General features: G+C 43.6%; 3 protein-coding genes across 4 annotated transcripts in view; 2 read left to right on the forward strand and 1 right to left on the reverse strand.

Moving 5' to 3' along the window:
• Positions 1–15,831: 15,831 nt before the first annotated feature.
• On the forward strand, positions 15,832–54,899 carry ILDR2 (immunoglobulin like domain containing receptor 2). The gene is given in 9 exon segments (XM_044916199.1): positions 15,832–16,162; positions 17,077–17,196; positions 35,279–35,335; positions 38,090–38,236; positions 39,353–39,529; positions 47,525–47,638; positions 51,409–51,625; positions 52,906–53,583; positions 54,830–54,899. Coding segments are annotated over 9 exon segments (1,911 nt in total).
• A 47,998-nt stretch (positions 54,900–102,897) lies between these two features.
• On the forward strand, positions 102,898–119,902 carry TADA1 (transcriptional adaptor 1). Of its 2 annotated transcripts, none has more exons than XM_021682831.1 (8): positions 102,898–103,190; positions 107,910–108,001; positions 108,269–108,334; positions 112,696–112,793; positions 114,462–114,671; positions 115,938–116,089; positions 118,070–118,232; positions 118,678–119,902. In XM_021682831.1, exons 1-8 carry the CDS (start codon positions 103,117–103,119, stop codon positions 118,828–118,830), a joined length of 1,008 nt encoding a protein of 335 aa, XP_021538506.1. In that variant the 5' UTR covers positions 102,898–103,116; the 3' UTR covers positions 118,831–119,902. The 2 variants fall into 2 exon arrangements, with proteins under 2 accessions (XP_021538506.1, XP_021538507.1); XM_021682832.2 differs by having other exon boundaries at positions 103,021–103,190; positions 118,051–118,232; positions 118,678–118,823.
• A 2,184-nt stretch (positions 119,903–122,086) lies between these two features.
• The window catches only part of POGK (pogo transposable element derived with KRAB domain), a 13,640-nt gene continuing 6,613 nt past the window's right edge, over positions 122,087–129,113 (reverse strand). The window contains exons 3-5 of the mRNA XM_044916415.1: positions 128,472–128,570; positions 125,658–127,148; positions 122,087–123,888 (exon numbers count right to left, since the gene is read on the reverse strand). Coding sequence (XP_044772350.1) covers positions 125,677–127,148; positions 128,472–128,570 — 1,571 coding nt within the window. The 3' untranslated portion in view covers positions 122,087–123,888; positions 125,658–125,676. The remainder of the gene's footprint in view (positions 123,889–125,657; positions 127,149–128,471; positions 128,571–129,113) is intronic.

Here is a 129,113-nt window from a genome sequence, read left to right on the forward strand (position 1 = left end):
GGTTACCCCGAGCCGGACGCTGCCGCCGGTCCCCACTCGGCCCACTCCTTCATCTGAATGGGAAGTTGGGGAACATGGACGGGGTCGTGCTGGCGCGGATCGCTCTCTTCTGGCTAACAGGTAGGAGTCATTTTCTACCCACGCGAATAACTTTATGTATATCCCCTCGGTGTATATGTATATCCCACCCCACCCCCACCCCCATTTCCCCCCTGGCTGGGCTTAAAGCTGCTTAGCAGGTCAGCCTTACGTGGGGGAAGGGGCTCTGTGTGTGCGTGTGTGTGTGTGTGTGTGTGTGTGTGTGTGTGTGTGTGTGATGGAGGAGACGGGGGGAGAATCCCATTACAAGTGAGACGGATCGAGATGCAGGTGTTTGACTCCTTGGGCTATTGTTTGGGCATTTCCTCACCCACACAACGGTTCTTCTGGGTCTTACCCTGAGTTTGTGATGCTGTGGGCCCTGGGAAGAGCCTGGTTAGGAAAAAAAAAAAAAAAAAAGGAAGAAAGAAAGCTCGGAGGAGACATCAATTAAGAGAACTGGTTTCTGGAGGTGAGGGGTGGAGGAGTGTCTCCCTAATTCCTTCCCTAGAGAAGCCAGGAGACCCAGCCGCATTCTCTCTGTGGCTCCGGGGTGCAGTGGGGCGCGGGATGAGGAAGGAGATGGGGACGGAGGCTTGATTGGTTGTGGAGTTTAGGGCCCTGCTCTCTCTCGCTTGGTACCATTTGAGGAGTGGTCCCATAGCGGAGAAGAACTTCCTCCCGAAATAAACAGCCTCCCCTCCCCCAATAAAGATAAATTGCAGAGATATTCAGAAGGTAGAGCTTCTCCTCAGCATTAAAGTCACTTCCGCTAGCTGGATACTCCGTGTTTCCCCCTCCCTTTAGTGGTGAACTTTCTCCCCACCCGCCTGTGGTCTGGAAAGTCTCTCGTTGCCTCAACCGAGGGTCCTGCGAGGTTGAGGGGCCAGTGGCCAGGCAGGGTGGCTAGCCCTGGGGGACTCACAAAGTAGCCCAGCTTGGGTGCTGGTGAGGATGGGTAGGAAGGTTCGGTAGCTTGGAAGGGGCTGAGACAAAGATTCCCAGCAAGGTGCAGATGGAGTGATGGAGGAAAGGAACAAGGGATCAGAAAGGTTTTGAGGACAGGGTGAGGGCAGTGCAGGGCAGGAGAGGAAATAGAAAACAGCACCTCCAAAAATGAAGTTCTGTCCCCTCTGGGGGCACCAATCAGAAGATTTGGAAAAAATCAAGTCAGTAGGAAGTTTAAAATATTTAAGGCAGTCATTGAAATAGGGTAAATGTATATAAGAAGAAAAGGAAAAACTCTATTTCCCTTAGCTTCGGAATAAGATTATTGATTGCCTCAGTTTTGTTTTGTTTTTTCCTCTTTCAAATGAAGGACCCCTAACCCTGGTTCTGCTCCATGCTGGCTTTAGGTTTGGGGGATGGGGGTGGGCAGGGCTTGTCTGCAGAGTTAGCCTCTTCTCTTGGCTGCTCTGAGTTCATCCCTCCCACATTATTCAAATATGAATCATCTCTAATTTCAGGGTTTGGCTGATCCATGTCTCCCCACTCCCCTGGCCTCCCAGTGCCTTCCACTTTCACCCTCACTGATTCTGAATGTCCTTGATTTGCCTCTACTTCTATGTTACCATACTAGAAGGGCACTTAGGCCTGAAGCCTGGATCACCACCTCCCTGAGGTCAACTAGGCATCCTGGGGCAGGAGGGCTCTGAGTCCGAGATGCTCTTCCAGACACCCCAGGGTGTGCCCAAGAAAAGCACTTGAGGGATTTGCAGGGAGTGGGAGCAGAAGGGGTTCATATGGCCCTGCTAGATGGCTAACAGCTTTTTATGAGCTGCAATCACATCATTGGAAGGGGCCACAGGCCATCTAGGCCAGCCCTCTCAGTTTATAGAAATGGAGGCCCAGAGAAGTGATAGGCACACAGCAAATGTGAGATGGAGCAGGGACTCGAACCCAGTTCTCTGAACCCCAGGCCAGTCCCATTTGCACTCTTCTGAGCTGCCTCTCTGGGGTTTTTTCATTGCAGGGGGTTCTGTTTTGTGTTTATTTTGAGGGGAGTTGCTGCTTTGTCCGTGTCTTCTTTGCTCCGTACCTGGAGAGGTGGCCCCCAGCCTGGTGGCAGGCAACAGGTCAGTTACGAGGGCCAGCTCAGCTGTCTGATGGCTGGGCTTCTGTGCTCTGCACGTGGGGCTGGCTCTCAAGATCCCATTGAGCATGGCAGGCATCCCCTGCTCCCAGCTTCGGCTTCCCCCCTCATCCCCTCAGGCTGTCAGGTGTGCAGCTGGACAAGCCGCCTCTCAGCCTCAGCAGAGTAGAGTAGCTAACAATGGCGGCTGGGGGGTGGGGGTGGGTGAGGAGCAGTCAAGGATGAGATGGATTCAGACTCATCGTTCACAGAAAAGCCATGAGAGGAAAGGTAAGAAATTTCCGTCCGGCCCAATCAATGAATTCTCTCTTGAGGGGGTTGTACAAAGGGAGGGAGAAAGGGAAGGACAGATTAAAAATGAGTCAGAGAGCTGGGAGGAGGGGGGTAGGGACGGGACACATTCATTCTCCTTCTCCCTCCCTTTCTCCTGCCCCCCCTTTCTCTTCCTGTCCTCCCTTCGCCCTCCCCTGTTTGTCTCTTTTAATGCAGGCTGAGCAATTTCTAATCAACCCTTTAGTTTTTTTTTCCCCTCGGTCTCAGGCAGCTCCTTCCTTGTCTTTCATTGCTAAAGTCTGCCTCATGATTTCTTACTGTCATTGTGATGCTGCTTCCTGTAATAAATTGTTGTTGTTCTGAACCAACACAATGCTTCTCAGCTGCTGTTTGAGCAACAGGTGCCATCCGGCAGTAGGACCTGAAGGAGGGTTCACTCGGTCTTTGTTCCTGAATTCGGATGGCGTCTCCTCCTTTCCTGGCGGGAGAGGCTGTGAGAAACCCTGGCGCTGGGTCCCCTCGGCGAACACACTCACAGGCGGGAGCAGGCGATGCGTTTTCCTGGAGACTCCTGGGTCTCGCTGTGATGAAGATTGCTTGCTCTATTAGCATTTCTTTTGGTAGCCTTTGGGTTTTATTCATTCATCTATTCATCCACTCTGCAGGCACATATTAAATTCCTGGGCTTGCTAAGCGTTAGGATAGGTGCCGAGGATAAAGAGAGAGAAAAGACACAGTCCTTCTCCTCCAAGGGTTGTCAGTCGAGTCAGTGACTCAAGTGAGTTTTCTGGTGATTTTGATTTGGGAGCAGAAGGTCTTCCGATGAGAGCTGTGAGCCTCACAGGGGCCAGGAGAGCATGGAGGGGGCACCCCCAAGCCAAGCCTGAAGTGGAGATTGGAGCCATCTTGAAGGGAACTCCTAGGAGAGGTGGTGGCTGAGGGAAGACAGGTGTTCACGCCTCGTCAGTGGCTGAGTTACCACCACGTCCAGGCATGGTGCTGGGGTTAATAAGATGAGTAAGACACAGCCCTGCCTTCCAGCACTCGCAGGCTGGTGGCAGGACACAGTGATGGAGTAGCCTGTGCCCAGGCAATAAGGGAGATCTGCACCAAGTGCTGTGGGGTGCTTCACGGTGGCTCCTAACCCAGCCTGCGGCGGGGGGAGGGAGGTGTCCAGGGGTGTTTGTTACCTGTTCTGGTTTGCATTCCAGTGGATACATGGTGACTGTGTGCCGAGAGGCTCGGATGCAGAGAGTTAAAGCGTTAATATTAGCCCTGGAGAAGGAAGAGTCGCTTTCAGAGACTGCTGACACCTCAACTTCTACTGTCCCCTTCCCTGTCCTGCATACCTTTCAATTTCTCTCCCTCTTCTGTTCTTCTTTCCCCTGCAGAAGAGACCTTGCTCTTACCAGAGCATCTTCTTTCAGCACTCTATCACAGCCCTCCCCACTCCCCTCCTTCTCTCAGCCAGATGCTTCTCTCTGGACCAGAGGAGGGGGCTTGTCTCAGTTATCCCTCTTTAGATTTTAGACTCACATGATTCTGCTGGTTGGCTAGTTTCTACAGACTTGGAATTATTACTAGTAGCAGTCTTAGTGCAATACTATGCTTGTAGTCTTAGTGCAAGTACTTAGTGCTCAGTACAGTGTTCATAGTGTCAGTACCAGGACTTGGTTGGTGGAAGGAACCCTGACCTGGGAGTTAAGGATTGGTTTCTAGTCCTACTTGCTCCATAGACTGACTATGTAACCATGGGATCTGGGTCTCATAATCTGTTGAATGAGATGACTTCTGAAGTCACTTTCAGCTCTAAGATGCTATGGTTTAGAATCTTTTCTCCATTTAATTTTGATGAGTTGGAAGTCACAACTAAAGAGTGACAGGTCCAGTCTTCCTTTTGTAATTCACCCAGTGAAAAGCCCTTTTTTTCAGCCTTTCCCTGATCATTAATGATTGGAATGAAAGACACCAGCTGGGGAGGGAGAGCTGTTGTTAGGATTTTCAGAGGAACAGATGGAATAGCACTCAGGGCTTGGGGGATAGGAGAGGATCCACTCCGAACGATGAAATGTGGTCATACTGGGACTGGTAAAGGATGGCAAGCACTTTGGACCAGGTGGGATGCATCCCACTATAGCCAACATGGCCCCAGGATGTCCCTTCTAGTCTCAATTCACCTTTTCACGCCTTCCAACATTTTAGCTTTTATGCCTTCTTTTTCCCCAATCAAGAATATAAAAAAAGGTATGATGTGGTTGTTGTTCTTGCTTATTTATATGCTATAATGCTTTTCTGTATGTTAAAGGACTTTCATCTACATTATGCCTTTTGATCATTCTAAGCAAGAATGGCTGATACTACCTCCTTCTACGTAAGAAGACAAAGGCTCAGAGAATACATAACTTGTCCAAGTCCATGGTATCTTATTGATTAAAAGGATAAGAAACAGTATCGCTGACTTAACATGACTTGGTTGTGTCAAGGGCCAGAATCCAAGGGAAATATTCTTTTCTGCTTACGGTGGGTCAAAGTAGAACTCTTGATTTAAGTGAACATACCTGGTGTCTGTTACGGGGCACTGGGTAGTGAGGCTCAGAATTCATAGAACTCAGGGAAATATTGCAGGGAAAAGTGAGAAAAAAATAGCATTTAGATTTTCCAATTAAATTCTAAGATCTAAAGGAAAGGCGTAAATGAGAAGCGAGGCACAGGAGAGCAGAGGATGTGACCCAGTGACAGCAGACACTGCTGGCATCTCAGAGCCCATCTGGGACTAGGGGCTGGTGCTGTGCACCCAGGAACCACACAGGATGTTAGCTGTGGCATATGTATGCTTAACATTTTGGTCTTCGAGATAGCTTTTGGCTCTCTGAAAGTGAAAGAAGGCATTTTGGATGACTCGTGTTCTTTATGGGCCCAGAAACAAAGAAGAACCCAGAAGAACGTGCTGCTTCCCCTGTTCTCCTGCAGTGTCCACCGTCCAGGAAGTGGTGCTCTGCATTAGGAGTAGAACCCTCCATTCGGCTGGGATCCTGCATCATCACTCCTCCCGTGCCCTTGGCTCATCGGGAGGCAGACTCAGAGGCAGTGCAGGGAGAGGGATGAGATTCAAACTGACCTGGATTTGAATACTAGCTTAATATTTTACCTTATTTTCTTTGGCGTTAAAAATGGGAAATTAGTGTACCTTACAGGGTTGTTGTGATAATTAAAGTGGAATTATGTAAAACTCCTAGCACAATGTTTGGTACACAGTAGGCCCTCAATACTAACTGTGAGCCCCAAATAGGTATATTAGTCAGCATTTTGATACAGCAATGAGCAGCCTCCAAATCTCAACATTTAGTTCTTGCTCATATTACAGGGGAGCTGAAGTCAGCTGCGAGTCAGTTGTGAATTGGCTAGAATTGGTAGACTTGACTCAGTTCCAAATGTTTATTCTTATTCTGAGACCCAGGACGAAGGATCAGCCACTGTCTGGGCGTGCTTTTGTTGTGGCAGAGGGCTCAAGAGGGCAGCGGGAGGGCCTAGAGTGACCGGAGCCAAAGCATGCACATGCCTTTTAAGCTTCTGCTTGGACATGTCTTATGGCATGCATGTCATGCAGAAAAGCCCAGGGTTTTTGGAGTGTTAAGTGCACTCTGCCTATAGGGAACAAGGACATATTGGGAAAAACCAATATGATCTATTAACTAGGTTAAATCGTTCGACAAATGTGTCGAGTACTTACTATGTAGCAGAGTCTTTAAAAGGCTGCAGGGGGAGAGTTTGTTGTTGATGACAGAGACAGACAGCTAAATAGGAAATTCTCAGACAAATGCGATGTCCTTCTCTGGGGTGCCGTGACTGCAGTAAGAGCAAGAAGAAACTTCCAGAGGGAGTGATAGCTGAGCAAGTTTGGAGGGATACGTAGGAATTGCTAGGGGGAAAGTGGGATGGAAGAAGGGGAATTTACAGAGGGAACAGCATGTGCAAAAGCCAAGAATCAGGGAGGATGTGATTTCTGAAAATTACAAATATTTTAGTATGGTTGGGGAATGAAAGAGAGTGGCCCTCTGTGAAAGGAGGCCAGTTGTCCCTTGTGCTCCTAAAGTGGCTGGAAGGAGTCTTTAAAAGGATCAGAGCAAAGGTGTGCCATGATCAGATGTGCATTTTGGAAATCTCATTTGGACCACAGTGTGGAGAGTGGGTTAGAGGTGGGCAAACTTGCAGCAGAGACTATCCGGGAGACTCCTGTGGAAAGAGAGACAAGGCATAGTGAGAGCCCAAAGTCACAGGGGGCAGTGGGGATGGGAGAGGTGGGCCGAGTGGCTGGAGATGGAGGAGTAGTGGTAGCATGGTTGGATGTGCAGGTTGAAGGGGCAGGAGTGTCAAACATACCTCAGGTTTGTGGCTTGGGATTGCTGGGGGTGGCATTTATGGGCATGAACTAATACAGGAGGAGAAACATGTAAGGGAGGGAGATAAAGGTTTAATATTTTGCATTTTACTAAAGTACAGTCTAAGGTGCTGTAACAAAGAGAATCTAAAATACAGTAAGTCACACAAAATAATTTCTTTCTCTCTCCTCTAACAGTCCAGACCTCCTGGTGGTGAGTCTACCATTCCCAACATGCGGCTGCCAAGACTGCTCCCATGAGAGCCATTCTCAGCCCGTTGGAGCAAGGAAAGCAGAGGACCAGGGCATGCAGCTTGTGATGCACCTTTAGGAAGGTGGCCTAGAAGTTGTACATGTCACTTCTCCTCATGTACCTTCATCCTGAATATATGGTCACAACTGGCTACAGAGAAGCTAGGAAACGTAGTACTTAGTTGGGTTGGCTGGCTGTATTAAGACCTGGGAAGTTCCTTTCCTAATGGAAGGGGACAGTTAGTGTCTCCTTCTATAGAGTGACACATTGGAGGTGCCTGTGTAACATCCACACGGAGAATGAGGTTATGTATTTGGGTCTGGAGCTCAGGTGAGAGATCTAAACTGGAAACACAGATAACAAGGTGGTAGAGGTTGATCAGAACTTTCTTATGGGAGTTTCCTCTGTCCAAAGAGCTGGTCCATCCCAGAAAGCTGACCCACCCAATGAACCAGGACAGTTTCCAAAGTACATCTGCCTTGCGGGATAGGGACTAACCTCTTTTAGTGCAGCTTTGGTCCCATTGGAACAGTAGGTAGGCCAGCTAGACATTACTCATGAGCTCATTTCAGATCTCTGGAAGACACGGCAAATGAGACAGAAAAGAGATATGCTTCTGGCTTTTATCTGCACAGTGGCAGCTGAGAATGGGAAAGCATGGCTCAGTTGGACACACAGGACATATACTTAATGAATGGCAAGCTCAGTGTGCAAGAGTACCAGAGTTATGGGTAGCAAATAATAACTAGGCCATGAGCAAAGCCTACCTGGGCAAGGGCAGCACTGGTGTTTACCATAGCTATTGGTGCCTTTGGGGACTATTGGGGAGAAAATATACAAGAATGCTGTCATATTTTTAAAAAATCTCCAAATGGTACATCTTGTCACCCTAACCGTAAAATGGATCGAGCAATCAGGTGTCATGATAGCAAACAAGAGAAGCTTATCCTGGCCAATTTAGGTAGGAAAGGAACTTGCTGGAAGGCAGCTGATTAACTTAGAGAGCCAGTGGGAAAGCTGGATAATCAGGCTTAGGTATTAGGCAAATACCAAGGGAATGTCTACGATTCTTTGTAAAGTCTTTTTATTTTATTTTTTAACCCAGGTGTATCAGGAAGACGAATGGTTCCTATTTTTTTGGGGGGGGGAATCCAATCTGCATTCTCTTTACCTTTAAACCTTGAGCCTGCAGGGCAACATTTCTCCAAATACTTTGCTCCCATCCTGACAATGCTACTGGGGGATGGACAGGCTTTATTTCCTCATCTAGACTATGGACCAAACCCAGAGGAGATGTGTGGATACTTCATATTCATCTCTTACATTTAGAAAACCTGCCCATCAGTTGTCCCTAAGCAGTGTCTTAAGAAACTGAGACAATATGTTAAAAGTGTGAAGACAAAAGATAAATTTCTTAAAGATCATCTAACCTGAAGGCAGGAAAAGGAAGATTTGTATTGTCATCCTGAATGAAGAGAAACCTTAGGAATCTGAAGGCCAAGATATGCTGGGAAACATGTATTCTGAGGTCAAAATTCCACTTCTGGGACTTTAAGACTTGAAAGATGGATGAGCTGTATACAAAATTTTAAAGATGCCCATCTTTACAACGATGATTTTCCATGACCTTCAACAGTAATCTTTGTTTCTATAAAATGGAGCTGTGCAGGGTGCCTGGGTGACTTAGTCAGTTAAACATCTGCCTTTCGGCTCAGGTCATGATCTCAGGGTCCTGGGATCGAGTCCCACGTCCGTCTCCCTGCTCAGCGGGGAGCCTGCTTCTCCCTCTGTCCTTGCCCCTCCTCCTTGCTTGTGTGTGCTCTCTCTCAAATAAATAAATAAAATATTTAAAATAAAATAAAATAAAATGGGGCTGTGCTTATAGGTCTCCCTCTCAAAGATGCTGGCAGGCAGGAATAGCTTACCAGTTGAGGAGTAGGGAAAAGGAACTTGCTTTGGGAAAAAAAATGAAAATGCTAAAATAAGAACAGCTTTGCTTTAGATACTGCTTTTGTTATTCTTGCAAGAACACAGTTCCTTGTGTATAGAATCCTTTTCTTTTACATGAGAATTGGGGCAGGACCTTATTTTGCCGCATGAAGGGAGGCATTGTCTGCACTTGGAGCTGATCTTCCTTGGCCTAGTGACTAGCTGAGTTTGGGGCTACTCTCTGAGCTGTCACTCACACTTACTTTTAGGCAGCTTTTCTAGTTATTCGTCAGAATCCATTCTCTGCACTGGGAATAACCTGCTAAGAAAGGTCATTCAGACTCACTCCTTCATTTATTCTTTCATTCTTTGATTCATTCCACATTGTGTGAGCTTCACCCATATTCTGTGGCTTTGCTCTGCACTGGGGATCAGAGTCAACCAAATCCTGGTCCCTGCCCTCAGGGACCTTAGAGTTAGAAATTAAGTTTATATTGAATTTCTCAAGATCCGGGACTGGTCTTTCAATTGATTTTTCCCAAAACTTAACATAGTGTTTTAAAATATGTTTTTGATTGAATTTGAATTAGATAGTCAAGGGCAGTTTCTCTGTTCATCAAGGGCACAGTAAAAACTATAGGAATTGTCTGGGAGTCTGAGAATGAGGATTCCCTCCTCTGCAAATGCACAAGAGAACATAATCTCCAGTCTTCACACATGACCTTCAATATGCTGTCTGGTGCAGCTTTTAGTCAGGAATCCTAATTTTTATGGATGCCATCTATACAGGATGATCCCTTACCTTGCTGCACTTCTTTTTCTGTCTTTTGCTCTCTTCCCTAACCGTTTCTCTCCAGTGTTCTACAATACTCGCTTTCGTTTGTAGGATGAAACGCAGATTCTTTCCTCACCTCTGTAAATCTCTTTATAAGAGCACTGACACAGAAGTCCCTTACAGTGTCACAGGTGCCTGGACTCAGAGTCCCAGCCTTGCAGGACCCACACTCAGTGCTTCTCTCTCTCTGGCTGCCAGGGCCTCCTTCAGTTACATGCTCTTGTGTTTCTCCAGGTGAAAGGAATAACAGATTGATAGTTAAAGAATGAAAACGATTTTCATATGTCTGGGGTGTGCTTGGGGGCCAAATCACAGGGAAGACCTTACATGCCATGTCTAGGCATTCGGATCTTATCTTGGAAATCAGTGGAGGCCTTAAAGCACGGGATGGACTTGATTAGATATGTTAAAAAAAATTCTAGATAAAAAGTGTGGAGAATGTACTGGGCTGGAAGTACAGAGGCCACTTAGGAGGCTATTGTAAGACTGAGGAGGTAATGAAGGCCTATGTAAAGTTATGGTTAAGAGCTTTGCAGCCAGTCAGCCTGGGTTCATACCTGAACATACATTCTCTGAGATTCAGGTTCTTCATCTATAAAATGAGTATGATAATAGTACCTACTTTATAGAATTTTTGAAAAAATTTATTAAGATTCATTAAGATTCATGAATAATGCTTAACGCAATTTCTGACACATAGCAAGCATTTCATAATTAATATCTAGTAGAAGGAATAGAAACCTAATTTAAGGAGGTGGCAATGGAAATAAGGAAGGGTCAAATTTGGGAGATGTTGAGATTTAGTGACCAACCAAATGTATTCGGGGACAGAGAGGAAATCATCAAAGCTATGATTTCGATCTGGTGATAGGATGGAGATATACTGGCAAAGGAGCTAGAGGGGGGCGGGAAGGATTGCTTTATAAGCAAGGAGCAGGGGAAAAGAGATTATGACTGGGGTTAGACATGTTGAATTTGAAGTATCTGTTGAAACATGCAGATGAGGCTTCAGAGAGTTGAAGGTCTGAGACATAATGATAGTTGGAATTACGGGAAGGAATAAGATTTCTTAGATCAAATGCACAGATGAACACCACAAAGAGGCTGAATATTTTTGTTTACCGGGCATACAAAAATATTCTTTTTTTTTTTTTTAAGATTTTATTTATTTATTTGAGAGAGAGAGAATGAGAGACAGAGAGCCTGAGAGGGAAGAGGGTCAGAGGGAGAAGCAGACCCCCTGCCGAGCAGGGAGCCCGATGCGGGACTCGATCCAGGGACTCCAGGATCATGACCTGAGCCGAAGGCAGTCGCTTAACCAACTGAGCCACCCAGGCGCCCCATACAAAAATATTCTTATTAGCCTATATACACCCCAGCATAAGAAGTACTAGGTTTTGGCGTCTGACAAGTGGTGAAATAGAAAAAACTCTGTAGGAAGTAGAATCAATGCTCAGGACCCTAACCTCGCCCCAGGGCAGATCTCTTGGAAATGGGAACCAGAGGGAGGGTGTTCCCAGGCCAGATCTCAGTGTGCATGTGGGCTTGTCCATCTTAGTTTTCACCCAAATTATGCACGATCTCTGAGGGGCCTGATCTGGAGGTAGGAATGGAGGTTCCATGAGAGGTGTTTTTTGAAGTGGGGTGGTTAGCCACATCAGTTTTAGATTTGGTTCAGTCATGTGTAAGGGATATAGAAAACAATACCAAATCCTCTGGAGAAGGGGCTGGTATCATGGCCCAGGCAAGCAGGCTGGAGCTCAGTCCCAATTGGGCAAATGGTTTGCGAATCAGGAAGAAACAGTCCAAGATAAACACAGGTTAAGGGAAAGAGATGCTGCTTAGTGGGTTTAAGGAATCCAAGCCCTGACCTGGAATTCAGGGTTAGGGCCAGAAGAGCAATTCTAGATCCCACCCTTCAATGGGAATGGGTTCCTAATAGGCATGGTCAGGGCAGGCTCAAGAATTGGGTGGCATTCATCCTACAGTGTGAAGTTTATAGAGCTAAAGCAGAGACTGGAATTTTCAACTTTCTCTCTAACTCTTCATTCTTATTTTCCTTAAAGGTCCAATAAACTGGCCTTTCCCTGAAATTTCCAGTCCTGTCCTCTCCAGTTGTCTAACTCCATCCTTAGCTTAGAGTCCCAGGGTTCCCATTATACCTGCACATATGTACACATGGTTACCCTCCATTTTCTGATTTCCAGGAGGTGCATAAGGGTTTGTGCCGTGATGGGCACACCCAGGCACTGCCACTATTGAACTTAGAGTTACCTATCCTAGCATTCCTGTGCAATTTTGCCCATTCTGCACTATACACATTCAGCATCTCCCATCTTGATATCTGTGCTCACCTAGCTCTAGGTTCATAGCTTCACAGAAGTCAACAGACTGTTCTTGACAGTAGCAGCAACAGCTATATTTATTGAGTGTTTACCATGTACCATATTATGCTAAGTGCTTAGGTTAAAATTTCATTTAACCCTCAGTCAACTCTGTAAGGTAGTTACAATTATTATGTACCAGTGAGGAAATATTTACCAGTGAGGAAACTGAAATTCATGAGTTGAGAAATTTGCCTTAGGTCATGCAGCTAGGAAGTGGTAAAGCTTGGATTCTAATTTAGGACTAACTCCAAAACCCATGCCATTAACTATCACGTTATAAAAAGGCAGATGTTTCTGACACTGTATTCCTTATTCTTTGGAGCATGAATTTATATTGTATGTCATGGAATAAGCTGAGAACCAACTAATCTCTATTAATAATTAGGAGAGTCCAAGGGCACCTGGGTGGCTCAGTCAATTAAGCGTCCAACTCTTGATTTCGGCTCAGGTCATTATCTCAGGGTTGTGAGATCCAGCCCCACGTCGGGTTCCATGCTGGATGTGGAGCCTGCTTGAGATTCTCTCCTTCCCTCTCCCTCTGCCCCTCCCCCCCTTAAAAAAAATTAGGGGAATCCAATGGCTTGGTCAAGTTAGGCTAATCTCATTAACAGAGAACACAGCTGGGAAAGGAGGTTATTCTTAGTAATCACCTAATGAACAAAACCCCACACTTAACTCTCTGTCAAAAAACAAACAAACAAACAAACAAAAACCCTGACGAAATAAAACAAACAGAAAACAACACTTTTATTTAGCAGCTGCCTCCTTCGCTGGTTTTATTTATCCTACAAAGGCTAGGAAATGTGATTTCCCAGGTATAGCCTGAATAGGTAGCAGAGAAGAAAGGTGGCGTGGTCAAGTACAAAGCGTTGTACTGGGAACAATGCCTGTGGTTGGTTATCCAGCCTCAACCACTGCTAATTGAAGTCCTTTGACTTCTGCCCTTTTTGTTACCTAGAAAATTGGAGTGTGAATAAGGATTTGGGGAAGAATTACAAAGTTAAGAATTAATGCAATAGAGTTTAAGGAGTAACTGTAAAGAAATTTCTTTTCCCAGTCCAGCTCTGTGAGTTAGGGAGCAGTGGAATTAGCACATCAATATTTGGGGGGTGGTGGAAGGAAACAATGGAGCCTAGAAACTGACAGTGAACTTCCAGAGAGGACTTATTTGGCCCTTGATGGGGCTGATCTACATATTCTGGCTGTAATCAAACCTATTGGTGGTGAATGTTCATGGAGATTCAGGAGCCTCAGTGTGGGAGGTGAGGGAAAAGGCAGGACATGGGAGGGAGGATTAGTCAAGAGTACTAGGCATGGTCACAGTGCTCTGCTCTAGAATCTCCTCCCGGCAAGTTGTTTGTTAACAACCCTGTGAATAAGGATTATGAGGCTCATTTTGTAAGTGAGGACTGCTTAAGAGACTTCAGTAAGGCCTCATTGCTAGTCTGTGGCCAGATGGGATTCAAAGCCCCATCTATGTGATTTCAATGCTATTTTACTATACTGTGCTATTTATGACACATTTAACTGGTTTTCTCTACAAAATCCTAGAAATTCCCATAGTAATAGTCATTCATTTGTGCATGCATTCCGTCCTTTATTCTATAGTGCTTGGTAGGTTCAAAACACTAAGATTTGGTAAATCTCAAATACTCGCACTTCCTCATTCCACAGAATGCAGAAACTGTTTTCTCCCCAGAAGAATTAGAACCTGGTTTCTCATAATGGAGAGACACTGGTCTGGAAATCAGAAGACATGAGCACAAATGCGGTATTTTGCCCTTGTCGAGGGTGCTTCATACGAGACATTCATAAATAAATGTATGTTTGAACCGTAAGAGTGAGTGTGATGCCTAGTGTCATTTTGAACACTGGCCGTAATAAAGGATGGAAGGTGCCCCGTGGAAACTAGTCCTTCCTTGTGTGTCTCAAGTCCACTGTAATTCTAGGGTGAAACTTTCTGTCTCAAGCTTCCTGAAGCTGACTTGGCAGGCTCCTGGATTTAATTCAGAACCTCTTTATCGTGTCTTTTAATTCATATTCCTTTTTTCTGCCTCTCATCATCATTCTGTTTCTGCTTCTAATGTCAGATCAAGCTAGACACTCTTGCCTCTCCCATTCAATTGAGAAAGTTAAGTTCTCTTTGCTTGGAATTTCTAGATCTCACCATTGAGTTAATAGAGACCTTTTGCCTCTCAAACACTCCCCTGGTCTACCATTCACTGCAATTTCCCTTTCTTGGACACCAGGCCTCAGGTTGGATCTTTTCACCACTTACACTTCTCATCTGCTTTCTAGCCGTTTTTTTCCTCGCTTTTTTCTGATTACCCTTCAAAGCTTTTGAACTTAGTCTACTGCTTTTGATCTGAAAATCTTCATTTCTCTTAAAGCTTTCGTTTTTCCCTTCATCTCTGTCCCCTTTGCTTGGTTATCAGCTGGAAGGGAGGTCATTTCCTCCTGAAGTCATACTTCCCAGCTTCATGGTCTTTATTTATCAAATATTTGTTGAGTACTTCTGGGCTTCACAAGCTGGGACAGCAAGATAAGACATGTTTCTTACCTGACAAGTCTGTTAGGGGTGACAGGCATGAAAAGAAATACTTGCAAAGTAATTATAAGAAATGTCTAGAAGAGGATGCTGAGGTTCTGATGGCACAAAGGAGGAGGTGACTAATGAATTGAGGGTCAGAGAAGGCCTACAGAAAGCCTTTAACCTGGGCTTTGAAAGGTGGAAAAGAGTTTCCAAGGAAAGAAGTGAGGAAAAAGCATTCCAGAAACCAGGAGTGTCATGTGCAAAGGCCTAGAGGTGTGAGATAGCAAGTCCCACTTGGGGAAATTGTTACTTGTTTGGTTATTCTTGGTGCTCACATAGAGGTGCCACCAGAAGTGAGGCTGAGGAGGTAAGAGGGACTAGATGACGGGGCATCTTCAATGCCTTTCCAGGAACTTTGGGTTCTATCCTGAAGGCCATGGAGGTTGAGGGAAGGGTTTTAAGAAGGAGAGCCATAGCAATCGGATTTAGAAAGATCATCTGAATTATATAGCAAGGAGAATGGATAGCATATGGGCAACTGTAGGTGGGGAGACCAGACAAGAGATTATTGTAATATAAGCAAGAAATGAAGAGGGCACCAACAAAAGCAATGGTAGTGAGGTCAAAGAGGAGGGAAGATATTAAAGATGTTAAGGGGTCAAGTGGAGGGGCGCCTGGGTGGCTCAGTCAGTTAAGCGTCTGATTTCGGCTCGGGTCATGATCTCAGGGGATTGAGCCCCAGATCAGGCTCCCTGTTCAGCGGGGAGTCTGCTTCTCCCTCTCCCTCTCCCCTTCCCCTGCTTGTGCTCATGCTCTCTCTTTCTCTCTCTCAAATAAATAAAAACTTAGAGAGAGAGAGATCAAGTGGATATGGCTTAGTGACTGACTGGATATTGGGAGTGAAGGCAGGTTTCTGGACAACACGACCAGATGGATGTGGATGCCATTAACAGTGATGGAGAAAGCGGGAAGGGACAGGTGAGGGAGGTGAGGTGGAGAGGTATGACTGTGTGGTGTGAGGTGAGGTCCGGAATGTGCATACCATTTGGATATATTCATTCTGTTTTGCAGCCATGGCTGATGGCCTTCAAGTCACGGTGCTTGACAAGAAGAAGGTGGCCATGCTTTTTCAGCCCACTGTGCTTCGCTGCCACTTCTCCACGTCCTCCCATCAGCCTGCAGTCGTGCAGTGGAAGTTCAAATCCTACTGCCAGGATCGCATGGGGGAGTCCTTGGGCATGTCCTCTCCCCGGGCCCAGTCTCTCAGCAAAAGAAACCTGGAATGGGACCCCTACTTGGATTGTTTAGACAGCAGGAGGACTGTTCGAGTGGTAGCTTCAAAACAGGGCTCAACCGTCACCCTGGGAGATTTCTACAGGGGCAGAGAGATCACAATTGTGCATGGTAACGGTACCTTTGCTTTGAATCCAGGAATAGAAGGGAGATTCGTTCCACTGTCCCACACACAAGGGGATGTCAGCCTCTCTGCCTTGCAACCCCTCAAGATTTTGACTTTATGGAAATAGAAGCTTCAAGAAGCCTAGCAAATTACTTAAGGGGACAGTGAGGGGAGAAAGGGTGAAGGGTGTAATATCTAGAACAGACACTGAGATGAGCTTTGGAAATGGTCTTTCTCAAACCTGACCTCTCGTCTGAGGAGCTTGTTGTCAGAACTGAAGTGAAATAGATTCTAGCCAAAGAATGTCCTCAAATACACCTTGACATCAGCCTCTATGGCCCTTTCCCAAACTCAGAAGCAGACTTCCTAAGAAGTTCCTCTGCTGGGAGAAGGGATGTAAGCATACACATTACAGAACCAGGTAGATGCCTTGGCCCAAGCCCCAGGTGGTTCTGTATCAGTTCTACCCTTTCTTCTGCTCCCTAAAGTATTAGACAAGAAAAGGGCCTACGAGTCTAACCTGATCTATTTGACCATTTGAATTTTGAAGAACTCCTGTGAAGCCAGCTCATTTCTAGGAGTCCAGAGTAATTCTGGAATGTATCTGGCTTTTGGGGGCTTCTGCAGACCTGGTTAGTTGAAAGCAGTCTTCTATTCCCAAAACTGGACCAGGACTAGACCACTTTCTGGGGACACCCTAAGTCTTTCACCTTGGGGATGCTAGTGTTTGTTACTGGGTTTTTGTTTGTGTATTTGTTCATTTGAAATAGAGCAAACATCTTGTCAACCACCATCTAGGTGGAGAAGTAGAACACGGCAGCCATTCCTTCTGGAAGGGCCCCTCTCTCACCTTCCATTGTCCAGTATTTTCCTTTCAGGGGGAAGTTTTAGGAATGGGCACTTCTTTTTATGATAACAGATGCAGATCTTCAAATTGGAAAACTCATGTGGGGAGACAGCGGACTCTATTACTGTATCATCACTACCCCTGATGACCTGGAGGGCAAAAATGAGGACTTGGCAGAGCTGCTGGTGTTGGGTAAGTGAAAACCATCAGCAGCATTTATATCTTAGACTGCTTGCACTGTTCCCTCCCCTCACTTTTCCCTGAGCATTCCAGCAGCTTGCATACGCAGGCTTTATTTCTTGTGCACAAACTGGTTTTAGAATATGCTCTTTATGAGCCGTAGCCCTATTTATTGTATCTTGTTTCTTGGAGGCCCTTTTTGGTACTGTCCTGATGTCTCTTCTGCTTTCTCAGGGTTGTTTTTTTCCCTCCTTTCCACTTGTGTACCTTTAACCCCAGTTTCTCTTTGTTCTTACACTTTACTTACCTTTTTTTGTGTGCTAAGCGTTGAAGAAAATGCCAGAGGCTTTGAAGCAGAGTAGAGACACTGAGAGATAAGAATTCATTGGTGAGTGGGGATCTCCCAAGATGTCAGGAATCTTTTTCCATTCAGTTACCTACACTTAAGATGATCATGAGGAAGGGTGGCTGTAAATTGGAGAGTTTAACAATAAAATGTGCCTGATGGAAAGAGCTATTGGAAAATCTGCTAGGGTTTAATTGGAAGGCAATGCCTTGAAACCTAAAAGCGTCTGAATCACTCTCAAAGCAAATATAACTAATCCTTATTAATATTAATTTCTTCATAAAAGAAAATTCATTATCTTCGGCTATTTGTCCTCTTTTGTGGATTGGAGGAATGTCAGTGGGAAGTGACCTTGTATGAAACTGCAAATTGAGCACATATTTCATGTTCTATAAATGTTGGTTGTACAAGAAAATTAGAATAAAAATACAGAAATTTAGAAAAGAAACTGCATTAATTGTAGGAGGAAAGGTAAACACTTGAGGCCATTTTTTAGATGAAATGACATTTTTTTGTAGTTTCCAAGAAGCCAGGTGATAACACTTTGGAGGAATGTTTAACGGTGCTTTCTTTTAAAGGCAAATGAGGTTGAAGGTTAATTTTACCCTATGTGGGAAACTCAGGGCCCAGGGAGAAAGTGGAATCAGCTATTTGGGATTTTTAGTTTTACTCTATTATGACTGTGTGCTTTTGGCAAGTCAACTGTTCTGCTGCCTTACTTTTATGGTTTATAGAATGGATAAAGGTGATTATTTATTAATAATTAACCCTTTAATTGGTAATAATTAACCCTTATTAGAGGGTTGACTTAATTCAAATACATATTCTTTGGGTCTAACATTTAAAGTATAGCTGCTGTGATCTGTAGAAGAATGGGAAGTATGACAGATATACAAAAGGAGGTTAAAAAAAAAAACAAAAAAGGCTTATATTGACATTGTGAAAGAATGCAGGGAAATCAGATTTGGGATCTGCGGTGAGTCTGTAAACCAGAAGGGAATAAAAAGATAAATTTCTGCCCAATCACACAACTCTAATGGCCAAGCTTGAAGGAACAAGTGGCTCATTGAGCCTGCAATTAGCTAATTGCGGACACAATTATTTGGCCAGTGTAGCCATTTGCAGAGAGGTAATTGCCTGTGCAGGAAAAGGAGGCCAGGTAAAAACCACTTGAAATAATTTGTTCCCAATTCTGCAAAGTATAAGAAGAGCATTCTCCTGGATCAAAACATATAGTCATTTGGGGGAAGATACTATCCTTAGGACAAAGAGAGGTGGGTGAAAGAAAGGCTCAGATGAACATGGTCATCAATGATGGGAGAAAAGATGAAAAGAAATCAGTGTCACTCCAAAAAGAATGGTAAAGGAAAACTGGGGAGGCTGCAAATCAACTCATCATAGTAGAAGCAGCATCTCTGTGAGATAAGCAGGTACATGCTAGAGGTCTGCGGAGGAGAAACACATCATTCCACTGTGTTCCATATTAATTAGAAATGTTCAGAGTAGAATATATTTGCCATGTGAACTTTTTAGGGCAACACTAGTTGTGTTACTTATTTAAAGAAGTTAGTTTGAAATCTCTGAGAATTTTCTGGACACGGGAAGCACTGTATTTACTTCCCAGATGCAAAATTCTGAGTCTTCTTTGTCTTGACACCCTTTATAGAATGTTTCAAAATATTGTCACAGTTTTTAAAATTCTAATTATTTGGTTGTTATATCCTACAGGCCTAATTGTTAGGTATTCCTTTTATGTGAGACCAAAAGAACAACCTGATATCTGAGGTCAGTCTCAAGGAGATGAAGACCTCAGGGGACATATAACTGGGTCCAACAGTTTTCTAATTGCAACCTCCATGAGCCACCGATTCAGTCATTGAATTTTACATTAGGAATGGTTGGAGGAGCTCGGAAGGTTTGATCTGGTGAAGGAGGGCTTGGGAAAGGGAGCATGGGAAGTATCTCCAGTTGAAATTGTACAGAAGAGGGACTGTGGCTGGGTAGAACTAGAACCAGGAGTAGAGGTTACAAGGGGCAGGAGTCTATCTCTGTATGAAGAAATAACTGTTAACAATTGGAGACATCTGAAGATGGAATAAGCGTTCTCAGGAGTAGTGATTTCTTTGTCCCAGGAGGGTGGAAAAATCTTAGGAGTTGTTATAAATGAGACATGTATGTATAGGAAAAGATGTTTAGGTACTTTTGAGCTTCATTTCAATTTTAAAATTTTTGGATTGAAAAATTTTGATGAACATGAGGGATGTGACTACCTTGACAAGAGAATGACCTCCCAGGACTTTAGTCCTCGTGAGAGAAATAGAATGGGTTCCAGGTTGGTTACAAGAATGTACAGGGTGATGCTCATTCACAAGGAAGCCAGAGAGAATAGACTGTGGTCTTTTGCTGTAGGTCAGGGTTAAAAGGACTAATCCCACAAGAATGAAAAGAAACTATTGATGGTGGCTGGAAGGAGTTGAGCGTAGCTCTTCTTGGAGATGATCACGAAGTGGGGAACAGAAAACTGGTTGGAATTTCAGCTGGCCAGTTAGTAAGGAAAGGCGAATTAAAGGGATAACTTAGAGGCAAAGTTAAGAATTTATTTTTTTCCATCATACTCACAAAGGTGAAGATGGAAAAAGTTGACAGAACAAGACTGTGAAGTCTCTTACATGTCGGACTAAGAAATTTGGACTTCATCCTGAAGACTTTGGGGAGCCAGTAAAGAAATACTAACAGAGGAATGAAGTGAGATCTCAGGGTCAAAACAATAATTAGCAGCAGGGTAGACAATGCCAAAGGAATGCTAGAACAGAGGGATGGGCTATGGGGCTGCTGTAGCAGCATCGGTGAAAGCCTATGAGATTCTGAACCAGAGCAGTGGATAGCGACAACACAGAAACATTTCTGAGATGGAAGTGATGGATCTTGGTGACTAATGTAAAAAAAGAAATGAGAGAGAGGGATGAGTCAAAAGGACACCATGATTTCTAGCTAGCTGGGTAGCCAGCTGTTCCATCAACTAAGAGAGCATACAGGTTGGAAAGCAGGTTGGGGAGGCAGGAGAATGACTTTGGTTCTTGGCATGTTGAGTATGGGAGGCCTGTGGGACCCCAAGGTAGGGATGTCCTGCTGACAACTAGAAATGTAGGTCTGGAACCCAGGGGAGAAGCAAGGATCAGAGATAATAGATTTGAGAATCCTGAGTGATAGAGCCATGAAAGGATAGCTGAGTCACCCAGGGAGATTATATAAAATGGAAAGGGCCAAGGACAGAACCTGTCAGTCTTCTATTCTAGTTTACTTCATGTGAGTAGTAACACTGGTACTGCATATGTCCTTGTCTTGATTTCTCCCACAACATTGGAGGCTTCTCTGTAGCACTGGACCATGTGCTCTTCAGAGTAAAGGACTAATGCTCATTTGTCTTTAGATCTGTAATGCCTAGCAGAGTGGCTCATGTAAAGGGGCTGGTGTGAATGTTTTTTTAAATGATAAATGGGTAGAATCTGTAACCAATATTTTATGCCTCTTAAATGTTAGTGCTAAGGATGTATTTGTTGACTCATAAAGGGTCAGTACAATAAATGTCTACAGTCTCAAGTGAGATGACATGGTTTAATCTCACTGGTCATAATTCTTTATCTGGCTATTTAAATTATTACTGATGATAGGTCCATCAAGAACTGTGGTTGGAAGCAACAGAATTGGACTCTGGCTAACTTGCGCAGGAAAATGATTTGTTGGAAGGGTATCATAATTGAAAGGAAGGCTGGAAAATCAGTCTCTAAAAAGGATAGTATGCTAGGGTAACACTTGTGAGCTTCTGTAAACCACCCCCCCCCAATTTCAGTGACTTACTACAGGAGAAATCTGTTATTTCCTCTTGTCCTGGTCGGATATGGGTTAGGAGGCTCACCTGGGTAGCTCCCTTCCATGTGGCGGAGTAGGGCTCTAAGCTTCTCCATTGTTCAGCTCAGCTGTACTGGAGACATTTGCTCACAGCCGCTCAGAAAGGGAGAGTGAGAAAGGTCATGTGGGACCTTTTTAGGGGCCAGGTCTGGCAATGACGTGGGTCACTTCTGCTGTTATTTTGTATTTCCCCAGGAAAAAAGTAGAAATGTTTTGATGAGCACAGCACAGTCCTTGCTGCGCCAGAGATGCTCTCGGGTCTATGTAGCAAGAATTAATATCTTTAGGACTCCATAGCCAGAGAAAAAAATCATTTTAACTGTTTTTTGTTTTGTTTTGTTTTCTTCATTTTTCCACTCAAGAATTAGTCTCAGGAGAGTCCCAGTTGTCCCAGTTTGGACAGGTGTCCACTGCTTAGCCTTGGGAGGTCAAGAGCTCTTGGTGGCTAGTCCACCAAGATGTGGAGAAGAATCATTTTCCCAAAGTAAATTGGGGCACTCTTACAAAAAAAGGAAGAATGGATGTGAGATGTAAAAAAACAAAAAAACAAAAAAAACAATAGATGTCCACCAGAGTGATACCATTACTATGTCTGCTATTCATGTTAATGTACTCTGATAATAATTTGTAGTTCACAGATTTTTTTCTATAAGTACCATGTGAGGTAGGAGAGCAGGCATTATTTTCCTCATCTTCCAAATGAAGAAATTAATGTTCAGGTTTTATAACAATTACCCCTGTAAAAAAAACAGTGATGATGATCAAACCCAAATGTCTTCATTCCTAACGATACCACATGACCTGTCTATATTAAGAAGCTATAGAATGCTCTTCTGCATAAGCCTTATTTATTTATTTATTTAGAGTGCGAGCACAAGAGGAGAGGGGTAGGGGAGGAGGGGCAGAGGGAAAGGGAGAGAGAGAATCTTAAGCAGGCTCCTTGCTCAGCCAAGAACCTGATGTGGGGCTTGATCTCACGACCCTGAGATCATGACCTGAGTTGAAATCAAGAGTTGGAAGCTTAACCTACTGAGCCACCCAGGTGCCCCATAAGCCATGTTTTAAAAATTGTGGTTGCTGCTTGAGGTCATGGGTAATAATTTTTACTTGTCCCAGTTTTGCTTTAGTATTTCACTTTATTTCTTAGGGAAACTGCCTATAACCATTGACCTAGGCCCTTACTTCAAAGACATGGTTGTTTTTGCCTGGATTGCATACCTCCCCCACTGAGCATGACCCCACCCTCCTTTTCCCAGACATGTGAACCATCTACAAATCACTGTGGATGCTTCTATCAGAGGTTTCAGAAATATCTGAAGACAAGTGATTCAGAGAAATGGGAAGACAGCCACTGATTCAACATTAAACACAAAAACTATACTGAACATTCTTTAATCTCTTTTTGATGATTCAGAAGGTAAAATCATACTGAAGTTGGAAATACACTTGGTGTTTTGGGTGCTTTGAGATGACTGTGACAGGTACCTTAGAAACATTTAGACATTTGGGATCATAGAGCCATAAGAAGGGAGTGTCCAGAAATCTGCCACCCTGAGATTAGATGTTGGTCGAAGATCTGCGGCAAGGACAGGATGTTTATAACCTGGAACCATGCCACTGTTTGGATAGGAGGAAAGTTCCCTTGGGCAGCTCCAGCTGGCAGGAAAAGGACTTCACCGTTCAGGAAGGCTCAAGCAGAGAAGTTATTATTTTAAAATCTAAAAGCAGCTCGCCTTGTTCTTACTTCTTTCCATGTGCAATATGAGGGCCTGACCCCTTCTTTCTGATGTCCCATATGGTAGCTTGTTTTTTAAGGGCCTTCAAATAGAAAAATGAGGGAAAGGGCCCAAGTGGAAACATGGCTGGGTGAACACTCCTGATTCTGGACTGAGAATAGAGTAAGAGGACATGACCCAAGGGGTGTTTAGATTAAAGCTAAGGAAGGCTTTCCTAATGGTAAATAACAATTTTTAGAAATTATGGTTGGTGGGGGAAATTACAGAAATTTCCTCTCTGATGAGCTTTCAATATGGAACAGGTTCTCTTGTCTAAGATACTAGGATACCCAAGATAGCTTTCAGAGTCCTTTCTATGATTTTGAGTTTATTTAGAAGACCCACAGATTGCAGAATTAATTCTCTATCTAGGGTGATGCCTAAAATACTGCTGTTTGTTTTACTTTAATATTTTTTGTTTTAGAAAAAAAAATGATGCATGTGTATTGCGAACATTTCAAGCAGAACAGAAATGTACAAAAGAAGAAAATATCTCCTAAAATCTCTCCAGCCAGAGCCAATGACTGTATTCTTCATAACTCTTCCGATTGCAAGGGCTAGACACTTAACCTGGCTTAGAGAAATTTTTTGGCTTAGGTAACTGATAAGTCTAGGTTCAAGCATGTCTGAGTCCCAGTGTTCAGATCATATTTTAAAGAATCTCTGTCTCCTCTGTGTTAGCTTAGTTCTCAGGCAGGCTCCCCATTTGAGGCAAAGATAGCCCCCAGCAGTTCTAGACTTCCATAGTCTTTAACGCCTTCCATCACCTAGGACAAAGTGCCTTTCTCCATAGTTTCAGCAAAAGTCCTGTTGTTGGGGGCTGGCTGTGCTTTGGGAAAGGAGCATTAAGTATGCCAACAGCCCCAGTTGAACCATACGAATTGAAGGGAAAAAGGAAAAGGAGTAGCTTCCTAAAGGGAAATTGGGCAGGTTGTTTCCAAATGAAGATGGCAGGCAAGAACAAACACTGTTAATATTTTGTGGAATTCATCCATTTGTGTTTCTTTATAGGCCAAATGCAATGCTATTCCAGGAAGCCAGAAATAGGTTTGCTCCCAGCAGGTCCTTGTGAGTAGGCGCTAAGTTGGGATTGATTCTTCCCTTTGATGGCGATGCCACAGAGATACCTTTGTTTTCCTGTGTGCTTCTGTTTTCCCTTCGATCGCCTCCTGTGATTTATCCAGAGGTACTGAGGCAAGGGGTGGAGGAACAGACATACATGGATTTTTATAAAATCAAGTTATTCACAACACTGTGCCTGACATTGTTATTGTGGTCTAAAATACACCTTTCAGCCTGTTAGTATTAAGGAGCCATGAAGAATACAATCAGAAATCAGGGAATTCTTGGGAGGGCATATCTCAGAACTTGCCATTGACTTTAGGGATTTTTGACAGGTGCCTGTTTCTGAGGCTGAGCAGAAATGCTCTAGCACTCACCCCTTGTCAATGCTGCCTCAATCTGAATCCCATTGCACTCCCACCCCCGTGACATTAGTTCTGGCTGTTAAGAGAGGCTACTCATGGCCAAGCCTCCTTCCCCTCCTTCTCTTCGTCTTTGCCAGCCCCAGCCCGGTGCTGCTAACCAAGGAGATTTGCCGATTAAAAGGGCTTCAGCTCTGAGAGTTCCCATGGCAACAGCCTCCTTGGAGGTCTTTGTTGCTTGCTAAAACTTTGATCTCTCAGAGTGGCTACTGCTGTTTCTCTCCAAGATTTACAAACAGAAGAAGAGGGAAAAAGAATGGGGGAGAAGAAAGAAAAAGTTTACTCCTGGCAAGAAAGGAGAGAAGGAATTAATTACGGAGCCACACTCGCCATAAATCTGGGGTTTACTCCTTTGGAACATCTTTGGATTTGGGCTGTGCCCATATTTTCATTTGTAGACTCAATAATACCTCAGATATCTTGGCCCCATGTGAAAGACCTTAACTAGACTTGATTCCACTAGGAGGGCGGAGCCATCCTTTCTGTCTTCAGTAGACACCTGTGCCTTCACATTTCCAGAAAAGCCGAGATCACCATGCTGGCTCCCATGCAAGGAGAGAGAGAGAACTAATTAGGAGTGAGCTCTTTAGGCTTCAGCCCCATCGCCTTTTCTCCCAGTCCTCTCTCCTCATCCTGGCCTGCTCTGCCCTGAGCTTACCTAGATGCCTCTGTTTGGAAGAACTAGAAAGTTAGCCAGGCATCAACCAGAATGTGATTCTGGTTAATGAGTGTCAGTGACAACCATTCTACTGTGTAAGCAGTGGAGTGCGGGTTGTGGTTGCTCTAAAGACTTGGGATCATGCCTTTTAGTCTGTGCAAGAAGTCTCATGTCGCCTTCAGACCTCTCTACTGCATAATTGCAACCTCATGCTTTGATGGGCACCATGATAGAGTCAGTTTTGGTTCAAGTATGATTTGCATTTAAATTTTGATTTATATTTAACTCATCTTTTTTGCATACTATGTCCCTAGCACAGTGAAGATACAAAATAAATAAATGACACTATCTTGTCTTTTGGTAAAGATAAATATTATATTTCTGAAGCAATTAGAGAATACAATAAAAGATTAAGACTGTATTTGATATTAAATATCTAGGCTATTGGTTCTCAAGAAGGGGCTATTTTGCCCACCCCCCAGGAGACATTTGGCAATGTCTAGAAACATTTTTGGTTGTCACAACTTGTGGGGTGCTGTAGGGGCCAAGGAGGCTGCTAAACATTCTACGATGTACAGGACAGCCCTCCTACACCCAACAAAGAATTATTTGGCCCCAAATGTCAATAGTGCCAGTGTTGCAAAACCCAGATCTTGACCAAAGGTCCATCTGGATACTGGACAAGGTCTTCTGTGAAGAGCATGGGCTTTGGGGTCAGATATCCCTGGACTCAGTGCAGCAATATAACCTAGGGTAAGTCGATGTTGACGAGCCTCGGTTTCATTATCTGTAAAAGTGGGGAAGGGGTAATAAAGGTTACATGGAAGACCTATTGTGAGGATTAAGTGGCACATAATAAGAACTCCCACCAGTTCCCATGCCCCACATTTCATTGCTAGTGTGTCATCCTTAATCTAAGGGAACCCTCTCTAGGGAATTCTGGGTTGTGGGACTCCTGCTAGAGAGCCGATTTCCCTTTCGCCTGTTCCATAGGCAGAGGCTTTAATGAGCCATCTGTGAATTGGCAATCCTATTACTACTAGATTCACGTTTTCTCAGTGACATCTGTGTGGTGCCTTGCCAGTGGTCACCCTAATCAGCCCTGTGGGACTCTTCCTGCTAGTGGCTTTCAGGACATCCTGTCCCAGCATGCTATGTTTTGGTTACTATATTTTGGCTGCTGTTGGAAGTCCCCATTTCTCAGTGATGGCCTTCGTTAATTACAGGGTGTTTAGTGCCTAAACACAAGGATTACATCACAGGCTATTTGATGAAGTCTGGAGGGGCTTGGGGAACACCTGACTTGGATTGGGATCTGGATGGCCCGGGGAAGACTTTAGATAGGGTGACTTTGTAATTTACTGTCTGAACCAGGATACTTGGGAGTGAAAAGGGAAAACTTTTAATAATTTCTGTCAAGACAACAGGCCTAAACTTGTCCTGTCCAGTCAAACTGGTGTGGTGGTCACCCTATAAACATGACCACCTTGAAAGTTCTCCTTTGGTTTGAAGAGAACAGAACATCCGGAGAAGCGGGGTAGGGGGGCAAATTAGTGTCAGTTCATTCCTTCACCTGCTGAACTCTTGCTGCTAGCTGCTATTTTATTCGTGGAGACCCAGGGATGTGCACATCTCCATTCACTTACTAGAAACAAGCAGAGGCGCCCAGCAAAGAGATGGCGGGGGGGGGGGGGTGGGGGGTTGCCTTAATGATCGTTCCCTGAAATTTTTGCACCAAGATGTCAGGAGGGTGAAGGCTGTCCATTTAGCTCTTCACGACCCTGGGTTAAGAGAACAAACGAGGTCTTGAAGGCGCTCTTTGCCTTCCCTAATCCCCAGCCACCCAGTCCCGCGCCGCGCTGCACCAGCTCTCCCCTCCACCCCCCTGCTCCCTCTCAGCCTTCATCCCGCCTCACTATTTTTGCTTCACTTGTTGCTCATCACTGTGGGAGGAAACTCGGCCTTCAATTAGAGCGCATTCCTGAAGCCTGCGGTTGCCGTGGTTACCCGGGCGCGAGCTGGAGCAGCTGGGTCAGCCCGCCAGCTTCATTGTAGTCTCTGGCCTGGGCGCGGGAGGGACAGGCCCGCAGAGGGGAGGCACCGGGGGCCGCGGGAGAGTGGGTGTCACCGAGAAATCGGCTCAGCCCTGGAAAGAAAGAATTGCGGCCCTTGAAAGCCGGCCAGGAAACAGTCATTCCATTTTTCTCCACAGCCAGCTGCCGCCATTCAAGTGTGCACGTTCGCGTTCCCACGCGGGCGGTGCCCGGACTTTGGTCTGGGAAATGCCCCCTGGTGGAAGCCCCTCACACGGAGAGAGGCTGGGAGGCTGGCCGGGGAGGAGAGGGCAGGGACTCTGCAGTCAAATGCTCTACCCCTGAGCTATACCCCCGAGGGCAGGGACTCTGACGGTCCGAGACCTACCAGCAGTGTCCCCCTCCATGGCTGCCTCCGACCACCAGGGCTTTTTGGGTTAAGTAGCCATTCTTGGTATCTTTGTGTTTCAGTTGCCCGTGCCAGTCGGTTGGATGGAGCGCGGTGAGCTCAGGAAATCACACTGGGCACCAAGAAAGTCCCATTTCTTCCTTCCATTAAATCCCACCTTCCTCCATGCCATTTTGGAGTCAAATCTAGCTGTCTTCTGCATTTCATCTCAGGCCAAGTTGTACATGTTCTATGACTAATAATACTTGGCATCTATTCTCTCTCTGGGGGCAAGGAGTCGGTTCACTACAGCACTTTGCAAAGGCAGAGTACTTTGCAATCATTTCTGTTATTATTAGTTTGTAGCAGCATGGTGAATGTCTTTGAATTAGCTCATACTGTGTTAGGATGTATTCAGTAATCATTTTCTGGTCACAACTTTAAAAGCTACTGAAAATTTCAACCATCTCTAACATTTCGTACGTCCAAAAATTATACTTTAATTATATAAGTAGAGCAATAAAGCCGCAAATATAAATTTCAGAGTTGCTCTCTGCAAATATTAGGAAACTAGAAAGCTGTTGCTGCACATTTCTAAATTAAGGAGAAGCAAAGCTTGATGGGGAATGAGATATTGGGAAAAAATACTGGAATGGGGGTGAGTAGACCCAGGTTCTACTCCTGGTTCGATTATTAGCTATGTGACTTAGAGTAAAGTCCTTAATCTCTCTGAGCCTCAGATTCCGGAAAACATGGAGTGGGTTATGGATCAGATGACCTCAGATTCTTTCTAGCTATAAAATCTAATTCTGATATTCTATGTGAATAGAAGTCGTCAGTGCCAGGGTGCCTGGGTGGCTCAGTTGGTTAAGTGTCCAACTCTTGATCTCAGCTCAGGTCTTGATCTCAGGGTCATGAGTTCAAGCCCTGCATTGGGCTCCATGCTAGGTGTGGATCCTACTTAAAAAAAAAAAAAAAAAAAATTAAATTAAAAAAAAAAAGTCAGTGCCTTAGGCCAAGCTTATAATCACTGCCAAAAAGCCTGAAGCATTTATTAATAGTTAATTGCAGATGGTCCAATACTAGTCATTTTGTCACTGTCAGAATTATTCACTACAATTTAAAGTGACCTAAAATGTAAAAGATATAAAAAGAAAAAAGTACATGCATGAAATGCTTAAGTCTTTATAAATATATGCAAAAGAAAGGGAAGCTATATCCACATTTGTGATGGATAATCATAAATTATATTTATTGAATGCATGGTTGCTATGGGAATATAGAATAAAAACAGGGATGTGTGTGCACTTGGGAAATTTCCAGTCTATTTGGGATTCCAAATAGCCATAGAAACAACTTTACACTTAAGGGGGCCAGAGAAAACCATCTGCTCTCCTCAAAGACTTAAGAGAGAAACATTTTGGACGGTTAGGAGCTGAGAGACCAGGGGGTGGGTACAGTACATCCCTGAAAATGGATCTAGGGCATGTTAGGAAAGCTTGGAAGTGGGATGAAGCCCAGATGTGCATTAAACAGAAGGGAGAAGAGGGGAATTGCAAGGAACTGGGGAAGAGAAGCATTCTGAACATCTGATCATCCTGAACAGAAAGGTCATTAGTATGAATATTGGCAAACCTGAGGAGGACTCCAAGGTAATACATTCAAAGAAATGAATGAAGATAACAATTCTGTCAGCAGTGGTGACATCATAAGTATGAAGGAAGTATTGTTTTTTCTCCTTTTGTGAGTTCCAGTGCCTTAAATAATTTAGTGTCTGTTGTCAGCAAGTAAGTGAATAACAGATCTAAGATCTGAAAACAAGTTTGTCCTAAATCTAGGATTTCTGTACCTTCTGTTGCACTTTGAAGGTCTGGACTAGTAATCAGAGCTTAGACTTAAGTTTTAAGAGTAGAGACAAAAACAACTTTTTTGGCTAAATTTTGTATGCGTATTGTATTTCTCTGTAATGACTGCCTTAGAAACACCATAGCCTGGTAGTGTGCAACTTGTGGGGTGGGGTGGGGTGGTGCTTCAGTCCCCCTAGATAGCAAGATGGCATTTGGTGGGTGTTGCAAGGACTAGAGGATGCTCCTGGCATTGAGCCCTGAGTCCAGGGGTGCTAAACATTCTCCAGTACGTAGAATAGTGCTTAATAAATGAATGAATGTTTCCTTCATGTTCTTTTTCCATCTGGGATAAAAAGTACTCTCATGAACGATGAACCAGAAGTCCAGCCAGAAGCTCAGCATAGCGGGCAGTGGGGATTTGCTACTGGAAACACTTCAAGGTCCCCGTTGGGTGAGATGGCCTGCTGGGGGGGCCGAGCACAGTGCACAGCCCCTCAGGGCAGCCTCCTTCCAGGGTTCTGCCAGAATGGATTTCAGAGTGTGTGTGGTAAGGACTTGAACAAAGCAGGAGACTGAGAAGTGTATTAGCTGGTTTTGTTAGTAAAGAAGGTAAGTAAATCCTGCCTTGAGGAGCCTGGCCTACCAAGAAAAGAGCATCTGAACCTTGGGGAAATGTCACTAGGACGTGGTTCATTGTAGAATGTGCAAAGATAAGGCCACAGGGAGAAGAGAAGTGGGAAAACAGGCAAGGACTGTGTTTCTGGGGAAAGGCCTCATGACCAGGTGGAAGCTGATGTCAAAAATGGAAAACAAAACAAAACTGATGATAATTGGATTTGGCAGGAGGAAAGTCCTTTGACCTTAATAAGTTTGTGAAACAGAAGCAGGTAACTACAATTGGTTCTTAGATCGACATTGTTGGACAAGCTGCACGGGCTAGACGGTGAGCCTCTCAAGCATAGCGTTCACGCCTTATTCCTCTGTGTCTCCACCTGGCACAGTCCACATTTCTTGGTTGACTGAATGATGAGTGAATGAATTGGAGACATTCCAGAAATGAGCTGGTTTTCAGGAATATGTACAAAAGAGTTCAGTTGGGGATAACTTCAATGTGTCAGTGGTAGGAAACAGCTGAAATAGGGAATTATATAGGTAAGATACAGGGTCGTTTTATTCACAATGCATGTTTCTGCCCTGATCATTCAACCCAAAGTATTGTGAATGTTTTTGGCTGCGAAGTTTGTGATGGTAATTGTACGAAGCGGGCACGTGTGTGTGTGTGTGCATGTACAAACTATTAGTATGCCTAATTTGTTTGGTCTATTCATGTGGAAATTTCTTAAAAGTAATGGATTCTGCAAGGTTTGGGGAAAACCGTTTGAGGGCTTACATAAAAACAGTATTTTCTACTGATAGTTTGAGCTGTGGTTTGAAAAGCATAGATGTGGTCTTCTATTTGCAGGGTTTGTTTTCTATCCTTTCCTCAGACATTAAAGTGACTTGTAATTGCCCCTCTTAAACTGAATCCTGGAAGAATAGCAATGATTCACAAGTGTTGGCAAAGTGCTACTGAAATCTGCAAAGTATTTACTGGAATTGTTTGGACTTTCTAAGATCAGACCTTCAGTGGATATGATAGAATAGGAAGAAAAGATAGAGCATTTCTAGCTGGCAACAGCATTTCGTAGGAATTGTTAGTCAAGAAGCTGGAAGCAAAGTGATTTTCAGAAATACACGATTCCAGCATAAATCTACTTTTAAAAATGCCTTTAGTCCCAGAAAAATATAAATTGTGGTATAAAAGCCAGAGAGATTTGTGCACTCTCTGCTGTTGACATGATAGGGTCGTATTGTCTGCTATCCCCAAACTCCTACTATGTCTTGAATTCTGAAGACATTAAATTTCACCCACTGTATGGCAAGATTCTGTCACCCATCCTGGGGCGAGCACTACACAGGTGCATTATGGGAAGAGTTCATCTTTCCGACTGATGCTTCAGGAAGAATGAGAAGCTTGAGGTATGTCTTTCTGTTGGAGTGACAAGCTTTGTGAATCTCCTGTCTGTATTTTTGATACCACCATATCCTTAAGCTTTTAAATTACAAATGTAAAAATATAACCTAGAAATGAATCCCTTCATTGTTCTTCCATGATGCCCATTCCAGCTCCCCAGAAATAAGAAGGGCGAACAGTTTGGTGTGTAATACTCTTGCTTTCAGATTTTAATTTGAACGTAGGTTCCCAGAGCTCCTATTCACCGACGTTCTGTGTGTAGAAACAATGTCAGAAGACCAACAAGGTAATCTAAACAGCCTGTGGGGAAACCCAGCTTTTGTGTTTTACGTGCTCATAAATATATTGGTTTGTATATACCCATCGGTGGTTGCAAGTATGTGATCTCTGGGCTCTATACAGCCCCAAAATATATTTTGTATGGCTTGTCCAGTGTGTTAAAAAAGTCTATGAATCTGTTGCCAACATTTGAAAATCAGGATATTTCACACAAAAGTCTGTGTCTGGCTAATCTTGAAAAATAGGAAGACCTGCAGCTATGGAGACACATTCCTGTGGGGCAGCAGTTGGCTAGAGGTGAGTAGTAGCAACCCTTCTAGACACATAATCTGCCATTCGCTTCACCCCCAAATGCTCCCTGTTGGATTACATTTGGCTAGCTGCATTTACTTGCATTACCTGTTGTCCCTATAAACATCAGAGCTGGGTTTGCAACTCTAATCGTTAAGTATCAGATTTGAGAGCCAAAAATATTATAGATAGGGGGACCATATACTTAATTGTCCAAAAGAGGACACCTTGAGGGTAAAAAGTAGTGCTATTAAGATTTACACCAGGACAGTGGGCACACACTAGGACATGTGATCTCCGTCTTTACAGATCACTTTTTTCAATCACTTCTTCATTTGACTAATGAGAAAATTGAGACCTAGAAAGAGGATTGCCTATGGTAGTCACCAAGTAAACTAATGACAAAGCTGACTCCCAGTACCCTGACTCCCAGTCCACTGCTTTCTCCAGTATAATGTCATCTATAGAACATATATGAGCTCCATATTTTCCTTGAGCATATGGATTTCTTTCTTTTTTCTTTTTTTAAAGGTTTTATTTATTTATTTGACAAAGAGAGCAAGAGAGCACAGGCAGGGGGAGCAGCAGAGGGAGAGCGAGAAGCAGGTTCCCCACTGAGCAGGGAGCCCAATGTGGGGCTCGATCCCAGGACTCTGGGATCATGACCTGAGCCGAAGGCAGACACTCAACCATCTGAGCCACCCAGGTGCCCAAATATATGGATTTTTTAATAGTTAATAATTATCACACGGCTAATTCCCTGTGAGGGTGTACAAATCTGTAGTTTATATCATCCATAATATTTCTATTATGAATGTAGTTAATTACAGGCTATCGCACATCTAGAGATGTTTAAAACATTGGTAGGCTTGAGAGCTCAAGAGTAGACACAAGAAAAGCCTTTTCATTTCACTAGATACAATAAGAGATACATTCAGAAGTGCTAATTGTCTGAATTTTTAAAAAATCACCATTAAGTAAGTATCCGATAACTAGCTTGCTAAAATGCTGTATATTGACTTCTTGATCACTGGCTATTGGCTGGTAGTTAATATTAATTATTATGTCTTTAAGAGATGGCCAACATCCCAAATTCCCCAATCCTTGACCAGTTGTTTCCTTGTTGAGTTTCCAGGAGATACTTGTACACAGAACACTCCAGATGAGACCAATGCATGCGCTTAATCACTTGCTCAGACTCTGGTCCCAAATCCCTGTCTGCTATTCTATCCTAGGAACTGGATTAGACCATATGTGAGTCTCAGAGGCACGTCTTAGCATTTCATGAAGGCTTAGGCTAAAGGCTAGCCTGAGAATTCTCATTCAGGATGCCTTTTTCTAATGTTCCACTTGGCTCCTGTATGTTCGTCCAAGAGACCTTGCAAACAGCAGACCATCCTTAGCATGTTAGCTGCACAAGATAGAAGACAGAGAGAAAGAAGCCCTTCTTGCCAAAACCTAAAACAGAGCTAGCCTAAGTCACTCATTCTATAACTTCCTTGACCTTGGAATGTATTGTGGTCCCAATTAATTTTTCAAATGAGGGACCATTACCCACGCAGGACATGGGACCAGGGCACATTTTACCATATTGGCTTTGCATGGTTAGGGAGAGCCAAGAAAAAGTAAATGTCCTGGAGCAGCTGCTTTTTCTTTGACTTTTATCAGAGCTTCTTTTCTATGGAGTGGTTTGATAGAGGAGGGGACCAGTGACCAATCATGACCAACCTTTAGATTCAAAATACAAACCACACAAGTGGGTAACTTTTTTCCTAATGCACCTCAACGAACTAAATGAGCCAAATCCATATGCATGAAACAGACCCGTCAAACTGTGTATTCAGTACTGACACGTGGCTACTGAGCCTTTGAAGTGTTAATATTTTGGCTACATTAGTATGAGTAAAACATAGTATTAAATTTCTTTCTTTTTTTTTTATACTCTTTAATGTGATTGCTAGAAAAGCTAAAATAACGTGTAGCTCACATTATCTTTCTATTGGACAGAGCTGTTCTAGGGGTGTGTGTTATGCACATAAGTGAAGTACGATTCAGTTGCATGCTTAGGTGGTACCACAGTGGCTTTTTGCCATCAGAAGTCTGAAATGAGGGCAGTTTGCTAGTTGCTTCATCAGGCAGCTTGTTTATTAGCAAGGCTTCAGTGTAGCAGAAACATCTGGGACAGGTGCAAAAGTCATATCAAGGCCTTTACATTTATCTTGATATGAGAACATGGTGAAAACATTCAGTGCTTCTTTCTATAAATCAGGCTAGCTGTTAAAAGGACTAACCTCCTCCCCCACATCTCCCACAGTCTTGGTTCCTGCGCAGCTCTTTGCCTTCCAGAGCCCCGAGGGGCACCTGTTCTGACACCAGCCCTTAAGCTCATCTGCTGTATCATGCAGAAGGCACTTGGGGTCATTCAGTGCCAGCTGTGGGTCCCATATGGAAAAGCCATGCCACATACATATGTATGGAGTATTTCAGAAACCAGAAGGAGTGTAGAAGAGCGTGTAAGTCATCTAGCTTTATCTTTTCCTTGCCTTTGAAAATTTTAATCATTGAAACATCTTTAGGCTATAAATAGAATCATGTAGTGAGACAGTTTTGGGTTAAAACCAAATATGTACTTGTGTTTTGATATGGACATAGGACTGTGTATGGATGTATGAAAATGTAGGTTGCACGGTTAGATACAGATGGGTTTGACTTTCCGATAAAATGTGTGGAGAAGAATGTATAAATGAATGGAGATGCTGTATGTCAGTCTGCTCAAGCAGGGCTTTTCATATTTGAAGCAGAGATTTCCTCCTTCTATAAATAGTTGGAGAGAAAGTTCTGTTCTGCTTCCATCTGGTTTAGGTGCAAAGTTCACTTACATGGCTGCCAAAGATTGATGGAGAAAGTTTTTCTCTTGACTGAGCTCAGCCTCTGTGACTTGTCTCTCCTACCACAAAGAGCCTGGGTCCATGGCCGTGGGTAGGGTTGGTGCCAACCGGAGCCAGCCTTGAAGTAGTATTTTCCTTTGGAGTAACCTCTTTCCTTCTTCTTTTCCTTCCACCTCTTCTAGGCAGGACAGGGCTGCTTGCTGATCTCTTGCCCAGTTTTGCTGTGGAGATTATGCCAGGTATTCAGTCATTTAACTCTTTATTTGCTTAATTTGCTGTCACTCCATCTGTCTTGCTTCTGCCTTAGTCACTAATTGCTCCTCTAATTTATTTGCACATTTGTCTGTATGTTTCTGTGGTCCTTTCCAGGATGAACTAAGCCCAGTGGAAAAGACTTTAGATTGTATTTCTTCTGTTACTAGGCCCTAAAAGAATAATGATAATTAAAATAGGGCTGCAGTGGGGACCCGGTACTTCAGTGTCAGGCCTGGCAGGCTCTTTGGCAATCTCCATAACCATTCAGTATCTCAATTGTATCTAGACAGCTATAAGTATCCCTAACAGAGTTATTATTTATCTGCATTTCCTTATTCCCTAAATTATATGTTTACCCATTCATTAGTGTACAATCATGTTACTCTGAATTGCCTTTTATAACTTTATCAAAACATTTTTTCAAGCCTTATGAAAGTAATGCACCCCTCCTCCCTTGAAAAGTACACATTTACAGACCTACATTGCTTTGTATGCAATTTCAGGAGCTTCTTGGGCCCCCTAAGTCCCTGGGATCCATAGACCATATGTCAAGGAAACCCCAAATGCACACCTCTGTCATTTTATGTAGCTTAAGTTGAGTGCACCAGCCTAGACAAGCCAACCTCAGTTCGGGGCAGCCCCAGAGTCCGTAATGGAAGGAGGTTCAGAGAGAAACAAGAGTGAACTATGGGAAAGGACATATGCAAACTCAGGGAATAGGAAAGACTATGATTCAGTCTTGCTTTAGAGGGCTTCTGCCAAAGGGTTAAGAGCTGTATAATAGTTGGGAGCAACAGAGAGATACAAAATATTCCTGGCCATTGGTGTTGACTTCATTCAGGTTTTAAAACATCCGAAGTCTTTACAGTTGAGATTAATTATTCTTCCATGAATTCTCCTGTTTTGCCAGTAGCTGGCCAACCCAAATATGGACAGTCTTCACACTGATGTTGATCCCAAGGACACAAACAGATACCTCTTTGTGATTCCCCCTTATCCAGAGTTCTGTCAGTTTGTACCCATTTGTTCATCTCACACACAAACACACACACAATGTTACAAAGCATTGCTTCAAACTAGATATGTCCCAGTCCCAAGAAAGAGTTACTGTATTTTTCATATCTGGTCCTTGCCCCTTGACTGTCCCTCCCTTTTGACTCCCAAGAATCCTTTCATGGATAGCATTCTTTTGTTTCTCCGAGGTAGCCTGCCAGTCTGTATCCTTGACTGCCCGACCCTCTTGTAGCCACCGAGGCATGCCATGGTTCTGTTCCTCGGGGCTCATATCTGTCTCAGGCTACGTAATGTTATTGTGTTGTAGCTGAGGACCAGGACAAAGCCCTCAGCTATCTACTGTCCTCAGCAGGAATGCTCTCCAGACCATTCTCACCAGGTGCAAGACCTTCTCATTTCCTTACTGAAGAGATGGTGACCTGGTTAATTTGAATGTATTTCAGATGGATGAGTGAGGAGGGACATTCAGGAAACATAAATTGTTTGTTTTCTTCCTGAGGAAATTATGTTCTAAACAAAGGTCAGATAATTTTAACATTAACATAAAGCCCTTTATATTACAAAAATACCATATTTTCAAGCTCCAACTGAATGTCCATTTAATTGAAGGAAGATTTAATAACCAAAATTCAAGCAAAACATTATGTACTTGAAGTTCACTGTGAAGGGACTTCTGGTAGGTGGCTTTCAATCAGAACGAATCACTTTAATCTTTGGGCTTTGAAATCCTGGCTCACTCCAGTCTGTCCCAGGCCTCTAGGGGGAAGCTGGGTCCTATAGCCAAGTCCCGAAAACATGACGTAAAGTCACTCGAGGGTCACAGTCATTTTTATGTAAGCCAAATGGAATTTGTTTCCTTTCTCGAATCTTGTGGATGAGCACATGAGGTAGAATTTGTGTTCGGCCTCTGGAAGAGGTGTGAAAAGAGCAGAAGGTAACAAACAGCCGGTGAGGTTGTCAGAGCCCTGAGCCGTCTGAGCCGGCTATGCTGGCTGTTTAGCATGGTCACCCCGAGTGCCATCAAACCAAGCCACTCCTGGGGTCTGCAGACAGCATATTCTCTCCCTGAGTCTGTGTCCAGTTTTCTCTAGCCCAGGTTTGTTCCACAGATAAAAGCAAAAGGTTTGGATCTCAGCCTTGATGCTGAGTACAGGAAAGGTGTTATGGAGGCGGGGGGGGGTGTTTGGTCAGCAGGGAAGGTCGATAAATACGTAGGGGACCCGGACCACCTGAATATGTTCTGATTTAGACCATGTGACATGGCGAACTTTTTCTCAGGACCCCCATTGTTATGGGTAAGAATAACCTGACCACAAACATATTCGCAGAACCCAGCACTTCATAGCTCAGCCAGCAAGATTCCTCCTCTCCCCAGCCAGGAGTGTTTCTGCTCTGGCCCCATACTCGTTCTGACACTACAGTTGATGTGGTAAACCCTTTCCCCAGGAGGGGGCCCTGAAACTCCCCCACCACCTTGTGCTGGTCATTCCATGTGCTCAGTATGACCCTAGGCAACCTTCTTTCCTCTTCTCCATACCCCCGCCGTGTTGAGTCACTTCTCACTCTCGAGCTCCTCCTGAGCTGGGGGGGCTCTGTGCCCTGTCATGAGATGCTTACTGCCCCAGGTCCCCCGCCCCACTGCTCTGACAGGAGACAGCGATGAGTGTGGGCCTGTCCTGGCGGTGGGCCACCTCAAGCGTGGGTTTCTCTGTGCGTCCTTCCAGAGTGGGTGTTTGTTGGCCTGGTGATCCTGGGAGTCTTCCTCTTCTTCGTCCTGGTGGGGATCTGCTGGTGCCAGTGCTGTCCGCACAGCTGCTGTTGCTACGTCCGCTGCCCGTGTTGTCCACATTCCTGCTGCTGCCCTCAGGCCTGTGAGTAAAGTGGCCCGTGCGGGAGACACAGTGATCACAGGGGAGGTCACCTCTCCATCAGACAGCTGTGTGCCCTGAGCCCCTTCTCCACCTCCTGTCCTTCCACCGTAAAAGTTGGTTGTTCCAGGCTCACCGCTCTGCTGGGGGCCCCTGGCTCCCCGAGATGGCCATTCTTGTTTGCCTTCTCGCCTGCATGCACTTCTCCCTACTTTTTACCCACACCACTCACCCCTGCATTTGCATTTCTCATCGGCACTGCTGATGAAAGGAAGGGCAGGTTCCAGATGGTCAGGTTGTGGGTAATGCTTTTGCCCCCTCTGCAGGCCTGCAGGCTGGAGGAAACCTTCCCCGCTCGGGCCTCTCAAACGCAGAGAACTCCTCTTTTTACAAGCAGAGTGTGCAGACGGCAGCCTTGGCATCCCATCCGGCCACGGATGAGTTTTGTTTATTCCCGTGACAAAATGGTCCACCGGGGGACTGGTCCTCATCTGGGGATTCACAGTGGCGCCTTACCGGCCGAGCCTGTGCAGCCACTAAGTTGGGCCCCCCTGCCAGAAACCAAATACATCCTGAAGGAGGAAGACATACATGTCTCTTCAGTGTCCTTGGGAATAAAGCAGTTTCCAGGAGGAGTCAGGTTATTTGCTCTGCCTTTGAGATCACAGAGCAGAGCCACGTGCAAGCTCATTGCCTGCCTTGCCTCTCTAGAAGAGGTGTAGGATCCTCCTGGAAGCAGCCCCGGGTGGCCTGCGGCTAGGCTTCCTCCAGAGGGACTGAGGCAGCCTACAGACAGTGTGGTTAAGAGTGGGCTGCTGGGGTCACTGCGGAGGCCGCCATGACAGCTCCTAGTGCTGCGTCATCACTCCGTTGCCGGCTGCTAAACACTGTAATTCCTTACATCGTCGCCTTTCGGTGGAGCTGGAGGAGCCCAAGGGAGCGGGGGAGAGCAGTTCTGCTGAATCAGTTCAGGCCTAGGCGAACACGCACGCACACATGCATGCGTGCATGCACACATCCAGGCGCCCCCTTAAGCGCATCCTCAGGCAGTTTTGGTGTGAGGGTTGTGGAGGGTGGGACGATAATATAATCTCTTTTGCTCTTCATCTCCCTCCACAGTGTACGAAGCAGGGAAAGCAGCAAAGGCTGGGTACCCTCCCTCTGTCTCCGGTGTCCCCGGCCCTTACTCCATCCCCTCTGTCCCCTTGGGAGGAGCCCCCTCATCTGGCATGCTGATGGACAAGCCGCATCCACCTCCCCTGGCACCAAGTGACTCCACTGGAGGAAGCCGCAGTGGTAAATGTAGTTCCAGACCGCCCGGCCCCATGCTCCTCTCTGGCTTCCACTCTGGCTCCTTACTGATAGGAACCATCAGCTCCATGATTCTTCCTTGGAAAATGATGATCTCCATTCCAGAAATGGGATCCCTCCAGCTGTATCAGATATCATCTGGAGTGCATGTCGGGCTTTCCAAGGACTGCAGGATGTAGCTGTCCCTGCTCTCTTCCCAGGCTCCTCAATAACTAAAGTGATAAGGAAAAGAGGCAAGGTACCCTTTGAATGTTGATCATCCAGTTAATAAATAGTTATCTCATCCCTATCTAGTGTTCAGGACTGTAACAGGCACTGTGAGGAACATTAAGAAGTATAGGACATGGTTTGCATAGGAAGCAGTGTGGCCCAGCCAGGGAGAGAGAATGGATTTTTATTAGGACAGTTAGATACTACAAAGAGTGTGGTACTGGGAGTTCAAAGAAGAAAGAGCTGGAGCAGTTACAGAGGGTTCAGGGAAGAGGTAGATTTGAGCTGGGCCTAGAGGAACGCAAAGGACCAGGAGAACAGAGAAGGGGGTGCTCAGGAGGGATTCATGGTGAGAGCCTGGAGCTGGAAGAACAGGGTGGGTGTTTGACAGTCTCCAGCTTGGCGGACCAGAAGAAAGTGGAGGGCTTTGGTGGAGCCTCATCCAGATTAGGGAAGGCCTTGAAACCCGCCCAGAAGAGCCTGGGGCTTGGTGCCGTAAGTGAGCGGGAGCCACTGCAGGAAGGTTCCTGAGTTCTTGGAGAGGTGACACGCTGACAAAGCGAGTGGTAGTGGAAGAGAGTTGGATCAGAGATCCTGAGCTGAGATGTGACTGAAGCCATTCAGAGGCTATGAGAGCATCTGGGCCTTGATAGAGGCCATGGGAATTGAAATGAGTAGGCAAATCTGAGAGCTACTTCAAAATATGACTTTAGGGAATGAAGGAAAGGGAGGCTTCAGGATGAGCCCAAGTTGTCTAGTGCTGCACATTATAGACAGAATTAAGTAATTGATAAGGAGAGCTTATTTGGATGGAGATTAGCCATGTTATTTTAAGGCATGATGAATTCGTGGTTATTGGCAAGGGCAGAGGTGTAGAGTGGTGGAGGGGCATTCAGAAATAGCTTTCCTAGAGGCATTTGAACAGGATTACAGAATAGTAAAGGTTAGATGTGTGTGAAGTATCTTTAGGAGGTGATTTTTAAATTCCTAGGTGTGGATGAGGCAGTAGTGTTGGTAAAACAGACATCTGTCCCCTGGAGGTATCTGGACTTCTTTCGGTGGAGCAGGGAAGAGTATCTTGCCCACTGAATGAACTGTCAGTGCTTGACCGTGGAGGAGTGGATATCCTCAGTGACTAATTAGTATTTGTGTTTTTTTCTCTCCCTGGAACTATTAGTAGAATTCTGACGTCTGAGCCTGGGAATGAGTCACAGACTGAGAAGTAAAAGTTAATGATCAAGGACACACAGAGAATGAGAGAGATAAAGACAATACAGTTCATTTCCCCAAGGACGGTGCAGGCCAGGGGACATTAATGGAATTTGTCTCATATTTTATTTGCAGCTTTCCCTTTCTCCAGTCTTTTTATCCTTCCCACCAGAACTATTCCCTCTTACTTTTTTTTTTTAAACGGATTCTCATAATGAAAAGATTCTTATTCACAGGATGACAAATACTTCCTCTCTCCTGATTTCAACCTTTTTCTAGTTCCTGCTTGTTGTAGTTCCATCATTTTGGCCCTATCCTGCCATACTAACCAACTGCAATTAGAAGTGGCTTGGGGGCGCCTGGGTGGCTCAGTCGGTTGAGCATCCAACTCTTGATTTTGGCTCAGGTCATGATCTTAGGGTGGTGAGATCAAGCCCCATGTCGGGCTCCACACTCAGCGGGGGTTGGGGGGTGTAGTCTGCTTGAGATTCTCTCTTTCCCTCTACTTCTGCCCCTCCTCCCTACACACACACTCTCTCTCTCAAAATAAATAAATCTTAAAAAAAAAAAATAAATAAGTGGCTTGAAAAATAGGAACATTTCTTATTTCACATAGCAAGAAATCCCAAGGAAAGATGGCTCTGGAGTTGGTTAATTGATCAGTTCAGGTGGCACCACTGAAGGACCTAGTCCTTTCCATCTTTTGTTCTGTCCTTCTGGGCTGGCTCCCCTCAGGATCCTATGATGACCGCCATAGTTCCAGGTACTAAATGCGTTCAGAGGTAGAAAAGCATATGCTTCTTTCTTGTGCTGCTTTTCTCAAGAGTGAGGAAACCTCTTCTAGAAGCCCCTCCCCTTCTAACAGACTTCTCCTTGCAGTTTTATTGGCAAGAATTGTGTCTTGTGCCCATTTCTATACCAGATTGGCTTGAATTAATACAAGACTCATCTCTTAGGCCAGAACACTATCCATCTTGGAAATGAACAAAATCAGGTTTCTCTTAACAAGGAAAAAGGAAAGGATGCACAGCTGGTGTCGGACACAGCTAGTCTGGCCCAGGGTGTCATTATCTGGTTCATTGAGTCAGGACGGAATTCTTCATAATCCCCTCAATGGACACATTTCTGTACTCATGGTCTCATGGCTAGACTTACTGATGGCATTTGGCTATTTGTCTTTTAAGAAAAAGGTGGCTTAAGCCAATGTTTCATGTAGCTTATTTTTGAAAACATGTTAGAGATGTAAAGAAACGCTGATTTAAAAGATATAAATTTAGCCTATTTTATATTTATATGCTACTTTAATTTTAGGGATTTTAGGGTAATCATCTAGCAACAGTGATTTTTTTCAGATTACATTTGTACACAATACCCTTTTGAGCCCTCTGGGTAGTTGAAAAGGCAAGGTTACCAGATGGGAGCGATAAGAGGCACCCTGATTCCTTCCCCTGTTCTTCATTTGAGATCTCTGTTCCAACAGAAGAAGACTGTCGCCTCCCGTCCTGCTCTGGTTACAGCCTCTTCATCTTTGTCAAGGTTCTCTCTTTACTGAGTATCCACCCTCCATCCAATCGGAAGATTGGCTCTCGTCACCAGCCTTTCCTTCTCTAGTGACTCCTTCCTCGCTGCATTCAAACCATGCTTAATATAACAATTTGCAAAACCCTCATAGTCCTCTGATGTTACTTCCCTGTCCCTTTTCTCCTCTCACAGCCAAACGAGTTTCTTCAGTGTTTTGAATATTTTCATGTCTCCATTTCCTCTGCTCTTCACCAACTTCTCGACTAACTTCCATCTTGCTATCACTTCCAAAAAGCAGTGCTTGTGAAGATTGTCCTATTGCTAAATATAATGGATACTTCTCAATTCTTACATCCCTTGACTTCTCGAAAGCATTTACCACCTATGTCCCCACTCATCTTTCTTTGCCTTCCTCAGCACTTTACGTAGTCATTTTCCCTACCTATTTTGCTATTTGCTGGCTATCCTTCCTCTGCACACACCCTGGATGTTGGTGTTTCTGTTTTGTCCAAGGTCCTCTCCCTGGGGAATCTTACCTACTCCCATGGCTCAGTCATCTTCTTCATGCTCATGACTCCCAGTCATGTTCTCCAACCCCTCCTCTGCTCCTCAGTCCCATATATCAAACTGCCTTCTGGACATCTCACAGCCATTTCAAACTTAAACTCTAGGAAATTGAATTAATCTGCTGTTTTTGGACTTCAAACGAACTCCTACATCCCTTATTGCTGTGGATGGCACTGTTGTCCACCTAGCAGCCCAAACCAGAAGCAGGGACCTCACCCTTATCTCTTCCTCACTTCCCTCTTCTGGTTCGTCACCAAGTCCTTCAGATTACACCTCAAAATAACCTTGAATCGGTTTACTTTCCTCCGTCTCTATAATACCATCCTAGTCCTTGCTCCCGTCATCCTCCTCCTTGATTAATGCAACTCTCTCCTACCTCGGCTTCCCACCGCTTCTCTTGCCTTGCTCTAATCCATTTTCACATCTACCTGGCCCCCACTCATCCTTCTTACAAAAGAATTGAGTAGGCAAGTAGGGTTTTGAAATGTCATTTTTAAAACTAAGAAGGATGTGTGTCTATATATAAGCCTACTGTGTGTATACAGAGAATATGCAAATTTTAAGCATCACTTCTCCCACAGTGGAGCTGCGATCGCCCTGGGGGTGGAATCTGGCAGCTGTTCCATCATCCATAAACAGCCTTACTTAGCTCATTAAGATAGGACAGGAAAAACAAGGCGATAGCCATGGGTATCTGCTTTAGAGACTTCTTTTGCAAGTTGTGTAAGTTAGATTTGGCTGGAAAGGAGAAATTAGCTGAAAAATAGTTAATTTTCAGCTAACTGGGTCAAAAGTATCCGCTTAATTACTTTAACAATAAAAATTTTTGAAGTGATAGTTTGGTATCAAAATGAATATCCCAATATTCCCTCTCCACTAAAACCAAAGTTGCCAAGGCTAATAAGTTAGAGGAGCTGAAGTATGAAGAGCCACACCAACCAAAGGACTTGGACCGGACAGAACTTGAGAAAGATAAATCATCCATCCACCCTAAACTGAAACATCCCTGGGGGAAAAAGGTCATTTTCCAAAAAGTGCTGGACGTCGGGCCAGTAGTCTAGGACACATCTTATTAAAATATTACCCTATATCGGAGTTCTCTGATCTTCAGACAAATTACGGATTAAAAAAACAAAAAAAAAACAAAAAACAAACAAACCCAGCACCTTTTACTGGGAGAATTGCCTAGCTTTTTAGCTACTGAAACCAAATGATGATACCTCTAAAGTCTAAATGTCAATACTTTGCCTCTGTCCTTCTTGGCAAATTAGAGGGATTTAGGTTTCTGAAGACATTAGCTGGTGCGACTGAGAAGTCAAGGTTGAAAGTATCAATTCTGGTGGAGTCTCTGTATAATGCCAGTACTGAGAGCCTCATTTGAGGCTGCCAGTAGTTACTGTAACTTCTCAGGGACATGATAACCTGTGCATACATGATCAAGTCGGTCTCCTAATGAGGATGATAATTTGTTATAATGGCACAGAAAACAATCTAAGCTCTAGTCCAAGTTGTAGTTCACCGAGAGGTTTCCACCTGGTGCTGAGAGTGGCCGCCACCTCCCGCCACAAGGGGAGAGCTGGTACCTTGTTCCATAACAGCAACCCCCCACCTCCAGCCCATCTCAGTATGACTGAAGGTTTACCGTAGTAGTGCTTCACATATTAAAAACACCCAGATAAAGCCACAGCTCAGGTAGAGTAGGCCCCTTCCCTAATGCCTATCAAATGCTAGTTTTCTCCTTTAAAAAATAATCATCAGCAATAACAACAAAACTTGCCTAAGCCTTGCTGCTCCCTCAAGCTACCATTCAAGTCCTCCCCTTCCTGGTCAAAACCCCCCAATAAACCAACCACATGGCTGCTTCTGTCTTACTTTGTAATCCCTTGTAATGGAGTTTCTATTCCTGATTTCTGTTCGTTCGTTCGTTCATTCATTCATTCATTCATTCACTCATTCATCCATTCATCCAAACACAAATGTTTTGAGTGTCTACAGTGTGCCAGGCTCTGGGCTAAGTGCGGAGATGCAGAGATAAACAGAGAGAAGTGGTCTTTATCCTCAGGAAGTTGACAGTCTAGAGAGGGAAACTCTACTGAAAATACTGTTTCCAGAGAAATCATGAACTTCACCACCATCCCCAGACTGGCCCAGTTCAGCTCAAACAGACATATATTAAGTGCCTACTAAGCAGTGTTCTGGGCTTTACCCGGATGTAGAATAAGAATTCTTTTCCTTCAAGCATCTTTGGGAAGATTAGACATTTATACAAATAATTTGGAACAAACTGGAATATATTGAGGGTCATAACAAAAGTTCAGAGTAAATGATTTATAAGAGAGAAATGATATGGAGAGAGAGAAAGAAGAAATAGAACTTTCTAGCTATGAGAATCAGAAAAAGCTTTTTGGATGTGGTGTCATTTGAGCTGCCCCTAATAATTACAAGGAACTCAAAGTACTCTAATGATTTGGTCTTTGTTGTCTTTTTTTTTTTTTTTAATTTGTTTCTATATTTGTCTTCTTTATGAAGAGAAAGGTTGGGAAGTATTAGTTGCATTTTACGGACATGAAAACTGGGTCCTTGCTAGGTCATGATTTGAGGTCCCTCAATAAACCAGTGGCATGCCTACAAACCCCTGGTTCCCTACTTCCTAGCCTGTGTTTCATCCATCAGACATAACTGCCTCAGAACAGACATAGCAGTTCCGTGGGATAATTGCATTTTAATTGAACTGTCTGTACAACTCTCTAAACGCCTCTGCAGAAATGGAAGAGTGTGTAGCTTGATAAATAAAATCATTCCTACTAATAATTGCTTCGGCATAAGGATTATGGATCTAACCTCCAGGAGAAGGTGCCACTTAAAAGCGTATGCTGAGATTCATTAATTTTTTAAAGTAATTCCACAATTTGAGGTGAATATGAACGGCCCAGAATGTTCTCATATAGAAAATCAGTGCACCTGAAAACAGGTGTGGGGGCGTCCTTTCAGTCTTCAGTGCCAGGGCTGTGATCGGAGTGCTGTGCAGTACTGTATTTTAATCTTCCATGTGCATCGTTTGTGTGCGGGACTTTGTCCGCAGCCAGGGTGACATGACCAGAGAGCAGAAAGCCGAGTCTCCTCGGGAGGCGCAGGCGGCCATGTGGTTTCTTTACGGTATTTGCCCTACTTTGGGAACCGAGAATGTTGGGAGTTGGGTTACTTGCTTCCATCCCATTGTATAGTCCTGACTGGCCAGAAGATAGGACTGATAGGACTGTGCCTCAGATCACACCGCCCTTGGCCCACCTACGAGCATTTCCTACTCTGGGCTTTCTTGTCTTCCTCTTCTGTCTCTCCTTACCACCTCTACTTCTGGGCTCCAGAGGGGTTTCAGTCAGATTACGTAGTTCTAGCCCCAGCGCCACCAGTTATTCTTGAGTAAGTTATGAAACCTCTCTGAACCAAAATTTTCTCAACCATAAATTGAGGCTAATAGTAACTTCATTAGGGGTGGTGAGGAACAGATGTCCATATAAAGCATTTAGCACAGTACCTAGCACATTTGCAGTGCACGGTGGGTGTTGTCTCTTACCATTTGTTCTGTCCCCATTCCACTGGGTCCTTCTCTCTCTCTTATTTCTCGTATTTGTGAACATTACACTTGCCTGTGTCTGATCACCCTTGGGGCTGGTATTGGCCTTGACTGATACTAAGTGGTGTGGGGCTTAAACAGCCTTTGTTCCTGACAGTATGAGTGATGGGAACGTAGGAGATGGTATTATCTCTCATGCTTTAGTTTTGTTTTTTATTAAGCCCCCAAAATAACACCTGCTTGTAACCACATAGCAGCAGGTTGAATTAATCATGCCTAGAATATGGTATTCCCTTTCCTGAAAGGGAAATGTCAAAGAAATAAAATGGAACCATAATTAGCAATCCATGTGTTTTGCACCTTATTTTGCACTAATGCATCTTTAGTCTATCATACTGGCTCCCATGCACCACCCTGTTGTGGAATTTTTGCATCATCTCCTGTGAAACTAGAGGCTTTCGGGCCACCTTCGTCAAGGTCCCTGATGTTTGGGTGTCTGTTTTATTTTCACGTTCTCCCACCAAGTGAAGACATGATCCTCAGATGGTACAGAGTCATCTGTGTCCTCAGTCTAAAAAACTGTCTTTTTAGTGTGAGTATGCTTCCGTGAGCTTTAAGTGGAGCTATAGGAGGTCAGCAAGTAGGAAGCAGAAGTTAACAAATGACCCAAAATGTACTGTAATAGAACTTTGTTGTTTACCTGCTGTTCCTCCATTCCAGGGGCACCATCTGATAAAAGGGATCGCAGGTATGGTTCCATAAGTATAAATATAGATGATTCTTTCTGGCGATTTCAAAAAGAGTTGTCATAAGCAAGAACTATGTGTTTTACTTGGTAAAAATAAAGGGAGGCCCCCTCCTGCTTTTTTCAGCGCCCCTTCCTGTCCTTTTCTCAACAGTTCGCAAAGGTTACCGGATTCAAGCCGACAAAGAGAGAGACTCCATGAAGGTCCTGTACTACGTTGAGAAGGAACTGGCTCAATTTGATCCAGCCAGAAGGATGAGAGGCAGATGTGAGCGTCTGTTGGTTCTATGTGATCTGTGCATCATGCAGGCGTTCATGGCTAAAGGGGATTGGGGGGTTACCAAACTTGGGCAGCCCTGAGCTCTCAGGGCTTAGAACTAGCAGGGGTGCTGGTGGTGTCCTGAAGAAAGTAGCTCCAAGTACACAGAAGTGTGTACCACCTTGGCTTAATGCTGTTTCTCACCACGAGGCAGTCAGCGTTGCTGGGCCTAGGCAGTCCTAGGCTTAGAAATGTTTTATTCAAAGAGTCCTTCCCTACTACTCTCTTTTAAATACATTCAAAATAATGACTAAAGATGTGAGTTTTTTTCCAAAGTGAAAACCCCTACCATTGGACAGCAGTCCAGCTGCCGACTTGCTACATGGAGGCCTCAGTGAAGTAGAAGGACAAGTCTGCCCAAGGAGTCTACAAAAAAGAGGCCTGTGTTCCCTCTGAGATGCCCAACAGCAGAGATTGAAGGGCCAGCGAAGAGGCTGCCCCTCTTGTCAAAAGAACTTTTAGATTACTGAGTTTGTAGGTGGCAGGGCCCCAGCCTTCACTCACAGCCCCTGGACACCCTGCAGCTGACACAGCTCATTACTTGGGGTGGATTCTGAATGACCATCTACGAAGAGACAGCGCGGGGCAGGTCTGACATGGACGGGCTAGTTATTGGAGGGTCCTGGCAGGCCCGGTAGTGAGGTCACAACATCTCTCTCTCTCTCTGAACCCTCCGCACCGTGGAAGCTGAGGAGAGGCTTGATGGAATTGTTGGGGAAACAGTCCCAGACTAGAGGTGCTTTATTCAGATTAAGGACAACATATTCCTCCCAGTCTGCAATGCTAAATTCATCCTGTCTGAGCTGCATCCATTGCTGCATCCTCCCACCGCACTGGCTATAAAAAGACCATCTCCAGATTGGAATGTCAGGAATGTAGATGTCACTGCATTTGACAAGTTAGTTGTAATGTGTTGTCATGGAGCCCTGTAAGGGGACAGAGAGAGCGATCCAGGAGAAGGCGCCTAGGGAAGAAATCTGTGAATCTCTCAGCTCAGAGAAAGAGTAAAAAACTGAGGTTAAAACTAAAGGATGGATCCTGATTTAGGTGATGTCTCCTGTCTACCTGGATTAAAATGGTCTCTGGAGACTGGCTGGTCGGATGGTAATGGCATCTGAGCACCCAAGGGGACCTTAGCGATGGCCGAGGTCTTTCTTCACAGTGTACAGGTGAGGAAACAGAAACCCAGAGGGTTGGAGTGACCGGACTGGGATTAGAACCCAGCTCTTCCGATTCCCAGTCCTGTGCTCTTTACACAAAATGTTTTTGAGCAAACTGAATGGCTCCATGGCTGCAGCAGCTGTTTCTGTTGAGAGATCACAGCCTTCTACCTCCGAGGACTTTAGTATGTTGGAACAGAAGAGATTGAGGTGGTTCACTCCACCTCTCCCATTTTTCAGAGGAGGAAAGGAAGCAGAGAAGGAAGAAAGTACCCAGTGTTGGCACCTTAGGTCGGAGGTGCCGGAGCCAGAACTGGAACCAAGATCTCCTGGAACCTGCAGGTTGACATTACAATAATTGCATAGAGATGAAGTAGGAATACAGTTCACTTGACTTTGCGAGGCTCTCTTTCTGAAGAGCGGAGTAAACCCTGGGGTGGATCATGGCCATGGGGCGGTCTAGAAGATCTCATTGTAAAATGTATCTCATGGTTTCAGGTTGTGACAAGATTCTGTAAGAACTGGGAATGTAAGGTTCAAGAATTTGCGAGATTTGCGAGTAAGATCCTCACTTTCCTTGCTCCTTGTAGGTAGGGGGTTGCTCTTGGGATATTTTTAGTCCAGAAGCCCAGTGCAGTGATCTTGCAGACTACAGCTCCCAGGGCAAATACGTTCCACCTCCTGTTTTTGGAAATAGTTTGTATTGGAACAGAGCCAGCCCAGTTCACTTATACGTTGTTGCACTGCAATGGCAGAGTTGAATAATTGTAACAGTATGGCTTGCAAAGCCTAAAATATTTACTATCTGGCCCCATACGGAAAAAGTTTGCCTGGTCCCAGAGTTACATTATGAGGTGTTTGTGAAGCAGGGATGTTGATGTTTATGTTCAACGTGGCAGAAATGTTACGGCAGCATACAACCTAGGCAGTCCGTCACTATGAATGGCGAAACTGAGATAGCCCTCACTACGTGGAGAAACGGAAAAGATCCATTATTCCCTGAAGTTTAAGGAAAGTTCTGAGCCAACAATGGGATTTTCCAATAGTTTCACTTGCTGCCTTTTAAAGTTCCCTTCTGTACTGTTCCCAGGGGATTAGAATTCACTGGGATCATGAGAAAAGGAAGGTTCTAGATTTTATTGATCAGTAGTATCTGAGTTATTTTCCTTTCAGATGGACACTTACTAGTCCATTCTCCTTAGAAGGAGGAAAAGGCTTAAAAATTAGATTATAATTCAAAACCAACTGACTGCATGCCCAAGATGAATGGCATTCGCAGGAAGCCCAGACCTGGTAAAATAGGACAAGGAGGCTGTGTTTATGCAACTGGGGGAGGGAGCGGAGGCCCTTCCTTTCCTTGGTGGGTGGGAGTGCTCCTCCAAGAACTCTTGGGGATAAGGAAGAGAAGTAGAGGGGAACCTGAGACACGTATTTGTGCTGTCCACATCCTATCTTGGCTTACCTTTTACTCAACAGCCAAACCTTACACCTTGTAAATGTTGATTTTGATAATATTTTGAAGTTCTAACCAAAGGATTTTAGAAAACAAATGGATCCAATTGCATTGCAAATAGAATTACTAAATGTGTTTTTTCAGTAAAATGATATTCAATCCATTTCAAAGTTCTGTAAACAAATGGTTGGGCTTTTTTTTTCTTTCTTTCTTTCTAGACTGATTCTTGTCTTGTTCATAAGTGCTTTTGCAAAATGCTACTTAAGCCACTTTAGGAAATGAGAAAACTGTGACCATCCCCCCACCGCCTTGTAGGAAGAGTACAAGGGGAGGCCAACAGGCCGTTAAGTGCAGCCGCCCCTCTTTTCTTACCACACCTCTGCCCAGCTGTCCTAGCCACCCATGGCCACATACACCTGGAATATTTTTTAGGGAGGCAAAGAAGTCTTTGTAGGCCCTGGAAATGGACTTGGTACCAATTGGGAAGGATAGTCCACGTTCCTGGATGAGCATCCAGAAAGGGGATGATTGGATACTAGGTGTGCAGTCCCCTTGCCCCTGTGGACTGTGCTCTGTGGTGAAGGGCACAGCTGAAGGAGGCTGAAATGGGGTTCCTCTAAGGCATGGGGCTGTACTGGTTCTGAAGGCCCATCTTGGGACGTGGTCAACAGTAAGGGAGATTTTTTTGTGAACTGTGGCTTCTCTTCTCTTTTTGCCCCTTTTGGCTCAACCTGCCTGGGATCATAATGGCTTTCACAGAATTATACAAGAAGAAGAAAAACATTGGAACAAGGATGACGATGCCCTAGGAGGAAACCAGCTGCAAAGAGCCCAAGTTCTGGGAAACATGCCTTAGATGGAACAATAACAATTGTTTTCCTATTCTAAGAACAGAGCATGTAGGAAGCCTCCCCCTCTCTAAGCCAGTGGGCTTCTGGATGGAGCCAGTTCCTGCTGAGCTAAGAACACAAACCCCATTAGTTCAGGTCTACAACCAAACTGGAACAGGCTTGAAGCCTTGGGGAGGGAGCCTTGGTCTCAGCCCTTAACAGAGTTCCCACCCTAGTATGTAGAAAGCTCTGTCATGCCTGGTTTTGTCCCTGCAGATAACAACACCATCTCTGAACTCAGCTCCCTGCATGAGGAGGACAGCAACTTCCGCCAGGCCTACCACCAGATGAGAAGCAAGCAGTTCCCTGTGTCCGGGGACTTGGAGAGCAATCCTGACTACTGGTCAGGTGTCATGGGGGGCAGCAGTGGGGCAAGCCGGGGGCCCTCAGCCATGGAGTATAACAAAGAGGACCGGGAGAGCTTCAGGTAGGGGTGAAGATGGCTGCGCCGGGGCTGCAGTTCTGGTGCTGGGGATGAAGGGGCTGGAACTGGAAGGCAGGGTGGCTCTGAGACTGTTTTCTGATAGCATCTCTGTCTCCCATTCTAGGTTGTCCTGCCACACCTCTCTTTGGGCTGTTGAGCATCCCCTTCTCATATTTATTAAGCAAGGGAACACTTGTGACACCATGTGTAGCAACGGTCATTCAAGTCCCTTTGAAATGGGTACTCTATTCTCCTTAATGAACCTTATTAACATTTCCTTGCCCTTCTCATAATATTTTTTCCTATAACCTCTAAAAATTCCCATCCATCATCTCCCTCATTTTAAAAAAGATTTATTTATTTGAGAGAGAGAGAGAGAAAGAGAGCAAGTGGGGGGAAGGGGGAGAGGGAGAGAATCTTCAAGCAGACTCCCAGCATCAGCTCCATCTCACAACCCATGAGATCATGATCTGAGCCAGACAAAAGGCAGATGCTTTACCCATTGAGCCACCCAGGTGCCCTTCCATCATTTTTGATCATTGTTATGTGAAAGGTAAATGCCAAACATGTTATACTGTTGTGTTTGATTCTCATAACCCTAAAAGGTAGGTACTGTTCTTGTCCCGTTTTAAGTTGGGGAAACTGAAATGTACAGATGTTACCTAGAGTCACCTGGCTAATGGTGTGGGAGGCCAAGATGTGCACCCTGTTTTGTATGGCTTCTTCCCACTGAATAGCACGTCACCACTCACCGGTCCTTTATCTTGAAGGACAGTAGACATCGCCTTTCTCTTAGACTGGTTTACCAACTGCAGGTAACTCGCAGAGATTACTTGGCTGTGGGCTCTGAGGGAGGCACAGGCTTTTCTGTATATCACCAAATATTACAGGGTTATGCTTGGACCACAACTGTTTGTATCGCAAGCCACACCACCCACGCTGGCTTCCAGGGTGTGAGAAGTGAGACATGTGCTTGTCAACCAGAAGCCACAGAATAATGATCACAAGGCCCCACTGTGTGTTGCAGCACCATATAAGTCACAAAGTATTTTTATCCACACGACTCCGTTTTGATCCTTAGCATGAATCCTGGAGGTAGCCACGGTCGCCCTCACTTTACTGTCTGAGGTTCCCAGGCGCCAGAGGTGACCAGGACTGTTCAGCCGGCCCCTGCGTCCCGCTCAGGCTCCCTGCCGCCCCCCACCCCCCCGCCGGCCTGGCACACGGCGCCGACCTTGGGTGCGGGCCAGGGCCGGCTAACCGCCATCCCCTCTGCCCTCTGCCCGCAGCCAGCAGCGCTCCAAGTCAGAGATGCTGTCCCGGAAGAACTTCGCCGCCGGAGTGCCGGCCGTGTCCATGGACGAACTGGCGGCCTTCGCCGACTCGTACGGGGCGCGCTCCCGCCGGGCCGACGGCGACAGCCACGAGGCGCGGGGCGGGGGCCGCTTCGAGCGCTCGGAGGCGCGCGCCCTCGGGGGCTTCTACGCGGACGGCTCGCCGGAGGAGTACTACGGCCCGCGGAGCCGCAGCCGGGAGCCCCTGGGCGACGCGGGCCGCGCCTGGGCGCCCAGCCCCCCGCGCCGGCGGCCCGACGACGCGCCCCTGCCGCGCCTGGTGAGCCGGACGCCGGGCACGGCCCCCAAGTACGAGCACGGGCCCCGCGCCGGCGGCCTGGAGCGCCAGACGCGGCCCGAGGGCGCCAGCCGCGGCGGCAGCCTGGAGACGCCGTCCCGGCTGAGCGCGCAGCTCGGCCGTCGCAGCGCCTCCTACTACGCCTGGTCGCCGCCTTCCACCTACAAGGCGGCCGCGCCGGAGGACGACGAGGACGACTCCGCCGACGACGACGCACTGCCGCCCTACAGCGAGCGCGAGCTGACCCGGGGCCCGTCCTACCGCGGCCGCGACCTGCCCTACCACAGCAGCTCCGAGAAGAAGCGCAAGAAGGAGCCCGCCAAGAAAAGGGGGAGGCGGCGGGGGGGGTGGCGGGGGGTGGTGGGGGTGGGGGGGGGGGGGGGCGTCCCGGGCGGCAGGGGCCCGGGGGCGGCTTTGGGAACGCGGAGGCTGGGCTCATTTTTGCCGGCCTTGCGGTGCGCGTGGAGTCAGTAAGCGTGGGGCCCTGGAGAGTTCCTAAAGCAGAAATAGCAGGGGCGTAGAGGTAGAGTCGCAGATCCGCAAGACCAGCTTTGAGAAGCACGTAGCATCAGGGATTCGCGGCATCATTCCCACCACGGACATTTAGGGGGACCTCTGAGGTCTTTGTGCAGAATGTTCTGTGCATGCCGATATGCGCATTCCTCCCCATCTCCCGCCCCTGGCGGCGAGGGTTTATAACTGGCATAAAGTTCCCAAAGCGTTCACATCCCAGAGAAGGTTAGTGTCTATTTTTGAAGGACAGCTCACTTCTTTTCTCCTTTGACATTTTGTTGAATGCAAACTATAAATTGTGCTCTGTGTATGTGAGGGAAACCTTTTGGGCCCTGCCCAGTTAATTGTCTCTTTTGTAATTGGCCTTATGGAGACTTTAATGCTTTCTCTGTGAATGTCGAGAGCAGCCCAGTCCATCCCTCAGCCCCCAGATGTGAGCTCTGGACCTCAGAGAAACGCTGGGGGACAGTCACAGATGTCCACTCTCGGCTGCCAAAGTGCCTGTGCTCCCTGTGCTCTTTTTCTGGAGGCCATTCTGCGAGCCCAAGTGCTTACGCTCCCTCCTCAGTAACCCTGCCTCTTCCACCATTTTGTTTTTCATAATTCAAGGTGGACATTCTCTTTAGCGTGTAGTATGGGGAGAGAATATGAATGGAAAAAAGTTATTAACCTCTCCAGAACAATTAAATGTCTTTTGTCGTTCTTTAAAGAGAACAGTGAGATGACCCATGAAGTACCATGAGCCGGGAGTGAACTTTCAGGTCATGTCGGGTTTATGGAGCACCATCCATACCAGCTGTTGTGGAGCTGTGAACGTTGTAGTTACCCTTAGAGGGTTGGGAAGTCGTTCTGTGGCCGTGGAACTAAGTTCTGTCAGATGTACGTTGGCTTCAGCACCAGCTGAGGCTTGGGAACGATAACCACAGGCCTAATGAGATGCTCTGATTCAGGGTGTGCCAGACGCTGAACAGGATGTGGACTCTGCCCCAGGGAACCATGTGCTGTGTTGTGTTGGGTTTCTTTAACCATTGTATGGTTTAACATTGTGCTCTTTCTGCTCTTTTCCAGAGTGACTTTCCAACCAGGATGTCCCTTGTGGTCTGATATTTGTTTTGAAGACACCTCTCTGAGTGACTAGAAATCAGAAGCAGACTACTGGGACAAGACACAAATCCAAGAGCCAGCAGGCCCGGGACCTTCTCTGGCCACCACCTTGGAAGATTTGCTGATCTTTGCTTTGGCAAGGGATGGGGGGCAGCCTTTAAGGAAGGCTGATTCCAGACCTCAGCGTACATCTAACTAGTATGAGAAACTTAAGAAGATGACTGTGTGTGAGAACATTCCCACACATGGAGTGTCTCACCCACTGAGTTCATCCTGCCTGATATTCTTCTGTAGCTGAAACAGGATTCCTTTTCCAATTCTGAAAGGGAGTTAGCTCTGGACTGCTAATCTCTAGAAAATGCCTCCGCCTACAAGTATGTTCTTCTATACCTCCTGTGCTGTGCTTAGAGGCAGAAAAGCTTATTACTACTATTAGAAGAAGGTCTTGTACTGACAACGGAAGATAACTTTAGGCAAAATATACCTTTTATCCCTGTCTCTTCCCAGTCACTAGTCAATGACTATTGTTAAACTAAAATCAGAAGGCCTTTGGTGAGCTCAGTGACAGTGACCTGCTGGACAATCACAGAAATGACCTCAATTTGCTGTTCTAAGTGACAGTTCTTGAGTGGCTGGAACAAGACAAAAGAGAGTATACCTTTGTGAAATGCTGTATAAGTGGTATTTCTTTTTCCATTCTGAGGACTTGAACTGCTTTTTCTCTTTCTACTGTGCACAGTGAGATCTGAGTCTTGGACATTAAGGGCTCTCCTCATCCTCCCTTCTCCTGGACTTTCCGCAGGTTGGTGCCACCCACAGAGCCCCACTTCCCTCTGCACTCTGATTAAATTGTCATCAGGTGCCTTTTGAGAAATGTTTAAAATACACACATGAAAGAAAAGAGGAAGAAGAAAAAGGAGAAATCGGTTATGCAAAGTAGAGAAGAATGAAAAAGAATTTAAGAGGAAAAGAATATGTTATCTCATTATACTTTGAATGTGGGCCATTTTCCCCACAAACTCCACTCAGTCTTCTCTGGTTCTGTACCTCATTTACCATGAGTTGTTTCTGCCATCCCAGCTCTGTTATCCCAGGACGCCAGAGGTATGTGGCGCATGCCTCTCTTGGCCTCACCAGACTTGCTGCTCTCCACGCTTTGGGAAACGAGGGATCTTGCTCTCAGGAAGGAGCACTTCCGATTCCCACCCTTGCTGAAATGATAGATGTTGCCTAAATCCCAAAGCTAGATACCGCCGGATTTTGTAATTTGTATAGATTGCAAAAAAGTGGCCACAGTTTCTTCCCTTCTCATCAAGAGGTGTAGTCTCTTTCTCCACCCCTCAAATCTGGGAGTGGCCATGTGATTTGATTTGTCCAGTGGCCCCAAACCAATGTAACACAAGCAGAGACTCGACAAATTCTTGTGCACGGGGCCTGTCTTCTCTTGCTGTTCTTGGGGACCTTGCAGTTGCCCCTACGTGAACAAGCCTGGGCTATCCTGCTGCATGATGAGAAAAACAGGCCCAGTACCCCTTCCGTCCTATCTGACAGCCTATCGAGGTCTCAGCTGATTGCAAACACATGTGTGAGCAGCCAAGCCCGACAGGAGAATTGCCTAGCTGAGCCCAGCCCAAATTGATTCCGACTCAAGGCATGAGAAGTTGGTGCACCCTTTAAATGTTCATTTCTCTTCAAGGACAAACTGACTGTTTCTCCTTGTCTGGATGTTCAGCCCTTAATCCCCGACTCCATCTAACCCTAGGTGTCTCACAATCTCCACTTTCTTTGGCAAACGTTTGCCAAAGCTTTTCACCCTGCACCATTATGGTGGGATACATGGTTGGATCAAAAGTCACTGGAGGACAATGAACCTATGAAGGTTTCTTCTTCAACATCTTGTCGGTCTTCTTCAGAGCCACCTGACCAGAGCTGGGCCCTAGTCTCAGAGCACCATTCCACTGGTATCCATTTACTTCACGGTATTTCCAAAAACAGTCCTACATGTGCAATGAAATAAAGAAGTGGCTGGTGAGGGTCAGAAGGATGAGTTGATATCATTGCTTGGAGGAGACTTGGCCTACCAAAGGACTTCTCAGTGGCTTTGGCCTGAGAGGAACCAGGGACAGTTCAGCCCAGTGCTGGCACTTCCAAGGGCAGGAAGACACAAGCCATAACCCTGGTGCTGAGTTTTAGACTTGCTGGTGTCCCTGGCCTCTGAGAGCCTAGGTCTAATCTGTTTGGGCCCCAATTCAGATGGAAAGGATGATTAAACATCATTTCTTAGTCACCAGCTTTGGATTTCAACTTGCTCAGGCAATTCTGGAGAATATTGGGTAGCTGCAGAAGCTCTTATCTCTTCACACTGAGCACTGTGTCAGGCTTCTCTCCACCAAAGAGCCCCATAGCACCAGCTGCAGAGACCAGACATATTGCTTTGGTTAGCCAAGGGCATGTAGGATTTTGGGGAAGGTTAGGGGAGTTGTAGGAAAGATTAAAATTGGAAACCTGCAATTCCAAAGACAAACCAAACTACAGACAGACAATACAATAAAAAACACAAAGACAACAGGCTCCTGAAATAACCTGGGGAAATGGGACCAGGTTGTCCCCTGTAGGGCTGCATAAATCACTGAAACTTCCAGAGAGAGAACACTATTGTTTCTGGGTACGTGGATAGAGACAAGACTGGCTAGACAAGTAAAGGCAAAGCTGGCCGTCCTCGGCACCCTGGCTTTTCCCAGTGGGTCCTTTTGTTTCTTCCCTGAATAGTGTTTCCCGCAGAGGAAGGGCTTATACATACTATCTTCCTTCCTAGGTTTTATTGGGGTACAAAATAAGTCTTCTGTAAGACATGACCTCTGTCCATTAGGACCCTGCAATTGAATAGGGGAAATAAGACATGCCCAAGAAAGAAGTAGGAGATTTTATGCATATAATGTGAAATATTGCTATGGATAAATCACAACAAACCCAGAGAATTAAAGTTTTTAAATTTAAATGGGTATATTTTGATATTTAAATGTTGTGTGTGTTTGTCCATCCATTGTCTTTAAAGATTAGCTCGGTGTTCTGAAAAAGCCAGTATTAAAGAATCTGATGGGAAGAGATGAATTAGGATGGGGAGGGGTACAAGGCAGAGGGCCCAGGGGGATGATGCAGGAGGTGCTGTGTGCCTGTGAATCACAGCTGAGTCAGGGATGTGTTGGAGAAGGGGGTGCGGGTGCAGGTGCCAAGAGGTTTCTCCTAGAACAGCTTCTTTAGGCCATGCATAGATTCGCTAGGAAGCTGGGGACATTTGCCCTGGACCTGATGGTACGCATCAGCTTTCACGCAAGCATGCTCCCAGGGGAGCTCTGGATCTGCTTGTCCAGGGGCTCAGTTCTGCAGCTGTGAGTGTTGCTGGCTACCCTCACACAGAGAAAGTCTGGCGGAGATAAAGGGCCTCTCATCTCCTTTCCTGTGATCCTCACTCTGCACCTGGCGCAGGACTGGGTGGGGGGGGGTGGGGGCAGGAAGGGGCTGCCACTCTAGCCCGAAGCACTCCACACTGAAGACACCTAGCCACGTCTGTAAGTATTTCTAAATACTCTGAAAGACATCACATAGGTAATCTGATTAGATTACCTGATTACCTTCAGAGGCTGAAGTTGCAGATACTGTTGTAATCCATCCTCCCCTTTTCTTTATAAATGGAGAAATAAACCATCATTGCCATTAGTGAAGTTACAAATCTAATTAGGCCTTTAGATTCCGAGCCTATAACTCTTATCTGCTGGATCGGTGTTTCCCCAAATTGCCTAACCAGACAAATTACGTGATTGCTGTTAAAAATATATTGTTGGGCCCCACCTTGGAGATTGATTAGGTGGGTCTGGAGTCAGTATGGGTTCTTTTAACGTATGTTTCAGAAGAGTCCTGCGATCAGATACATTTGGCAAATGGCGCACTAGATCATACCTATGGTGTACCCCCAAGCAGTTGGTCCTGAGGCTTCCTTGGGCTTTGAGGATGTCTTTAGACATCCTCTTACTCCCTTGGGACTGGCAGTGGGGCAGCGCCCAGCAGTCTGGCTGCGACAGGGGTGACTGGCTCACCATGGTCCAGAGGTAGGAGAACTGTGTGAGGCAGAGAGAGGAAAACTCGGAGCACTCCCCAAGAGCCGGTTCTAGATGTTTCTAATCCTAGAATAATGATCTATTGTGACAATCTCAGATCTGACAATAGGAATCACAGGTAATTTTCTCATTCCCTCGATGTCATTCTGAGCAAAACTTAGATCATGAACAGAAAGAAAAGACACCGTTGGGGAAATGGCAAATCATTCTTTGAAGCATTCAGATTATCGGCCTGGCTGGTCAACTCCCACTTCCACCTTAAGACCCAAAGTGGGGTGGGCAAGAATAATAAGATCTACATTATATACCCTTCCAACATCAGATTTAGATGCTGTCAGAATCTTGCTAGAGTTTAAAATTGATTTATAGGATCTAGAGATCCAAATTCACCAACATAGGGCCCCAGAAAGTCCTAGAGGAAAAAAGTGCCTAGATTTGTTTTTTGTTTTTTGTTTTTCTGCTAGGATCCTACCTCCTAGTCACCTGGGAAGCTGATCCATGGAGCTTTAAGTAAGGGGCTTTTACTGTCAGAGTGGAACAGAGATACTGTTGAGCTGCTTAAAGCAGCATCCTGAGTTTTGGCACTGGCTGAGGGTGATAAGTTTAATACTAATAGTATTTGTATTATTTTTATGGTGTTACTACTGTTTACAGAGCACTTTCACATGCATTATATCCTTTGATCCTCACAACACCCTCCTGCGGCAGAGGCAAGGGGGATGTTGTGGCCTCCTCATCAAACAGAAGGTCAAGCTGAGTTTGAGAAAAGCTAAGTGATTTGCCTATAGTCCAAAGGTTTTTAAAATTATAGAGCCAGGCCCTCCGTCTGCCCAGGGTCCTTCCCAGACAATTCCTGCAGCACCCACAGGACTGGTATCTGGCTGATTTGCACCTGCTGCAAGAGTCCTGGACCCCGTGCTCACCCACATGCCACCGGTGGAACGAGGCTGTGGAGCTGGGCAGTCGGGGCCGCTTCGTGCTGCCCAGCACCACTCCGAACTGTGGCTCTGCATGGGCGCCAGCCTCCCTCAAGGATGGTTTCTCTTTCACTAGCTGTGCTGTGAGGGGGAAAAGGCTTGGACAAAAATATGCATCAGATTCCTCCTTGAAGAGGAATTCCTGAGCCAAACTACAAATTCATCTAGACTTGGAACTCCAGGGTTCAGGGGCAACCTGCTTAGAAGTGAACTATCTGGCATCCTCCCCGCATTTGGGGATTTTAGGTAGAACTAAGAAGGGCTAGATGTAGAAGGAAGCGGTGCAGCTGTGTAGTTAGAATTTTTTGAGAGTTTCTTACTGGGGCTGGACACAAGCCCATGTGGCCTGACCCATCTCTTCTGGGAAAGCGAAAAGAGATACAAATAACTTCACTCTTTGGCTTTAAGGAAAAGCCACTTTAGTAACAAAGGTATTAGACACTATCCAATGAGAATTTTCCCTTTGGGAATATACAAGAGGGGAATAGAAGGTACAAGAAGACGAAGGGGTCAGAAATCTGTGTCATGAGAGTCACCTGCCCAGGTATTTTGTGCCTTGTCTGTGGCATCAAAACTAAAATGTTGTATCACTCTTGCCCATGATTTTTTTTTCAGTGTCAAACATATGAAGTGAATTTGCTTGTAATGTTTTAATCTAAATAAAGTATTTCACCTACATTTGTTATCAGGAACTCATAATTAACACAACTATGTTTAATCACGATCTGACATTAAGTGACTTCAGCAGGAAAAAGAAGAATCACACATGACTGCCTCTGATTGTTTTAAGTACCGTGATAGAGGGTTAAATACCAGGGGCATTGTAGGGAAGGCACGCGCTAACAGAGCGTAAGTAGGTTTTCACAGACTTTCACGAGCTATGGCCTGGATAGATTCCGTTGCCACACTCACTGTTTTCCACAGACTAACATTCAGGAGAATATGAAGAGTACAAAAGATGGTGGACGATGTGACGGTACCTAGTTCATTTTCAAGAAGGACACAGGTATTTGCTTGCTAGAAATGGCACTTGGGGAAGGGAGGAAGGAAGCTATTTGTGGGAGGATATTTTAAGTTCTGAAGAGATCTGAAGAATTCTCCAGCATCATAATTCAGAGAAGGCCACTTAAAACCTTTGTTAGCAAAAGAAGGGATAAGTACCTCAGGGCCGTATTAATCCTTTCTTATTAGCCAGGCCCTATCAAGGGAGTCTGAGATTTTAGAGTCCTGGTTGAGGGCTCAATTCTCTTAGTAGTTAACTTAAAAATGCTCACATGTAGATTTAACTTAAAGATAGACTCCAAAACAGTTTAACTCTGATTACCTCCTCTGGACTTTCTGCTATTTTGTCCATTGTTTTAATTTTATCTTGCTTTTTCAGCTTTATAAAATATTGTGTTTAGAAAAATAAAATATCAATATATAAAGTGCTTAGAATCACCTACATGTTTTTTTCTACACATCTTCTCTTTCTGCATTTCAGGTCTTCTTTTGAAATCTTTTCCCTTCTTTCTGAAGGAAGTTTTCTCTAGTGGTGGTCTTTTGGTAGGATACTCTATCCATTTTTGTTTATCTAAAACAAAGTCTTTACATCATTCTTGTTCTTGAAAGATAATTTCACTGAGTAGACAATTTTAGACTAATAGTTATTTTCCCTTGGCACACTGAAGATATTAGTGTATTCTCTTCTGGCTTTTATTGTTGCTTGTAAGTCAGTTACCAATCTAATTATCCTTCCTTTGAAAGTAATCTGTCTTGTCTCTCTGGCTGTTTTTAAGATTTTCTTTTTGTCTCTCATGTTCTTTGGTTTAATTAACATGGTGTGGATTTCTTTTTTACTTATTCAGATTGGGATTTGTTGTGCTTCCTGAATCTTCCATTAATGATGGAAAACTCTTAGTTATTAACATGTCAAATATGTCTTCTCTTTAAGCTTTCCTTTGAGAATTCCAATTAAATGTATGTTAGGCCTTTTCATTCCATCTTCCATATTGCTTAAGCTACCTTTGTCTTTTTGTGCTGTATTCTGGGTAATTTCTTCAAGTTTATCTTCCAGTTCACTATTTTTCTTTTCAGTTGGCTCTAATCTCCTTCTTTGAGTTTTAATTTCAATTAATAAATTTTTCATTTCTAAAAGCTCAGTTTAGTTCTTTTTTCAGATTTACATGGTCATTGTTGAATACCATCCTACTCCTTATTCTTGTAGACAATTCCCTCTTATTTCTTTGACTACATTAAGTGTACTAATTTTCTACTTTATACCCAGTAATTTATCTGCAGTCTTTATAGGTTTTTGAAGTTTGTTACTTCTGCTAACCCTCACTCATGGTTTCTTATTTCCTTATATGTTTTGTAGTTTTTTTGATTGTGGACTCATATTTGGTAGAACGCCATATTGCATTGATGCCAGTCAAGAAAGACCTTGTTTGTTTTTTGCTCTTACCTGTCCTCCTTCTCTCCAAAATGACTCCACATAGACACAGTAATTCTGGAGGGTCCAAGAGAAATGAGTAATTAAAGAGGGAATGGAAGTGCTAAGGGGGATAAATCTAGGAGGTACATGCACTTCTCTCTAATGCAAGCTTCTAGACTAAAATGAGCCTAAGATAAAAGAGAACAAGAAGCTTTAAATATTGTTAATATTTTGATCATTATAAAATAATCACTATTTTAATTATAGAAATAAGACTATTTGGGGGTTAAAAGTGAACAAAAGTCCATTTATTAGTTGAGTGACCAAAGAAATTATGGATCCAGGTTTTATTCAGGAAGCAAAGAAAGACTAGACCCATAGGATGGATTATAATGAGGCAGTTGTGGTGAAAAATATGTTATGTTTGCACCCTGTTGATTCCCATTTGTTTAATGTAAAAGTCATATTTTTATATATATTCAATTCAAGAAATAAAGAATTAGGCTTAACTAGGTTTTGGAAAGGTTCTGAACACTCTTGACAGATACATCCTAATAATACTTACCACACCATTTGAGTGAAAGATTTTCTGCTGAATTTGGTTTTAAGCATTTCCTGAAAGCTTGTCAGGTGGTCTGAGATGACTCATGAAATATGGCAGGAGGTACAGAGGTAGCTGGCAAGCCCGCGCCGGAGAAGGGCCGTGAGTGAGCCTGACACGCCATCTAGCGGCACACATCCCAGGGCATACCTCTGGTACTACATTTCCAGGATTCAAGGTGTTGGATAGAGGTGTTCCTCACATTGTTCATGAGGTGTGTTCTTAAAAAGCCATGTATGAATTCACTTTTGGCAAATCAAATCAAAGTGCATTAGGAGATCTTTATTTAGAAGTGATGAGTTTTTCTGTATATTTTAGACCTTGCTATATTACATTTTCAGGGAAGACTTTTGTCGATACCATGTGGGGAAAATCTCATGTTTCTTCCTTGCGACCAAGTGGGAATGAGGCACATACCTCCTTTGATTTAAAGCTATTTTAAAGTGCGCTTTTTACCACCATTGAGATACAAGTCTTTTCTGAAGTCAGGTCAGCCTTTGATACTTCAGAGTTACAGTGAAGCCAGTTTCTCATTAACAAGCAAAAATTATGTCATTGAAATGTGCAACCAAATAGTCCATTCCCTGGCCTTTTGCTGTAAAAAAAGATAAATCTCTCTCTCTCTCTCCCTCTCCCTCCCTCCCTCTCTCCTTCCCTCCCCACCCTCTCTTTAAAAAAACAAAACAAAAACAGAGAAGACTCTATAGTCTCTTATATTAAAACACTTTTTAAATACAACCCTTGCTCTCAGGAGATGTGTTCTTCTATTTCGTTTGCAAATCTAGTGCGACAGTTCAGCAACAATGTATTCTTCCTGGCTCATTTTGTTTTTTTTCTGGAGATGTTCAGTCTCCAGCAGAGCAAAGCTGAAGAGATAATATATGCTGACTTCTGTTTACCACTGTTCTTATAAAAGATCTTTGTTTAACTGAATGGAATTCATTTATAATAGCTATAAGAGCATCCCTCCTCTCCCAGAGCCTCTTGGTGTTGCTGCTGTGGTCCTGGAAACTGGCTTTTCTCATTCCTTCATGACAGGGAGACATGGAGTTCCAGCTGAAGTTTTTCCTTTGGCAGGGATATTAGTCCAAAATCTTCGGGTTGCAAATGACAGAAAGCCAACTCAGACTAGCTGGGAAAAAAAAAAAAAAAAGGAGGGGATGAAGGTAGTTTATTAGAAAGATCCTGGGGTGGCTCATGAGATGGAAGAAGAGCTGTAGGAAGTGAGGGAAAATATGGGTTTAATGTAGTCAGATTCTCTCTATGTCCATCACTCACATCTACTTATCTTTTTACATATATATTTTTTTCCCCAGTGAGGACAGACCTTCTCTACAAAGCAGGAATAAAGACACTAGCAGTCCAGGAGTCACAATTTTCCAGCTTATGTGACAACACAGGTGAAAGGCCTTACCCATGAGACAATGAGGAAAGGCTGTGATTGGCCCATAGTGAGTCATGTGCCATCTTTGACCTAATCATTGTGGCCAGAAAGATGGCAAGTCCACTTATGACCAGGAAGAAACTGGAGAGTGGAATGAGAACATTTCTCCAAAGGAGAGAGAGGGCTATTAATAGAAGTGGGATATGGGAGGCCATGCAGACAAAACACAATAACAACAACAACAGGTATCCACTAATAAATCAAAAAAGATTCTTTTCTTTTACGTAAATTTAGTTAACACACACTGTATTATTAGTTTCAGGGGTAGAATTTAGTGATTCATCAGTTGTATGTAACACCCAGTGCTCATCACATCAAGCGCCCTCCTTAACGCCCATTACCCAGTTACCCCATCGCCCACCAACCTCCCCTCCAGCAACCCTCAGTTTGTTCCCTAAGAATTTCCTATGCTTTACCTCCCTCTCTGTTTTCATCTTATTTTACTTTTCTTTCCTTCCCCTATGTTCATCTGTTTGGTTTCTTAAATTCCACATATGAGGGAAATCATCTATTTGTCTTTCTCTGATTGACTTATTTCACTTAACATAATACCCCTTAGTTCCTTCCATGTCATTAGAAATGGCAAGATTTCATTCTTTTTGATGGCTGAGTAATATTCCATCATATATATATGTCACGTCTTCTTTATCCATTCATCTGTCAATGGACATCTGGACTCTTTCCATGGTTTGGCTATTGTGGACATTGCTGCTATAAACATTGGGGTGCAGGTGCCCCTTTGGATCCCTATGTTTGTATCCTTTGGATAAATACCTAGAAGTGCAATTGCTGGGTCAGAGGGTAGTTCTATTTTTAACTTTTTGAGGAACCTCCATACTGTTTTCCAGAGTGGCTGCACCAGCTTTCATTCCCACCAACAGTGTAGGAGGGTTCCCCTTTCTCCGCACCCTTGCCAACATCTGCTATTTCCTAAATTGCCAATTTTACCCATTCTGACTGGTGTGAGGTGGTATCTCATTGTGGTTTTGAATTGTATTGCCCTGATGCTGAGTGATGATGAACATTTTTTCATGTGTCTGTTGGCCATTAGCATGTCTTCTTTGGAGGAATGTCTGTCCATGTCTTCTGTCCAGTTCTTGCCTGGAGTTTTGTTTTTTGGGTGTTGAGTTTGATGAGTTCTTTGTAGATTTTGGATATTAGCCCTTTATCTGATATGTCATTTGTGAATATCTTCTCCCATTCCATAGGTTGCCTTTTAGTTTTGTTGACTATTTCCTTGCTGTGCAAAAGCTTTTTATCCTGATGAAGTCCCAATAGTTCATTTCTGCTTTTGTTTCCCTTGCCCCATCTAGAAGAAGTTGCTACAGCTGAGGTCAGAGAGGTTGTTCCCTATGTTCTCATTTAGGATTTTGATGGATTCCTGTCTTGCATTTTGGTCTTGCATCCATTTTGAATTTATTTTTGTGTATGGTGTAAGAAAGTGATCCAGCATCATTCTTCTGCTGTCCAATTTTCCCAACACCATTTGTTGAAGAGACTGTCTTTTTTTCCATTGAATATTCTTTCCTGCTTTGTCAGGGATTAGTTGACCATAGAGTTGAGGGTCCATTTCTGGGCTCTCTATTCTGTTCCATTGATCTGTGTGTCTGTTTTTGTGCAAGTACCATACTGTCTTGATGATTACAGCTTTGTAATACAGCTCAAAGTCCAAAATTGTGATGCCTCCAGCTTTGGTTTTCTTTTTCAACATTCCTTTGGTTATTCGGATCTTTTCTGGGTCCATACAAATTTTAGGATTGTTTGTTCCAGCTCTGTGAAAAATGGGTCTTGTTTTTTTATCCATTCTGATACCTTATGTCTTTTAATTGGAGCATTTAATGTATTTACAGAGTAATTATTTATTTATTAGTTTCAGAGGTAGAATTTAGTGATTCATCAGTTGCATATAACACCCAGTGCTCATTACATCAAGTGTCCTCCTTAATGCCCATCACCAAATATCCCTTCCCCCAACCCACCTCCCCTCCAGCAACCCTCAGTTTGTTTTCTAGAGTTCAGCGTCTCTTATGGTTTGCCTCCTTATTTCCATCTTATTTTATTTTTCAGAGCAATTCCTGAAAGATATGAATTTAGTGCCTTTGTATTACTTGTAAAGTCGCTGCTCCTATAGATTCTCTATGTTCCTTTCTAGTCTTTGTTTTTAGTTTCTCTTTTGGCTCAAAGGGTCCCCTTAATATTTCTTGCAGGGCTGGTTTAGGGTTCACAAATTCTTTTAGTTTTTGATTGTCTTGGAAACTCTTTATTCCCCCTTCTATTCTGAATGACAGCCTTACTGGATAAAGTATTCTTGGCTGCATATTTTTCCCATTTAGCACATTGAATATATCATGCCAGTCCTTTCTGACCTGCCAGGTCTCTGTGGACAGTTCTGTACCAGCCTATGTGTCTACCCTTGTAGGTTAAGGACCTCTTGTCCTGAGCTGCTTTCAGGTTTTTCTCTTTCTCTTTGTAATTTGTAAGTTTCACTATATAATATGTTGTGCTGTTGACCTATTTTTGTTGATTTTTAGGGGGAGTTCTCTGTGCCTCTTGGACTTGAATGCCTGTTTCTTTCCCCAGATTAGGGAAGTTCTCAGTTATAATCTGTTCAAATAAACCTTCTGCCCTTCTCTCCCTGCTCTTCTTCTTCTGGGACTCCTATAATATAGATATTATTTTGCATTATGGAACCACTGAGTTCCCTAAGTCTACCTTCATCATCTAATAGTTTTCTTTCCCTTATTTTCAGCTTCATTATTTTCCATAATTTTATCTTCTATATCACTGATTCACTCTCCTGCTTTGTTCATCCTCATTTGTATAGCCTCCACTTTGGACTACATCTTGGTCCTAGCATTTTTAATTTTGGCCTCACTAGACTTTAGTTCTTTTATCTCTACAGTGAGGGATTCTCTAGTGTCCTCTATGCTTTTTTCAAGCCCAGCTAGTATCCTTATAATCATTGTTTTAAATTCTAGTTCAGACATCTTATATCCATACTGATTAAATCCCTGGCTGTGAGTACTACCTCCTGTTCTTTCTTTTGGGGTGAATTCTGCATCTCTTCCTTTTGTCTAGGAAAGAAAGGAAGAAAGGAAAAGAAAAAGCAACAACAACAACAACAATTAGATCCTGGGTGTGTTTTGGTCTGCTTATTAAAAGAAACTAGTTCTCAAAATAAGAAAGAATGAAAAAGACATATACATATAAAAATAAAATAAAATACAATGAAAGGAAACCAAAAATAATATGTATATGTATATGTGTGTGTATATATATATATATATATAAAAATTTAAAAAGCATTGAAAAAATTATAAAATAACTGAAAAAATAGTAATAATAAACTAAAGAATAAAAGTTCCTGTTCCTCCCAGGGTCTCGCCAGGCTTCTGCCTTCTGCTGGACTGGTCCCAGGACAGCAGTCGCACAACCGCACAGTGGTTCACAGTTTACGGCAGAAAGCCAGCGTCTACACTCACTGTCCTCAGCTGGCTTCCATGCCCCTATGCCTGGGAACAGTGCAACATTTATGCACCACCGGTTTTTCTTGTGACCCAGGGGATCCTCAGATCATGGTGTCACATCTGGGGTCCCGCCCTGCTTTGCCCCCTGAACACTTTATGCCAGGCACGTCCCCCACTGCAGCAGACTTCTAGAAGTTCCGATTTTGCACTCCTTTACTTACAATACTTTGTGGTAGCCTCCTTAAACAGGCTCCCTCCCCACCGCCTATACTCAGCTATATCACCCTGGATTCAAGTCTCTGCACCTCCTACCTTCCAAAAGGTGGTCACTTTTCTTAGAGACTTGCAGTATTTGTTTTCTCAGAACCTCCAGTTGATTTCTCGGGTGTTCAGAATGATTTCATAAGTATCTAGTTGCATTCGAGGGACGAGACAAACTTAGGGTCCCCCTACTTCTCCACCATCTTAACTCCTCCCCCCCCAAAAGATCCTTCATCTATACTTATAGAGGCCTAAACAACCCTCAAGATACTATCTCTATCCAGGGCATCAGGGAGGCGATTTTCATTACAATTCATAAAAAATCCCACCAGCGCCTTCCACATACTAGTGTATCTTCTTGGTTATACTCAGCTCATTCCAAATTCAGAAGTCCTTCTCCGTGTCACCATGTTATTTAGGATTTTTCATCTCTTCTCAGGGTTATCCTCCTTTCTTCTGTCGTACCTCCAGTGCTGTCCCCTAATAATTCATGCTTTCTTTGTTGCCAGAGATTCTAGATCGTTTCAAGAAAAACACTTGATGTTGGGCAAGGGCTTTGCTCTTCCTCTGTAAGTTCCATAGAACTGGGGGCTTTTGCTTCCCTATCTACCTTTTTATTCTTCTTCTGTACAAGCAGAAAAGGGGAACTAACTAGATTCCAGAGAATCTGCAGTTCACCATGCCACATTTCACATTGTAAAGCGCTTTCTCTTTCCTGGTCCCACATCCATTTCATTTCCTGTTCTCAGGGATGGCCAGCACCTCTTGTTCTCAGGGATGGCACACTTGGGTAGAGTCATCTCTAGGCACCTTGGCTTCAGACCAAGGCAGCATTCTTTAACATGGGTACTGGAAACCCTGCATCTGCGGACTTATTTGTCCCTGGGAACCCTCATTTGACTGTAATCTTTATGTATGTGGATGTGGCATTGGTCATGAAAAAATAGAACTGTGCACCTTAAACCCCTAAGCCTTGACAGGACACTTTTTGACCAGAAAATATTGGTACATGCTATGGAAAGTTTATTGATGTGTGTGTGTGTGTGTATGTATATTTGTGTGTGTATATATGTATGTACATATATATATTTATATGTGTAATTTTTATGTTAAATTATGTGGTTTTTAAAATATATATTTAAAAAAATACATTAAGTATTTCTAAGCAACCAGTATCTCACACTCCTCTGACTATAGATTACCCATGACACTACACTTTCTTTCCATTCCAGCATTCAACCCAGGAATTCAGACAAAACATTGAACACATTTTAGCAAATTTAGAGTAACAGATTTTTCTTGATGTTACAATATTATTTTTTTATTCAAGTATAATTAACATGCAGTGTTATATTAGTTTCAGGTGTATAATATAATGATTTAATGATTCTATACATTTCTCAGGGCTCATTACGATACATGTACTCTTAATCCCCATCACCTATTTCACCCATCCTCCCTCCCACCTCCCCTCTGGTAACCACCAATTTATTCTCTGTATTTAAGAGTCTGTCTTTTTGTGTGTCTCTTTTTTTCTTTGCTTGTTTTGTTTCTTAAATCCCACATATGGGTGAAATCATATGGTATTTGTCTTTCTCTGATTGACTTATTTCGCTTAGCATAACACCTTCTAGTTCCACCCACGTCATTGCAAATGGCGAGATTTCATTCTTTCTGATGGCTGAGTAATATTCCATTGTATATATATACACCACATCTTCTTTATCCGTTCATCTGTCGATGGACATCTGGGCTCTTTCCATAGTTTGGCTCTTGTGGACATTGCTGCTATAAACATTGGGGTGCAGGTGCCTCTTCAAAGCACTACGTTTATATCCTTTGTATAAATGCCTAGTAGTGCAATTGCTGGGTCATAGGGTAGCTCTATTTTTAACGTTTTGAGGACCCTCCATACTATTTTTCCAGAGTGGCTGCACCAGCTTGCATTCCCACCAGCGGTGCACGAGTGTTCCTTTTTCTCTACATCCTCACCAGGCCTTGTTATTTTTTGTGATTTTGATACTAGCCATTCTGACTGGTGTAAAGTGGTATCACACTGTAGTTTTCATTTGAATTTACCTGATAATTAGTGATGTTGAGCATCTTTTCGTGTGTCTCAGACAGATGTGTCTCAGCAGATTCTGGAGGGGAAAAATCTATTTACTGAGAGTTCTTCCCTCAAGAGAAGTGAGCACCATGTAGAAGATGCTCCTCATGAGAACTTGGGGAGTGCTCGTTTTCCCAAGGAGACTCTTCAGATCTGAATAATTCTTTTAAGTGAAGGTGGATTTTCATAAGGATCCAAACTCTGGTCACTCAGAACAGGTCATGGGGAATTTTGAAAAGGAAACCTCTTCTGCAGGCTTTGGAGGCTTTTGTGTCCACTTTCAGTACTTCAGAGGGAGAAGTCTTCAAGAATTGGCAAACAACTCTTTATCACAGCAAATGGATCTCTCATTCCAAGAAACTTACCAGCACATTTTTTTAATCTCTCAAGGAAATTCAGGACTAAATAAAATGCTTTAAATTCTTGACTTTAGGAGACCAGCATTTTTTTTATAAAGCTGTCAAATGCTCCTCACAGTTCGAGAAAGGAAAAAAAAATCTACCTAAAGACTCCCAGTGTACGAACTGTACGGTATGAAAGGGAGCTACTTAATTCTGCCTTGCGGTAGAAGGTGCGTGGCACACAAAGGATGGGGCGCTGGGCTCTGTGCCATGAACTGATGGGTTCCTGGGCCCCTGGATCCAGGCAAAACAAAACAAAGCAAAGCAAAAACAAAACTAGCAGCACGTAGTTCATTCAGGAGGGCAAGCACACAAGCCACATCCCATCTTGGTAACGACCCTCAGTTATGAAATTCTATATGTGCAAACGTTTCCTAAGCAGAAAACTCAAATAACAAATAGTTCATTCAAAATTAAGATACACGGCAAGACTGAAGTCTGGCTTTGTCACCCCCTGCTTAAAACTTTTCTGGCTCCCCACAGTCTTTTGGACACAAAACCAAGCGCCTTAGAACATATACAATGTTCTCTGTGATCCAACCCCCCCCCCCCCCTGCCCCGCCATTGCAGCTTGATTGCCAGTTTCTACTTCTACCTCTTTTCTGTTTCTTTGCTATGCTCTCTGATGCAGAACCATTTGTAGCATTTGAATACACTGGGTGGTTTTGCACCTCTGTGCCTTCATTGTAGAATGCCCTCTTCTGTCTTTGTGCATTTTCTTATGCACACTGTAGGATTCACTTTGGGTGTCACGTCCTCTAGGAAGCCCTGCTCTCACCAGGCTGAGCTAAGAGCCCCAGTTTCATTCTGCCCAGCACTCTTCATCCCGTCACTGCATTCAACACATTATTTCAATATGATCTCTCTTTATGTCTGTCCACCCACTGCAGTGCAAGTTCTTTGAAAGTATTCTTTTTGTATCCTTCAAATCACTATGGCATACGGCACACCGTAGGTTCTCTAGTGGTAGCTTCACTAAACCAAAGCGAGATCATTTTGACGTTCTGAAAGCTCTGACCTCAGGAGGGCTAGGGGCCAGTAACTGCCATGTGGCTGAATGTGCCCAGACACTTTCTACAGCCAGGACACATCTCAGCCAGCACCACTGATCTCAGTCACTTCAGGGCTTTCGTCGTTGCTGTATGCTAGAGCAGAGCTCGGAAAACTTTTGAAAGGGACTTGCCAAGAAACTGCTCCCTTTCACAATGACATACAAGCATGGAGGGGTTTGGAGGGCAGGAGATGGGGACTGTTTTTGCTTATAAGCCACGGATGGGTAAGAGGCGAAAGGCTGTGGAGGTAGAAACCCTTGAGGGGCACTGCACTGGCTGCTACCCTCAGGCTCTCACTTCAACCGAGGACTCATATCCATAGAGGTTGTTGAAGAGGCCGTGGGTGAGACATGAAGGCGGCAAGCAGTCCACAGGCCAGCTACTTGCAGGCATTTTCACCAACGCCTGGGCGAGGAGTTACTATCCCCAAGCTCAAGAGAACCACACACAAGTAAAAGCTACGTATACCAAATAGAGACATTAGGATTAGACAGCTGGGGGGCTTGGAGGACCCAGGTCATGGGGAGGATGGAGCATGAGCAGCTAAAAATGTGCTCAGACTCTGTCTGCTGTGTCTGTCTGCTCCCTTCCTCCCCACTGTGTCTGAGCCTCAATTTCTTCTAGTCTAAAAGGCGACAAATCAATATAGTAGGTAGAAAATACCACTGTTACGAGCCCTCTGCAACCTCCATCCCTCTCGGTGTACACCAATTTCTCAACAGCCAGCTCAGGGTCTGCAATTCCTAGTATCAAGCAAGGTAATGAGTGAGGGCAGAATGCAGAGGATCCAGGCCTGGCTTCATCGATTCACACGGAAGGACCAGAGTGTAGGAGAGAAGAGCACAAAGGATAATGGTCAGATGAGCTCAAGGATTTGGAGAGTTAAGCACACACAGATTTGGGGTTAGCCATCATTTATTTGAGCTCTTGAGGAACATATGAAAAGAAGGTTCTAAGGATTTGTTGTTGTTGTTGTTGTTGTTGTGAGTGCAATCCTCTTCGGCAGTTCTGGAGAAACTTCCACACGTGCAGGGACAAGGCCACGGGTTACACTGGCTGGGCGGCATTTTATAATCAAGGCCATCCTTTCGTCATCTTGCACAAGGGCATTTTTTTTAATGTCTTCTCTGAGGAGGTGTCTCCATGCTTGACATGAAAACTGGAGGGAAAAGGCCAAGACACCCTAGTGAGTACAGCAAATGGGGTGGGGGTGCTGATGATTTTGGAGACAGGCTCCCCAACAGTCTCCCACGTTGCACAGACTCTCCCTGACTCCTGTCATCTGCCTTGGCTGTCCTGGAGTACCACCTTCCTTTTCAATAGAATTTTGGATCATTCCACGGCATGTTTATGTACATTGTTATCTGATCCTTGGAACAGCTCTGTGAGGAAAGCAGAAAAGGCATTTTCCCCCCCTCCATTTTACATATGGGAAAATCAAGACCACAAAGAAGGGGAATGACTTTCATGAAGTGATTTTTAAAACAAAGACAACAGTGACACTGGAGCTTGCACCCAAATGTCCTGAATCCTGCTTCATTGCTCCTCAAGACACACAATTCCTGCTTGTATACAAGTGTAGGGATTGTGGGAACGCATATTCAAAGGGGAGATGAAATGAAAAGGAAACAAACTGAAGACCCTGGGAATGGTGAGTGCCCATTAGCACAGCTCGAGAGGGCGACTGCCAACTTGCCTGGGATGCTGGGAGGATCTGCAGGTCCTGATCCTAGGCTAGGTGGTGGGCAGGTCCAGAATCAAACCCCAAGAAAGATCGATGGATTGAGGCAATGGGCCAAATGTAACGAAGTCAAATTAGAAGGGAAAAACGCAAAGTCTTAAATGTTGACCTGAAAGGTAATTGCACAGGATGAGATGGGGAGATATTGCTTAGAATTTTTTGCTCAATTCACTTTTTTAAAAAAGATCTTATTCATTTATTTGAGAGAGTGAGAAAGAGAGTGTGCTTGAGAGAGCACCAGTGGGGGGTGGGGGGGTGGGGAGAGGGGCTAAGGGAGAGGGAGCAGCAGTCTCTCTGCTGATAAGGGATCCCAGTGTGGGGCTCTGTGTGGGCTCGATCCCAGGACCCTGGCACCACGGCCTGAAGCAAAGGCAGAACTTAACCGACTGAGCCACCCAGGCGCCCCTCAATTTACTTTTAAAAGGATTGTTTGGGCACCTACCATGTCTATACAATATTCTTGGCCCTGAGGTTGTAACCTCGGTAAACAAGAGCAAGACAAATAGAGCCCGACTTCATGGAACTCAGATTCCAGTGAGGGAGACAACCAATAAAAAACAAATAAATGATCTCACGCATTATGAAGAAAATGAAGCAGAGTTATAGCCACTGATGGCTAAGAGGTGGGACAGTTTTAGAAGGGAGGTTGGAGAAGGCCTCTCAAATGAAGAGACTATTCACACTGCTACCTGGGAATTAAGAAGGAACCCAGATGTGAGGATCATCGGGCAGTGTTCCAGGCAGAGGGAGAGTGAGCACAAAGGGTCTAAAGTAGGAACGACTTCAGGATGTTTGAGGAGTAGAAAAGAAGCCACCACAGCTCATAATTAGTGAACTAGGAAAGATGTAGGAGATAATGTTGCAGGAGCTGCAGGGGGGTCAAATAAGCCTTGAAGGCCACATTAAGTACAGCACACTGCTAGTCATCCTCCCAAAATCTATTTTCCTTTTCTTCCTTGGTAAATGATTTTTACCTGGGCACTTAGCCAGACACTAAGCATCCCGTCTTCTTTGTTGTGACGTGTGGCCATACCACCAAAGTTATTGCCAATGGAATACGAGCAAAGGAGATGTGCACAACACCCACCTCATTTGGTTGAAGGGAAAATGCTTGTCTTTAACTTCCTCTGTTTTCCCTTCCCTTGGGTGACCAACCTGGCAAATGAAAACAATAAACTAGCCTATGGGAGGGTGGGGTGAGAAGATGGAAGGAAACTGGATCTCGGAATACCCTCATGGGGCGGAATTGTCTGTTATGTGAAGGAGAAATAAACTTCTATTTGAGATCTTTATTATAGTGATGTCGTCTTTCCTATAATTATGAGATACTTGGATTTTTTCTAGGTGAGAAAGCACTAGAAAGTTTTAAACAGATGAATAACATGACCTCTCTTTTAAGAAGATCATCTGAGTTCTGCATGGATAACAGATTATAGGAAGGCCAGCAAGTGAGAAGGGAAACCAGTTAGAAGGCTATTGCGGATTTTATGTGAGAGGCAATGGAATAAGATGATGGCATTGGAGACGGAGGTAGAGAATGGATGATGGAGATATTTTGGAGGTTAGAGTGAACAGGCTTTCTAATTGATTAAGTTCTGGAGATGATGCAGAAGTAAAAACATATCTGATTCCCAGGTCTCTGACTTGAATAACTGATGTGACAGTGATAGATTTCCTGAGGTGGACAAGACTGAAGTACAGGGCGGAGTGGGACATTTTGACAAGGAAAAAAAAAACAAACCAAAACCAAAACAACAGAACAACAACAACAACAAAACCAGAAATCTTGACACACACTGGTAAAAAACGATGGACAAATTTATTAGTCGACAAAATGTAGAACAGGTCACAATAATTGTTTGTTTCCATGGCTTAAATTTATGTTATCAATGATCTCTTTCTAACTCTGCTCTTTGCCAACCAAGTTGAAGCTTCATCCTAAAGCTGATTCCTTTTGTGGTCAGCAACCAGGACAATGGAATTTTCTGCTCACACTCCACTGGAAAGGAGAGAAGCCATTCCTTTTAGGATTTATTACGAGCCCTTTCTGCTAGCCTGAATTTGTTGTCTTAGGTCTGTCATTGGCTTAAATGAATAAGTGCTAGAGTTGAAGTCACTGTCCTCTGAGTCATGACTGCTGCAGGGCGGGTAGTGGATGACCTGGTGAGGGGGTGGGCAGGGGTCAAGTTCCCTTGGGAAGGATAGGAGGAATGACCGATTAAGAGTTTATGTTCATGCACTTCAGCTCTTGTTCCTTTCTCCAATCTGTGAAATGGGGGAAAGATATATGGCAGCCTTAGCATAGAGGAGAAGAGATTTTTGCATCTATCAGAAGAAAGAAAACTAGAGCTACAGTCTCTCTGGCACCAATAGGAAAAGCCCATTCTAATATCAAAAGGACCCACAGAACAAAACTGGTGTATGAATGATGTCATGTGAGTATCAGTGACTTTATTATGGTGACACAAATGCGCTGTCTGAGACTGATGGGTCCAGTTGCCCTGTAGGGGACCCAGGCAGGAGGCAGCAAAATAAAACCCCCTTTGGCCCTGGTTTCTGGGTCATAGAAAGCCAGTCTTCTGGTCTGGTGAATGATCACAAAGGATTCTAAAACTGTCTTTCTTTTGTAAGCCAGGCCTGTACCATTTTCAGGCCTTGAATATAAAAAACAAACTGGGATTGTGCCATAGAGGTCAAAAGGAGCCTCAGTCCAGAACGAGGGCAGTGTGAGGCGAGAACTGGCAAGAAGAATGCAAGAATAATGCAGTATTATAAGCCACACCTGCTCTCCAGGGAGGCCCAACCTGGGTGGGCTGCTTTCATGGTTATCATTCTATGAAGAAGAATCTTGTCCAAAAGCTGTTCACAGTTGACTATGAAGAGGAACTGTTAGGAGAAGGTCTTAGTTAACCTTTGTGATAACCAATGACTGTCATATTGATGTGGGTTGGGGTCATCTGTTTTTCCCCGAGAGGAAGAGAGCAGGGTTTATCCCCTATCATAGGTATTGCTGCCAAGAACCTAACAAACTCAGGGGATGTGAAGCAGTTGGGCACCACCCAATTAGTTTGCATCGGGTACACAGAGTCTGAACCCTCTTTAGCCCCAGAGTGTACCCCAAGCCATCAACCCCAATTGCTAAGGATGGAAGTAGCTGAAGAAACCAGGCAAAACTGTGAAGCTGTCAGTGCTTCGTTTTTGAATTTGAATCTTCTTTGGGCATGCTCCACCTATCATTTTATATTTCTTCAGGAAGATTTTGGCATATCGAATTCTAAAAATGAGAGTTAACAGTTGAACAAAGAAGGTAGCAAAATGGAAAACAAAGCAACTTTTATATTTAGCCTTAAGAATAAACTGGGAGTTTTAACATGGAGGAACAATAACTTAGCATTACCCATAGCACTCCCTGAACCAAAGGCCTGTTCTTTCACCTATTTTTCCTGGCTGTGTCGATGACCTCACCAATCCCAGTTAGCTCACCTGAGCCCACAGTCACACTTCTTCCGCTCAAATCGCAACTTTGCCACTTTACAGCCCTGTGAATTTAGACAGCATAGAGGGCCTCTCTGAGCCTTGGTTTCCCCACTTTTGAGGGAGAATAAGAGCACTATCTGCTTCACAGAGTGGCACAGGCCGTGACACACGGTAAGAATGAAATAAATGTCAGAGAATGTTATGACTGATTCCTGTTGATTTCACCTTTTAAATATCTCATGCAGTTACCCTCCACGGCCATCTTAAAGGATGTGCAGTGAGACAAAAGGCTCTGTTTGTACTGAGCAGGCTGCTTGTTGCGGCAGGAGAGATCAGAGGGAAATATGCTCACCAGTGGGCAGGGGGGAAGGGGCAGACATGGCCAGCTCAGGCTTTTTGAAGGGGGGCTTTGTGAGGCAGCACTGGGGTGGAGGGCATGAAAGGACAACAACAGAAAGAAGAGAAGCTGAGGGTGGCAGGTGTGTGGAACTTTGCTGCAAGAGATGAGACATTTTTAAGAATTTTTCTTTCTGTTAATTTTTCGTATAAACATCTGTATTGTGACTTCCAGAAAACCTAGAGTGAAGATCTACATTTTTTTCCTCTGGTAATTTTTAAATTAAATTAAATTAAGTTTACATTCAATTAATTGACATGTAGTGCATTATTAGCTTCAGAGGTAGAGTTCAGTGATTTATCAGTTGTATATAACACCCAGTGCTCATGGTTTTTAAAGTCATTTGGAGCAATATTTGGATTTCTTTTACATATGGCATAGTTCAAGATGGTCCTTAATGGACCTACTTTACTTGGACCACACGCAGTGCCCAGAATGGAACACAGCACCCTGGGGATGTTCTCAGCAGCACAGGACAGTGGAAGACCATCATCTTCCCTGAGCCAGAGACCAGACTTCTGCCAGCAGAGTCTAGGACCACGTGGACTTCTGTGGCAGTCACATCATACTCCTGACATACTGTCAACTAAAATCCTCCAAGCTTTTTCGCATATGCTGCTACTGTTGTCCTCCATCATTCATTTTTCACATGGAAGCTTCAAAAAATCTATTCCAGCCACACTGGCCTCCTTTCAGTTTCTTGAACTACCCTATTCTTGGCTCCTCCTCATTTTTACTGCCTCAACTTTAAATGTCCCTTCCTTGGAGAAGCCTTCCCTGTCAGCCTATATGGTACCTCTCTCCATTACCCTATTTCCTTTACGGTGTGTGGTGCTATCTCATTAGCTTGAGTATTTATTTGTTACTTCTTTATTGCCTCTCTTCTCCAGTGGCATGTAATACGAGCTTACATGGAATACAAGCTCCATGAGGGCAGGAATCTTATTATTTTGTTCATCACTGTATTCCAACACCTTGCTGAGAATTGTGTCCTGGTCAGATATTCGCTTAATTAATCAATGTAAAAACAGAAAACCATAGGGATTAAAAGATTTTAAAAGATTACTTTTAAAAAAATAAGTACTCGAGAGTGTTTTCTTCATTCGTCTTATTCTGCATAGTGATAGAGCTCACAAGTAAAAAACTCTTGGAGTCACAAAATATTAGTGCTATAGTTAAAGAGATCTCATAGATGAGAAACCTGAGGCTCAGGGGTCCTGTCCAGAGCCACACAGCTTGCTGGGTCCATAGTGTATTGACTGATGGCTCCCCCGAGAATTTGTGTCCTAACCACAAGAATCTGTGAATGTAACTTTATTTGAGAAAAAAAAAAATCTTGGAAGGTATAATGAAGTTAAAGATCTCAAGATGAGATCATCCTGGACTATCTGGGTGCACCCTAAATCCAATGACAAATGTCCTTACAAGAGATAGAAGAGAAGACACAGAGAGGTGGAGAAGGCCGCCTGAAGACAAGAGACAGAGACTGGAGTTATGTAGCCTAAAGCCAAGGAACACGGAGAGCCACCAGAAATGGAAGAGTCAAGGAAGTTCTTCCCTAGAACTTTCAGAGTGAGCACATCCTGCAGCAGACTGATTTTCAACTTCTGTCCTCTGGAACTGTGAGAGAATAAATTTCTGGTGTTTTAAGTCTTCAAACTGTGGTGGTGAATTAGTGCAGCCACAGGAAATTAATACAGGGGCACAGCAGGAACTATAACCCATGTTTCTTAATCAGTGCATTTTCCGTGAGCTCCTGGTTCCCCAGAGTGACTAAATAATTACAACATAATCAAGTCCCAAGTAGCAAACCAAACCATTAGCACCCAAGTCTGAAGGCACTTAATTCAAAAGAAGGTACAAATCTAAATCCCAGGCAAAACCATTAAGAGCTGAAACCCAAAGAAAGAAAATCTGAATTCTGAACCCAGGGAAAGTTGCTTTCTTAAGCCACTAAAGGAGGGGGTACGTTGGGCTCTAAAACAGTCCTGACATTCAGGTAGTGATGGGTGGGTCTTGTTGCTCATCGGACCATGTTTCTTCCCCAAACTCCATTCTAAGAAACTGAAGCATCAAGAAATTGAGTTCACTTTGCTCAGGGCCACCGTGAATGCACAGCTCATCTTTGTACAGTTGCGCTGAGCAAAGATCCCTCTTTCAAGATTCTTCTCTATTTCTAAGGTGGGAGAAGCTTGAGCCAGAGGTAGCTTCTTCTCTCCAGCGGCTCATTAAAAATGCTCACCACGACACGAAGAGTCTTTACCAAGCAGTCAGTGTTTACAATGGAATTGAATTTTAATTTCCCTGGCATAATAATGACATTTCACAAAACTCCACACGAAATTCTCTGAGCAGGGCTTCTCAAACTTTATTGTGCATTTGAATCACCTAGTGATCTTGTTAAAAATTCAGATTCTGGGTGTGCCTGGCTGGCTCAGTCTGTGGAGCCTGTGATTCTTGATTTCAGGGCTATGAGTTCAAGCCCCATGTTGGGTGTAGAGATTACTTAAAAATAAAATCTTAAAAAAAAAAAGTTCAGATTCTGACTCAGTAGGTCTTCATAGGGCCTGAGGCTCTGCATTTCTAACAAAGCTCCCAGGTAATATTAATCCTGCTGAGTTTTGAACAGTCCAAAGCAGCAAGGGACTAGAGCTGATTCTTGCATCATCCTTTGACCTAAGTGGTGATCTTTGGAACTGCTATAGATCTGTTTGCATTATGCTTCTAAGGAGCTTGTCCCAGAATAACTTTTTCTTTCCCTAGACCACTTGTCCGTATTCACAGTAATGCCAGAGCAATGGGAAAGGGGGTTGGGTATGGAAAAGCTAGTGTAGATAGATGATAGATAGATAGATAGATAGATAGATAGATAGATAGATAGGACATAAAAATGCTAAACAAACGAACAAAAGAAATAAATGTTTGGTGTCAATTGAAAAACCAAAAATGAAGAAATATTTAATTTTCTGAAATCCAGTTTATTCTATGGACAAATGCTTGAGAAGACAGCAAAAAAGTCCATGACTCAGCTTGAATATACTAACACTTGTCAGCTTATAAAATGGATTTATATTAGATAACTTCCTCAAATATAATTTATACATAATCACATAGTCAAAAGAATTTGGTTAGCATGTGTTTGAATTCCCTCAGACTACATGTAAACTCCTTGAACATAGCAACCATGCCTTTTTCATCTTTATATCTTTAACACTAAGCACATACTCAGTGCTCAAATACTTGTTTGGAAAAAAATATGAATGCCTTTGGCATTTAAAATAATGAACTATCTCATCATGTTATATACTGTACAAGTGAGAAGCCAAACTTAACCGTGCAAAGGTTCAAAATTGTGCCCTCCCCATCCAGAGGAACAGGTGAAAAAGGCAAGAGTCAGGGAGGCAGATTATCAGATGAAAATCGGAGACAGCAGACATGAGCTGCATGCAGGGTGTGGAGGGTGTGCTTAGAGCCACCTAGTTATCTACCCTCTCCAGATCATTGGCTCAATACTTGGGCAGGACGACAGTTTTAAGGGTCACCTCAGGTCAGAGTGGGAAGAGTGTGAAAAGGAAGGAATAACTTGGGTGGAGTTTTGATAGGAAAGGCAAAGGTACAGGAAAATCTGTTTAGCCGGGGGGCAGTGGATGGAAGGAGCAAGGGCTTGAGAGGACACAGAGGCAGAAAAATTCCTATTTCAACATCCTGAATATGGGGCACTCCTAAATCTTCTTCTGTGGCCCAGATTCTTTCCTGAACTCCAACTGTGTAGCTTCCTAGACATCTCAACCCTGAAGACAATAGACTCCTCAAAGTTGACAGGAATAGCACTCAATCCATCCTCCCTCCTCTGACTCAGACCTGCATCTCCCATTGAGTTCCCTTTATGTTTAATTTAGAAATTGTGGAGTCATCCTCAACCTGTTCTCTTTCACCCTGCAATGCAACCCTGACACTTGCTTAACAGAATTAGGTTAAATTTCACAGGTTAAGGGCACATCTCCCCCAAGACTGCTCTCACTTCAGATGCCAACCACACTGGCTAAAAATCGAGGGGTTTTCCATAACCCCTTCAGGTTTGATAATTCACTAGAATGACTCACAGAACTCGGGAAAGTGTTATACCTCTGATTATATTTATTATATAGGATACAAATCAGGAAAAGTCCCCAAAAGAGACCATAGTACAAGGTCTGGGAGGGTCCCAAATGTGAAGTTTCTGTGTCCTCAGGACGCAACACCCTTCCAGTCCATCAGTGTGCAGGAAGATCCCTCAAGCCTCCGTGTCCAGAGTTTTTATTAGGGCTTTATTATACGGGCATGACTGCTTGAATCACTGGCCATGTGACTGACCTCTCTCTCTAACCCCTCCAACCCTCCCCAAGGTTAGGAGGTCTGGCTGCTATCTCTTAGCTCAAAGCCCCAACCCCCCAATCATGTGGTTGGTCTTTCTGGCACGGCCAGCCCCCATCCTGAAACTATCTAGGGGCCCACTGTGAGTCACCTCATTGGCATAACTCAGGTGTGGTCCAAGGGGTCCACCATGAATACCAAAGATATTCCTATCACTTGGGAGATTCCCAGGGTTTTGAGGTTACCTCCCAGGAATGAGGAACAAAAGTTTAATTCTTTATTGTACGACACACCCCCAGAGCCATTACTAAGCCATTCCAACTTCCCTTCCTAAATGTATTTTCAATATAGCTCCCCTCCCCATTCCAGCCCTACTACCTCATTTAGGTCCTTATTGGCTCTTTTTTTTTTTTTTTTAAAGATTTTATTTATTTATTTGAGAGAGAGAGAATGAGAGAGAGCGAGTACATGAGAGGGGGGAGGGTCGGAGGGAGAAGCAGACTCCCCGCTGAGCAGGGAGCCTGATGCGGGACTCGATCCCGGGACTCCAGGATCACGACCTGAGCCGAAGGCAGTCGCTTAACCAACTGAGCCACCCAGGCGCCCGGTCCTTATTGGCTCTTAAGTGAACTATAGCAATAGCCTTCTCATTGGTTAGTCACCTTACTCCTGGGTGCACTCTCCCACCAAGCCATCCTTTACTCCCCTTGTAATTATAAAACCCCAACTCGATCACATTCTTTTCTCTGCACAAAAACTCTCAATGGCTCCCATCTGTCTATAGCAGCACTGTCCAAAATAAATTTTACATGAGCCGAATATGTAATTTTAAAGGTTCTAGTAGCCTCATTTAAAAAAAAAAAAGATTTATTTATTTATTTATTTATTTATTTATTTATTTATTTGAGACCGGGGGTGTGGGGGGCAGAGGGAGAGGGAGAGGGAGAGAAAGTCCTAAGCAGACACTGCGCTGAGGAAGGAGCCTGACTCAGGGCTTGGCCTCACGATAACTGAGATCGTGATCTGAGCCGAAATCATGAGTTACAGGCTCAACCAATGGAGCTACCCAGGCACCCCCAGCCTCATTTTTAAAAGTAAAAAGAAATAGGTGAAATTAATTTCAATAATGTATTTTATTTAAACCACCATATCTAAAATGTTATCAATGTGTAATCTACCTCTATTTATTTTAGACTATTTTCATATTTAAATTTAAAAAATTCTGCCCCTCAGTTGCTCTAGCCACATTTCATATACTCAAGAGCCATGTATGGTCAGTGGCTATCCTACTGGACAGCACAGGCCTGCTGTACAAGGTCAATTTCCTGCCCATGATGTGAAAGTCCTTCACATGCTGCCCCCTTAATCCTTTCTCTGACCACCACCCCCCCACCAACACAGACGCCTTTTCCTCTGGCCACCCTGAACCACTTTTTCTTCCTCCGAACAGACCATACTCTTTCCCCCTTCCACACCTTTGCACATACTGACCTGTCTGCCTTAAAAGCTCGGTCTGTCCCTGTGCTAGGAAAAGTCACATATATGGTTGAGTTATTTTGCCTCCTGTGTGAAGACTTCTCAGACCCTCCAGGCTGAGTAAGTCATGCTCACCCCTGAACTTTTTTTTTTTTTTTAATGTTATGTTAGTCACATACATCATTATTTTTTTTATGTAGTGTTCCATGATTCATTGTTTGCGTATAACACCCAGTGCTCCATTCAGTACGTGCCCTCCTTAATACCCATCACCGGGCTAACCCATCCCCCCACCCCCTCCCCTCTAAAACCCTCAGTTTGTTTCTCAGAGTCCAGAGTCTCTCATGGTTTGTCTCCCCCTCCAATTTCCCCCCCTTCATTTTTCCCTTCCTACTATCTTGTTTCAGAGGTACAGGTCTGTGATTCATCAGTCTTACACAATTCACAGCGCTCACCATAGCACATACCCTCCCCAATGTCTCTCACCCAGCCGCCCCATCCCTCCCACCCCCACCACTCCAGCAACCCTCAGTTTGTTTCCTGAGATTAAGAATTCCTCATATCAGTGAGATCATATGATACTTGTCTTTCTCTGATTGACTTATTTCGCTTAGCGTAATATGTCGTTGCAAATGGCAAGATTTTGTTTTTTTCCTGATGGCTGCATAATATTCCATTGTATATATATATATATATATATATATACACCACTTCTTCTTTATCCATTCATCTGTCGATGGACATCTTGACTCTTTCCATAGTTTGACTATTGTGGACATTGCTGCTATAAACATTGGGGTGCACGTACCCCTTCAGATCCCTACATTTGTATCTTTGGGTAAACACCCAGTAGTGCAATTGCTAGGTCGTATGGTAGCTCTATTTTCAACTTTTTGAGGAACCTCCATACAGTTTTCCAGAGTGGCTGCACCAGCTTTCATTCCCACCAACCAGTGTAGGAGGGTTCCCCTTTCTCCGCATCCCCGCCAACATCTGTCGTTTCCTGACTTGTTAATTTTAGCCATTCTGGTTTCACCACTGAACTTTTGTGGTGTTTTTATTCCTCTGTTAGTGCACACCATGTTTTCTGCATCAAAGAGGGCAACACATGATTTGACACATCAACTGACAACTAAGCAGACTATTTGAAAATCAACGACAAATGGTTTTTGCAATTATAGTATTTATCATGTTGTATTGAAATTGCTTGTACATGCCTGGGTGGTGAGCTGCACAAGGACACAGACTGCCCCTCTTCACTGCTGTATCCCCCATTCTAGTCCAGTGCCTGGTGACTGTTAGCTCCTTCCCCACTTACTAAATAGGACAGATATCTCTCCCTGGATGCGGCAAACATTCCTAGGAGAGGAAGAATATGGACCAGTTATAGATACTGTTCTTTTCCCTTAACCTCCACTCCATTTTGCTTTATCAAAACACTTTCAGAATGTTTATTCCTATTCAAGGTATATCTAATAATGACAATGAAAATTGTCACCGATCATATAGGGTTTTGCATTTTGACAGAGTTCAAAGTCTCAAACTAAGAAGATGAAACATAAGGGCAGAGGGAGAGACATCTTCAGTTAGAGGGAAAACATTCATCAAGCAGGAAAGTTTTCTGGAGTCTCTGAAAGCATACCTCATATGGGTACTACTCAGGGTGAGACTAAGTTATTTCAAAAAAAACACTGTACTATACCACTTTTGAAGTTTGGTGGTTTCTTACGAAACTAAACATAATCTTACCATATAATCCAGCAATTGTACTCTTTGGTATTTACCCAAAGGAGTTGAAAACTTATGTTCACACAAAAATCTACACACACATATTTCCAGCAGCTTTATTCATAATTGTCAAAACTTGGAAACAGCCAAGATGTACTTCAGTAAGGGAATGGATAAATAAACCGTGGCACACCCAGACAATGGAGTATTATTCAGAGCTAAAAAAGAAATGAGCTATCAAGCCATGAAAAGACATTCAGGGAACTTAAATGTGTATTTCTAAATGAAAGAAGCCAATCTAAAAAGGCTACATACTGTATATCCCAATTATATAACATTCTGGAAAAGGCAAAATTATGAAGACAGTAAAAAGATCAGTGGTTGCCGGGTATTAGGAGGTAGGGAGGGGATGAACTGGCAGCACACAGAGGATTTTTAAGGCAGTGAAACTATTCTGTATAGTACCATAATGATGGATACGTGTCATTATGCATTTCTCAAAACCCACAGAATGTACAACACTAAGAGTGAACCCTAATGTAAACTATGGACCTTGGCTGATAAGGGCAAGTACAATGATTGTTACAAATGTACCTCTCTAATGCAGGATGTTGATGGGGGGTGGGACATTATGTACATATGGGGGCAAGGGGTATTTGGAAACAGTATATTCTGCTTAGTTTTGCTGTGAAGTAAGACTGCTGTAATAAATAAAGTCTACTTAAACAAACATACACACACTAGAATGAAGACAATTCTGTCCATGTACTTCTGAGGTGCTTGAGGGAAACACAGACCTCTACACTGTCCCAGGCTCAGAAGTCCCCTGAATACCAAGGTGGGTGAGGTATTGCACTCATTGCACTGATCACCCTGACCACAGGCATTTACTCATTCATCTCCTCTGGGACTGTGTTTGGTTCAATGTTGCCTTCTCATTTGCCTGGCACAAGGCCTGGCATCTGTTTGGTGTTTAATGCACATGTGCTCAATCAATGAATCAGAGAGTGTGGGCAGCTACTTAGCTATGAAATTTTATGCAGTATGTCTTTACATGGAAGGATGTGAATGACATATAAATTAAGAAAAGCAAATTGCAGAACTATATAAATCCCATTTTTGTAAGAACAAAACACTGTAATTGTGCATATGCAAAAATGCATATTTGTATCTTTCTTGTCTGCATATAGAAAAAAAACTGAATGTAAAAAGTATCTCTCGGCATTGCGTTGGAGAAGTAGAGAAAAGGAAACTCCTGCTGTCAGTTTTTTAAATGTCATATATGAAACATGTATAAGATGGAAAATTTATCAAGTAAAATATATAAAATGAAAGTGAAAGTTTCTTTCCTTTTCTTCACACCAGCTCACATCCCCCTGATAACTGTTTCCTGTAATTTATTGCCAAAAATATTTTAATGCACATAATTCATGTCATATATACATCTGTGTATTCTTGTAAAAATGTTACACACTGTCCTGCAACTTGCTGTTTTGACCCTTGAGGATATAGAACTATTTTATTCTTTTCTCAGGGCCATCCTTATTCATCATATGGGTTTACTGTAATTTACTTAACTTGATGCCTATTTTTTTTTATTCTTATGTTAATCCCCATACATTACATCATTAGTTTTAGATGAAGTGTTCCATGATTCATTGTTTGTGCATAACACCCAGTGCTCCATGCAGAATGTGCCCTCCTCAATACCCACCACCAGGCTAACCCATCCTCCCACCCCCCTCCCCTCTAGAACCCTGTTTGTTTTTCAGAGTCCATCGTCTCTCATGGTTTGTCTACCCCTCCGATTTCCCCCGCTTCATTCTTCCCCTCCCGCTACCTTCTTCTTCTTTTTTTTTTTTCTTAACATATATTGCATTATTTTTTTCAGAGGTACAGATCTGAGATTCAACAGTCTTGCACAATTCACAGTGCTTACCAGAGCACATACCCTCCCCAGTGTCTATCACCCAGTCACCCCATCCCTCCCACCCCACCCCCACTCCAGCAACCCTCAGTTTGTTTCCTACAATTAAGAATTCCTCATATCAGTGAGATCATATGATATATGTCTTTCTCTGTTTGACTTATTTTGCTCAACATAATACCCACCAGTTCCATCCACATCGTTGCAAATGGCAAGATCTCATTCCTTTTGATGGCTGCATAATATTCCATTGTATATATATACCACTTCTTCTTTATCCATTCATCTGTCGATGGACATCTTGGCTCTTTCCACAGTTTGGCTATTGTGGACATTGCTGCTATAAACATCGGGGTGCACATACCCCTTCGGATCCCTACTTTTGTATCTTTGGGGTAAATACCCAGTAGTGCAATTGCTGGATCATATGGTAGCTCTATTTTCAACTTTTTGAGGAACCTCCATACTGTTTTCCAGAGTAGCTGCACCAGCTTGCATTCCCACCAACAGTGTAGGAGGGTTCCCCTTTCTCCGCATCCCCGCCAACATCTGTCGTTTCCTGACTTGTTAATTTTAGCCATTCTGACTGGTGTGAGGTGGTATCTCATTGAGGTTTTGATTTGGATTTCCCTGATGCCGAGCGATATTGAGCACTTTTTCATGTGTCTGTTGGCCCTTTGGATGTCTTCTTTGGAAAAATGTCTGTTCATGTCTTCTGCCCATTTCTTGATTGGATTCTTTGTTCTTTGGGTGTTGAGTTTGATGAGTTCTTTATAGATTTTGGATACTAGCCCTTTATCTGATATGTCATTTGCAAATATCTTCTCCCATTCTGTCGGTTGTCTTTTGGTTTTGTTGACTGTTTCCTTTGCTTTGCAAAAGCTTTTTATCTTGATGAAGTCCCAAGAGTTCATTTTTGCCCTTGCTTCCCTTGCCTTTGGCGATGTTTCTAGGAAGAAGTTGCTGCGGCTGAGGTCAAAGAGGTTGCTGCCTGTGTTCTCCTTTAGGATTTTGATGGACTCCTGTCTCACATTGAGGTCTTTCAACCATTTGGAGTCTATTTTTGTGTGTGGTGTAAGGAAATGGTCCAGTTTCATTCTTCTGCATGGGGCTATCCAATTTTCCCAACACCATTTGTTGAAGAGACTGTCTTTGTTCCATTGGACATTCTTTCCTGCTTTGTCAAAGATGAGTTGACCATAGAGTTGAGGGTCCATTTCTGGGCTCTCTATTCTGTTCCATTGATCTATGTGTCTGTTTTTGTGCCAGTACCATGCTGTCTTGATGATGACAGCTTTGTAATAGAGCTGGAAGTCCGGAATTGTGATGCCGCTGGCTTTGCTTTTCTTTTTCAACATTCCTCTGGCTATGCGGGGTCTTTTCTGGTTCCATACAAATTTTAGGATTATTTGTTCCATTTCTTTGAAAAAAGTGGATGGTATTTTGATGGGGATTGCATTGAATGTGTAGATTGCTCTAGGTAGCATTGACAAACTTGATGCCTATTTTTGAATACTGAATGTTTCCAATCATCTGCTGCTTCAAAACAGTGTACCAATAAACATTCTAGTACATACATTTTCCTAAACATTTGCAACAATATATATTGGGTAAATTAAAGCAGAGGGATTAATGGTAAAAGATAGGCATTTTTAGTTCTGACAGATATTGTCAAATTATCCTCCAGAAAGAATGCACCAATGTACACTTTCACCAACAATTTATGAGAGTGCTCATTTTCTCCTCAGTCTTGCAGAAGTAGTCATCAGTAAACATCGATACTTGCCAATCAGATCAGTGAAACATCTCATCTCTTTACTCACTGTAGCTTATTTGCATTTATTTAATTATGAGTGAGGTTGTACATCTTGTCATTTGCCTTCTGGACTATTGTTCCCTTTTTTCTGCAAACATTAGTTTCTTTTGACCATTTTCCTCCTGGCTTGGTCATCTTTTTCATACTGATTCATATAAACTCCTTGATAATTAAGGAAGTTCAACTTTTTACCATTTTCTTTGTAAATACATTCCCCAGTTTTTCATTAGTCTTTTGGCTTTATTTATGGCATTTTCCCCCATGCAGCTTTAGAAATGTTTACATGGTCAAATATATTTATTTTGTTTCTTGATGGCTTCTGGAGTTTGCTCTTGAAATGATCTTGCTTATCACAGATTATAAATTCTTCTAGAACTTTTATAGTTTTTTTATGTTTAAATCATTGACCCAGCCAGAATTTATTTTGTAAGGAGAGGAATGTTTACTTTAACTTTGTAGGCGTCTATATTGTTTGAGTGGTCTAAAATGAGGATGTGTTTGCTTTGGCAATTTAAACCTTCCAGTAAAGGGAAAAAAAAGAAGATAAAGCATAAAACCCCACAGGACAGAGCCTGGAGATGGAAATATCAGGTAAGAGCTATTTTAATACATTGACCACCTATTATTTGTCAGGCCCAGTGCTAGGTACTGAAGACATAGTAAGGGCCTGGACTGCAGAATTGACAACAGTAATAGGAAGGAAGGGAAGGATTGATGGAAGTGTTTAGCTCATATAATGATCACCATGGCAACAGGAGCCTGAATCATCACTATGGAGACAAAGTGCTTGAAATTATGACTAGAGGGATAGTGTGACTCTGTTGGCGAGGATTTTGAAAAACGTAAATAGGTGGTATGTTAGATGTTTCAAAATGACACTGTTTCTCTCAGTAGAGGTTATTGACTTCTTTTCCCCCAGTGTTTTATTTCAGGGAGGCTAGAGACAAAATATTCAAAGATAACATGGATTATGACAAGCACAAGCTTTATTTGGTCATTACTAGTCATGAATGCACCAGCCAGGGAACAGCCTTTTATTCAAAGAAGTTACTATCTAATATATGATGTTTTACATATAAATTGTCCTGATGTCTTAGAGCTCTGGTCCCCAGGATACCTTGTTGGGAGAGAATGCTCATGCACTTTCTTCCCTGCAGCAACCAGAAAGATGTCTAGCCAACACTTAAGGCCAAAGAGAAACTTACGTATGGTTGGGAGTGGGGCTTTGTTTTAATGGGAAATTGGAGTAGGGCTTGAGGTATACTCCTGAATTATTGGATGATACCAATATGTGGCAGGCTTCACCTGCTCCTCAGTACAGGCTATTGTCAATCCCCAAATAATAATGCCTCTTTGCCCACCTCTCCGCCCCCGCCCCTTCATATAGAACTTCCAGCCTCACTTTCAGTGGTGATGGGGGCTTGGGAAGTCTCCAGGGCAGAGGAATTCATGCAGGTGCTAGTCAGTCTCTGACTCCACTATATTTCTGCCACTTCTGGCTCTGGACCCTGCTCCTTGCCCTGCCTGTGATCTTTGTTCATGCTAGTGCGGACTCTCCTGCAGTAGCCAGCCACCTTATCATCCTAAACAAGGCTCTTGCTCGTCTTCTACCAGTCCAGCCTTAGACTCTTCCCTGATCCCCATAGCACAGCCCAAACCAGATGTTCACTTTGGGTGTGCATTTACTTTTCATTGTGTTATGTTAGTCACCATACATCATTAGTTTTTGATGTAGTGTTCCATGATTCATTGTTTGCGTATAACACCCAGTGTGTATTTTCTTAAAGTTCAAGGATAACCAAAAGGCAGCTTATAGCTGGTTATGAGATGAGACTACTTTTGGGGCCAAGGCCCAGGCTCAACCTCCATCATGTGACAGAGGCCAATTTACCTCCATCCTGGAATGCCCTCAACACGTCTATATTCCTCTGTATAAAGTGATCCTACAAAATTGATATCTGATCTGTTCTGTAGCAAACATATTGGAACTTGCCTCTTTTAATTCAGTCAGATCAGCATACTCTCTCCAGAACATTTGAGGTTCCCAGCCCACAGGCCTCTGCCCTAAGAGGTGCTGTAGGTGCCCTGTACTGTAAGTCACTTTTAAGAGGAAAACTATGAAGAATGGATGCACACTGACATTACCTGGTTGGGGGGGGGGGTGAGGGGCTTTCAAAAATACTGATACCTGGGTTACATTTCCCAGACCTTCTAACTTAATCAGTCTGGAGTGTGGCTTGGGTGTGGAGTTACTGAAAATGTCCCCAGGTGGTTCTAACACCAAAGTTGAGAAACTACTTTTATCAAAGCTATATTGGGACAAATTAAACAGAAATAATTCTCTGTTAGAGAAAGCAAATTCCAGTAATCTTTGGCCATATCAGGTCCCAGAAATGGAGGGTAGATACCCTTCATGTCTTCCGTGGGCCCCCATTGGGCTCCCCAGAGTAATCAACTGGAATTAATTCCATTACCCTGGCCTGGTTGGTTCCTAGGAATCCCCTACATGACATGGAAGCCACTGGACTAGATTGGATATTAGAGTAATTTGTGTGGACATATTAAGTGCTTGGTAAATGTTTATTAACATTATTATCTGATCAGAAGCTGGCTGTGCTGGCCATGGAACACACAGATAGTGCCCTCCTGTCCTCCCGGCCACCCAGCAATACAATAGGTACTTTGGGGTGTGAAGCTGCTCAGCAGTCCCTCATAGCTAGTAAAGAAGTGACCTCCAGTTACTGTCCATTTGGTATTAGACAGACATCCCTCAAAGTCACTGGCAGCCAAATTTTATGAATCTGGTTTACACTGGCTATAACCTTCTCCACACACAAATTTAAAGTCATAGGGTCCCTACAGATCATAATGATGGAGAAGTAGCAAAAGGCACACTTCTGGCATTTTTTGTTTACTTGTTTTAGTTTTTGGTTTTTGGTTTTGAAGTCCCAAGCCTCAAGAACCCTACTGGGGAACAGTAAGAGTAAAGCTGGCTGGGTCAGGCTGTACCATACAGATTCAATACCACGATGTTTATTTCAAACAACACAGAGAAATGGTGGCAGTCCTACTTCCACGTGGGAGAAGCCTGGGTGGGACCTGCCTCATGTTCCCAGACTGCAGTCAACCATTCAGATATTATTTTCTAGGTTCGGACTCTTCAGTACACTTGGTAACAGGGGTGGGAGGGTGTAGGCAATAAACTCAGGCATCAGACATTTGTGCAAAACAGAGAGAATGAAAAGACTATTCTGCCTAAATCTCTTAACCTAGCTGTGTGTGCATATGATGAGGCCAGTGCAGTGTGTAGAGGGGTCTCTTGTAACATGGATACAGGACATGCATGACGTCTGTCCCCACAGTGCACAGGAATCATGGGGTTACAGGGAATTGTAGTATAATGTATAATGCAGATGGTTGAAAGGATGGCATCAGCTATAGTGGCTGGAGGGCATGAGGGCATCAGGAATTTTCACTCTTCCTTAGCTTATCTCAGATGAAATCCTTGGGAAGAGCTGGCCTGAGGCATCTGTAATAGGGTGAGCACTAGAACATGGTAGCTAGTTTATGTATGCACTTTGGTGTGGGACTGCCTGGGCTCAACTCCAACTATACCAGTGATTAGCCATGTAACTCTAAGCAGGTTTCTTTTTTTTTTTTTTTTTAAAGATTTTATTTATTTATTCATGAGAAACAGAGAGAGAGAGAGGCAGAGGGAGAAGCAGGCTCCCAAGGAGCAGGGAGCCTGATGCGGGACTCGATCCCAGGACCCTGGGATCATGACCTGAGCCAAAGGCAGATGCTTAACCACCTGGGCCACCCAGGCGCCCCACTCTAAGCAAGTTTCTTAGCCCTTTATGACAATTTATCTCCCTGTAAAATAACAGTGATGATAATAGCACCTACCTCACTAGTATCCAAAATCTATAAAGAACTTCTTAAACTCAACACCCAAAAAACAAAAAATTCAGACAAGAAATGGGCAGAAGACATGAACAGACACTTCTCCAAAGAAGATATCCAAATGACTAACAGACACATGAAAAAATGCTCACCATCACTCGGCATCAGGGAAATACAAATCAAAATCACAATGAGATACCACCTCACACCAGTCAGAATGGCTACAATCAACAAGTCAAGAAACAACAGATGTTGGCGAGGTTGTGGAGAAAGGGGAACCCTCCTACACTGTTGGTGGGAATGCAAGCTGGTGCAGCCACTCTGGAAAAATAGTATGGAGGTTTCTCAAAAAGTTAAAAATAGAGCTACCCTACAACCCAGCAATTGTATTACTAGGCATTTATCCACAGGATACAAACATAGTGATCACAAGGGCTACCTGCATCCCAATGTTTATGGCAGTATTGCCCACGATAGCCAAACTATGGAAAGAGCCCAGATATCCACCGACAGTGGAATGGATAAAGAAGATGTGGTATGTATATATATATATATATATATATATATATATACACACACACACACACACACACTCACACACACACACACAATAGGATATTACTCAGCCATCAGAAAGAATGAAATCTTTTATTTTATTTTATTTTTATTTTTTAAAAGATTTTGTTTATTTATTTGACAGAGAGAGACACAGCGAGAGAGGGAACACAAGCGGGGGAGTGGGAGAGGGAGAAGCAGGCTTCCCGCGGAGCAGGGAGCCCGATGCGGGGCTCGATCCCAGGACCCTGGGATCATGACCTGAGCCGAAGGCAGACGCTTAACGACTGAGCCACCCAGGCGCCCCTAAGAATGAAATCTTTTTTTTTTTTTTTTTATTTGAGAGAGAGACAATGAGAGACAGAGAGCATGAGAGGGAGGAGGGTCAGAGGGAGAAGCAGACTCCCTGCCGAGCAGGGAGCCCGATGCGGGACTCGATCCCGGGACTCCAGGATCATGACCTGAGCCGAAGGCAGTCGCTTAACCAACTGAGCCACCCAGGCGCCCGTCAGAAAGAATGAAATCTTGCCATTTGCAATGACATGGGTGGAACTAGAGGGTATTACGCTAAATGAAATAAGTCAGACAGAGAAAGACAAATACCACATGATTTTACTCATATGTGGGATTTCAGAAACAAAACAGATGAACACAGGGAAAGGGAAGGGAAAATAAGATAAAAACAGAGAGGAAGGCAAACCATAAGAGATGCTGAACTCTAGGAAACAAACCGAGGAGAGGTCGGTGGGACGACATGGGGTAACTGGGTGATGGGCAGTAAGGAGGACACTTGATGTAATGAGCACTGGGTGTTCTATGCAACTGATGAATCATTGAGTTTTACCCCGAAACTAATAATACAGTGTGTGTTAATTAAATTGAATTTAAATAAAAGATTAAAAAAATAATAGCACCTACCTTATAGGGTTGTTGTGAGGATTAAATAAAGCATTACAAGGGGTGCCTGGGTGGCTCAGTGGATTAAGCGTCTGACTCTTGATTTCCTCTCTGGTCATGATGTCAGGGCGGAGAGATCGAGCTCATGCTGGCTCTGGGCTCAGTGGGGAATCTGCTTGAGATTCTCTCTCCCTCTACCTCTGTGCCCCTCCAACTCTCTCCCTCTCACTAAATTAATCTTTAAACAAAAAAGCATTACAAACACATTCCACTCAGTGCTTGGCAGACATTAAATGCTCAGTGGAATTAACTTTTATTATGATTATCACAGCAAGGGGATAAGCACATGGACTAGTATCAGTCAGACTTTGGTTCCAATCTTAACTCTACTGCTTATTTTATATCCTAGGGCAACTTAACTTTCCTGGCCCTCAGTTTCCTCACCTATGACATGAAGAGACAGTAGCAGTTTGTACTTCACTGGGTTATGGTCCGGACTAAAGGGGGTAATGTCAGTAGCTTTGCCTGGCTCCTAGTAGGAGCTAGCTATCATTACTGATTAGGGTCTGATGAGAAAGGCATCTCAAATGGACTTTCTGCTCTCTCTCTCCTTCGGGGCCCAAGCTCTCAGGGTTGGGTAAGCTCTGCAGGCCTTCACCAGCCCAACTGCTCTAAGGCCCCTTTGGTCTTCGGCTCCCAGATTGCTCTTAAATGTGGCGATTCGATTTCTTCCTGTAGGTGGCCACCTTGTGTGGAATTTGGCAATGATTTTGAGCCCATCGCTGGCAGGGGCTTCCTAGTGGCCTGCTGCACACTGCCGACCATTAAACCTGAACACTCCAGCGGGCAGTGTCCTCCAACATTCTTGGAGCCCACCTTTGGACTGCCAAGATGTGTGAGTCGAAAGGCTTCTAAGCCGTAGGAGGAAAGCGGCCACCTTTCAAGTGGCCACCTGAGCCCCGCTAGTGGCCAATCGCAGCTTCCGGAGGGGCGGGGAGAGGGGTGCGGCGGTCTGGGCTGGGATCCCCCAAGACCCAAAGTCCTCGCTGGCCGCCGCGGCATCGGGGAGGAAGGATTAGGGCACACCACCCCCTCGTGGCCGGCCAGCAGACACCAGCCGGGCGAGGCTCCGGTGGGAAAAACAGGCTGAGCTGCTGCGGGACCCTCGGCCACGGCGGGCACCAGCTCTGAATCTTCGCTTTGCTTCTCGGAGCCAGGTGCTCTCATGCTGTGCCCAGCACTGCCCCGCCCGGACAGAAAGAGTCCCCCCCGCCCAAAGCCACCTACAGGTTCCACCCACACCTGCCGGAGGCGGGACTTGAAATACGAGGGGCGTGTGCCCGGCGCAGGGACCCTGAGTTCGCCAACGGTCGCCCCCGGGAGTTGGGCGACTGCACAGTTGGGTTCCCGCGGGACGAGGGCCGCCCGCGCCGCCCCAGCAGGTGGATTCTTGAACTGGACAGAGCCCAGCACCCACCTGCGTGGCTGCCCGCGACATTCAACCTAGGTTAAGGGGACCGGGACCGAGGCCAGCAGGCGGGCCGGCCCGGGCGGAAGGCTGTTCACTGCTCTAGGCTACCCAAACCTGAGCGATGTCACTTCGCGTCCACGCGCCGTCTGGTCACCATTGGACCACCACCTCCTCGGGGAGAGGCAGGACCGGCCCGGACCTGGGAGGGGTTTCCGTTCCCTCCGCGCAGAAATTCTTTGAGGCTGCTCTAGGGCGGCCTCGGTGGGGTACCCTTGGGTGGGGCTAAACGAAGACTTCCCAGGCCAGCGATAGCTCCAATTGCCCGAAGGAGACAGGACATCCAAATTAGGTTTGCAAATCCAAGAACCTAAACTACCTCGTTATAAAGATGTGGTGAAAAAATTGGGATCCCAAATTAGACAACCCACAGTCCGGGCTTTCCTTCATCACGTGACCCTCCTGAGTTTTCTTTGGAATAAAGTTTCCGTGAATGAGGTCGGAGGCGGGGCGATTCTTGGAGGCGTCAGGAAAATAGTAACAGTGTTATCTTGCATCCACTGATAGGCAAAGAAGGGTGATATGTTAATGGGATACCCATCCACCTTCCCCAGCCCATCCTGACTCCAGCAAAGTATCACTCTCGACACACTGCTCCTTTAAAAACTTAGAGGAAATGAAAAGTATACAGAAAAAAACCACATCAATTAACAAAAGCAACTCAAGAAAAAATGGGAAACCCCAAAAATCAGGGAATGGCATTGGACATTTTTAAACACCTGCCCTCCTCACCACCAAAGCAGCCTCCGATGATTTCACAGGGAAATTTTCTCAAACTTTCAAAGAACAGAGAAGCCCCTCTCCCTTTTTAAACATATTTCAGAAGACAGAAAAGTGGGAAAACTCCACAACTCATTTAATGATGCAATGTTTATACCCAAAGACAGTATTCAAAACCTTTAGGTCGATATTAATATTACTCAGAAGTATTATCCATAGATGCAAAAATCCTAAACAAAATATTATGAAGTCAGATACCACAGTGTATTTTAAAAATGTATCACAGTCAAGGAGGATTTATCTCAGAAATACAAGAGTGGTTTTACATCAGAAAAAAATCAATCAGTATAAATCACCACACCAAAAAAGTAAAGGAGAAAAATAATACAATCCTTTGAATAGATGCAGAGACACACTTATGTGTTCAATGATAATGCATGGTAAAACTTTCAGCAAACTAGGAATAAAGGGTATTTTTTTCCAAGCGTAGAGCAAATATCACAGCTACGGGTGAAATGTGAAGAGTGCCATGAAAGCCAGGTGCAAAGCAAAGACACCCACTATTAAAGCACGGGTTCCACACCGTAAGGGAGGGTCTGGCCTTGAGCTGTTCAATGACTACCACTAACCACAGGTGGTTTTTCAAATTTAAATGTAACAGATGAAAAAGATGTCTCTACAAAAGCAACAAAAATTTTTAAAGAAATTAGGCATGAAGCTAAGAAAAGGTATGCAAGCCTAAGCTCCTGACTTTGGAGGAAGCACTGACTCCCAGCAGGCTTACGGTTTCCCACAAAGAGAGTGGACTCAGGACTCCAGCAGGTGGATGGGATTGCCGCTAGAACTTGGGGCAGCAAATCACCTCCTGGATTTCAAACAATAAGCACTGGCCAAATCTTCCAAAAATTTACTTATCAAGTTCCTTTCCTAGGGTCAGGCTTTTCAGGGCAACTGCAGACGACAATTCATCTTTCTGGGTCAGCCCTTGAGGCTGTTCTTCTTTCCAGAGGGTGAGGTGTATAGTCTGGTCTCCGTCCAGCATAGGCTGGATGTCATGAGCAAATCCATGCCAATGTGTCAGTTTGGAATCTCCCCAAGTGGCCCCAGTGCCAAAGATCTCTCTAATGTTTGACCTCCATCACTACACAAAAATATTTTTTAGCACCCGGAGAAGCTCTTATCCACATTCTGAGGGGTGGCCAAAGGCTTCAGCCACGTTTTCCAAATTTCAGTTTGGCTAGCCGCTGACAGAGGTTTGAAGGGGTGGTTTTCCAACACATGCAGTTTAATAATTTGTGTTTTAGAAAGTTTAAAGGATGGTCCTACAAATACCACTGATATGCCCAAATTAACTTCATCCCTAATGGGAGCTCTTTGAGCCATCTGCTGTCTCATTACAGTCTATCTGTAGTGTTCTTACTATCATCACAGAAACAAAACCAAGGGGGTCTTGCTGTCAGGCTGTCAGAGTGAGAAAGGGCAAAAGAATGAAGAGCTGCTTCTGAGATTCCCTTCAAGGCACAGAAATGTCCTGGGGAGACCTAAGGGGCTATGCCCAAGGTTGGCTGCCTCTCTGTCCTCAGAAGCTAATCTGTGGTCCAGGTCTGCCCCCTATTCTGCCCTTTTAGCTGAATAATAAACTCTATTGGGCCTCTCTTCTCAGTTGATTGTCCTACCTCGAGCCATCACCACCTACAGTCCTCTGCTCTACCAACTGAGCTACAGAACGGCTCTCTGATTGTCCTAGTTCTAAATCTTCTTTCAGTCTTTTACAATACTTATATTTTTACTCACACTCCCCTAACTGGGGGAAGGAAAATTGTCACAGGATAATTTTAAAAATAGATTTTAAAAACTAGAGTAGGTAATGTTTGTAGAGTTATTTACATTTTATAATGTATAAGTATTGTACAGTTAGTTGACTGGCTCTTAATTATTGTCCATCTGTGTCACAGATCATGCTTCTTCCTTCTATCCCTTAACTTCTGAGACTATTCTGAGACTAACTCCAGCAAAAGTGCTTTGATCAAGTCAACCATGATAGTATCAAAATATATGTAAAAACAGTGTTTACTTTTCAGTATTCTTAGGGTTGCTTAGGTGTCTTTCATTTACTAGAATCCCTAGATGTTTTCTGTTTCTCAGAGTCCTAGAACTTTAATCTCCAAGAACTTCTGAGAAAGAGAATGGAAAACTATTGTTCACTTCCTGTAGTACTGTTTTGGCATGGATATTTGCATCCCCCCTCAGATTTGTATTTTGAAGCCCTAACTCCCAGGGTGACTGTGTTTGGAGATGGAGCCCCTAAGGAGGTAATTAAGGTGAAGGGTGGTCATAAGGGTGGGGCCCTGACCCAATAGGATTAGTGTCCTTACAAGCAGAGACACCAGAGAGCTCCCATGCTTGTGCTCTCTCCCTCTCTCTCTCCCTACACACACACACACACACTCACTGAAGAAAGGCCTTATGACGATACAGAAAGATGATGGCCATCTACAAACCAGGAACAGAGCCCTCACAAGAAACCAAATTTGCTGGCACCTTAATCATGACTTCTAGCTTCCAGAACTGTGAGAAAATAAATTTCTGTTGTTTAAACCACCTAGTCTGTGATATTTTGTCATAGCAGCCTGAGCAAATTAAGTATCTGTAAAGCTTCAGAGGGTTTTAATCTGGGACTCAAGGATAGAACAGTTTCAATAAAACTGTTTAAAATGTAACCCTATGTAGTTTATGCATTTAGAAAGATTATTCTGAGAAGGGCTGCAAAGCCTTTTCCAGACTGCCAGTGAAGTCCATGGCATAAAAAAAAAAAAAAAAAAAAAAAAGATTAAGAGCCTCTTCACCTCCTTCTGGCAGACAAAAAATAAATATATGTGGTGTCAGGGTGACATGTCTAATTGTTTACAGCCATAAATTTAACTGGGACCTAATATATTCTAGTCTATAACCTTTAACTATATTAAAATCTGTACCTCAATATAGATATAGATTAGGAAGACCATTATATAGAATTTTCTAGAATATTTTATTCTGACAGACATATATGGTGAGTGTGCACCACTGGGTATCATTGTGTATAATATACATATTATACACCACATGTAGCATAGTGTACCACATAATAAGTATTGCAAATTACAGTGAATGTTATAATGGCTAATTCAACAGGGTGACTAAAAATATTATCAATAATATTTTAAGGCTGAACCGTACGAGTCCTTTCAGTAAAGCAGAGCTGCTGATGTCTGGATTGGAACAACAGCTCACACATTTGGTGGCGGTGCTCGGGGAAGAAGGTTAATGAGCCAATGTTAATGACTGGAGTAAGAAAGCCAATCAACAACTATTTGTAAAGAGAGAGTCCGTGGTTTATAAATAGATCTAAAAATCCTAAATATGGTATCTGTGAACAATAATAGCAACAATACCATGATTTCCAGAGCTGAGACATCTCACAACTCCATCAACATCAAATCCTACTGCCAAAAATTTGATGCTTTATAAAATACAGAATGGGGAAGAATTAAGCAAGCAGAGGGCAAGCTTTCATAGATACCTAAAGAAAATTGGTATGAAAATAAGCTTTTTGTGGGGCTTTCCTTTGTACTGTATTTGTACACAGTTATATTTATATTTATATCAGATATTTATGATTATGTCATTGCATATTGAAAGAAGTTGCATAAAAACAGTCAATGTATAAATACTATCAACCTTTAACTTCATTTTAATTAAGTGGAAAAAAGATATGGATAATGTAACTAATAGAAACTCTTATTTTATATTGTTTGTTCCCAATATCCTATTGAGTTGACTTTACTAGTTACCCTAAAACTAGCCTGCAACTGGGGAAGAGAAAATTGCTATGGGAGAGTCCAAAAACTAGATTTTAAAAAACTAAAGTAATATTTGTAGAATTCTTTACACTTTATGAACTACTTTAACTTACATCCTCTGAAGCTATTTAATAGTTGTCTGTATGTGTTATGCATTGTGTAACTATTGCTATCACTAAAAGAAGATTTAGAATTAGTTTCTTTAAAGTAAATTACCAGGGGCGACTGGGTGGCTCAGTCATTAAGCGTCTGCCTTCAGCTTGGGTCATATTATATATATACATATATACGTATATATATGGCATGTTATATATATAGGTATATATGTATATATATAATATGCCATATCTTCTTTATCCATTCATCTGTCAATGGACAACTGCGAAATTACAAATGTTTTTGATATTTATTTCTATTAAGTACATTGTTTGGTCAGACTTCTGTGTATGTTATATTGTCTAACGCTACAGTTTAAATGGACATTGAACAATTATACTGAAATTGGTGCTAATAGGTGTACAAAGCGATGAGAGAAAAAGAAATATTTAATTGAACTAGATGTAAAGCATTTCAGGTATTATCAAGCACAGATATGAAGTGATAAGAGTCATATTCTTCTTAGTGGATAAGTAGTGATAGAGATGAGAAACAAGGACTGTTCCTGGAAGATATACCTAAACATTTCCTTGTGCCCTTTCCTAGTGCTGTTGAATTGCCCCTTTAACAGGTTCTTATACTTGTTTGAACCTGCCTGTGAAAAATGTAGGTAGCCACCCATAGGTCTCAAAACCAGCAGAGGGGGAGATATGTGTAAAGGGTATGTACACATAAAGATATGTGTAAATCATGTGGTTTGTTATAGAAAGTCAAATAACTGGAATGCAAAGTACATTCTAAGGGGTGATGGGGACAGGCCAGGATGTGTGTGAGTTGGGCAGATAGGCAGAGTCCAGGTCATAAGAAAATTTGAAGGCCAGATTGAGGAGTCTAAAATTTGTTCAATACTCAATGGCATTTACTAAAACTGCAGTAGGTGACTGATGTCAACCTTCTGTGACCATCTCAAGTGACCTCAAGGAGAAATCAAGAACAAGAAGAACTGGAAAACCAGTTAAATAGAGGCATTCAAACAATATTTTTGAACAATCAGACATGATAGAAACATAATGTATTAAGATGACTTAAGGGTCTTTCTCACATCTGTGTGGAAATCAGTAAACCTTCATTTTTAGAACTCTAAAAAATTATACCTTGTGACGCACAAGTATTTGGAGATCTGCTTGCAAGCACATGTACCCCTTTCCCCTTACGTACATATAATAATTTTATATACATAATTTGTATACATAATATATAACAAGCTTCAGAGCAGTTCTTTAGAGCAATTTGAAAGACTGTTGCTGGGCTATAGTCCTCAGTAAGACAATGAATAAAGCATTTACTAGCCTACTTGGTGGTTGACTTTCTTTCTTTCTTTCTGTCTACAGTGGGGAGCCATGAAAAAGCAGAAGTGGAAAACTACTTTTTAAAAAGTCAAGATTTCTCTGGAGTTTTATGACACAGATAGGAAGACTTTACCTGCCTTGTTCATCTTTGTAAATCCAGCACACAAGAGTTCCCTGCACATAATAGTTGCTGTCTATTCGCTGAACAAAGGAAGCAGCTTGAAGAGGCCTCTGTAGAGAAATTACACAAGATTTCAGAGCAGTTAGGATTATTTTCAACCTTTGGGAAACAATTTGACAATATACACCAAGATTCTTATAAATATTCTTTTTTTTTTTTTTTTTTTTTAAAGATTTTATTTATTTATTTGCCAGAGAGACACAGCGAGAGAGGGAACACAAGCAGGGGGAGTGGGAGAGCGAGAAGCAGGCTTCCCGCCGAGCAGGGAGCCCGATGCGGGGCTCGATCCCAGGACGCTGGGATCATGACCTGAGCCGAAGGCAGACGCCTAACGACTGAGCCACCCAGGCGCCCCTCTTATAAATATTCTTATAATTTAAACCAATAATTCTATTTGTGGGACTCCATCCTAAAGTAATAATCCAAAATGAAGAAAAGCTTTATGCATAAAGTTTATTACAGTATTGCTTTTAATAGAGAAAAAAAAATGGAACCAATCAGGCTAACAGTTAGGAAACAAGTTATTGTGTACATTTTATCTGTGGGGTATTTAAAAAGCTGTCATTAAAATGACTATAAAGACACTATAATACCAGAGGAAAATATTTATATTATCATATCAAGCTTTAAAAAACCCACCAAGATGCACAACTGAAGATAGAGCATGATTACAAATTATGGGGAGTGTGGCAGGCGGGGGAGAAAGTTAAAAATTTGTCCGGAGGTGGTGGTAAAACACTTTTTCTTTCTTTCTTTCTTTAATCCTTCTGTGTATTTTCCTTATTTTTCACAATTACTTCATTCACTCAGCAAATATTTACTGAGAGCCCAGTATGGGCCAAGCATTGCTCTAGGAACTGGGGGGGGAAACAGTGACTAAAACACACAACCCGTTTCCATAGAACTTACATTTTAGCTGGAGGAGGCAGAAAATTAACGAGACGAATCTATTAAGGGGCATAGTACATGATTAGTGCTTGGCGAAAATTAAGGCAAGGAAAGAGAACCAAACTGATACAGTATTTACTTCTTGGTCTGCGGGGGAAGATACTCATCTAGGTGAAAGGCCGGATTTGGAATTTGCCCAGCAGGTAACAGACTGAAAGAGCTGGGAAGCACCCGCCCTGCAGGCGTCGCTGCAGGCCAGTTTGGCCTCGGGTTTAAGTTGGGCGCGGGAGGGCCCTACGAAACGAATCACGTGACTCGAAGGGGCGGGAGGAGGACGACTGAGAAAACAGCGAATTTGCCTCCTCACTTTCTCTTCAGGAAGGCGGGCGGAGCCGAAAACCAAATAAACGTCTTCTGAGCGACTGGGGGCGGGACAGACCGGAGCCGACCGAGCCTCCAGCGCCGACTCTCGCCGAATTGGTTTTTCGGTTGTTGGTCACTGTGGCAGAGCCGTCTGCGGTCGGGCTGAGACGTGGGGAGCAATGGCGACCTTTGTGAGCGAGCTGGAGGCGGCCAAGAAGAACCTGAGCGAGGCCCTGGGGGACAACGTGAAACAGTAAGAGCTGTTCTGGCGCAGCCTCCAGGTCTCCGCGCCGGTGCTCCCCTGGCTTCGGGCTGTCGACCCGCCCTGGAGACACCCCTCGCCGCCCCGAGGCCTGTGGTGCCTCGCGTCGCGGGCGGCGGGGCCTCCGGGTTTCTCGGGCCAGAGCCGGGCGTGCAACCCGTATTCGCCCAGCTGGAGGGGCCGGGCCTCCCTGGCTCCCTCGGGGCTCGGGCGGGCGCCTTCGCCCGGGACTCTCTGCCCGGGGTGGGGCGGGAGAGGCGCATTCCACGCCCAAGGGCCTACTGAACGGTTGCGGGCCCCTGCGCTGAGTTCGTGACGCGTGAGGCCTGCCCCGGGCCGAGTGACCGGGAGCCCGACGCGCCCCGGCTGGAGCGGGCACCGCGCGGGGCGGCCCGCCCCTGGAGGGCTTCTTGGAGGCGGAAGCTTATTGAGGTCGGGGGATGTGTAGACCCTGCGTTGTAGAGCACTGACAGCAATTTCGGAAGGCGGACAGACCCTCCGGTAACATGCCGAGCACCACTGCGGTTACAGTGATGATCTCAGTAGCGGACGTTATTTGAACACCTTTTAAGCGCTCTAAATGTCCTGTCTCATCTAAGCCTCACAACAGAGATGTGAGGTAGGTACAGTTGTTGCTCCCGTTTGATGGATGTGAAGACTGAGATCCAGAGAGGTTATGGAACTCTTCCAAGAGTCGCTAGGCCTCTCGTGCCTGATTCCTGGCACTGAAACCTTACAAGGGGTTCCAAAGGAACCTGCACCCAGCCAGACCTGGGCTAGAGCGGGGGACCGAGTACGCAGGCAGGGCACATGCTGAATGGCGGGATGTACGAACAATATTCAGCCAAGGCCGAAGCCAAATAATGTATTTCTGAAGTACAAGGACGAGTTTGGAAGTTTTCAGAACATGAATCGTTATTACAATTTTATTTTTTAAAAATATAGGAAGCAAATTTTAAATGTTTAAAATTGTAATGCCTGCGTTGTTGCTGCTAGGTGGCTTCTGTGATATTCCACACATTTGCATTACACAGTAGATGGTCACTCAAAAATGTTGCTGAAGGAGCAAGGCATTTGGGGGACACTTTCTTCTTCTCTTTTTTCTTTATATTCTTTGTTATAACTAGATTGAAGTTACTTGGATGTCATACATCATTTTGGAATTTTTCCTTTCTGTGAAGTTTTGAGGTGGTGGAGTTGACATTCTGCTTTTTATCCTGGCAAGATATGCAGAATTCCCATGTAAGACTTTTTGAAACACTCATGGCCTAAACAATAACTAGAAACAAAATATAATTTTTTTAAAGATTTATTTGTTTATTTGAGAGAGAGAGAGAGAGCACGAGCTGGAGGGGGGGAGAGAATGCTAAGCGGACTCCGTGCCTTAACACTGATCCCGATCCTGTCCTGGGGCTCAGTGTCACCCTGAGATCGTGATCTGAGCCGAAATCAAGAGTCTAACACTTAACCAACTATGCCACCCAGGCGCCCCAAACAAAATATAATTCTTAAAGATTATTTTAATATTATGAATGTTAAACTTCTACAGACACTAGCATTAAAATCCTAATCTATTATTTTGGCATCATTATTTAATTTTTCTGAACATTTATTGACTCCCAAAGATAAAGTATTCTACCTAAAATTACATTTTAATATTCATGTTTACTGTCAATTTCTTTGCTTAATTAATTGAAAATTAATTATTTTAATAGGTAAAATTAACAGTTTTCACAATTCATTAAATACTATACTTTGTTACTTTTGTAACACTGCTAAAATTTACATTTTTAAGCACAGTTGACTTTTTACTGTTATGTCTAGGATGCTTAAAGTATTTGAAAGTATTTCCATACTCTAATAAATTTGCAAGACCTGGCTGTGTGTGATTTACTGATTAGATGTGATGGTGACTTCTGTGATCCCACACATATCACACAGGGTTGCCAGAAATTTGAAGTTATATTTCCTATTTGGTCTTTAAAGGCCAATGCTGGTTATCAGATGTTGGTCAAATATAGGTGCTAAGGCTGAATTTGGTGCATCTGTATCGTGAATCTCCACTAACAATGCAATCAAAATATGCTTTGGTGCCAGGAATAGTTAATGGCACAGTGTTGTTCTGTATTTTTCCATTCTCTCACTGTCTTTTCCCCCTGCTCCTTAAAAAGTGTCTCTTGGTTGAACACTCTATAATATTGCTATACAGTATTTTCTCATATTTCTTCCATGAGTAGTTTGCTTTGGTTTATATAACTTGGCTATTCAAACATGGTCCTTGGTGGTAGGTAGAACAGAGTGAGTGTATAAGGAATCCAGAGAAGAGTTGTTTTCTATTTATCTAGTGGTCCAAGTGCCTTTACGTCAGGTTGCATGCCCACATCAGCTTCTAGAAGGACATGGCCTTTGCCAATTTACTCACTTTGTGTGGTACCCAGGAGAGTGTCCTGTTTAGAGAGGTGTTGGATTTTTTGGTGACTTGATCACGTTATTTAGTTTTCTCTAAGTATCTTCAGTGCTTCCTAGTCTGACCCACTTACATTTCTCTTCCATCATCCTCACCTTCATAGAGGTTGACTAATTTTTTCCCCAGCTGTTGAGGAAAACAGTTATTTGTTCATAGCTATACAGCAAGGTAACACAGAGACCGGGATTGGGGAGCAGGTCTTCCAAATCTTGGAAGGGATGCTCGCTATTTGGGCTAGAAAGTTTGCCATTGGAGAAGATAGGTAGTATCATGTTGGTAGAGCTTCCTGATAGAGCCTTGTTTTACTTACAAGTTCACACTCAAAATACAAATACATTTGCATCTTTCTTGTAAAATAGTGACACGGGGCTTTTAAGTAACGAAATTTGTCTCCTGTTACTATCTTTTGTTGGATAGAATGGGCTTGGAAAAGACTTGTTTTTTCTGTGGAGCTTTATTTCATTTCATAATTGTTCCTGTCTTTAAAAAAAAAAGCATTTAAGTGTCCATTGTTGGGAAGTTATTGACTAACGAGTGTAGGAGTATCAGGTGAAAAGTAGTGCCAAACTCTAAAACTAAACATATTTTGCTATTGAGTGAAATGGGTCTTGGGCAACTTTGACTCCCTTAAAGCTTATAGTTTTCTCCTGGAAAAAAAGAATGCATGTGAACCCAAAGCTTTGCATGAGGTTACATTCATACATGGCTGGTTAGATACAGAGACACATACTAAGATGACTTGAAGCTAATCTGTGTTCAGGAGAAGCCCTGCCATGGGTGTAATAAGGCAGTGAGAGCATTAAACCATCTTTTTTTTTTTCTTTTCTGTCAGGAACTCGAGCATCAGAAAGTAGCTAAGTGTGAATTGAAAGTGATTGTAAGACATGGACTGAGTAATTTTTAATTCTGTTTCATGAGCAGGGAGCAGCTTCCTTAAACACAGAACCAAAGGCTGTGGATGTGAAAAGTCGTATTTTACTCCTATTTCTAATATTAAGGTATAAAGGGTCAAATCTTTTTTTTTTTTTTCCTGCTAGTTAACTGGTACCTTTTATGATTAGTGGTTGGTTTTCACTTTAAAAACCACTAAGTTTCTCATATCCACAGGTATTTTCTTTGTGGTGAGGTGTTTTAGGTACTCAATACTTCAGCCAGTTAGATTAAAACTTGAGTTCATTTGAAAGGAAGGAGGTTACCAGGATCAGTATTAATGACCACTTCCAAACCCATAAAACACATACACCTTTTAAAATATAATTTTTTCTTATTGGGGGATGATTGACATATAACATTATATTAGTTTCAGGTGTATAACAAGTATTCTAAATATATTGCAAAATGATCATCACAGTAAGGAGTTAAAACCGTCATGATACATACTACGAAGTTTTTTTCTTATGAACTTTTAAGATCTCTCAGCAACTTCCAAATATACAATACAGTATTATTAACTATAGTTAATAATTAGAAAATTAGTGTATTTGAAATTAATATTTAAAAGTTAATACTTTTAATAATAATACTTTTAAAATATAAATCTTAAATGTAGGATTCTGGAGGGTAGGTCTTTTAGAAAGTTAACAGAGAGGAAGGAAAGGTACAGCTGTGGCTTTTGACTGATTGATTCATGAGCCCAATTATGGGCCTACCTGTCAGTCCCTTTTGGGAAAAACTTTTCTTCCTTCTCCTTCTGTTGGTATTCTGATTCCTAGGCGTATTGGTTTTCAAGGCTGCCATAACAAAATACCACAGATGGGGTGGCTTAAACAACAGAAATTTGTTTTCTCATCGTTCTGGAGGCTGAAGTCTGACATCAAGGTGTCATCAGGGTTGTTTTTTTCTGAGACCTCTCCCTTTAGCAGGTAGATGGCCACTGTCGTGTGTGTGTGTGTGTGTGTGTGTGTCCTAATCTCTGGCCACTATCTGGTGTGTGTGTGTGTGTATGTGTGTGTGTCCGTCCTAATCTCTTCTTACAAGGATACCCATCACATGGGCCTAGGGCCCATCCTGAAGACGCCATCTTAATTTAATTACCTCTTTAAAGGCTTTGTCTCCAAATACAGTCACTTCCTGGGTGCTGGGGGGACTAGGGCTTCAACATATGAATTTGGGGGGAGGAGCACAACTCAGCTCATTATTCAGTAGGGAATGCAAAATTTCCTTCCCTGGGTTTTGGAGCAGGTAAAGTGAATTTGGGAAGGAAGCAGACCCCTTGGTTCTTAATACTGCCTCTGCCTTTGCAGATACTGGGCTAACTTAAAGTTGTGGTTCAAGCAGAAGATCAGCAAAGAAGAGTTTGACCTTGAAGCTCATAGACTTCTCACACAGGATAATGGTAAAATAATTATCTGGGGAGTTATTTTACTGTTCTGAAGTTTTCCCAGATTTGAATAAATGGCAAATAAGTAATTGCAATACATTTTGTAGTCTTCTCACTTAAAAAAATAAAATTGGGTTTTTAGTGGTGTGTAAGATTATTTTAATAATATGGATATTTAAAGTGTAAAGAATGGCAGGATAGGGGATAATCCAAAGTCAAATAATGGTTTCCTTATGTTTTAAATATTTTGTATTTGATTTGTGACAATCTTCCCTTTTTCAGTCCATTCTCACAACGATTTCCTCCTGGCTATTCTTACGCGTTGTCAGATTTTGGTGTCTACACCAGGTAAGGGAGTGGAAATATTTCCAGGGATGTCAGTTAGCAAAGCCATGGAGCACTGGGCTTTAGCTTCCTTTAACAGACACATCTGTTGTTTGCAAATGAAATGGTCTTTGAACTGCTCAGAAGAAAACATTTATTATGTAGGTACAGATTGTTTTATAGAACCTTTGTGCAGGTGATTTCCCTGAGCTTATATTGACTTTTGGTCTTTACTGTCCACTCAGCTTGATTTTCAGTTACTTAAATGAAAGACGAGTGAGGAAGAGGGTGGGCGGTCAGGATGGAGAAGCTGAGGGCAGCCAGTGTTAGGAGAGAGTTTCCACAATAGAGGGAAGGTGACGTAGGATTCGGTGGAGGGGCAACCACATGGTGAAAACCTGGACTTTCACTTGTATTCTCAAGTAAGGTAGTAGCACCTGGAAGGTTAGAGCTGCAGCTTGTGGGGGAGGTAGGTAGAAGCTAATTCTGCCACTTCACCCTGGATAGGTATAGAGAGAAACAGTGACTGTTTTGCCCCTAATTTTTTGGAGCTTAAGTGGTGCAAGTCACTTCTTTCAACCATCTTATTTTAATCAAGTAGTCAAAAATAAAGAATTAAATACATTAAAAATTTGCCTTACAATTAAACTTGTCCTGAGCTCTTGTTAAAAACTTGGATTTATAGGTACCTCCTGCTGTAGATTAAGTTGAATATTTTTGTTTTTAAAGGACTCATGGTGATTGTGACGGTCATCTTTATGTAGAAGTGACTACTAGTACTTTCTGTTGTTTCTCTCTGCTAAGCTCTACTGTGTGATAAAGAATATAGACACAATCTCCTCAAGTCCAAGTCCTGCACACTCCAAGAAGTTGTCGTTGGTGTAGAGTGGTGAACAGTGAGCATTTGTTTATGGAGAGTGGGGTTAGTAGGGGCTGCTTCCCTTAGCCCACACTGCCCCTTGCTGTACATTGTTACATGTGTCAGATTTCTGATGTTGTGTTTTCTTTAGATAGAGGTGGACTTCAGCTAGTGAGATCAGAAAGATGGTCCACTCCTTTGTGTAAAATGTAATTTGATCAGGAAAGCCAACATTGTGAGAACTAGACCTTGCTTTTTACGTAGGTATATTCTAAAGGGGCATATGTGCAAAAGGTGAGTGGTATGATTGGGAGTAAAAACCCTGGTTGATAGGAGTCAAGAGACTTAGGTTCAAGTTTAGGTTTTGCCGCTAGCTTAGGTGGTATAGTTAATTATTGGGTGTTCTTAGCTTTCACATTTATAAAATACAGTAACATTTGCCGTATAGATAGATATAAAAAAGCGGACGAAAGAACATGTGAAAAAGTGCCCTTGAAATTAAAAAGTGCCGAACAAATATGAAGTGGTGTTAGTAAATGTTAAGTGGCTGATTCTAACTAAATAAAGCCTTTGATATTCAGGAATGTTTGTTAGTGGTGATTTTAAAATAAATGATGAAACGTTTGGAATTTGAGAGGTTATTTCTCTGTCCGACACCCAGAATATATTTCCTCAAAATGAAATTAATAGTTGCTGGCGACAAAGAGATGATTTCTATTAAAAGTGAAATAGAGAAATAGTTCTTTGTATGTATAATACTTAGGGATGGGTTTTCTGTTGTTCTAAGCTAGGCAGGAAGGATGATTTTAATAATACTGATCGAGTGACCGCAGTGCAACAGACACTGTGCGCTCTTTTTAAACTTCGCAACAACTCTTTAGGGTAAGGGTTAGCCTCTTTTTTTATGGACTAGGAAACAAACTTCAGAGAAGACAAAAAGAAATGAAAGCAAAACTTAACTGACACCTTATCCAGCCAGTAAGTGGAAGTGTTGGATTCCCACTGAAATCTGCCTGCCGCTGGAAAACTGTCCTTGTTGTCAGTCAGTCAGTCCTTCCTCACTGTGCTCTGCCTCCTCGTTTGGAATGTGAACACCTAACAGCCAGGCCATCCAGCACAAGTCGGTTTCTCTGGGAACCTTCTGTGATTGGCTGTCCTCATCAGTGAGACATTTGACGAGGTGGGGAGGAGGAACTTGACTTCCCAAGCACTTCTCCCCCCGCCCCTTCTAACTCCTTTCTAGTTTACATGCAGTGTTACATTAGTGTCCGGTGTACAATATAGTGATTCAGCACTTCTGTACAGTACTCAAGTGCTCATCATGATAAGTGTCCAAACAGCCCTTTTTTTAACTGACAAACTTGGAGTATTTTTTTTAAAGCTTTAAAAACTCATTCTTCAAAAAACATCAAGATGGAAATAATGTCATTGCTTAGATGATGAGTGGTGTTTTTTTTTTTTTTTCTGTCTTATAAAAGTTTTGGGGGTAATTTTTTCAAGTGTACTGTAATGAGCTTGGATTACTTTGATTTTTTTTTTTCTTTAAACTATATATACATACACTTAGGGTTAGAAAGAAATGATACAGAAGGTCTGATAATGAAAAGTTTCTTCCCACTCCTAGACTTGTTCTCAAAGACAACTACTTTGTTTCTTGTTCTTCTGGTAGGACTTTGATAGCTCCTCACTGGAGCTTAAATCTCTTTCTGGATTTACTGATTTTAGACATCTGTCTTAATGCTTTGTGTTTGTGAGATTTCCTCAACTCTTTCAATCTTTCTGTCCAATGCATTCTTTTTTAATTAATATTTATTTATTTGAAGGAGAGAGAGAGTACAAGCAGGGGGAGCAGCAGAAGGAGAGGGAAAGGGAGAAGCAGACTCCCTGCTGAGCAGGGAGCCTGATGTGGGACTCAGTCCCAGGACCCTGGGATCATGACCTGAGCTGAAGGCAGACGCTTAACCGACTGAGCCACCGAGCCCCCCCCCACCCCCTGCCAATGCATTCTTTAATTCGGCAATTTTTATAATATCTTCTTTTTGTTTTATGGATATACATCTTTTCAAACTTCTCTGAAGGTACCAGTTAGAAATTATTTGAGGTCCTTTTTGTTGCCTGAATTCTTTAATCTGGGACCTCTATTTTCTGTTTGTTTAGCTTGGTCTTTCTGATCATGTTACAGATTATCGTCAAATGTCTGCTGATCATGTTTAAGAATGAAGCATACAGGGCGCCTGGGTGGCTCAGTCGTTAAGCGTCTGCCTTCAGCTCAAGTCATGATCCCAGGGTCCTGGGATCGAGTCCCACATCGGGCTCCCTGCTCGGCGGGAAGCCTGCTTCTCCCTCTCCCACTCCCCCTGCTTGTGTTCCTGCTCTCGCTGTCTCTCTCTGTCAAATAAATAAAATCTTAAAAAAAAAAAAAAAAAAAGAATGAAGCATACAATGCCTGGGGATTTTGTTTTAGAGTGAGCTGACGGGAGGCCAGCTAAACTGGTGTCTCTCAAATGCCAGCACGCAGAGAGTTGTGCTCTAGGGTGCCAACATCCCTACCAACTACCTTAGTAAATCCCAGAAATTTTGTTCAGTTTAATTAGAGGAGAGTCTTCATTCTCTTAACCCCTCTCCCCCTTCCCCCTGCTGTTATAAATACTGCACTATGTATGGACGTGAGCAGGGCTAGCTTTGGGGCCTATGAACTGCCCATGAACTCAGAAGGACCCCATACTTGGCTTAGTGCTCTACTGTGGTTGTTTTAAAATTGTAAATATTTGAACAAAGGACCCTGCATTTTTATTTTGTACTGAGCCCACTGCTAGTGGTGAGGGAAGGGGTTTGTGTAGATGATTTTTAGTATAGCCCTTCCATTAATCTTGTTTTTAGCTTTACTGATCCCTCCCTGGTTTCCACTGTACTTACCTTCTCCAAATCCAGATTTTTTGTGGATTTCTGCTACATAGGTTGACTGGTTTCTGCATTTCCCAACCTTACCTAGCCTGGGTTCTGCTGGGTTACGGCTTCCATGTGTCTGCTTGTAATTCAGCACCTTTTTAGCTCATTGTTGAAATTTGTTGAGATCTCATCTTGTTTCACTCATCTTCCTTTTTGTCACCATTGTGGATATGTGCTGTTTACTTTCCACTATTATCATTTTTAGTGGGGTCTTGGAAGAGAGAGGAGATAAATTCATGTGCTCTGTTTGCCATTTTGAACTAGAAAATTCTGTCCTACTTTTTTGATACTACTGCTACTCATAAGCAAACAAAGCACCCAATAAACATTAATTAAAATATGGAAAACAAATTTGTCTTTATAAAGGAATAATTTTGGTAACAGCTGAAAAAAATGTGATTTGAGAGGATTCATACTTTTGTTTAGAAAGTAGAAAGAGAAGATCTGAATTTAAGCATTTATTATTTATTTTCATTACTTGAGCATTCCATACTTTTTTAGCCCAAAATGAAAACAAACTTGGCAGTTGACAACTGTCATTATTTTCTCTTATGGTTATGATTTTTCTCTCTCACAGAGGGTGCTGGATCTTTGCCCTGGACGGGGGGTTCTGCAGCTAAACCTGGAAAACCAAAGGGGAAGAAAAAGCTTTCTTCTGTTCGTCAGAAATTTGATGTAGGTTGTTACTCAATAGATCTTGATAACAACTGATTTAAATGCTGGTGTGATGAAACTGGCTTTAGTTTTTAAATAAATCTTAAAATACTGGTAGTAGAGTTGAAAAAAAGGGCATGATTCAAGGAGGAAAAATGTTACTGTATTTGAAGTTGATAAGAGTTTCAAAGACTGTGAGTCCCAAGTGTCTGAATTTTTATAATTCTAGTTTGTTATTACATAAATATTAATATGTTTTCATTAGTACCTAATGATTTTTTAGTGATTCAGAAAGTATGCCTGTGTTCTTTCTCCTCTTAAATATTTTTCTGGAATGAATAATGTTTCTTACATTGAAGACTTCTGTTCCGTGGCTCCGGCATGCCTGGAGGCCTCCGGTAGGATCCTGGTGATGCCCAGCTAGGCCCTGAGCCTTTGGGGATCAGCAGAGAAGTCATGAAGGCGTTTGGCTATAAAATTTGTAAACATTTTAGAATAACTTGCTTTTTTGTTTGTATTTGGGGAAGGAAGTTTCTCAAAAGTATTCCTTTTATAGATTTGACTGGGTGTTGATAGGTTTATTGATTAACATCAACAAACATTTGTTTCTACCTTTGCTCTGTGCTTTCTATCAATCATATTCAATCTGGAGGGCATCAGTATCTCCAGAGAGGCATACCTTGGTTTAAAAAGGGATGTTTGCTATAAAATACAGTTTTATACTTGGAAAATGGAAAAACAGCCAGTGTTTCTTTTGTAATACAAACTTCAAACAGGGACAGGTCATGTTCGCTACCAACAGCACATCTCCCACTGATGAAGGAGAATACAGATGGGCTATCTGAGTCTACCCGAGGAAGGCAGAAGCTTTATGGGTGGGAAAAGATTGAGAAACACTGGTTTATTTTATTTTTTTTAAGATTGATTTATTTATTTTAGAGAGAGAGAGTGTGCACACTCGCGCTCCTGCAAGCAGGGGGAGGGGCAGAGGGAGAGAGAATCTCAAGCGAATTCCCTGCTGAGCGCAGAGCCCTACTTGGGGCTCAATCTCATGACTCTGAGATCATGACCTGAACCGAAATCAGGAGTCAGACAGGCACTTAACCAACTGAGCCACCCGGGCGCCCTGAGAAAAAACTATTTTAAATAATGAGAATGACTGTGTCTTAATGAGATTGTGTGTTGAGGATTTTAAGTAGAAGATGATATAAAGTAGTTACAGAGTCTGGTGTTCTCTTGGAATACCTGTTATTAGATCTGTCATGTTGGTTGGCTAGGCTTTTTAGAGCATAATTGGAGTATTACTATATATTTGTACTTTCAGAACTTACTTACGAGTATACTTAAAATGCTCTGACTTGTTTGAAAATAGTTTTATATCTTCTCCTTTCCCCTAATTGTAATTTTTAGCACAGAGCCATATATTCTGTGATTACCAAGGTATTAATTGAATAGAATAAACTGTGCATATACTACCATTATTCCCCTTAATTCATGTCTTCATTATTACTCTGTAATGGGTGTGAATCTGTGATTATTTGTGCATGAGTTACTTTTTTTTTTAACCCCTGTGGTATGGCTTTGGTGGCATTAATTTGTGGGATCTCAAGTCCAATAAATTGGTTACTTTTGTTTGTCTTACTACTTGCCACTGTGATGAATAATTTTGAAAAGTTTTCTTACCCATAGCATAGATTCCAGCCTCAAAATCCCCTCTCAGGAGCCCAGCAGTTTGTGGCAAAGGATCCCCAAGATGATGATGACTTGAAACTTTGTTCCCACACAATGATGCTTCCCACTCGGGGTCAGCTTGAAGGGAGGATGATAGTGACTGCTTATGAGCACGGGTTGGACAACGTCACCGAGGAGGCGGTCTCAGCGGTTGTCTATGCGGTGGAGGTTGGTTTGCTGGTGGCAGAAACAATCTTACAGGTTGGATGTAACGAGCTTGTGTGTGTTGTTGAAAGTTGGGACTGCAAGAAAAGAACCAAAATGTCGCCATCTCAGAATTGTCATCCTGAAATTATTTTCTTTTGAGGAGAGAAACACCTCATGGTCCAGGCAGTTGCCTTCAGTGAACAGACTAAGCTCTTCAGAGAGGTTAATTATGGCATAACACTTCTGCTTAACTTGGTGTTTAATTTAACAGGGGAACAGTTTTTAAGGGGGAAAAAAAAAAGATTGAGAATCCTAAAGATTAAAATCACTGATGTTTGCTGTGGCACGGCATTTAAAGAGCATTAGATTTCGTGCCTAAACAGTGGGATTCTTGCCTCAGCACACTGTTTGATCCATTCACTTTATTCATTTAGTTATTTGACAGAATATATTGGGTTCTATAGTGTACAGGTATGCCAGGCGATACTGGGTAATTCCCAATACTTGGGGCCTCCAATTCCTCACATGTACCTCGAAAATCATAATAGCTATAGATCATGAAGTTGTAAACATTGGATGAATTTTGTGTGTGGAAATGACAGAGTATATCATTAAGTCCTCATCATATGAGATGATCTTACTGGTATAGTTGAAAACTCCCCTGTTACTAATAGTGGACTGGGACCAGCTCTGTCTCTTTATTTTCACAGACATTTTCCATTCCTCTCTTATGTACTTGGCTCTCATAAGAGATATTAAATACCTAATTTTTTGCTTATTTCCTGTATATCTGCTCTATATGTGGCTTTTGAGAGAGCCAACGTTCTTTTGATGCAAGGATTTTAGTAGATTGGGCATTATAACCAATAAATCTTAGATCTTGAAACTTTTTTCCTATTTTAAACCAGATTTCAAGGTAGTTTGCCTCCTTTTAAAAATTTCATGTATTTATTTTTGTACTTCTATTTAAAGCTATCTGAAAATTCTGTTTTGAGAGAGGAGCCAATTTAGAGATATAAATAACTTTTTAAATAAATTTCATGTAGAGCAAGCCCATATTAACTAGAACTAAAGAAAAATAGCACACCTCCCTCTTTCCTATACCCTCCTACTCTGGTGTGGCTCTGTGGCTCTTTGGTAAACCTTCAGTTGGTTCCATCATATGCTAGCCCGTCGCATATCTCCATCCACTAAATGCTAGTAAACATTTTTTGGTCAATGGAAGTTTTATGATTTGCTTTTAAACAGGAGTTCATGCTATTTTTCTTTTCTTTCTTGTTTTTACAGAATCACCTTAAAGATATATTGACATCAGTTGTGTCAAGAAGGAAAGCTTATCGGTTACGTGATGGTCATTTTAAATATGCCTTTGGTAGTAATGTAACCCCACAGCCATACCTGAAGAATAGTGTAGTAGCTTACAACAACTTAATAGAAAGGTATATGAAGTTTCTTGTGATTTCGCAACCATTCTTTCTAGTTGCTACACTATTACGTGTTAGACCCCTGTTAAATAATTGGTTATTATGTTTCTGTAAAGTCTAAAGTACCTTTGAGAGCAGTGCAGTTTTATTTTCTTAAGTTGCATCCTTGCATAACTAGTGAATTATTTGGTGCTGTTTATCCGAAGTGACATTGCAGAGGCTGCCACATGTGGTTTAATGTGAGTGCCCCCCATTTTCTGAGGTGGAATGGAATGGTTCTCTGAGGCGGTGCGTTTTGATGGCTCCTAAGGGGCAGCACCTGCCTGGTGGTAGAAGTGGGCCAGCCCTCAGTGAGAAGCATGGCCTGTGATTGTTGGGTCAACGTTGGGTATCTTGACGGCGGGAGGAGGGATGGGAGGTGTTTCTCTACGTCCTTATGTGGCTTCTGTAGCTGTAGCTCAAGAGAGTGGCCTGTGCTGAGTGTCATCAGATTGCTCTTGGCAGACCCGGTCTCGGCCCCAGGCTCTGGGATTCCTCTGTCCACCTTCCACGGAGGGCTCCCAGGACTTGTAATGTCCTAGGTCATCACTTTATGAGATGACCTGGATTACCTTTCTTCTCATCCATGTGTTGTCTCTTTTCACCCCTCCGCCTTCCTTTCTTCCTTCCCTGCAAATAATTTAGTCCAAATTTTAAGGCTTTGGGAAAGAAAAAGCAATGATGTAATTTTTCTTGTGGTAACTGAAGTGACTGAATTTCTTTGAGTGCCAGTTATCTGGTTGGTTAGGGAGATGACAGGGAGGTACAAGTTCAGAGAGAAAAGTGTAACTGGGAAGGGTGGTGGGAGTGATGAGGGTGCAGAACTAACAGGAAAGGAAGGTAGGAGATGTGGTAGGAAAGCGTGAAGGCTGGGAAAGCCGAGAAGAGAGTTGGACATAGCAAAGGTGTTGACGGCACGCGGAGGGGTTGTACCAGGGCCTCCTTCATGGCCAAAGACCTTTCCGTGGCTCACAAGGCCCAGTTTGAAGAGCACCATCTTAAATTAGGTTCACTACTTATATTTAGGTTACCAAATGTGAAGATTTCCATTCTCAGTCTCATTCAGGCCTATCTGTGTAGGGGTATTTGTTCTCTTTTGTCATTCTTTTTTAGAAAAAATAAAACCAAAAAAAGCAGGCGGGGGGGCGCTCCTTTTAGTGGCTGAATGCTGGGAGCAATGTCTCTGACCCTGCCTGGCCTCCAGAGCTGCCCTCTCTCCCCCACTGGCCAGTCCCGGGAGGGCTTCTGCCTCGCTGGCGGCTGCTTGTTTCCCCAACAGGGCTGCCTTTGTCTGATGCCCATACCCACGCTCATACCCCGCCTGGGCTTTTGTCTGAGGTATCTCCTCACTGTTGTTTTACCTCCTGGAAGTTCTTCAGAATTGTATAGGTCATCTCCTACAGTGTTAGGACTTAAAAATTATGCCTGACTTCCCTGCTGATACTATATCTGGGTCCTGTTTTGGGAAATTGGCAAGATTTGGATTTTCTCCATCCTCCATTTTTGCCTGTTGCTTATTCTGTGCTCTATCTTCTTTCCTTGCATGTTATTTTTCAATCCTGTTGTCTCCAGTTACATTTTATCTTCCTCTCCCAAGTCAGTTTTTCAATTTCGTTTTCCTTTAATTCAGGTCTATTTTTTTTTTCCCCCAGACTAGAAGCACTTTAAGGGCAGGAGACCATTTTGGCTCAGTATCCTGAGCTTAGTAAATATTTTTAACATTGTAGAGAGAGGAGTGTAAGTGTAGTTGCTGTACATTTCATTTCCGGCCTGACAGATGGGCTGCCTTTGAAAATTAAAATTACAGGCTACTCATGTATATACTAGCTAAAAAATAATTGGGTTTGTAGTTGGGTTTCTCTTTCATTTTAAGATATTTTTAATAAGATGTATTAAAGCCCATTTCTATTCTAGTTGCTCAGTTGTCTCCTTCCTAGTTCCTGGCTTTGTTTTCAGTCCTCCAGCCTTCTCTGCTCCGTGTGCTGGTCTGAACCCAGCTTCTCACCCGCCCCCAGACGACGCGGAGCAGCAAGCTGCACTCCTGCTGGCCTGCTCGGGGGACACTCTCCCCGCATCGGTGCCTCCAGTCAACATGTACGACCTGTTCGAAGCTTTGCAGGTAACTCTCCGCCCCTTAAGGCTGACCTAGATTTATGGGTAGGTGCAGAGTTTCTTTGAGTTTACAAAGATATTCAGTAGCTTTTCCTCTTCCTGGTTTTGGTTTTCAGTTTTTAGTTTGTCATTAAAACGATTAATACTACCCTCATTTTTCAAATCCAGGGCCCAGGCCTCCTTCCTAACTTACCTGTCCCAGCCCCCATGTCCCCCGTGAAAGAAAGAAAAGGAAAAACATCCTTTTGTTCCCTTACTCCTATTTCAGAAGCTTGTTCTTTCTTTGTTTTCTTGTTATCTAGTTGGAGCTTCATTAGGCTCTGGCTCATAGTTGATAGGTTTGTGCATCTTTTGTGTGAGTGTTTTGTTGATATAACCCTTCTTAATTTTGTATGTTGGAAAAATAAATATACTGACATGTAATTGGACACATGCGAATATTCTAATCACAGGTACACAGGGAAGTCATTCCTACACATACTGTATATGCTCTCAACATTGAAAGGATCATCATGAAACTGTGGCATCCCAATCATGAAGAACTGCAGCAAGACAAAGTCCACCGCCAGCGCCTGGCGGCCAAGGAAGGCCTGTTGCTCTGCTGAATTAGGGTGATTTGAGGGTACGGGACCCTCAGCAAATTCATTGGTTATTGAGAATTGAATGTTTTTTGGGCCCGCATTTCAAGACTGAAGTGTATAGTGTAAATATAAATTTTCCTATGGAAATGTGACACTGAGTACATTTTGTGTTGCTACTGTGAAGCCATTAATAGAAATCTGACTTTGATAATGACCCATATCTCTGTATGTATATATGTGTTCCCAGTTACGGGAGTAAGCACTGATAAAATTCTGTGCCCGGAATGGAGATGTTTGTAGGCATCTGAGGCTTAGTATCCTGTGGTCTGCATGTGAGGTAGATGACCTCCTAGAACAAAGAAGCTGTTATAACTTAGTCTCCATGATCAGCAGGACATCTGTGTGTTCAGTGACAGCATATTTTCTGTATCCAGCAAGCCTAAAATTTCTGCCTTTCTTCTAAATAACTGTGCTCTTGCATTTTGGTTAAAATAATCCACACAGTGTTAAAAATCATATACCTCCTTTAGTGACCAGTTTAATTTTTAACAGATAGAGGTATCTCCCCCAAAGTTCATTACAACTCCATAGAAAATAGGACCTAGAAATGCTGTGCTGTTAGACAAAATAAAGTCCTTTCTTTGCATTAAAAACCAAAATAAAAACCCTGGAATGTAATTAATTAACCTTACAAAGTTTTTTTCTCATAACTTAAGTTTCTTTTATAGTTAATATGCCCAAAGACTTTGATTGGCAAGTTCATCTGTTGATTATTCCTACAGAACATGTTTTAAAAAGCCCATGTAGACATACTGGATTTATACTTAGAAATTCCCCAATTCCTATGTAATATCTGTTTCTCTCCTTTATCAAATGATAAAGTGAAAATAATTTACATTTGGCAGTGTTACTAATAACAAAGTTTGTTTTTTTAGAGGTGATGCTTTTTACTCAAAAGATAGTATTGGTTATATTAGAATGTACAGATGGGTTGTGTAGGTCTAAGTGGTTTATGTATATATATGTATACATGGCTCAGTATTTGGATCTGTGTATTTGATTTTGTACTTTAAATGTGACAAATAAACCTTTTGGGAGAAAACTTTCCTTTTGTGTATTTATTAAAGTAAACATATAAGGAATACTGCCTCCTACAGAAGTTTGAAAAGCCCTGCTCTATGAGATCTTAGCAGACTTTTCAGAGGAATGTGCTAGATGAGAAAGATTAAAGAACGGGTTCCAACTTAGGTATGTCATTTCTTCCTTTTGTGATGTGTAGACTAAAGAGAAAAATTGAACACCTTAGTTTCAGTTCTTGGCACAAGTCTGAAAAGTCCTTCAGAGTTTTAGATCATTTTTCAGATTTAGAAGAATTTGGACTGATACCTAGCTGAATGTAGTGGTTTTGTTTTGGGCTATTTGTACATCTGGGGACTTAATGCTAAGTGTGTGTGAGATTTCATGGGTTCTTCCATGGAGAACAGCCGGGAGCCTCAGCCATGTCCTGCTGCCTCTTGCAGTGATAGCTTCCGGGGAAGTCCAGACCCTTGCTGCTCTCTAGCACGTGGCCTACATCTGTACAGTCACCTACTCTGGTGGGACCACAGGATACCAGAGGACTCCCTTTGCCTCATGTTTTGGGCCTTCATGGAAATCTGCTTTCCATGCCGGTTTTCCTCAAGAATCATTTTGTAAAGTGGAAAGATGGGGTTGAAGGTAGAGGGATACTTAGGATTTTTCAAGAGAGCCCCTGAAAGATTTGAACACCTCTGTTCCACCAGAGGTTGGCTCCAACTCTGTTGCCAACTGTGAGATCCTGAGTGAAGTCGTGACTGCTTATTACCAAGCATTTAGAAAAATAACTCTCCTCATGAGGAAAAAGCTGTTAGAAACCAGGTAATTTCAGACTCAGAAGACAGCGGATTTTTCCTGCAGGAGTGTCAGTAATTGTCTTTTAGCTCCAGGTGTTATCACTATGTAAAACCAGGTTTGATAAGGCCCACCTTACTTTATACCAGGCACCCAGAGTGCTGGCTCAGCACACATTCTCATCGCTTTGACCGCCCCCTGCTGTGATCAACCAAGCAGCCCGTCCTCAGACACCACCACCCCCACCATCGCCTGAAGCCATCAGGACTCCACGATTAACTTTTTTTTTTTAAGATTTATTTGACAGAGAGAGAGGGAACACAAGCATGGCGGAGCTGGAGAGGGAAAAGCAGGCTCCCCGCTGAGCAGGGAGCCCGATGCGGGGCTCGATCCCAGGACCCCAAGATCATGACCTGAGCCGGAGGCAGACGCTTAACCGACAGCCACCCAGGTGCCCCGCCACAATTAACTTCTAAAGGATTACTCTGACCATTAGATAAATGCCTGTGTTCTATCATATTTTTGGCTCTTGCTAAAAGGCCTCCAGGATGTAGAATAAGGGTAAGGAAGCTTGGTTTTAGGGGTCAGACTTAATGTGCTGTGGCCAACAAATTGGTTCAGCACTTGATTCTGATGGCTTAAAAAAAGGAAAAATGTCTGGATTATTCTTGGATAGTAGACTACTTACTTAATTGAATCTATGGGCACAGTAAATTGTCAGGACTAATTTGACTAAAAGCACACCATGAAAGGGCATGTAGGTTCTTCATGCTTTCATTTTTAAAGAAATTTATGAAAACAGGATACTAAGTTTTCTTCTCTGTTCATCAACTTGCTAGCATGCCTTCACTCATTTAAGAGATTAATATCCCTTTATGGATTTCCTTCATGTGATTTGGTAACGTACCATCCCTGAGAGCATCTGAAACATGACTGAGGGAGGAAAAAAGCTACTCATGGGGCACCTCGGTGGCTCAGTGGTTAAGTGTCTGCCTTTGGCTCAGGTCTTGATCTCAGTCCTGGGATTGAGCCCTGTGTCAGGCTCCCAGCTCAGCAGGGAGTCTGTTTCTCCCTCTCCTTCTCCCTTTGCTTGTGCTCTCTCTCTCTCAAATAAATAAAATTGTTAAAAGAAAGAAAAAAGCTATGCATGCCAGGCCTCCCCCCAGCCCCTCACCCTGGACTTTTAATTCAGTTTAAAACCACGTATGTAATTTTTCTTTCCTTTGTCTTCAGACACCAACATTTATATTGCCATCCCATGAACACTTTTTTGATTCAAGGATATTACATACAGACACACACACCCCCCCCCCCAACGTGAATGGAGAATAAAGCGTAAATCATAGTTTGAGGTGTGACCTTTCACAATGCTAGCAGGTAAATAATAAAACCACCATAGCCTATTGTCTTTATTATCAAAGTTTATTGTTGGGGTCAATTTCTATCTACTAGGGAGTACAACTATGTCTCAATATGTGCTATAGTAACTCTAGGGTAATAGCCATTCTGCAAAATAGTTGTACTGGGACTCTGTTAAGCATAGCTCATAATTAAGTCAGTGGAAGAATGAGCCCAGAAAAACCCTGACAGTACAGCCATTACTCTAGGAAAGTTCCAGTGCTATTGCAACCTGTAAGGCATCATCTATCAGCTGATGATGAGACTCAAGAAGATGTTGCTGGAATGAAATAGGAGTTGAACCCATTTTCTACTCTTCTCTGTAAGCAAACTATGGCTCCAATGCAGGAACCCAAAATTAGGTCTTATAAAATCATTTAAGCTCCCAAAACAAGTAAAACAGGACATGAAGAGGAAGGGCCAGGAACCAGGACAGTGGAGGACAAATTAAATCCAAGTGGAGGGGATAGAAACTACTGGAATGAAAGGTAGCTGGATTTGGATGCCATTTGAGATAACAAAGAGTTAGTACAGGTGAAAGCAAATGGGGAAACAATTCAAATACCGAAAAGTTATTCAGATACCAGAAACTAAGTGCAATATCCCCCCCTGCTTGGAGGAAAACTGGTTTTAAGGTGAATCACTAATAGGAAAATGAGTACCTGAGTAGAAATAGGTGTTTCAAGAGGCCAAGAACAGTATAATATATAAATGAGCTGAGTCTACAGGGAGGAAAAGTGGTTACGGTAGCCTGTTACTCAGATCTGACATTGGAATGACATTTTTAGCAATGGCCTTGTCTATAAGGTCCTGGCATATTTTTTTGTAGTACAGATAGCTTGGAAGGAATGTTTTCATAACAACTTATGTGGGAATGCAAATTACTATAATGTAAAAATTCAAAGACCTTCCGTCTATTCCTGCAGGGTAGAAGGAGATTAGAAGTCTTGAAACGGCTGTGGCTAAAGGCCCATGTCCTCTCATACCCTTGTGATAAAAATACTAAAGAAATCAACAAAACAAGTATCAGATGAGTCAATGAGCCTTGTACCATGTAGACAGCAGATAATTCATGGTGACTTGTGCAGGCAGCCTGAGAAAAAGCTCGTGTACTAAATGCTGCCCTGTCATTAAGTATAATGACAAATAGGGCCCTTAAAGAAGGCCCTGAAAAATTCTAGCTGCCAACCAGATTGGGAAGATAAATAAAACAGCAGTTTATTTTAACCTGTATCTTACTGTAACCTAGTCTGTAGAAAAGCCATCTGCCGGCACCAGGCCAGTCTATCTGAATCTTGTTATCATTAGTATCTCATTTTTCCAAAAGAGGAAATACGTAAGTAGCAGGTACACATAAATGACTCATTTCCACACAGCCTTCTCTGCAGTCCTATCCTGTGTGGGCATAGGTTCTACTCTTGGAAGCATTTTTAAAGGCAAAAGAAAACATTTACTTGAGGTTTGCTCCACAGAAAGGACACCAGTGGAGTTGGGCCCATCTGAGTCTCTTGTTGGTGTTGAACAAACGGTCTCTTCTCCAGGAAATACCTTTGTTCATTCATATTTACATGGATTAATCTCCAAAACAAAAAATGGGGCAGAATCAGTTTCTTCCCTAATCATGTCTCTGCTGAAATCAAGGGTCCCAGACACCTTTTCTGACACTTTGTGGATGTGGGGCGGGGTTGGGCTATGTTGCAGGATGGGGTACACAGGCGGCTGTCCAGACGTGGGCTTGTTCCGAGCCCTGTGGCCTTTTGCGGCTCCCTGTGCATCCACACTTTGAGGAATCTTCTTGAGGGTTTTCCTCCCCACCTGTTTCAAAAACAGAGAGAACCTAAGTGTGAATTAACCCTTGGATTTTAGAAATCATACACATTTTAACAAAATTATTCCATTAGTCAGATTTCCAAATAGATGAGGAGAGGCAGTTTTATGCCCATCTGTCCCCTCCTAGGTCTCCTGTTTACTGAGCATCCCTAACTACTTCTATCACTTCTTCCATTCACAAAAGGGCAGCTATTGTATAGGGAACTGGTGGTCATGATGAGCAAAAGGTCACGGTTGATAGACGTAAATGCTCACCTTCACAGCTGCAGCCTAGCCCTTGTCTTTTTTTCCCCTTTCCTCTCCTGGTAGCAAAGAGCTTAGAAAATAAAAAATGTATGGGGGGGGGGGAAAGGTAAAATGAGAAAAGAATGAAAAACTCACTATAATCCAAAGTTTGCTTTCCAATGGAGTCAGTATAATGGTTAGCAGAAAAGGGAGGCTGAGTTTGTGGAGGGACAGGGTAGGGGACATGAGGGGCAGGGAAGCAGTTTCGGTGATTTGAATGTAACAGTAAGAACTCCTCCTTGGCGCCACTGTTACCCAGGGGTCTCAGAATTACACTGGAGTCCAGCAGTACGAGTCCACTTTGACTTGGGGGCAGGGAAAGAGACAGAAGTCACTCCTGCACTTACACAGCGAGGAGAGGGATGAAAGACTTCAGTTAGCATTTCCTTTGGAGAAAAAAAGCAAGTAGGATGGAACCATGGAGTTATGCTACAAAAGGAAGAAGAGATGTCAAGATAGTTTTAGGTCCTCTGTAAAGGAAGGAATGACCTTTCACATTAAACACTGTGTCTCTGGGAAACAAATTGACAATTAGGGAAAGGAGAGCGAGAGGGTAAGATGAACTGTTTGCTCCCCCACTGTACCTGGTTGGCTGTTCTCCCATCTCAAGGTGTGTATGTGTGTGTGTGGGGGGGGGGGGGGGGAGGGGGGGGGGGGAGTAGGCTCGCCTCCACTGGTGTTGCTGGTTAGTCCCCACTCCCCGCTTCCTCTTGAAGCTGCTCCCCTTCTATAGTCAACTCCGAAAATTCCAGGCCTATTGTCCTAGTCCTCACTGTAGTCCTAGATATGTGCCCTGTTTTCTTTTTTTGGTGCATTCAATTTAGAAATCCCTTCAGACCTCAGTGGACTACAAGAAATTATTGCAATTGCTCACTCCACCCATGTGAAGGTCATTATGAGATGAAGAGGATGTTCTAAAGCACTTCTGAATTCCTAGGGAAAAGCCAGCCTAAGCTGCAGTTCTCATGTCCTAGCGGGCTTCTGCGACCGCTCAAGGACTGAGCTGAGGCACGTAGCACACGGTGCTCTCGAGACATCACTGCGTTCTCCCTACAGGCCAGTGAAAGGGAGCACCGTGCACCTGGCCCTAAATGTTCAACATGATTTGTAAGGGAAAGAAGAAAGTTGGCTTTCGGGCAAAACTTTGTTTAACTGAGCAATGTCAGGCCCAAATAATTTGAGCATGACGGCTCTCAGATTAAATGTTCCGGTAGCTCACTCTTTGTTCGTTTTATGTACTATACAAGCACTCCCGGGGCCAGGCCTCAGAGCAAAACCCCCACAAGCAAGCCAAGCGACACCAGACTGACATCCAGGAGCAGCCGAGGGCCTGTTACCTGTGGTACTGTACCATAGGCTTGAGAGTTCTTGGAACCGAAGGAAAGGATGGTAAGAGGGCGGGTGTTTGTGGAACACAAACAGGGCTGTCAGTGAAGGCGCCAAGCGTGCACCTGGGCCTGCCTGGTTACCTTAGTTCTCCCCCGGGTGTCAGTTGCCCTCCCGCGCAGTCTCAGTATCGCAATCTCTGGGGGCCTCCCCTCCCCCTGGAAGCTCGCTCTCAATCTCCCACAGGACATCATCTTCGTCTTCCAGATTGCTGGAGATGTGGCACTTCTTGAAGCCCTGCACGATGGACTCACTGGAGATGCTATTCCAGGCAACCATGACCCACTCCAGGAAGAGACCCAGGGGCGGCTTCTTGGCGTTGCCGGTGGGGCTGAGCGCCAGGTTGCCGGCCAGAAGCCAGTTGGAGTACTGGGCCCGCACGCTGTCGTTGAGTGGCTTGTAGACCACCACATCCAACACCTGCAGCTGCGAGGTCAGGCCCCCCGGGATGATGACCATGTCGGTGTTCATGCTCTCCATGGAGTTCTTCACCGAGTCAGTGGCGTGGCCGCGGAAGCCGTTCAGGATCAGCATCCCGCGCTGCTTGGGCGCCCCGCCCGTCCGCCGCCGCCACACCACTTCCAACCAGTCCTGCATCAAGTCCTCCGTCATCCATCCGTAGCGGTGGCAGCGGATCTCCATGCCGCTGGGGAACTTCCCGGGGGGGATGTACGTGCCCCTCAAAATGATGTACGGCGGCAGTTTCCTCCCGTCTGCCAGGACACCCAGCATCGCTGTAATTTTTAGCTTCTCCCTGCCCGGCGTCTTGACCAAGACTGGCTTCTCGCCCTGGTTGTCCACCGTCACCCGTGACGGCACCTCAAGGCAAATGGGCGTCTCGTCGGCATTGCCCATCTGGGCCACCTGGTAGTCGTGCGCCCTGCGCAGGGCCAGCACGCTGCGCTGGTACGTGACGAGCTTCTCGGTCAGGTCCTCGGGCAGCTGCTGGGGCACGGGCACTTTGTGCCTCAGCGACAAGTCGTACCTTCGCATCATCCTTCGACACCAGCCCAAGCTAGCCTTGAACCCTTTCTCCGGAATGTTCATTTCCTGGGCGATCTCGAGCGCTTTCAGCTGCATCGCCTCCCGGGTGATGGGGTCCCCTTTGGCCTGCATGTACCTGACATACTCGGCCACACGCTGGTCCACCAGGGCAAAGCGCCCGTTCTTGGGGCCGCGGAAGGCCCGCCGCATGGCGTGGGCGTTCTGGAGCTGTGGCTTCACTTTGCGCCAGTCTCGAACGTTCTTTTCCAGCACTCCAAACTGCTTGGCAGCCTGGCAGTTGTTGGTGCTCTCGGCATATTCCACCACCATTAACTTGAACCCCGCATCATAACTGCGCCGCATGCCCCTGCTGAACGGAAACTTCCCCGCAATCTCGTCCGCCGAGAGGTCATACCCCGGGAAGCCCATGGCCATGTAGAAGGGGTACCCCTCGCTCCACTCGGGCAGCTCTGTGAGGTCCCGGGGCAGGCGGAGGCCAAACCCGTCCAGGTGCTGGGGCTGAGCAAACTGCGGGGTGGCGTTCATCGGACCCACCCAATCTGGGGGCTTGACATCAGACTCTTCATTTTCTGGGAGACAAACAGGGAGGGGCAAAGAGGTCAGTACTTAAAATGACTTCTGGCCTATTCCCTGATTTGTTGGGTCGAAATGCTAAGAATATCTTAATCTGAGGGTCCACCCAAAGCCGTAACCTTAATAACAGAAAGCATTTCCTAAGAGTCCTTACTCCTGTGCCAATTCCTATGGATCACTGCGTCTAATTCCCATAACACCTATGTATCATTACTCCCGCTTTGCAGATAAAGCTGCAGAAGTGAAGTGAGGCATCAAGGTAGGTGAGCTAGAAAGTGCCAGAGCTGGGAACTGAACACAGGTACCTGACTCAGATCACACAATTGTTTTGTGGGCCACGTTTGGGTCAAAATATTTTTATGTGGGTGGAAAACCAAATATAACCCATACTACCATATAATAGTACAGAATTTAGATACACCATGGCCCGAATCACATTCCTTAAACCAAGAAAATCTACCGCAAAACCATACTTAGCACAGTTAAGCCTATAAGGCAGAACACTAGCTCCTTCACACCAATGTCAGAACTGGGTTTCACTGTACGTGTGTATTTAGAAGGTGGTCACAGAAACTGAATAGTACTTGGAGAAATTATCCTTTCTCACCAAAACTAAGATGCCATCAGTTGCAAGATACACTATTAAAAAAGAAAAAAAAAATGCCATTAATTCTAAGAGGTGTTCTTAACTTCAGAGATGTTAACAAGGTGGGGGGAAAATGTCTTAGAATCAATAAAATATGGCATTTTAAACTCTTAGCTCTAGAGAGAAGGTGAGTAAAACCACTGGCTCCTTGAAACCTGTATTTAGCCAACTGTTATCCTCCTAACTATGATGCTTGATAAAGGACCATGTGCTTCTCAGACATATCTGCTCACATATGTACTACATTTGTTCTTGCTTTTTCTATCCAAGATGAAATGGACAAGAAACCAGGGTAAATAACCCTGGCCACATTCTTCGTCACATTATTTTCCTTGGTTTTCAGAGGTACATGGCGCACTACGGAGGTGGCCTCCTTCACCCACTGGACCAAATGCCATACAAGCTTCAAAGTGCTTCATGCACATCTCAAGGTTGCACCTTGAGATGTATTACCCACAGCGGACAGAGGAAGAAAAGGGGGCTCAGAGAGGTGAATGAAGTGGCCTAAGGTCACGGAGCACTAGAAAGAAGATTCTGAAATTCCAAAGCCCATCATCTTTCTGCCTCATAACCCTGCCTTACTCTTAAATACCCCACACAATGTATATGGAAACTTAAAATCCAGCTTCCCCATGCTCCCCAGTGGATGGATGCTGGAGTGGTTTAATTGTACCTGCAAAGGTTCCTCCTTGGAGCTGCCATTCATCAGAATTCTGGGACTCCTCGTCCCCTTCCAACCGAGTGATCATGTCTGGCTTAGGGAATGGGAATTCTGTTTGTAGGAAATAGAACAGGTTACAGCTGTGTGTTACCGGCTTAGAGCACTGCCAAAATGAGTATTTTATAATACTTCAGGAATACCCTCCCGCACACAAGCTACTCTCAATGTGGAGATATGCAGAAGACGGGGGAAAGGGCTCAGAGATACTTAAAAGAAAAAATATGATAGGAAATAAGTCTGTCCAGCGGAATTTATGGACCTCTGCTAATGAGGGCTGGTACTAGCAACAACAACAACAAAAGAACTGCATGTAGTAGGGAAGTGGGTAGATGCAGTGACTACCTATTGAACATTCTGAATATTCATATGTGAGCAAACTAGGAAATGCCTCCAAACGGTTACATTCTAATTACGTGGCTTATCAATGCTGGGAGGGAAGAAAGGATTCTTTCGGGTTATGTTCCCAAGTGTCTGAGGCTTGACAGGGTAATAATGAGGCCTGCCTTCCCTCCTAAGGAACATATGAAACATAGGCCCAGACCTGTGTGGACATTTCTCAGGTTATGTCTTTTTTTTTTTTTTTTTTTTTTTTTA

This window comes from Neomonachus schauinslandi, chromosome 6, assembly GCF_002201575.2.
Source record: "Neomonachus schauinslandi chromosome 6, ASM220157v2, whole genome shotgun sequence".
In the NCBI taxonomy this organism is placed as follows: Eukaryota; Metazoa; Chordata; class Mammalia; order Carnivora; family Phocidae; genus Neomonachus; species Neomonachus schauinslandi.

What these genes read in the sequence shown, in the direction of transcription:
- TADA1 (XM_021682831.1), top strand. Translation starts at nt 103,117, where the DNA reads ATGGCGACCTTTGTGAGCGAGCTGGAGGCGGCCAAGAAGAACCTGAGC. An exon ending in ACTTCTCACACAGGATAATG is followed by an intron (nt 108,002 to 108,268) that starts GTAAAATAATTA and finishes TCCCTTTTTCAG; the next exon opens with TCCATTCTCACAACGATTTC. An exon ending in TACAACAACTTAATAGAAAG is followed by an intron (nt 116,090 to 118,069) that starts GTATATGAAGTT and finishes CTTTGTTTTCAG; the next exon opens with TCCTCCAGCCTTCTCTGCTC.